The sequence below is a fragment of the Crocodylus siamensis genome, chromosome 9, assembly GCF_052110815.1.
Source record: "Crocodylus siamensis isolate JL-2025a chromosome 9, ASM5211081v1, whole genome shotgun sequence".
NCBI lineage: Eukaryota > Metazoa > Chordata > Crocodylia > Crocodylidae > Crocodylus > Crocodylus siamensis.
Genome location: NC_143403.1, coordinates 14,602,309 through 14,733,738, shown reverse-complemented (window position 1 = coordinate 14,733,738; position 131,430 = coordinate 14,602,309). Strand labels below are relative to the sequence as shown.

The 131,430-nt window shown below is 44.9% G+C and overlaps 1 protein-coding gene across 1 annotated transcript; it reads right to left on the bottom strand.

The window, feature by feature from the left end:
• Positions 1 to 29,778: 29,778 nt before the first annotated feature.
• CDH5 (cadherin 5) lies at positions 29,779 to 86,424 on the bottom strand. The gene is made up of 12 exons (XM_090063274.1): positions 86,208 to 86,424; positions 48,852 to 49,050; positions 43,196 to 43,484; positions 42,982 to 43,098; positions 42,127 to 42,294; positions 41,524 to 41,711; positions 38,962 to 39,218; positions 38,121 to 38,263; positions 36,929 to 37,053; positions 35,250 to 35,358; positions 34,715 to 34,960; positions 29,779 to 32,601 (listed from the first exon to the last, which is right to left on the bottom strand). Exons 2-12 carry the CDS (start codon positions 49,035 to 49,037, stop codon positions 32,093 to 32,095), a joined length of 2,337 nt encoding a protein of 778 aa, XP_089919400.1. The 5' UTR covers positions 49,038 to 49,050; positions 86,208 to 86,424; the 3' UTR covers positions 29,779 to 32,092.
• Positions 86,425 to 131,430: the final 45,006 nt, after the last annotated feature.

Here is a 131,430-nt window from a genome sequence, read left to right as displayed (position 1 = left end):
GGCATGCCCAGCCAAGGGTCAGCCCCTAGCATACTGAGCATGTGTGCTCCATGTAGCGATGTGCAGTTTCGGGTGTCTGTAATGGTAAGAGTTGATGGTTCTGCAGGGTCTTTTGTCTTTCAAATGCTGGGTTCTTGTCTATGTTCCTGGGTGAGGTCCGTGGTTCCTTGATGAATCAATGCGAGGTGATGGCCCAGTCATTACAGGCCATTCAGTAGAGGCCTGCTACCATTGTATTTCAATCATTCCCAATCACACTCATTCATCAGGGAACCAATTTACATGGGAGGGATATATGACTCATACAGTTGCGACACAGGGGATGCCTGGGCAGAGGACACAAGATGGAGACTTGACATATAAAATGGAAACTTGACATGACTTCGGTTAACTTACAAACACAGGCCTACACCATACAATATCCATATGAAACAATAAAAACCAATACGGAAATGATAATAATACAATATACAACAGTAAGAATCAATACAAACCTAATAATAATACAATATAAAACAGTGGATATCCCAAACCAAAAACTTGCTACCAAAATAAAATTGTTTAAAGCTTATCCTAAGTCTGAGCTCACTTATACTTATCTATAGGGAACAGAGAGGGAGAGAAAGTGTCAGAAATGGCTGGGGAAGGGGTGGGGGGATGCATTTTAAAATAAATTTAAAAAAAAGAAAGAAAAACTGGGGATTTTGCTACACTTCCAAGTGTGGATCATCTCCAGAAAAGTTGACTCCTGTAGGCATGGATTAAAGTTGAACCTGACCCAGAATTTCCAATTTGTTGCAGAGGAGTCAAATGATCCTATATCCCACCCTCCCTTTCCCACACAGTCTTAAGACCCATGCTCAGCTAGACTAATCCATATTCAGTTACAAAAGGGGCCTTCAAGATGGGGCTGGTTTGGTTTTGGACTGGGACCCAAGTCAAATTGCATGACCCAAAAGTATAGGAGGCCAACAGAGAAAAAAAAGAGAAGGAGAGGCTTTGATGTGCCAGGGATGTGTCTAGGGCCTTGTCTGCTTCAGGGTTTCAGAAATGGCAGCAATGGATTTAGCTGAGCTGGTTCTAACTAAACCATGATCAACCCCCTCAGGTAAAACAGAGCTGTCCAGAGTGATTGAATCAGGGCCCATGATCAAGGCGGGCAATTATTTTGGGCGAAGGGACGCTTATTGAGTTTTGGGAGCTGTACAGGGCCACATTGGTAGCCCTGCCCCTTGACAGTTGCCCCACCCCAGGTTGCCATAGTCCTGCCCAGCCCCTGACCATTGCCACCAGAAGTCCCTCCCTTTGCCCTGGAAGTACTCCTTTGGAAGGGAGAGTGCTGCAATCTTGAAACCGGAAAACGCCCCAAATTATATACAAAAAAATAAAACATCTACTATAACGTATTTTAATTGTATTTAAAAATATTTTTGTACTGATTTATGTGTTTTACAAAGTATATCTAGAGGTGACTATATAATAACTCAAAATACTGTATGTTGTGTATGGGCAGTAAGGGGGTGTATGTGGCGGGTATGTGTGTATGGTGGGTAGGTGTCGGGTATGTGAGAGGGCACGGGGTTATGGTGGGTGGGGTGGGAGAGAGAGCGACGGGGCTGGGTTGCTGGCTCCATCACATGCGGCTCTAGCAGACTGCATGCGAGCCTCACATGATGCAGCCATGCAAGCCCCACACCAAGGTTCTGTGCTTCTGCTGCCCGACCCTGGGTCCCTGCCGGTCCCAGGGCACCTGCACAGGCTCTGTGCCCCCGCCTTCCACTGCCCTTTTTCCTGCATTCCCTCCTACACGCTTGCCTTCCAGTCGCCATGCTGCTCTCTGTAACCCCCGTCACTTCCTGTGCCAGTCTCCGTGACCCACAATGCTCACTGTGGCCCCTGCCACTCGTCATACCGCTCCTTACAGCCCCCGTTGCTTGCCATGCTGCTTCCTGCAGCTCCTGCCACTTGTCGCACCACTCCCCATGGCCTCTGCCACTCCATGTTGCCCCTGCTGCTCGCCATGGCCTCTGCTGCTTCCCACACTGCTTCCTGCAGCCCCTGCTGCTTGCTGCTGCCCCCACCACTCACTGCACTGCTCCACGTGAGCCCCACCACATCCTGCGCCACTCCCTGAAGCCCCTGCCACTCGCCATGGTTCCCGCCACTTCCTGCGCCATTCCCGGCAGCCTCTGCTGCTCGCCACACTGCTCTCTGCATCCCTCACTGCTCACCACACCACTGCCTGCGGCTCCTGCAATCCCTGCTGCTTGCTGCACTGCTCCCTGCTGTCCCTGCTATTCACTGCTGCCCCCACTGCTGGCCGCACTGCTCCCCACAGCCCCTGCCACTCCCCATGGCCCCTGCTGCTTCCTGCACCATTCCCTGTTGCCCCCACTGCTCACCACGCCTTTCCCTGTTGCTTCCTGCACCGATCCCCACAGTCCCACCACTCCCTGTGGCCCCTGCAGCTCCCCACAGCTCCCCAACTGCAGCCGGTTCCCTCCGCCCCACTGCCTGCTGCTTCTTGCTCTGGCTCCAGCCTGGCCCAGCAAGCACCATGGGACTCTTGACTGCTGGGTTGTTCCCAGCTGTTTCACCTCCCCACGACTCCATCCAATCTTACTGTACTTTCCACTGGGGCAGAGAGAGGTGGGGGGAACAGCTCTAGGGTTGGAAGGTCAGAAGCTGCAGAGGCTTCTGGTTGGGGGCTAAGGGAGGGACAGGGGTGAGGGCTGGGGGCAGGGTGGAGCTGGGCAGCATTGCTGCTCAGCCACAGGCTCCTGCTGGCTGCCTATCATATATGACAGGCACCCAGGGGCAGATAAAAATTAATTTTCTAAAATTTTTAGAGTTCCCTGTAGGCTGGATAAAATGGATTGGTGGGCTGGATGCAGCCTGCGGGCTGTATTTTGCTCTGCCCCTGCCATAGATGTATACCTTAGATTCATAGATTGTAAGGCCAGAAGGGACCTTGGAAGATCATCAGGTCCAGCCCCCTGCACCAAGCAGGAAAGATAACCGGGGGGCAGGTGATCCCAGCAAGGTGACTGTCTAGTCTCGTCTTGAAGATTTCCAGGGTAGGTGATTGCACCACCTCTGGAGGGAGCTTATACTACAGTCTAGATACCCTGACTGTGAAGAAGTTTTTGTAATGTTGAGCCTGAATTGATCTTCCAGGATTTTTTGGCCATTACTCCTAGTTTTTGCCTTGGGTGCCCTGGTGAACAGTTGCTCATTAAGCCCTTGTGGTACTCCCCTAGTGTAGTGGTCATCTGCTACCAGGTCCCCTCTCAGCCTTCTTTTCTTCAAGCTGAAGAGTCCCAGATCCCTCAGCCTTTCCTCGTATGGCTTGCTATCTAAGACTCTGATCATACGGGTGGCTCTTCTTTGGACTCTCTCAAGCATGTCCATGCCCTTGTTAAAGTGTGATGCATTACTCCCGCTGCAGTCTCACTAAGGCTGAGTAGAGTGGAAGAATCACCTCCTTGGTTTTGCTGGTGATGCATGCCAGAGTATTAGTTGCCCTACTGGCTACAGCATTGCACTGCCAGCTCATATTCATATTGTGGTCTATTATTACGCCCAGGTTCCTTTCATTTGTGGTGCTAGTCAGTTTGGTGTTGCCACGTCTGTAGGTGTGTTGGGGGCTGCTTGTCCTGAGGTGGAGCACTTCACATTTCTCAACATTGAACTTCATCAGATTCTGACCCGCCCAACTTGCTAGTACGTTTAGGTCTGCCTATATCTGTAGCCTATCTTCACGCTTCCCCATAACTTGGTGTTGTCTGTGAACTTGGCCAGTGAGCTCTTCACCCCCACATCCAAATTGTTAATAAAGATGTTGAAAAGTAGTGGACCAAGCACTAAACCCTCTGGGACACTGCCTACACTGCCTGCTTCTCGCCAGGATGACACAGATCTGTTCACTATGACTCTCTGGGTCCTATCCTACAGCCAGTTTCTCATCCACCTGACTGTCTCGGAGTTAAGCCCACATTCCTCCAATTTTCTTGCAAGGACGTTGTGTGATACTACATCAGAGGCCTTTTGGAAGTCAAGGTATACAATGTTAACCTGCTGTCTCACGTCCAAGTGGCAAGTCACCTGGGCATAGAAGGAGATGAGGCTGGTAAGGCAAGACCTGCCCACAATGAAGCCATGCTGGCTGTCATTCAGAATCTTACCTTCTGCAAGCTTATCGCAGATAGATTCTTTGATGAACTTTCCTAGGATTTTCCCTAGGATAGAAGTTAGGCTGATTGGCCTATAGTTACCTGGGTCTAAGTTAAGTTATAGTTAGCTTAAGTCTTTCTGCCCTAAAAACAGGAGCCTTTACTATTTGAGTTATAGAACCTATGTTTGATTCTTGCTGTCTCATGTGATTAGTTGTACCCCATACTCAGTTAGAAAACCTCGGAGTGGTCTTCACAGACTAATTCTCTGATGAATTTGAAAATTCAAGTCACTGATTTCTAAGAGGGGAAGAAAACTCCTGGACTTCAGCTGGAGCAGGAACAGAAGAAGTAGTACCATATTTCACAGCGTATAGGTTGACACAGTGTATAAGTCAATCCTATTTTTCTGATCCAAAAAGTTAGGAATTTTTCAGATCCAGTGCAGAGGTCAACCTAATTTTTTTGATCAGATATATGGGGTTGACTTACACCTGGTGGGGGTAGACGCATGCTACAGTGCCGCTCACAGGGGCTGGGGCTGGGCTGGGCTGGGCTAGTGTGGCCCCATCCCTTGCGAGCAGTGTTGCTTGGACCACGCCAGCTGAATGCCAAGCCCTGTGCTGCTCACAGGGGATGGGGGCTGTACCAGCTGAGCTCTGAACCAGGCCCTGTCTGTTGCGAGTGGCACTGCTGAGCCCAGCCCTGAACCCTGTGAGTGATGCAGGGGTAGGGTCTTGGCTGGCATAGCCCAGGCAGTGCTGCTCGCAGGGGATGGGGGTGGTCCAGTCGAGCACTGAACCTGGTGCTGCACGCAGGTGATAGGGACGGTACTGGGCTCAGCTGGCAGCCCCATCCCTGTGAGCAGCGCTGCCTGGGTCGTGCCAGCCAAGCACTGAACTCGGCCCTGTTCTCTGTGAGTGGCATTGCCAAGCACTGAGTCTGGCCCCATCGGTGCTGGGTTCGGTGCCCAGCAGCGCAGCTTGCAGCAGACAGGGCCAGGCTTGGTGCTCAGCTGGCGTGTCCCCATCCCCTGCAAGCAATGCCAGGCTTGGAGCTTGGCTGACACAGCCTAGGCAGCACTACTTGTTGAGGATGGGCCATGTCAGCTGAGCACCGAGCTCTGCCCCATCCCTGTCCCCTGCGAGTGGTGCTGGGCTTGGCACTCAGCTAGTGTCTCCATTCCCTGTGAGTGGTGCTCCCTGAGCCATGGCAGCAGAGCATCAAGCCCAGTGCCACTTGCAGGGGATGGTGATACGGTGTATAAGTTAAGGTTGAATTTTAAGAGTTAAAAATTGGGCTTCAAACCGCAACTTGGCACAAGATCTGGACCTAGGCACTACACAGCTGCACTAATTAGTTCTGCTAGGAAATTAGTTAGCTCTTCAGGGCCATTTAGCATGCATGGTTCCATGCCTACTTTTGGGGTTTTGGGGGTCTCTATGGTCTGCCTGCCACTGATTTCAGTGGGAGCAGGATGAGGTCCTTGGTGATTTTGATTTCCATAGGTGTTGCAATGAAGATATCAGATGTCAGTTGCAGCTTGATGTATTCACTTAGGTCTTCTGACTTCAGTGATCAGTGGGTCATCTTGTGTGAGTTGAGTGAACAGCATTTGGCTTATGTGGGAACAATACAAGGCTTGTCAAGGGGGTTGACTCCAGTGGCACCATTTCCTGAACTAGTTTTTGGCCAAAGCTGGTAGCTTGCTTGCTATGTAGTTTTCTCAGTTCTACCCAGGGAACACATGGAAGGATTGCATTTCTCTTAGATATGGCTTTATTTAATTTACCATCTTTTCATTGCTTTCTTAGATTCCTCTTAATGTCCTCTTTTAAGCAAAGGCACTCAGAGCAGTGAATCCATTTGTATGTGAGATCTGTTGTAAAATGTAACTGTATTTCCTGAAAGGATTAGGATCAATTGTTAGCTAGTTAAACTCTGTTTATTTGGTGTTTTCTAGATCACATTTCTAAGAAATCTTGGGATTAAAATAGTCTCTACCTACCAGAACAATTTCAGCTGTCAGGCCAGCAATTTTCAGGCAAATAGGTTTAAATGTAATTAAAAAGAAGTGAATTCCCAGTATGATGCTAAAGATCTGCTGAGTTTCAAAATGTACTGTAGAATTATTAATAAGAGGAAGTTCTTACTTGACGGTGTATATTTTGATCAAGGGGATAGAATTTTAAAAACTGTATGTGCACATTTGGAAGTAACTCTTTATTGGGTGAAAGTAAAAAATATTTAAATTTAACTAATTAAATTATTTTTGAAGTTTATTTTTCAAATGTAAGGCATACAAGGCAGCTTTTAGGAATAAATCTTGCCAGGAGAAAGAACAGTTTTTAAAACTCTCAATATAGATGAAAAATACCAATAAACTACTATTTTAAAGTTCCACCCTAGGTCCTGATGCTGTCATTTGCACCAGAATGGAACCTGAAGCAATGAAGTCAATAATTTAGAGTGAAATGGTCTTTACTCAGTCTTCTGAACTAACATATCAAAGAAGTCTTCTTTAGGAATTTAACACCATGCCAAAATCCTCAAAAGCTGAGTGCTATTCTTTCTGTTTTCTTGAAAGCCATCAAACAGTGTTTCTTTTTGACCTTTGTAAAAACAAGCATTGCTTCTACGTTGAGGAGCAGGGACAAGGCAACTCCACTTTGCCTGTGTGAAGATTTTTGCAGGGAACAGACTCCAGTCCTCAACATGTGCACGTTTACTCCTTCCTGCACAAGGAAGCATATTCAGTGGGAAACATTTGGGTCCTGGGTTGTTACTGAAAAGCTTCCAACAGTTTTCTCTGTTGTTCTGTCTCCTCTGGAATTTCCTGGTGCCAACCTCATGGTAATGTTTAAGGTCATTACAGGGAAAATTTGATCTTCATTCTAAGTCTTCTTTCCCTTTTGTTTTCTAACTCCTTAGTGAAATTTACAGTTAATTAAACAATTTACCCTGTGTTGAACTCTGAAAGACCTTAAAGCAATTGGTGATGATGCAGAGTCTTTTTTTTTCATTGCTACTTGCATCAGTCCATTATAAGTTCTAGAGTGATTCTTGCTGGAAAACGGCCATTAGATGATAATGATGATTAATGATGATGATGATATACATTTGTTATATTGTGTCATGCACAGAGTTTATAATAACTCATTCATAATCATCCTTTGCTTTTTTATCCCTAAATATCCCCAAGAATCTAACAGACAGGCCCATACTAAAAGTTGTGTAGATGAATCCTATATGCTCTGATTTGCAAGTAATGTAATAAAGCAATTATATTTATCCCAAAGAGTCATTGTGGTGGTCCAAAGCCTGGGTGTGGATTTCCTTTAAGGGTGCTATGTTCTGAAAGTTTTCTCCAGGCCTGGAGGGATTAGAAGTCTGCTCTCCCTGAAACAAAACACAACAGATATTCAGCACCAAAAATAGCAGAAGAGCTCAAAAGAGGTGAACTGAAGAGGAAAGGGAGACCCAGTACTAGGAGATAGATGTTTCTGAGCTCCTTGTTAAGGTGACTGTGTTGGAGGCTCTGGGTTTTATGCCGTATATCTGTGCAGCTGGATGCTAAGGTAAAGCAGTCATCTATTACGAGTGATCTTTTAAAAGTGTCTTTTCATAGATAGCTTTCAGGAAAAATGCCTGACTTACTGGATTGTTTTATAGGTCTAGCTTCTGAGTTGAACCAGAGCTTTTCTAAGTTGCATAGAAAATAGTTGCAAATGAGAAAAAGCAGGTTTAGGAGGAGGTGAAAAATGGCCATTTAATTCTGAGTGGTTATTAGCCCTCTAATGCCCTCTGAAATGTATAATGCACCTTAAAATGAGAATATTAAAAAAACCGTTGCTTATGAGGTCTTTGGGTTTTCCAGTGAATACAACAACAATTTAACCAAGGCCATGCCTAGGGTTTCAGTAGCTTGTATCACAGGAATATCAGAGCCAGTAACATTTTTTAGGATGTTTTACTGTGGTGTATTGCAGGTATTTTTCCTGAAATGAAATTATAGAGCACACAGCATCATCAGTATCAACTTCTTTCAAGCAGTGTGCCAGCAGCATCCTGGAACCTTTGGGATTTGCCCATATTTTGGCCTAATACAGTCAACGGCTTAACACACACACACATACACATCCATATTTGGGGATGCATTGGTGTCTACGTGACAGCATTTCTGGCTACAGTGAAAATATGTTGAGAACAAACTGGAAGAGCATTTCTATCCTTCTCAGCAACTAGAAAGCAGGAACTTTGTATTTCCAAAGAGGGCCGCCAAAAACTGCATGCAGTACTTGCTCTTTCCATTGCTCTTTTTCCTGTGAAGCTTCTAGTCCCATGCTACACTCCATTCTTCTCTTGCACTTGGTCCTGAAAAGAGCTCTTGTAGCCTCCTCATTGGTGGGTAGTTAAGTCAAAGCTATTTAGTAGGGCTGCACGAAACACCATCGTTTCATTCCAGTGTCCATTTCACTGTTTCAAAGGGACAGTGTTTTGTTTTGTCATTTTGTTTTAAAGTACTGTCCCCTTTTGTTTTGTTGAAACTGTTTTGCTGTTTTGACGAGTTCCCCTGTTTTGCCCATAGGCTATAATGGGGAATCATGAAAGTGCCTAAAACGTTGGCATTTTTTGCCTGTTGTAGATGGAAATTGCAGGGATGGTAGCCTCTTCTGAGGGCATGAAACCTGCCAGGTTTCAAGGAGATGGGTCCAGGCGTTTCTGGGAAACTGCACCTCAAACTGTTCAAAGCAAAACTCCTGACACTTGCTGGCAGCAGCAGTCTCCTCTCATCCAGCAGGCAGATGTGGGGGCTCGCACCCCCAGGAGAGCTTCAGGGCTGTGCTGGACTCATCTCAGGGATTCAGGCCTGCAGATCTGTGTGCCAGATGAGAGAAGGCTTAGGCTGCCACTGCTGCTTGGGACAGGTGGCAGCAGCAATCTTCTTCTATGTTGGGTGCAGCCCACAGCTAGTGCCCGTCCCAGATGGAAGAGGCAGCCTCCTTTTATCTGGGGTGCAGATCCAGGGGCTTGCACCCCTGGGAGGAATCTGGCATAGCCCTGCAGCCCTCCCAGGGGTGTGAGCCCCTGGATCTGCGTACCGGATGAGAGGAGACTGCTGCTGCTGCCTGGGACCGGCACCGAAGCCAAGTAAGCCGGACTTCGAAACTCAAACGTTTTGAAACTTTCCAAATGTTTCAAGTGCCCTTCTTTAATTTTGAAGCTGTTTCAAAGCCTTTTGTTTCATTTCAGTTTCACTGTTAGGAGCTCGAAACGTGTCGAAACAGCTTTGAAACGAAACACCCGGCGAAATTTCACACAGCCCTACTCTTTAGGCTGCAACACCGTTTCTTTGCTACACATTACATTTTATTCTTTCAGACAATTAAAGCTCTCTATTGTTAGAAAAAGGCAAAGTAGTGCCTCTCCCAGAGCAACACAGCTATTCTTCTTTCATCTATCAGGCCCATACAAATGCAGTATCTTCCAGTGCAAGGCAGAATGTACATGCACACCTGAGCAGCACAAAGCATTTCTTCCCCACTAGAGTTGGGGACATCACCCCATGATATGTAGAGAGAGCTGGAGACAGGGATTTGAACTATAGGAGACTATATTAGACTGTCAGTCAAACTGCTGCAATCCCACTGACTTCACTAGAATTGCATAGACATAGAAGAGGACAGATTTGGGCCCTGGGTACTTTTGTCACTCTTCTGAGCTGTGGACTCCATTTTAGAAGAGGAATTGTTGACAAGAGTGCAAGATAGTGGAGAGAGGAAAAGATTCTGAAGGTGGCTGGTTCAAACTTAGTAAAGCTGTCATTAAAAAGATCTGATCAGTAACCTCCAGTAGCATCTCTTTATATCCTGCCAGATTGATTCTTTTGTAAAGTGAGACATGAATTTTCTTTTTAAATCTTGAATGGTTAAAATGTCAGGCAAACCCTTACAGCAGTGTAACATATTTTTCTGTATTAAAGTAGATTTTAAACAACACCGACCTGCAAAAAGCAACATGCAGTAAGACGATAAAACTGGCAGTTAATATAAAATCTCACAGCAATAAATGAATTGGAGAGACTGTGAACCAGGGCAGCTAAGTGGCTTATGCAATTGTTTGTAGAAAAATGTAAGGTAGGCTTAAGGACAAAGGAACACAGAGAAGAGTGGAAAAAGAAATGTATTCTTTGGAGGTATACAGGGTAAAACACTGTGAGAAGAAAGAGGCAGATAAAACTTTGTGATACCTTTGGCATAGCACTTAATACAGCACATAGAACAAAAAGTGGTATGGTCTTAGTTAATCAAAAGATATCAAATGGAGGACAGCAGAAATTAGTCTCTTGTACTCTTGAAAAGGTTGGTAAAACTACAGGTAAGAGTTTAGTGCATTAATATGAGAGTCAATGCCTAACCTGACCAAAGATTCTCAAACAAAGATAAAATTATAGAGAAGCAGCCAGGGTAGTAGATTAATGAAAGACTAATCATGGGCACAGGAGAGTGAAAACTAATGTGAATTCCATGGGAAGAGGGATAATTAAGAGGAGAGCTCATACAAAATTGAAAAAAAGACCCCAAACTACAGAGGTAAAACTCCACCACTGTGGGAGTTATTGATGAATAATAACAAGTAGGAAGGAAACAGCTGTAGGTTCCTTAGTGCCTAAAAGGGCATCAGCATTCAGGAGAATAGATAAAATACTGTAAACACGTATGACTAAATCCTGTTTTTCTTCATGTGACTAAATAGTATGTGCACAACCATTTTTGGGACTTACACACAGGTCAGCATTCTGATTTACCCTGTGATGAAAAAGAAACATCCTATACTATGTACCTGCTGGAAGTAAAATGTAGGATTGACCTGCTCACTTTCAGATACAAGGCCCTCAGGTTCTAACTCCTGAGGCTAGGGCAGACATTACACATAAACCAGTTTAAATGGTCAGAAAATGGTTTAAACCTGTAACAGAACATAAGTTTAGTGCACATAAACCAGTTTCAAAATGGCTAAAACTGGTTTGAGATAAACCTAGTTGAACGTAGTATCAGGCTTAACTGATTTGCTTCATGCAATGTCTGTTCCAGACCCGTTCTTGGTTTAAATTAAACCAGAGTCCCCCAGCATCCCAGATGCTTTGCAGCCCTGGACTGGGCTGGGCTGGGCTGGGCTCTCTGCTCCAAAGAACAGGGCTGGCCCCGCCCTTCTGCTTTCTATCCAGAGCTCCTGCAGACCCAGAGCTCTAGCAGAGATTGCAGGCACAGCAGGCTCTGCCTGGCTTCCCCCTATCCCCCCACCTCTTGCTGCTCACCGCTCAAGCAGGGATTCCCACCTCCTACTCATCTCCCATAGCACAGACCCCCGCCCCATGGACTCTAGCTAATGCTGAGAGGTGTCTGTATGTGTGTCTCCAATTTCATTGGGACAGGCAGGCAGAACAATGTCTACTTAGGGCTTTTTGGAGCTAATCAACAGGTCAGCTGGTAATGTCGCTCCATTCCTTCCTGGGAAAATGGTGTTTAAGAAGAGCCTGTACTAATGTGAGAGGCTTTTGTTTTGTTGATGGGCTGATAAACACTGTGATATCAGCCCCCTGCTGGCTGCCTCCCCTGTCAGGTTTGCAGACAGTATGAAGAAGCAGGGATAGGGAGGCTGAACAACTCAGTATCATCAACAGATATATGCACTGCACACCTCTCCCACCCTCCTTGCCTCAGAGTGCTAGCTGGAGTCTGGGGTCTGGCAACACTCCTGTCCCTTGAGCAGTGAGTGGGAAAAAGCCTGGGATTGTGCAGGCCAGGGTGGGGGTTTATACCCCTCCCTAATCAGAGTGTCCTGCCAGAGCCTGGCTAAACCCCGCTTCAGCTCAGCACTGTAGAAGGGTAGGTGTCACAGGAGCAGTAAGGTGTCCTGTGCCATAGAAGTAAAAGGAACTGAGCTGCCAATCAACCGGGCAGCTCAGGTGCCGGTTGCCAGGGCAACCAGGTGGGTCAGGTGGCCAGAAGGGGGCAGGGCTGGGCCTTTATAAACAGCCCAGGCCGGAGCCTGACTAGCAGTTCCCTTCTGGCAGCTGCAGGAGCAGCCTGAATTGGTAGTGGCAGCCTTGTGGGGCTGACTGGCTGCGATGATGCCGGGTATGAGAGCCCCTTGATGAAAGGTAGGGTTGGAGGCCCTGGTGAGGGGGGCTCAGTGTTTAGGTTATGAGCAGGAGGCTCTGTGTTTTATGTTGAAGCCAGGTGGCTGGCATCTTGGTTATAGTACATCCAGAGGACCGGGTGAGGCTGTAGGGGAGTGAGGAGGCCTCACGGGAGCTCCCCAGCAGCTTGGGGGTTCCCGGTGCCCATTAGGGGCACAGTGCCACAGCGGGCACAGTATAAGGAGTGCCAGGAGGGCGCTTGCTGTGTGGGGGTTGTAGCCCCAGAGTGGGGAGGCGGGCACGGCACAGGCCCCAGAGTGGGGCAGGCTCTGATTGATAAAGACCCAGTAGGGCCAGGGAGGCCAGGTAAGGCTCCGGCCGCCTGAGCCCAACCCGGTATTCTTGGTAAAGACCCAGTGGGGTCGGGGAGGCCAGGTAAGGCTCCGGCCACCTGAGCCCAATTCGATATTGACCAGTAGCAGGACATTGAAGTGAATAGTGGAAGCTAGGGCGGCGGCGACAAGCCAGGCCCAGGGGTGCCGGTAGGAGCCAGACAGCGGAGAGACAGGCCCAAGGCACCGGTAACAGGCCAGTGGGTAGGAGCCCGGCCCAGGGGGTGCCAGGCGGGCGACGAGCCCAGGGTGCCAGGGAGAGAGCACCTGAGGAGCAGGGGACTGTACAACGTCCCATGGAACAGCTGTGAGGCTTGGGACGTGCTAAAGGGGAGGTTTGGAGGCACGCCTACCCCTTAAGGGAGGGGTGCACGGAGGCGCCCCATTTGGAGTAGGGGCAAGAACACGCATACCGTTCACCAGGGGAACAAAGGCAGCCTCCCATTTAACCATTCAAGATCAAAGTTGTGGCTGGCGAGATTCTGAGGGTGCTGAGTCCACCGTGAGTGATGGTAGGGGGCGCTAGGGAGTTCACGGACGCTCCTAGGCCCCACTCCCTCACAGTAGGAAAGGCTACTCTAGCACCCCGGCTTCTAGCATGTGCCTGCATTTCTGCAGCCCAGAGGGAATGTCTGTACAGTTGTAAACTGATTCAATCCAGGCAGGTTAGACTAACGTGCAAAGATTGAATCAGTACAGGTGTAGGCTTTTTGAATGCCTGTCCCTAGTCTTAGAGACTCAGGTTCTAGCCTCCCCACCAGGTCATTTGAACCTGCATCTCTTGCTTCCTAGCAAAGTACTTTAAACACCAGGCTATGACATAGGTACTACCCAGGCCCTTCTCCAGCTGTCCTTTTGAGGTTGGTGCACTGGGCAGTCCAAAAGGGAAGATATGAGGGGCCAGTGAGAGCAAAGAGGGGTCTCAGTGAGATATTGAGACTGGGAGGGCGGGAGGGTTTCTACCTTTGACCCTTGCTCCCAGTGTGGAAGAAACTTCCCCAGTGCCATTTATTCATTCTATCCAATGAATAATAAATACAAGAGGCTGTAGGCCAGCTTAAAGAAGAGGATTGGAGAGTGGTCTGGATAATGCCCAGCCCTTGGCCCCTGCTTAGAGCTTTGCTTGGGGGCAGGAAAGGCAGCTTCAAACCCTGTTTGGCTGAGAGGGGCCTAGAATCTGGATCTTCAGCAAGTGTCCTAACCACTAGGCTATTGGGCTAAAAGCTCAGGGCTCTCCTCTTACTTCTGAGGGATGTAGCACCAGTTAGTCATGTTTTTTCAGCAACTAAGTTACTGGAGTTATCCAGCCCTGTGTGTGCACTTAAGTGTAAATATTTCCTGGTGTACCTGCCCCACAGATATCCTGTGCTCAGTTGAGTGGTGTGCGCAAGACTGAATCTTAAGCTGTGCGTACATGCCCAAAATGACAGTTAAATAGTGCACAAGCCATTTGAGCCCATAAAACAAAGTAGGATTTAACCATATTTCTGCAGCTGTAGCTCCTTTAAGGTGTGGCATAATGCATATTGACATTAGTGGGGGGATTTCTATTGGCTTCCTTAAATCCTGGGCACAGCCCTGGAACAACAGGTTTGTGATTAACCCAAAGCTAGAGCTTGCCTCTGATTAGCCAAAGAGTTGATCAGGGCTCACAAACATAGGCCAATGAAACCATGGGACAGTATGTCCTGACTTTATTGGTCATTTCCCTGAAAAATAAGTTTTCTGTTGTCCTGTGTGAAAGCTCAGGTGAGTTCTCCAGGAATTGCTTTGCTCTGGTTGTTCCATTGATCTGGTTGATCACTAGTGACTGGGTACAATTAAAAACAGTCTTTTAAAATTAAACAACACCTATTAACGCATACTGACAACTCCTGCCGCACACATACTCTAAGGGTGACCTTTCCAGCATATCACTTCCAAGGCTAATTTGATTATTCTGTTTTGTGCAACAGAAGAAGTTGCTATGAGACAGCCACACATCATCTCATCTGTAGTTATTAGTTCTTTCCAATGGATTAAGAGATGCATCTTGGGTTCAGCTTTCCAAACTGCATTTATTTCTGTTATTAACACACTGAGTGGATCTGAAATCCACATTTGAGTAGTGATAGGAGACTCTCCAAAGGGCTGCGAGTGCATTTCAGTTTTAAAAACTGAAGCCCGTTTCATCTGTGCTCAATTGAAAGATTCATTCTTTAGCAAATGGAATGTGATAGGCTTATCTAATGCCATGGCCAAATTCCAACTCAGGAAATTGCATTCTATCTAAATACATCCCTGATTCAGTTTCTTCTCATTTTAAGACCTACCTTGCGTGCTTTGATGCTGAAAACCATGGGCCACGTCACTGGAGGGTATAAAATCACTGACCTTAATGGAACCATATTTCTGTATTTCAACTGAGTATCTGGCCTGATATCACCCACACTGTTTCCTGCTGGATACTACATTTCCCCTGGAGATTTCCTGTCCAAAGACCCACCAGACCTGTTGGTACTTTCTAGAAATGTGACAAAAGTCCGCACAGGATGATTTTGTATGTGAAATACTCCGCCGTTGGTTTCCGAATGTTTTCAAACACCCAGTGTCACTGTTAGGATGCTTTACTTTAAAAATATTTTTCTCCTATCTTTGGGGTTACTGGTTTCATGAAATATGATTTCTGTGAAAACTACAAGCATCATTAAGTCAGTTGCATCCATCTGTCCCTCTTTCTGGTGTGCAAACCACAAGGGTAGCTTTCCAAAGCTGTCACAAAACAGTTGCAGCAGGCTCAGTGAAAAACACTGCAGTTTCAGTGTCCACGTTTTCACTTTGTAATGCTACATCCAGTATTAGAAAGGAGGCTGATCTTATGTTGATATTTCCAACACCATTTAGATCTCTGGTCAGCATACAAGATACTATCGTTCCTTACTCCTCATGTATTTCCGTATAGTTTCATTCAAACAACCTGAGCTTGGCAAAGCTGTTCCAAGAAATCTACAGCTTTTAAAAGCGACTTGTAAGGGAAATGCATTGAGTCTGTGCTGCTGTTCAGTTCTAGATGATAGGTAAAGGTAGCCTGGGATTCAGCTTTTTAAAAAAGCAGCCCAGTTTTAAACCTGAGAAGTATCATAGTCTTCAAGTCTTGTTACCTTTGTTTTTGCTGTTTTAAGGTCACTCACTCTAGGCACTCACTTTCTGGGGACATGGTATCTCAAAAAATAGCAGTTAATTGGGGCATTTGTACACTGGACCACCCAAACTAGTGGAGTGTTTTAAAAAAGTAATTTCCAGAAATCAAGCAGTTGTTTTTAACTATCAGCCTTTTTTGGTGGAACATCTGCCTTCTACTATCTTTGTTCACAGTTGATTGTGGGTGGAAAGTGAGACCCTGGATTAAACCCCTATTTAAAATTTGTTTTGGAATGTGATGCCATCAGCGTTGACAGAGGTGGCCTGAGCATAGATCTACACGGTGAGATTTTATTCAATCTCATCTATGTACTTTGATTTATGACAGCAAGTCACTGCACTGTTGGTGGGTCAAATCACTACAGTGCTTCAAACAGCACCCTCAGCACTGGAGCTTTTGTCCGTTCTTTTAAAGATTGGGGCTAAATTAAAATAGAATAATAGAAAATAAGAGGTATGGATGGGAAGGACCTAGACAGGTGATTTAGTCCATGACTCAAGGCAGGATCACCTATACCTAACCTGTTCCTGACTGATATTTTCTCTGACCTGTTCTTAAAACCCAGCAATAATGACAATTCCATAACCTCCTAAGGTAAGCTGTTCCAAGGCTTACCTCTCCTTATGACTTAGAAAGATTTTTACTCTAAATCTCCCTTTGCTGAAATGTAAGTCCATTATTTCTCACTCTATCCCCAGTATACATGTTGTATAGTTTATAACCATCCCGCTTGCAGTAATCTTTGACTTATTTGGAGGCTGTTATCACGTCTCCTCTCATTCTTCTTTAAAAAACACTTCCTATAATCCCTCCTCATAAGTCGTGTGTCTAAGCCCCCTGATCATTTTTTGTTGCTCTGCTTTGGACTCTCTCTTAAAGTGTGATACCCAAACCTGGACACGGTGCCTCAGCTGAGAACTACCAGTGCTGGGTGGAGTGGAAGGGTTACTCCATGGCATAGCTACAGTATTTCTGTTTGTGCAGTCCACTTTGTGGTTGGCTTTTTTTTTAACAGAAATGTGACAGGAGTTTAAAATCCATCAAAAAGATAAATCATCAGGTCCCCCCTCCCCAGTTTTTTTTTTTTTTAAAGCTTTTTAAGGATAATATAGCCTGTGGGATAAGACCTTGTCTGGCCTCAGGCTCATCAAATAGAAAGCAACTAATCAAAAGGGAAGCTAAATCCATCTCCCTTAAAGTGTTTGTTAACCCGGCACAGTCACTGAAAACAGAAGCCATCTGAAGCTTAAGCAATGAGCACATCCCTCCAGTCACAAAGATGGACTGCGGTGACACATCCTTCTGCAGCAGCAAGGTCTCCTGAGATGGGGGACTTGAGGCAGACAAGGGGAGAACCCAGCTGACACTGGCTTAGAGGGCTTGCTGCAGCCAGATCAGTCCTATTCCAAACTCTTCAAGGACCAGTTGTGGCCTGTGAAACCATAGGTTGCTGCCCCCTCCCATAAAGCATTTAAACCATACCCCAGGTGGCAAAAGTAGACTTTGTCAGAGCCAGGGTGGCAGAACGAGTTTCAGTGCTGAAGGGCTGGCACAAAGGGTGCCCTTTCAGCAACCCCTTTATTTTTAACTGGGCATGGCTCCAGCTCCTCTGCTAATTGCAGCAACTCATGTGTCTCAACACAGCATGATGCAGGTTTTAAAGGGGTTTATAGGTCAAAACTAATACCTGAAACTTTCCCTGGAAACTGAAAGATTAAGTGTATGAATGTGGTATGATACGCCACCTCCTAAAATGACCGCAACGTGGTCCATGAGCATAAGTTTGGGAGTAGATTTAAAGTATAAAACAATTGGGCAGTGTTTACACAGGCAGAACTGTGACCTTTTGAGAGGTGGGAGGCATTTCTCCCCCCCACTCTCTTTTTCTTTTTTAGCTCCATTACTGGTAGCACTCTGAATACAGACAGGGCTCAGGATTATTTGCAGTTGTTTTCGGCCCTGCTCAGACAGGAGGCAAGTGCACCAGAGAGGTGAGTTAGGGGTATTCATTTGCTAGTATTGACAAGATTATATATATAGTGCACCATAGTAGTCTAGTCTCAAGTTAACCAAGGCATGAATCATGGCAACACATTCTGCTGCCAAAAGCATTGGCTACAGCCTCCCAACAGATTTAAGAACGAGAGAGAACTCGAGTAGATTTTCAGCTTTCAGATTTGTGCTTGCAGTGCTGCCAGGGAGAATAAAACATTGTTTATCTTGTAAACAAAGCAAACTTGATTTCCGAATCACTGAGTGAGGATAAATATGGAGACTTACAATGTCATTTTTACCTTGTCAGTTCCCTGACTACAATCGCATTTAAAAGTGGCAGGATATGCCTCCGAGCTGTCATAATGGAACATGTTACCTTGAAACACACCAGCAAAACAGATGTTTTCATGATAATGATCCAGAAAATAGCTGGCATCACTGCTTTGCTACTGATCTTTTTTATTTATTTATTTTTTTGGGTTCTTTTACTCTGTTGTTTTGGTGACATAGCACAAAGCAAACATTTGCAGCTGCCATACATGTGCACCTGGCATGGGGGGCATTGATAAGAAGATTGCTGATGAGGCTTGATACGTCACATTTTCTGTCTATGGAGGGAGAAAAAATGTCACTGGAAAAGCAGGGAGGCAAGAAGGGAGGTAAAGCATAGGGTGGAGAAGTGAATAATGCCAAGGAATAGGAAACACAGCAAATGCATGCTATTTTTGCATGTGAATGGGCGGGATTCCTATAGGAAGAGAAGGACAGTAGTGTCAGGTTCTTGGGGTTTTGGGTTAATTTTTTTTGTAAGATGGGGTGCTGGAACAGTACGACACAAGCAATCCATCATCTTGCCACTGGCAGGCTCAGTGAGGCTGAGGGGGAGTTTCAGGAGACCCTTCATGTACTGCTTCGTGTGAGTGTTTGCAGGGGGGGAGGTGGGGGAAGGGAACATGCATACTACCTCATTCCTTTAGCTCCCCCCATGAGTACCAGTTCAGGTCTCTTGGATAGTGCAGAGGGGCTGGAGGCAGCAATTCAGCTCCTTTGGAAGCATCTTACACCTCAAGGGCAATGGAGAGGATTCATTAGTAACGTGCTGAGTGCCGTGGCATGACGTGCTATGGAGGGCAATACTGCAGCCTTAGAACACACACACATTTATATTTATCCTTACTGATGTTTTCGTCAAAACACAGCGCAGACGAAAGGAACATGTATTCAATAAAAAACAGCTATCAATGCATTATTTAACATGCTGCCTCATAGCGGTATTTAGTCTGGCGCTGTACTCGTCGTTGGTTGTAATTACATATTTGCTCTACCAGTAGGGGCTTCATAAATGGATTTCAAAGCCATGCCGAGGACAATATTATTAGACTGATTCGATATTACTTTCAAAATCACTTTATTTCTGGCAATGTGAACTGACAACAAAATGAAAATATGTCTCAGTTACTTAAGATATTTTGTACATTTTTTTTCTTTCCACTTTAGCTGTGTACTCAGCTATCCCTGGATTACAGGAGTGCGTCATGTGAGGGACCCTGAGTGGCTGTTGCACTTAATATAAACCAAAAGCAAAATGTATTTAAATTGTTATATATGTATGCCCTATGACCAGAATCTTGGGGAAAGGATGGGAGAGGGAGGGAAGAACTGTTTTAGTGAAAAGGGGAAAATGCTACCACAGAGAGCTTCATTTGCATTGTTTAGCTATCCCAGATCTCTGGAATGACACTTGAGAGTTCACCCTACATACACACTAATGTGTATACACACACACACACACCTCTCACTATGTATACATATGGATGTAAGAGGGTGCGTGTGTGTATGAGAGAGCTTTAATAGCTTTACTTATCAACTTGGGTTCTGTAGACTAGGAGAAAGAAGTCTTTCTTGGTATTTCTAAGTAGCCAGGAAGTTGCTTAAGGGTTCTATGGACTTCTGGAATTGTTTTTGTGAGGATCTTACTGCAAGAGACAATGCAGGCAGAGAATTTGGCTGTGAGAGGTGAAGTAAGAGCTGTCACAGATGACTTGCTGAGTGGACTCCCCTGGGGCCCTGCCTACTCAGTACCTTAATAAAGCTGAATCATTAAGGTAGATCAGGTGGTGGCACATCCGGGAGGGATCAGACGAGCAGCTCCCCTGGGATGGAGACAGAATTATAAAACATTTGGATTATTGCTACCTGCTGATCCAAACTGTGAGAGAGGTTATGTGGTGTCGGTAAGAGTCTGCTTTTTTTTGTGCAACACTTGCTGTTGTGTAAGATGGGAGTTGCATTGAGTATTGCCAAAGTAATGGAGGTCAGGGGGATATTTGCCCTTCCTTTGCATATACATCCCGTGTCTAAGTTTTCACAAGTGTATGACTGCCTTGTCTTCCTCTAGTAACTTTATTGTTTATACACACTCTGCAAGCACTACTGAATGGGGAAATTCTGTTTTTTTCATGATACCCCAAAACAGTGCTTTAATTGCATACGTTACATTTTGTTTATCATGGTAGAGCTTAATGGTCAACTGATTAACCCTATTGGCTAGGGACAGACATTCAAAAAGCTTGAGCCTGAATGGATTCAATCTTTGCAGGTTAGTCTAACCTGCCTAGATTGAATCAGTTTGCAACTGTGCAGATATTCCCTCTGGACTGAGGAAATGCAGGCACATGGCTGCAGTGGCTCAGGCTAGAAGCGGGGGGAGGGGACACAAGAGCAGCCCTCCCTTCCCTTCCACAATGCTGAGCTGAGGTGGGGGGAGGAGTAACCAGACCATGAGCAGGATGCTCTGATTAGGGAGGGGTTCAAACCCACCCCAGCCTGCACAGTCCTAGGCTTTTCCCCTGCTTGCTGCTCAAGGGGCAGAAGTGTTGCAGCCCCCAGCCCTGGGTTAGCACTCTGAGGCAAAGGGGCGTGGGGGTGTGCAGTGCATGCATCCATTGAAGATACAAAGCTTTTCAATTTCCCTCTCCCTGCTTCTTCATACTGTCTACAAACCTGACAGGGGAAGGAGCCAGCAGGGAGCTGATAACACATCATTTATTAGCCCATCAACAAAATAAAAGCCCTTTCTCATTAGTTCAAGTTCTTGTTAAACAGCTTTCCCAGGAAGGAATGGAGCGACATTACCAGCTGACCTTTTGATTAGCTCCAAAAAGCCTTAAGTGGACACTGTTCTGTCCGCCTGTCCCAGTGAAATTGGAGATGGACAAACATCTCTCAGCATTAGCTAGCATACCATGTGCTTAGGGTCCATGGGGCTGGGGTCCATGATGTGGGAGATGGGAAGGAGTGGGGATCCCAGCTTGAGCAGCAAGCAGCAAGGGGAAAATTGCAGGGGGAAGCCAGGCAGACCTGCTGTCCCTGCAGACTCTGCCGGAGCTCCAGCCCAGGGAGCAGAGAGGCATAGCCAGCCCTGTTCTGTGGAGCAAACAGCCCAGCCCAGGGCTGTATAAAGGAGGTGTGGAGGACACGGTACTGGCACAGATAAGAAGGGCAGTTGTGGAGTGAAGTTTGAGAGACCTGGAGGGTCTGGGCAGAAGAGCATTGGAGCAAACATCAGTCAGCACCAGATAAGGAATGTCCTGTCACTATGGCAGTCTGTTCTTCAAGGCCATGTTTGTGTGGCCTTTGGAACAAGCCGAGAAGCACTTCTGAGAAAGAGAAATTCCACCTATACCCGAGCCCATAAAATAGGCATAATTGATGGGTTGGGCATGCACTCAAGTGATCCTCTCTCTCATGGTGTCTGTTGAGACCGATCACAGAGCTGCAAAACACCCTGAGGGCCAGCTAGGAGCATGCTCAAAAGTCTACCCTATCTCATTTCAGGTTCAAGCATCAATGGAAAGGGCTACTCACTTGGCCCTTTTCACCATATAGATCTAGCCTGAGTGGCTGAAGGTCTAGCTCTGGTTACTTCTGTAGTTGTATTTACTGGTTGAGTCTCTAGCTGGCTCCTCCCTTCAGTATTCCCACTGAGGTCATGTGATGAAGGGGAGGGGAGGCAAGATATGGGTTCTTCTATTCCCAGTGGTGGGGCTGTCTCCCCATTCTGGCCACTAGGAAGGAGTGTGGTCCCCTTTCCTCCTTCCAGTCTCTTGCTTGTCTGCTTCTCCTATCAGCTGTTCAGCGTTTCCAAGCTGGTAGGTGGAAGCTGGAGCCAGTTTAGTTATTTGTCAAGGGAGCCCCAAGATGCATTTGCTCTCATTTACACATGGCAGAAGTGTTTCCCAGGTAGAGTGTAAGCACATGGGGAGCCTTTATAGGGGCTGGAGCTGGGAAGAAGTGCTAAACCACTTCAGAATGAGAAGAAAGGAATAAGACCAAGAACTATAGAGTTTTCTGGGTTATGGAGCTTGCTTGTTGGGAGTTGCAGCCAGACCCATTTCAGATGCAGCACAAACTTTATAGCCTGGTTGTAAATGACTTGCCAGGCCTAGCATCCTGCAGTAGTGGTATTGTACTGCAGCTTGCATCAGCATTTCCAACATGAACGTGCCTTCTGGGATTTAACTTTGCCTTAAATATTTGTGTTTTGCTGCAACATGTCATGCAGTGATTTAAACTTAGTGCAAAAAGTCCAACACTGAAACTGCAAAATCAGTGGGGCTGAATGAGGAAAATTTGGACTAAGGGGAAACTTTACATACTCCCATTCCTATGCCATATATATAAAAGGTATAAATAAGTAAATATGGGGTGGCAACTCTCAATTTGAGCAGGTACAAACCCTGGCGGTGCTGTGTAGCTGTATTGACTCAGGAGCAGGACAGAGCAGGTTATGACTCTAGATCACAGTCTGGTTTCTTCTCCTTCCCAGCCTGAGGAAGAATATAACCTGTGCTATCCTGTTTGCTGATTGATTTACTCCCTTCTCCATACAGGTGCAGCTGTGTTGGCCAAAGTTTTGAAGGCAGGTGAAGTCTGAGCTCCCTTTTTAATGCTCACCTGTATGTGATAAGGGATGGGGGGAGGACAAGGTGGAGCCTGGGGTCTAAATCAGCATGGTAAAGGGACTCTATGAAACTAGTTGCTTAGAGCTTGTAGGGGGAAGTAGGAGACTTTAAGCTACAATTCTTCCATGCCTACAGTATTGCTCAGTGACTCGGGAGTCCTCAGGACAGTAAGCCTCCACAGTCACATCTCTAGCTTGCTGAGTTACCCCATTAGCTGTAAGTAAAAATCTTTTATATAGCATGTAAATATAAGGAGGTCTTCCAGTGCGGTGGAGATACTTAGCGTTCAGTATTGTTTCTCCAGTTCATTAAGATATACATCTCAGGACTTGTATTTCCCTTCAGGAACATCGAATTATCAGATTAGTCTGGTTTAAGTTTCACACATTTTTTCTTCTACTTTCTTGTTCTGGATTAATATAGATTTTTGGAGCCAAACAGTTTTAGAACAAAATAAAAATTCACTCAGGATCCTTCCTAGCCAGAAACCCTGAGGCTTAAAGTGAAGAATACAGCAGTTGCAGAGACTAGAAGCAATTGATAAGCTGCCTTTAGAAGAACATTGGTTTGTGGAGCTTTGCTGCTTCTAAGACATCTGTCGTAAGACCCTTCTTTTCTGTTCAGCTTGCGAATGACATCCTGAGTAGTGTCTTATGATCTTGTGTATTAAGGATGTCATCATAATTCCATTACCAGATCTTGCCATTTTTAATAGCTAGAAACCCCTCATTGACTATAGGGTCAGTCATGTATTTACTAGGCAACAGCAGCTTGGTATCAAAATAAAATGTATTGCATGAATTTGTTGTACAGTGTAAGACAGTAGAGAGCATGCATTATAATTCCCCTTCTGGACCTGTCCTTCAGATATGGTGAGTCTTTTCCTCTGAGTCCACTCAGGGAACATTAACTCTTCAACTCAAGCTATAGCTGCTCTTGCCTCTTTCTTTTGAACTGTTCAGATATAGATCAATGCAAAAGGACTCTGGTTGAAGTGCCTGAAAAGCATGACTGAGCATACTCCGTGTAGATAGTATCAAGTTCAGAGAACATCAAAGCCTGACTTAGCACCTGACTAAATGGTGGCCTCTCTTTGTACTTTTCTATTGCCAGAGGGGACCATTAAGGCTAGAGACAGAAGTTGCACATAAATTAGTTTCATAGTTTCATAGTTGGTCGGGTTGGAAGGGACCTGGGCAGATCATCAAGTCCGACCCCCTGCCATGGCAGGAAAGAGTACTGGAGTCAAACGACCCCAGCAAGGTGTTCATCCAACCTCCTCTTAAACACCCCCAGGGTAGGAGCCAGCACCACTTCTCTTGGAAGCTGGTTCCAGACCCTAGCCGCCCTGACCATGAAGTAGCGCCTCCTGATGTCTAGTCTGAATCTGCCCTCTGCCAGCTTGTGACTGTTATTTCTGGTCACTCCTGGTAGTGCTCATGGGAACAGGGACTCCCCCAATGCCTGCTGGTCCCCTCTGACTAGTTTGTAACAGGCCACTGGATCCCCCCTCAGCCTTCTCTTGTGGAGGCTGAACAGGTTCAGGTCCCATCGCCTCTCCTCATAGGGCCTGCCCTGCTGCCCCCTGATCATACGAGTGGCCCTCCTCTGGACCCTCTCCATGTTGTCCACATCCCTCCTGAAGTGCGGCGCCCAGAACTGGATGCAGTACTCCAGCTGCGGCCTGACCAGTGTCGTATAGAGGGGGAGGATCACCTCCTTGGACCTGCTCATGATGCATCTGTGGATGCATGACAAGGTGTGGTTGGCCTTCCTGACTGCATCCCCACACTGCCGGCCCATGTTCATTTTGGCATCAATGATGACTCCAAGATCCTTCTCTGCCTCTACACTGACGAGAAGGGAGCTCCCCAGCCTGTAGGTGTGGTGCTGGATCTTGCTCCTCAGGTGCATCACCTTGCACTTGTCAGTGTTGAAATCCATCCTGTTCTCATGCGCCCACCCCTGTAACCTGGCTAGGTCTGATTGCAGCCTATTCCTTCCTTCTAGTGTGCCCACATCCCCCCCACATCTTAGTGTCATCAGCAAATTTGAACAGGTGCTTTTTACCCCCTTGTCCAAGTCGCTGATGAAGATGTTGAACAGTGCAGGCCCAAGGACTGAGCCCTGGGAGACCCTACTGCCCACATCCCTCCAGGTCGGAAATGACCCATCCACCACCACTCTCTGGGTGCGGCCCTCCAGCCATCTGGTGACCCATTTGACTGTGTAGGTGTCGACACCACAGTCCCCCAGTTTTTTAATGAGAATGGGGTGAGAGACAGTGTCAAAGGCCTTCCTAAATTCCAGAAAGACTACGTCCACTGCTACCCCTGCATCTAAGGATTTGGTGACCTGGTCATAGAAGGCCACCAGGTTGGTCTGACAGGACCTGCCTCTAATGAACCCGTGTTGGTTGCCCCTAAGCATAATCTCCCCTGCTGGCCCCTTGTGGATATGCACCAGGATAATTCTCTCAAAAAGCTTACCCAGGATTGAGGTAAGACTAACTGGCCTATAGTGTCCTGGGTCCTCCTTCCTCCCTTTTTTTGGTTTAAGTGATCAGAAACTGGTTTAATCCTGTAACAGAACAGAAGCTTAGTGCACATAAACCAATTTCAAAATGGCTGAAACAGTTTTAGGATAAAGCTGGTTGAACATAGTATCGGATTTAAATGATTTGTTTCAAACCAGTTTATGAAACTTTCTTCTCAGAGCCCTTCCTGGTTCAAGTTAAATCACAGTCTCCCAGCATCCCAGAATGCTTTTCAGCTCTGGGCTATGCTGTCTGCTCCAGAGAGCAGACCTGGTTCCACCCCTCTGCTCCCTAGCTGGAGCAGTGAGGGCTTGCTGACAAAGGGGTGGGGGAGACAAGCCTGGCTGGAGATACATCCCAGTCTACAGGGGTGGGGGGACTGTCCCCCGCCTCCAGGCAAACCCTGGCTGGAGTTTGGGGCCAGGGAGGGGGTTAAATATCCCCCAAATTTACTTCTGGCTACACTGGGAGCAGGAAGAGGAAGCGATGAGCAACTCTGCAGAATCCTACTGCTGTAATTCTGGACTGCAAATCCTGAGACCTTGGGGGAAGCAGGAAAAGGAAGTGAACACTTTCAGAGAACTGTGCTCTAGCACCCCCTGGCTTCTGGCCTGAGCCACTGCAGGCATGTGGCTGCATTTCCTGAATTTGTTTCAATTTAATCTGTGTATTTTAGACTAACCTGCAAAGACTGAATCGATACAGCCTCGGGCTTTTTGGCTTTACCTAGCCTATATTATCTGCCACGTGAATTTAGCAGGTCTGTAATGAAATTAGCTTAAGGAGCCTGCTTACAATATGAAATTTGAGTTAGCTTTTTAGGTTTTTGGGTGGCTGTGTGTAAATTAAGGGGCACATGCAGCTTTACGTAAATAATTAAAAGGCTAACTTGTAAGACCATCCAGCATGTGCACATGCTGAATGACCATATGATCACTTTACTCTAACCTTTGTTCATAACGTCCTCCGTGTTTTGTCACCCGCCCTTACAGTGACATGTTGAATGTAGTGTCCAAATCTTCTGTGCAGATAGAGTACCTATGAATAGGTCTTTAAGTGTCAGTGGGAATATTCCTGTTAACAAGGTTTATGCCAGGCAGGAAAATGTCCTTTCACTAAACTCTTTTGGATTCTGGGAAGTGTCTTGTGTTTAAAGTCTGCTATAAGTAATGAGAAATAACTAATCATCTCCTGAGATGCCCTGTAGCACCACAATGCACCCCACAAGATTTGTCAACACCAACACCAGAAGCAGTGGCCTGTGCAGAAGGTTTGACTGGAGATACGACCAAGAAGAAAAATTAACCTTCCACCCCTAGTAATTAAAATAAACATTAATACTTGTTCCTTGAGCATGTTACATCCTCAAAGGCTGTACATGTGTTAATTAACCCTTGCAACAGCATCATGTGGTTGATTGTGATCCATTTCCATGTTGATGATGGAGGGGATTTTAAAAGCTTCACTTTTAAAAGTGACCTCTCATTCTAAGTGCCGTAGTCTTTAAAAAAAGAATAGCAGGGATCGCTTTTTGAAATCTGGACCAAAATTCCTAAGCCAAGATCAAAAAAAGAATTGATGCGACAGCCAGATAATACTTTCAAGTCTTGGTCTCCTATGCTGGTACAGGTACATGGCAATATTTTATAGCAGAGAGCATGTGTGAGCATGATATTGTCACCCAGAATGACAAAGGCAGCTGACAAGGGTGCCACTGGCATGATGCAGTTATCAGCCTGGGAAAAAATAAGCAGTTCAGTATTTGCCAGGTAAGCTTGGAGCTGGCGGCAATCTTAGTATCTTTGAATTGTTTGTTTTTTATTCTCGCTTAAGTTTTAAAAAAGGCCTTTGTGGGATTGCCACACTTTCCTTCTGTTAGTTTTCAGTAAATAATTTTATTAAAAATGACCATATTCCCAATATCTGGAAAGCCACCTCTAAAACAAAGCACTGCAGGACCCAATTCTGGTTCCATTATAAAACAATAGACGTTAATGTTGCTTATTTCCAAAAGGACCAAAATTAGCGAGAGGAATTTGAATCAAATGTCCCCCGTCTCTTCTGCTCTCCTTAGCCTTGTCTGGCATCCACATCTTATCATTCCCTTCCACATAGCTCCTCTTTGGAAAGAGATAGCGATTCAGTGACTTCTTTCTGAATGTAAGGCTTCTTATCGTCATCTCAGCTGGCTCCACAAGCCTTGGGGACACACTCAGGAATGCTGGTAAAAGCAAGCCTCGCAGGCTAACAGCATGCAAGAACGTGGGCATTCTTCTTTGAGTTCACTGTCAAGGCATGAAAATGTCTGTAGCATTAACTGGTTTCTTAATAATGCTGGTGTGAATTGATGCAACAACACTATAGAGGCAAGCTGTAGATCTGTGCCGTGGAGTCCAAGTAGATGATAGAAAAAGCAGATTTCTGACTGTAAAATGTACTATGTGGAACAATGCAACCTAATTCTTTCTCTCAGTATTACTGGAATTGAGTGCCACCAGGTGTTCGTGTATGTGCATGACAGGGGATGCTGATTACACGCAGAATCTTCTTCTTCCCTAGTTTGCTTTTATGAAGGATGCAATGGGCAAAATGTGCCTGTGGGGGCTAGAGTAGGAACTTTGGAGGCATAAAAGTGCTGACAAGGCTTAGCTAGAATCTTGCCAGAGCAGTCACGTAGGAAAAAAAACTAGTGGGGATGCCCTTGAGGGGGAGAGGAAGTTCTGTTTAGGTCTTTCCTTTTCAGAGTAGCAAGGAAATGGGAGTCAGGAAGCAGTAAGAAGCTAGGAAACCAACCATCTGACCTACAGCTCGCAAGGGACTTTTCTTTTTTTTTTTTCTTTTCCTCTTTCTGACACAGACTAACACTATTCCTTTGTTTCCTGTTTTCCTCTCTGTCTGAAATGCAGTGAAAAAAGCTCTGGTCCTTATTCTAGGTTTATTGGGTCAGGACATGAAATCTGGACTCTGTGGCCACACAAGTCCACATCCAGACAAGCATGGACAAGCGTGAACATCTGTGCTGACCCCAGCAGCCTTACCTGGGGTCCTGGGGTCGGGGAAGCTACAGCGGCATCACTCCTGCAGCTGGGAGCCTGGCTGGAATCAGGCAGTCGGTTTTGGGTGGCACACATTGCCTTTTTTCTGTATGAGTTTTTTGACCCCATGATCTCCCGGGGTTAACCCCCCCCCCCCTACTCTGCAAGGTAGCAGTATGGGGAACACCTAAATGTGTTGTGCTGCAGACTGGCTTGTCTGGATCCGGCCTGTGAGTGCATCTACACATGTGCTTTACTGTGGAGCTGACTAATCAGCTCCACAGTAAAGCGTCACCGTCTACATGTGCAGCAATATTAGAGCACAGTGAATTAATTAACTCTGCTGTAGGATAGTACTTTCCGGGACAAATACTGTCCTACAGTGTAGTAGTTACATGCACTGAAAAACTTGTGCAGATTGTGGCTGGGGCTGGCTAGGGCATGAGGGTGCTACATTGCAGGGACTGCCTGTCCCTTTAGCCCCAAACTGTAACACGCTCGTGCCTTAGCCAGCCCATCTGAAGCACGATGAGCTGGGGCGGAGCAGCCCCAGGCTGGGAGGCCGACCCCCTGAACACCTTGCCAGCCTGGGGCTGCTCTGCCCCAGCTCAATGTGCTGTGGTCCTGGGTGCACATGTAAATGCTGTGACCAGGAGAAATTGCTACGTGTTAATTGTAAATGTAGATGCACCCAGTTGAGAGCAGTGGCAAACTTCCCATTAACCTTGATGTGCTAGGATGGCACTCTTTGTGTAAATGTTCCTGCATAGCATGGATACTTATATAGGCTTTTCCAGCTCCATATTTATGACAGCAATAATACCTTCAAGACGCATGAAGGGTTTTGTGACAGCTTTCTTGCCAGCTGTGGGACCTCCAGCTGAGATTAGAATGAACTGCAAAATTTTTGTCTTTGACCTAAGCCAAAAGGAAACAGTTCTCTTGAATAGGAAAGACATGGCGAGTAACATGACATCTGAATGCTTTGCACTGTCATTTACAAAGTAGGTATAAAATGCTGCACCTCGGAATTACAGTGGTTTACATGTACCATACCAAGTAAAAATATATATATATTCAATTGAATGAATAACACTTCAGAAAACTTTTAGTAAAAGTAGAATTTTTCCAAGTAGGTAATCAAAATGTTTCCTTAGAAAAATACATTTAATTGTATTTTGCCTTTGAACATTACACTAAATTGGGTAAAGTGCATGTTTTTTACTGCTGTGTACCTGCCATTGAGGGAACTTAAGCTTTTCACATTATTAAAATCTATATAAAATACAATTGTTAATCATTGGGAAAAATCCGTGTTTAAAAAAACAATGGGCCCCTTCATGAACTAATACCTACATTTCCCTGTGTTTTGATTTCCTAGTGCTTTTACTAAGAGATTCCACCGATCTGATATCCAAGTTCATTAGAGCCAGGTAACCCAAAGGGCTGGAATTGTCAGATATGTACGGCTTATTAATACAAAGAGAGATAAAACTACATTTGACTTTAGCTTTTATGTAAGTAAAAAAAAAAATACAATACGGTATTATAAAAAGAAATCCAGTGCAAACATTATGTACAGTAGAGATCAATATAGTGTTACTTTGCATAAATTTAAACAGATTGCAAAACAATTATTGTTATAGGAAATACCAACATCTACAAAAGTAACTTTAGTTGTTAATCTAAACAGTTTCATGACTAACTTTACAGTTTTGCAATTCAGCATGTAATTATTCATGAAAATCTTAAAATATAAGTAGTATTAGTAACATGTTCCCTAGTTGAACCTCACTAACATACACTGCTGACTGGATTTAGGAAATTGGAGCCTGAGTGAATGAGTGCAATAAAAATAAAAGCAAGGATAAATGATTCAAAATTTGCATTGCACACAACGTGATCCAAAGCCTAGTCAAGCCAATGGAAAGGATCCCAGTAAGCTTTTGGTCAGGCCTGTGTTTGATAATTGTAGCACAATCTGAATTATTGATAATAGCATTGAGCAAGCTGTAATCTGCTGTATAGTAAATTTTTAAAAATATTGACGTGCTAATAATGATACCATGCAGCACTTCCTTCCTATTATGTCCTTGCTAAGAAAACCTACATCACTGTGTCTAAATTATGGGGGGGTGTGGATTAGCAAAATGCAAATTAGTGAGATTCCACTACTCTGGTTAAAAAAAGTGTTATCTGGGTTAGTTATTGTAATATAAAATCCAATTTTAAATAGATCAACTGAGCTAAATCATACATTTTCAGTACAGAGTCTGCAAAACTGGGTATCTGGTTGGCAGGGCCCTGCTTCCAGTAAGATTAGTGGGAGTCTTGCATCAGTGAAGGCAGGAGTCGGTCCATTGCCATCACAGGAGATGGTATTGCAAGATCGCGCAAAACTGCAATATGTGCTTAACGTTAGGAAGTAAACTCCATTGTCCTGAACAGGATGACTCCCTCTCGTGTGAAGCTAAGCATGTACAAGCCTCAGGCACAAGGGGTTATTGCACCCCAAAATCTTGCTTATGTTCATGCTTTGGTCTTTTATGACAGACAGTGAAGTATGTAGGTATATGATGTTCTGGCTTGGAATTCTCTACTATTTTTTAAGCGGAAATACCCATTCTACAGTACCTGCTTACAAAGAAAGTCAATAGTTTCACAGTAGTGAGGCCCTTTATTTTTTTTCCCTGAAATAGCAACATTCTATCAGCTACGATAAAAAGAAAACTTACTTAAAAAATTAATGAAACCCAACAAGCTGCTCAGCCTGTGACGTAGTGGTTGCACTCTAGTAAAACCTTACAGACCTGAAGTCCCGACATTCCCTCTGTTCCTTAAGCTTCCTGTCCTGCAAGAGATATTCAGCTCAGCAGCACTGAGATCCTTAGAAAAAAAGACTTTGTAAGCTAGTAAGAGGAATGTTAATGCTCCAGGACTGTGTCTAAAATACACAGTCTGGCTGTTAATATTGATAATTATCACTAAAAATCCTGAAGAGGTCTGTGTTTCACCAAGAGCCCATATTTGGATCAGAAGGGTATTGAAGAAAAGTAGTCGGGGGATTGCAAAGAAGGGACAAGTCCTGCCTCTCTGAATAGGATGAAATAACCTCTAGTATTGAATGATAGACATTAGCTTCTCTTACTCTGCTGTGTGTAGGGTTTATCCATGCAAAGTGTTACAGGAGGCAGGGCAGACCCATGGGTTGGGGCAACAGGTGGCTCCATAATGCTCCTAGTCTGCATTTCTAGACCCTTCTGCTCTAACACTAGATGATCTTGATTGTGTATTTAGAAACTGGACAGGGGAGGAGAAGAGTGGAAGAGAGACATGAAATAGGGAGGAAGTCATAGACCATGTGGCTTCTGCCCAGGTAAGTGTCAAATGCTTCTCAGTAGTGAATCAAAAGGAGTGTCACTGGAAGAATCAGTGTCCTCCCAGGTGTCAAGTCTGGAGGAGTGGGGCAAGAGCTACAGTATCTTTTTTTTTTTCTTAAAGGATTTCTTTGTACTTCTTTCTGATCTCATATGCTTTGGGTTTCTTAGTGTCTGCAATCCTAGTGGTAGCCAGTACTGCCTGGGTAAGGAGCTGTCACTCCTCCTTTGTGCACTGGCAGCATATTGGCTTTACTGTCTGTTGCTAGGGGGAGGGGAAACTCAGTTATTTTGGACTTAATAGACAAAATCTATAGTTGGTTCTGACCCATACAACTCAGCTAACATTTTAAATCTGGGTCCCCAGTCATTTAGAAAGTCATAATCAGTGTCCGAGTCTGAGGACCCTGACTCCAAAGAACTGAGAGACTCTGCAATGGACTCAGCTCCTTCATAGCCATAAATGTGAAGGGTGTCATATGGCAGCAAATCCCCATCATTGTCAGCTTCATCCTTCTTCACCTCAATCATAATTTCCATTTCCCCAGTGCCAGAATGTCCATTTTCTGCGGGCTTCTGGATCTGTGCATACGGGGAGAGCGCAGGTTCCAGGGTCAGCCTTGGGGGCTTCATGGTGTTCTTGCGGGCGGAGTTGAGCACAGACACGTCGTAGCTGGTGGTGTCCATTTCACCGCCCCCTTCCTCGTCATAGGTGACAAGCTGCTCATGGATTTCTGCCACATTATTCCTGAGAACATTCAGGTCTTTCTTATGCCTCTTTCTCAGGAAAAGTAGCAACGTGATAACTGCAGACAAAACATGGCAAATTTATAAGTGAAGGTAGATGGAAGTAAGTGGAGAAAAAACAAACTGCGTTCGGAACTTAAAACCGGCTGAAGTTCCACTTACAGGAAATATAAGAATTCAAAATGGCATTTAACTGTAAAATCTGCTTATACGCATACATCTGGACTAGGGACAGACATTCAAAAAGCCAGAGCCTGAGCTGATTCAACTTTTGCAGGTTAGTCTAACCGGCCTAAGTTGAACCAGTTTGTAACAGGACAAACATTTTTTCGGGACTGAGGAAATGCCAGCCAATGCCTGCAGTTGCTGAGGCCAGGAGCCTGAGCGCTAGAGTGTGCCCTCGGCTGCAGGGAAGTTGTGCTAGGAGCGTGCGGCCAGTTTGCTGCTCGGTCTGTGCTCAGGGCAGCATCCAGCAGAATAAGCCCCCTCCTGCTGGGAGAAAGCTGGCCGCAAGCACAGACCAAGTGGCGGCTGCAGACCAAGTGGTGGGCTGACTCAATCTCGACTCTTCCTGGCAGGAGGGGACTTATTCTGCTGGAGGCTGTCCCAAGTGCAGACCAAGTGGCAGCTGTGGCTGGGCCGAGCAGACCTGGTTGCAGAGCCCGGGGGCAAAGTAAGGAATAACCCTGCTCCCTGCCCCCCCACCCCCCAGGAGCTCTGCTGGCGATGTCTGGCCATGGCCCTGCCCCTGTCCAGCTGCTGGAGCAGTGAGGGGGGAGCAGCAGCCCCCATCCCCCTTTCCCCAAGAGCAAGCCTCTTCCATGTGGGGGCCGCACTGCAGGACTGGCAGAGCTGCTACGGAGCGCAGTGGCGCTGACAGGTCCTGGATGGCTCTGGCCCACTCTGGGCACCAGTGCTGCCATATGCATCCTGCTGCAGCTCTGCCCACCCCTCAGTACAGTGCCCCTGCCAGGAAGAGGCTTGCGCTCCCTGACATTATGACGGGGGCTGAGGCCCCCAACGCTGGCCCTGCCCCCTCCCGCTGCAGCGGCGGGGCAGGGGCATGGCCAGAGAGGGCCCTTGGGGAGGGGGCGGGGGGAGGGACAGGGGTTATTCCTCCTCCTTCTGGAACAGACATTGCATAAACTGGGTTGAGCTAAAGTAGTTAAGTCTGATACTACATTCAACCAGGTTTATCTCAAACCAGTTTCAGACATTTTAAAACTAGTTTATGTGCACTGAATGTCTGTTCGGTTACAGGTTTACACCAGTTTCGGATAACTTAAACTGGTTTATGTGTAATGTCTGTCCCTAGCCCTGGACAGTAGTGGTCAGCTGTAGTGTTCATATCTGTGTCTCCTTAGAATTTTATTTTAATAGCATCTGGAGACTGATCCTATATTCATTAAGAGAAAATAGGTCCCAGCAATGCAAGCTCTTCTCACACGACCTTCCATTGTATCTGACATGGAGGATATATCCTTTGATAGTGGTTGAGCCTACTTTTCTGTCTTGTGTTTGGCTTAGTGAGTCGAACACCTGGCCACCAGACACTGGGCTTAGATAACCCAATCATTTTACATAGGACATCAAACAGTAATAGCTTTCACCCTTCTGTACAGTCCAAGTTCCATCAACCCATCCATTGTGCCAGTAATCCCATATTAAGTGCTATTTTTAATTTTTTTTTAACCATAATGACCTCCTATGCTTCTCTAGCTGGATTTCTAGGTGCCAGTTTTGCAAAGGCAGTTTCTCTGCTTCCTCCATCAACAAAATCCTTTCATAGATTACCATAACCTATGGTTGCTGTAATGTAATACATTATAGTAAAATTGATACTGTTTTTATTGTAGTGTTTCATCTTGTGCCTGTACCATTTTGTAATTTTGAGACAAGAAACCTGTTACCTCTCTGGAAGAAATCAGCTCCTGTCATACAGCTGCCTAATAATGCTGAGCAAATACTACTGTGGCAAAATTACCATTGCTCCTTTGAAACTCTTGTGATACGGCAAGCAAAAAGTAAGGGTTTGCTGAAAGAATTTATTCAGCAAACTCCTTTTAACGTGTTCCTGTCTTCCCGGTCACTTGATGAATAGAAAGCTCCAGAAGACCCCAGTTAAAAACCATGCCTCAAAAGCAAAATATATTTGAAGTATCAAATATTTACCAATGATTGTGAGGATGCAGACAAAAATTGCCACCAGTGCCTGAATACTAACTCCAACCATCTTAGCACTTGCTTCACAAAAAGTGACCTCTCCTCTTTCATTACACTTGCAGATGCTGATGGCAAGTGTATTTGTGCTGGTAAGTGCAGGCTTGCCGTTGTCTGATATCATAACAGTCAGGAAGTGGGTTTTAGCGAGTTCGCGATTAAACTGTCCATATTTGACAGTGACATTTGCTGTATTATCTGGAAAAAAGATAATGGCATTTAATTAAGTGGTACTCTAATGGCCTCATTTTCTTTATAGATTATCAGTCGTCTGATGTGTCTTCCCCTGAGGCTAAGCATGCCTTTACGGAGTGCACAAACATTTGAGTGACCACGAACACCACTTTTTCAGTAGGTTGAGCCTTAATAACCTGTTATGAATCTCAGTCACCCATGAGGACCCATCACAGTCCTTGTGGCTTTCATCCCATACTTCCTAAATCCTCTCTCTTCCTATCTGAGGAAATTCACTGAAGGGATACAGTACCATGATTATCAGACAATGTGAAGTTGCTGTCTTCTGTGTCCAAGGAATATTTAAAGAAAACTCCAGGCAACATTTCATCCTTGTCAGTAGCTGAAATCCTGGTGACTACCTATAAAGATTTAAAAGCCCATCATAATTTTTAGACATGCACTAGACAAAAACACTCACAGTATAATATTGTAGCTTAAAGTTGGACTTCATGCAGCATTTGCAGTAAATATCAGGGCAGAACTGCCTCTGGGGGCTCCTCTCTGCACTGCAAAAGGGGGACTAATATGCCTAGCACACAGTTGTATAGAAAGAGGAAGCTTCCTTCCCTCTTATAACCAATTGGGCTCACTGCCTGGTGTGGAGCAAAGAACAGTGATACTGGTGTATAATATCCTTTTACTGCCCTCTCCCAGCATACAAATCTGCATCATGGCTTTTGTGTTCTCCGCAGCATTGGGCGGTAAGATCCAAATAGCCTCAGTCTAACAGAGGCAGGTTCTTGCTCTTTCCTTCATGGCTATGTTATGGATAACTGCAAAGTAGCCATAAAAGAATAAGTTAATACTGTAATCATTTAACTATTTTAGGGGCTTAATGGATTCAGGAGTTGGAATCTTGTTGAAAGGCTCCTTGTTGAAACTTATGCTCCTAAATCACATGCTTACTTTTGAAATTCCCCAAGTATCCAATGCACAATATATCGAATGCAATACAGTAGATGAATATGTATGACAGCAACTATAAATTGCCTGCCAAATGTGCATTAAAATCAAATTAAGGGTCAAATTCTACCTTGGGTGCTCAGCTCACATCTTCCCTTTTGGCCTAATTTGATACTAACACTACAAATGAACAAAAATCAAGGAAACAGCAGGTAATTGTTGCTAAATAGCTCAAGAATACAAATGCCAACCTTTTGGTACTGCTGAAAATTGTAACTTGGTGCAGTAAAGAATATACTCAGGTATGTTTTCTGCTGACTGTTTTTACATAGCATGGTTTCTGCATAAGGCAATACTGGGCAGATGATGGAAATAAGCTGTTGGTGCTAACTGCTACCTTACAGGGGTTAAATGAATGATGATATAACAGCTAATGCACGTTCATACCACTGACCTTGTGTTAGATAGGGAGTGGTTATGCAATCTGTATGTATGTGGGAATGGGGTAAGTGATGGAAATCTGTGTTGTAGCATCCAGAAAAACTGTAGCAGAGTTTGTTGTTGACAGTTTGGGCATATGTGCAGTCATAGTTTCATGGTTTCTAGAGTCGGAAGGGACCTGAGCAGATCATCTAGTCCGACCCCTGCCACAGCAGGAAAGAGTACTGGGGTCAAACGACCCCAGCAAGATGTTCATCCAACCTCCTCTTAAACACCCCCAGGGTAGGAGCCAGCACCACTTCTCTTGGAAGCTGGTTCCAGATCCTAGCCGCCCTGACCGTGAAGTAGCACCTCCTGATATCTAGCCTAAACCTGCCCTCTGCCAGTTACTCCTGGTGGTGCTCGGGGGAACAGTGACTCCCCCAATGCCTGCTGATCCCCCCGACTGGTTTATAACAGGCCATGGAGCTGTCACTAAAGGCAAATGGAGATCTGAAGCCTTGATTCCCAAACTGAGAATATTTTTTTCTTCTGTGACTGAAGGCCTATAGTAAAGTATTAGCAAAAAGACCTCTCAGGCATTACCTGTCCTGGTTCAGCATTTTCGCATACTCTGGGCTCCTCTGGATAACTCAGTTCTGGAGCATTGTCATTCACGTCAGTAACCTGGATATGAATGAGCGCCTGCGATTCTTTGTCTGACAGAATATCTGAATAAAATAAACGTGAAATTTATAAATAAGCAAAATCATTTTAACATCTAGAGTCTGCACCCAAGAGCCTTGTTGGTGCCTGGGTCCTTCTGTGGTACATCAGCATAATATACAAGGACACCGCAGAATATGGGGCTGGGGTTTATTTATTTTTCTTCCCTAGTCTGAGTAGTTAGATGTGAACATGATCCACTTGTAGTGTGTTTGTCTTTCCATGCTTAGGCCCATCCCTCCAAAAGAGAGAGAGTTGGGAAGTTGCTTATGGCCTCCTGATCCTTTGTGCTGGACCCTGTGTAGACACTCCTTTTTCCCAACTTGGCTCTTACCATGGGAACAATGGAGGGGTTTGGCCTGTGAAGTAGTTAATGTGGCTTCTCTATACATACAGTCCTCAAATGGGGACATAAGTGGTGTGGTGGAGGGGAACTTGGGCTCGCTAACATGAATACGAACATGCTCATTGTCATTATGGGTGTGGAATCAAACCTGAGAATTTTTAGTTTTACTGCTACTTTGAGCACTGAAGTAGAGGTTGGGACAAGGCTAGGCTACAGTAAAGCTATGCAAAAGTACATTGGGTTTAGCAGGAGCATAGTAGGTTTTAAGAGAAGGAAGAAAAGGAGTTTTGTGCCGTCCAGCATTAGCAGATTTGAATGGCTCTGATAAGGCAGATCTGCCTTTACATAGGTCCTTCTGCCTTAACATGCTGAAGGAATAGCTGCTTTTTTGAACTGCTTGTTGTATGGCACTCATGGGATTCAGTCCCGCTTACTGGCCTCAAGACTGATCCACTGGTGCCGTACTTGTCTTTCTCATGCTTATCCTGGTTAAGAAGGGGTGTGATTTTTTTCATAGTAGCAATGGACCGGTGCTGACTGAAATGTTCTTGGCTCTCATTGTAGATATGGTTTGATGTGGAAGTTTGTAGTTCAGAAACATCTGATGGTATTTGCAGGAACAATTACTTTATTCAAAGGGCGGGGATGTACTAACTTGCTGCAAATACTGTGTGTGACACTTTTCCCTCCCCCACCTAGGAACCAGGTTTCTTAGGCAGCGCTTACTCTTGTCAACGAGCTCCACGGCTCTTATGGTTATGTTATACCAAGCACTTGTTTCTCTGTCCAGAGCCTGGTTGAGAAAAACCACTCCCTTATCTGATATCTTGATGTAGTTTCCAGGAGGGCTTGATATCCGAGGAATATATCTGCATTTAGTTAAAAAATATAAAACTTTGTCAAAATCATAATGGTATTACATTGTGTAATATTTAGTTCTTCATAGGAGAGGGTTAGTACATTGTTATATGATAAATTGAATTTACTATGCAGTTCTGATACTTTATCTCCATATTGTCTCTTTATCTGTGCCCACTGGGATTATTTATAGTTTCAAAAACCATTCACTAAAAATCTTTACAGATGCAGGTTTCATTTTATTAAAATCCTGCCCTGCATATAGAACTTCCCCCTCAAATTATGCTGGCTCTAATATAGTAGTGTAACACATTTTGTATCAGTTATAAAGGTTCCCGCATTTGCTTTAATACATTTTGGTTACTACTTTGCCAATAGTCTATTTTGTTTTCACAAAGGTGGTTATTACCATAAAACCTTACAAATACAGTCTATGGACTTATAATGAAAGAAATACTCAGAAATGTGCAGTTTCACTAATGTGCATGTGCTATCAGTCACTTTATGTGGTATTTATGTGTTGGTAATCGGACTGCTTGTGTGCAGTTTGTTGTAGCTTTATTCAGAGTTGTGGTGTTTAAACATGTGAATTAGATATTTTTGCATATGCACTTTTGAAACGTCGGTTATATCTCTGGGTCTCTTAAAACGGTCAATAGTTCAACAACATAGTTTACTAAACCTAGTGTCACGTCCACCGTGGTGTTACCTAATTGCCCGATTAGCTGCATCGGGATCCCTTGCAGAAACTGTGCCGATTGGGTTGTTTTTTTGAGGGTTATTTTCTTCTACTTTGAAAATATATAATGGCTGAGTGAAGACAGGAGGTTCATCAACATCAAGAACTTCAATAGTAATCGTTGCAATGCTTTTGTTTCCACCAGGCTTGTAATAACGAGGAATAACTGTTGGATCGGTTGCTTCAACATTAAACTTGTACTCCTTTATTTCTTCGTAGTTTAATGGCTAGAACAAAAGATAAATATAGATATCCATGCTTTGGTAATGTCTGAGCACATGTAGCATTAGCATTACCCTGAAGAACCATACTGGAAATACTAACATTTCTAACTAACCAAAAGGCTTCTCAGTTTGGCTTGCCCACTATGGGCAAGGTAGAGTTCAGCATTCATTCTACATGTTGTAAAAGCAGCTGAACTTAAGGGCTGATGTACATTTCTTGGCAGAAGAGTTGTGTGCCATTCAATGCCAGAAACGTCAGCATATCCATGAGAAAACAGTTTGATCCGGAAAGAAAAATTTGGCTGTGGTTCTTTTTTTTATTTTGTGAAGGGTCAACATTTTATTTCAACATACAAGCTGTGAACCTAAATGGCTTTTACATTTTTTTTAAAGTCTGCTTAGGGCAATGGAAATGTTAAAATATCACAGAATCATAGGAGATTAGGGTTGGAAGGGACCTCAGAGGGTCATCTAGTCCAACCCCCTGCTCAAAGCAGGACCATCTCCAACTAGATCATCCCAGCCAAGGCTTTGTTTAACTGCATCTTAAAAACCTGCAAGGATGGAGATTCCAGCACCTCTCTGAGTAACCTGTTCCAGTGCTTTGCTACCCTTCTAGTGAGAGAGTTTTTTCTATTGTCTAACTAAAACTTCCCTTGCTGCTGCTTGAGCCCATTGCTCCTTGTTCATTAATCTGCCACCACTGAGAACAGTCCAGCTCCAGCTTCTTTGGACCAATAAAATTAGTATGAGTCCCTCAGTCCTCGTGTATTGTTGGCACCAAGTGGCCACTTGTCAGTGTCATCTCTGCCTTCAGAGGGGAATACACCTATGGCACATCCTGTGCAGATCAGGGCAACCGATCCTGCCAGCCTCTATCTTTGCTTCCTCACCCCCTTTGAAGACCTGTTCATTACTTCTGGGTCTCACCCTGACTCCCCCCACCCTCCATAGGCAAGGTCATTGTTTGATGCTTGCTTTTTCCTGGAGGTTTCCTTTTATAAAGCTGATTAGTCTTAACTGCCATTCCAAAACAAAACCTGCTTAGTTCACAGTCCAATCAACTACTCTAGGCCTATTTGGAGCAAACAGGTACTAGACATACACAGTCCCTACAAACAGAACCCCAGATGTTCAAATACTCACCTTACCTCATCAATTTGCATCAAATCCCCCCCTTAATTTGCAGTTTTAACAGAGGGCCCTTAATGCTGGTCCTCTCAGAAGTTCCTGGGCAAGAACCTAAACATTTCTGGCCCTCATGGCTCTGGAGAGAGGCTTGAAGACATGAAAGCAGCATACCCATACAGTTCACAAACCAGTAAGTAAACAAAAAGACTTATTAGGTGTAAGCCAGTCTTGTGATTTTTTTGGTGGGAGGCAGGTTTTTTAGGGCCTAAGGGTGACGATGCTGTAGCGAATGTAGAGAGTCTCTCCATTATAAGTGAAATAGGGGAGCCACCTGTGATAAAGGACCTTTGGGAGAATTCAGGCTCCCTAATAGCAATTGTTGGTGGTAATGGCAAAACCCTGAAAAAAACGGGGAAGAGTGGGAAAGGGTAGTGTGGCTGAGAGTAGGCCAAGTGTTAAACACATAATGGAAAACAGACATTGTCTTTGTGCCACCATAAGAATTTGTATGGCCAAGCAAATGGATGTCCATGCCCCTTGGACCACTAGTCATTTGATTGGGAGGTCTCAGCCCGGGGACCAGATTGGAGTTGGCTTTCCCTGCGTACAGACGTTCCCTGCGGATGCATCTCTGTTAAGTGGGAATGCGTTGCTCGTTGACCCAGTAGGCAACCTGCATTTTGCTTGGTGAAGCAGATGAGCTGTGCTGTGATACACTGTGGCACAGCTGATCCACTTCATCGGTGATGTCTATTTCTAGCCAGCGAGAACAAGGAAAGCAAACTGACCCTGGGGGTTGGCCGTATTTTAGAACAGAGGTATTGCAGAACGTGATGATTTTACTTTTGTACTTTGACACCAAACCCCGTCCCCAAAAACATCACTTCAGCCAAAAGATCAAAGCATTAAAAACAGTCGTTCACTGAAGCACCCACATACCCGATATAGTAAGCCGATGGGAAACTGATATCTGACAAAATAAGTCTCGGTTACACCCTGTTGAGGATAAAATTTTCTAACGTGATGATGATGAATCGACTCACTTGTTAACTTACGAACTAATAGAAACATTGGACTGTCGCATTAGCACTCTTTTGAATGCGAATTCTAACAGCAGCCTAGATGTCAACTGTTAATGCTATGCATAGCAATCCTTTTTTGTCATGGGGAACCATACCTTTTGTGGCTTAATTATTCCTTCATTTGTGGATGGAATGGTTATAATCTTAAAGGTATCCCGGTAGTACCCACGGACTAAATTGTATGTGGTGTTTCTGTTTTGTGGCTCATCAATATCTACCACTTCCAACCTGCCAACTTCACCTTTTATTGGGGTGTTTTCAGGTACTCTAAAATGAAATGATTCTGTTTAAAAAAAAAAAAAAAAAAAAAAGCAATAGTGAGTTTTTGTTAATGATTTACATTATGGATAAAAATTAAGATCAACATTTTTTGACAGGGAATCCAAAGGCTACTTATCCTTACAGACAAAAGGTTTTTTTTTGTTTTCAATTAAAAAATCATGGCCCCTCAAAATGTCAAAATGCAGTGCAGAATGAAGGAGATAGTATTGAATTGGTGCATTCTGTCCTAGATGCACCTCAAAGCTGTGCCCAAAGCAAGGGGCCGGGGTTGGAGTGGAATAGTAAAAATGTGTTGAATTTACAATATTCTAAATAGTTTTTTAGGCAGTAATAATTTTGATTGTATGAACTCTGATAAAACCATTTGCTTTGTTTTGAGTATTAATTCTGCAATGAAATATGTGCATAATCCTTACCTTTTTTAAACGTTGGGAAGTTGTCATTGATATCCAACAAAGTAATAAAGACTGTTGCAGTGCTTGCTTCTCTACCAGTATTCCCTAAAGAGTCTTTTGCTTTCACAACTATTTTATAGGTAGATTGAGCTTCTCTGTCTAAATTAGCAGTGGCTGTAGAAATCACACCTAAAAAAGCCATGTGAAAGATGACTAGACATTCTAACAGGACTTGTTACTTAAACTTTATTGCAATTTTTTTTTATTAGATGTCATTGATGTTGTTAGCATTTGGACTATATATGCTGTGGTTATAAATCTAATCTCTGCAGGAGGAAATATTCTGGATATTTGATACAGTATTTTATCTCCCTAGATATTAAATATGTATATATACCAACTAAATACATATAACTGGTGGAGTCAGAGCAACTAAAAAAAACCCTTGCAGGTTGTTCTCAGTTGTTACTGTGCTACCTTTAGTACATATAGATATACTACCTTTGTTGCTGTAATGTTGGTATGCATGACTGCAGTCTCCCCAAATTCTGCTTTGATCCCTTTCCCTTACATGATCTTTTGCTCTGCTTTCTGCTCTCTGCCCCATGCTCCCTAACCAAGGTGCTGCTTTGCTATCTCCCTTCTCAGCATTCATCACACAAACGCTTGTGGTTTATTACCTTACCTTCAGATCTCCAAATAATAGAGAGAGTGACATTTGTCAGTGTTGCCAGTACAAAACAACTCTGAACATATAAATTCTTGCTGATAACTAAACTTCTAACTTATTCTCCAGCTTGTCCAGAAAGATTAAGGCTTAAAGTTGTGACATTCCTTAAAGTAGAAGGTAAAAGTTGAAATGTGTATCATACCTACCAGATTCATCAACTGTGAAATAGTTTTCTCCTTCAATGACTTGGTATATGACTGTGGCATGACCTGTAACTGTTGGGTCATCAGCATCCACTGCTGTCACTTTGGTGACTGAAGTTCCTAGAAAAAAAACATCAAATGATACATTTATTTATTTATTTTTTAAAACCCTCTCTACACAGAAACATAAGCGTAAGTGAGTAGTTAAAACACCTACCTATTGATGACATTTCTGGCACAGATCCATTAAACACTTTTTGTACAAATATGGGGACATTGTCATTAATATCATGGACTTTGATAATAAATCTGGATGGTGCCTCCATCCGTTGGTTAGTTATTTTGTCAATAATGAGAGCTGTCAGCTCATACTCTGATTTTTTTTCACGGTCCAGCCTCTCGAATGCATATACATCTCCAGTCACTTCATCAACTTTAAAAATGGTGTTGGCATATTCCCCCTCAAGAACGTACTTAGCATTCTTATTCCTTACACTGGATATGATCTAGAAGGCATAATTCACAGAAAAGTGAGCTTTCAGATCTAAAACAAGAATGATATCTGCACAGATATGTTCATAATTGGACAGACAGAACTATGCAATAATTCAGAAACTAGTGAAAGTCATTACTTTAGCACATCTATGAACATTTTCATTTGTAAAACTGCCAAGCAACAGTCACGAGTCTAAATCAGATAATTCAAGCCTAGTTTTCCTATGAACCTTGTCAAATTATTATATGCACAAAGTGAAGTTTCTCATGGTGGATATCTGAGGTCATTTGATACAACCTTTTCACTATTCCATCCTACTGGCCATCCTGTTGGTAAATTAACCCAAGTACAGAGCTCATTCATCCATTGAAGATGATTTGAATTTCCAGGCCTAAATGTTGGAACTGGAAGATGCCCTTAAATTTTTGGGTGGGGATTTGTCAATAAAAATGAACGCACAAAGACAAAGAGCAGTGGCACATACTGTGCTGTTGGTGTTTGTCCCTGGGGAAACGCACATTACCATTTGTGGGGACGCGTCCTCTGTGTTTAAGTTTCTTTCCTTTAACAGAATAGTTGTAAGCCTCATCCAAGGGTTGAACAAAATAAGTATATGACAGTTCAGCTGAATAAATAAGCATATTCGATGAATAGTTGAGGACTTGGATACTTTCATCAAAGAACACCTTAAATCAGACTTACAACTGCACTGATTTTGTCTGGCTAGTGCCAATTATCTCAGAGGTTTTAAATCATTGGGTGAAATTCTGTACTGACTGAGGTCAATAGTAATACTTAGGGGGTTGGGCTTTCCCTTGAGTGCAGAGCCCCTCAGCATGGTATGTTGCCTGGCACCATAGTAAATAATATAACGTGTTATTTGGCTTATAACTGAGACCACACTATGCTAGGCATGTTGAAACCCCCCATAAGATTTAGTCTCCAACTTGGAGAGTTAATAATGTAAGAAAAAGAGTAACAAATTAAAGAAAGAAAAGGAAACGGAGCCAATCAACTTTTAAAAACAATTGAATGCAATCTCAAATGGAATGATGCATTGTAATTAATTTGGAGGTAACTATGATTTTTTTCCATTCCTATTCCTTTTGGCAAGGTGCTCGATAAGAGATGCCATTTAATGACATCTACCATACACTGACTTATCTATTATGTTAGTGTTCTTAGTACAGTTGATATTTACCAAGAATGAGATCATATCGAGGTCATAATAATTTGCAAAGAATTTTTAGTCCTATGCTTTTGATGCTCTCACAGGTTGCAGTTGCTTTTGACAGAATCTGACTCTTCTGGCTGTTCATAATTTGCTGTTGAACAGTCTTTGCTACATATCCTTGGTTTCTGTGATGTTATGAAAACTCTCTTCCCATACATTTCCCATACTCTCTTCTACATTTCAAGTCACCTATATGGCTTCATGATTTGTAGGACTGATCAGGAATAGCTTAGAAAAATAGGCAAAAACTCCTACTTATTAAAAAAAAAAAATAAAAAATCGGAGTCTGGTCTGTGCCTTCTTGCTCAATCTTTAATTTACTTAATCAGTGTGAAAGTGTAGGGACTTGCAAAATTGCCTTGGTTAAAAGTGTGGGATTGAACCTACAAGGAAAGCGTCCAAGGTCACAAAAGGTAAAATCAAAGTGTATCAGCATATTCCTGTAGCTGCCACTCAGTTCTGCCATCCTGTCGCTGTGGCCTTTTCAAAAAAGCTTATCGAATGTTGAATCCTGCAAATGCAATCCATTGAACACAGACATTGCAAAAGTAATCAGAAGCACTCCACTGCTGAAAGACCACAGAGCATACTACAAAGTGAATTATTCTCTTATTTAGGACAGCTCCAGGAAAAGAAGTGTTCTCCTCAATCTCCTGCTGAATTGATCTGAAATGAAACAGAGATACCCTCTGTAAGCTTAGAGTACCCCCTGGCCTCTTTCTCTCTTGCTCTCTGGCAGTAAACAGCGCCGATCCAGAATGGTCTGCTTCACTTTACCAAGACAGGCTGACAGATGCTGATTGTCGTACATGGGAAGAAAACGTACAACTGCATTTATCTGAAAAGTGTCAAACTAGTTCAAATGGAGGGACAAGATTGGAAGAACTTTTCCTGAGCGATGTGCAGCTAATCGTAGAATTTTATGAGCAATGGCCTGGGGTAAATGAGTTTGCAAGCAGGTCAACACTCATGATTATTATTATTGTTGTTGTTTTTGTTAACAATTCATTTCTTTCATTCAGTTTGAAAAAACCTTGGAAACACAAAGTTCCCAACTGCAGCACTATGGATTTCTGTATAATCTGATGTGCACGCACATTGTTTAAAAAAAAAAAGGGGGGTGGTGGTGGCAAAGTAGGCTGTAGAATAAGGGTAATATTTTAAAAAACACCAAGTGCTGGCAAAAGCCTGCAGTCTTTGAAATCAATGGTAGGCCTGCCCTTTATTCCAACAGTTAGAGAGTTAGGTCAATACAGAGCCTTCTTGTAATTTCCGCCCTATGTGTATTTTAAAAGTTGATTTATATATTTACAATATATAGAAAGCATGTTGGATTTAGCTGCCAGATCTTTATGGTTATAATTTGATGGCTTGATGGAGGGGGAAAAAAGCAACCCAGAGACTAGAAACCTGTTTGCAGTCAGTCTTGAGTGTGGCTGACAGGTCTGACTTCTAACTCTTTTTAGATGTCATGGTGAGTGATTTTTTTTTTCTTATTAAAGAGACTTGCAGTCAGCATTATTGTTTAATTAGAAGTTGCAAATTTTGCACAGACACACAAATAAGGAGACCAAGTACTAATAAGTGTACTAGTCTAAAATTATAAATTGGGCAGTCTGTAGCTATAAAGGAGTTAGACTTTAATTCTTCCCAGATTCTCTGCAAATTATCTAATCTGCCTTGAGAACAAGAGTTCCCTGCTGGGATCTGATCTATAACTTTGAATAAGGGCCTATAAATGAAACCCATGCAGCCAGATATAGGAAGAACTTTTTTTCTTTTAAGAATTGGTAGAATGGCATTTTGGGCCCAGTCCAAGTCCTGTTGGATCAGGCCATCAGTCTATTAATAAACCTATGGCACCATCCTGCTCTGCCTTCTGCCTGGTATTTATACTGATGATAAATTATACTGATTATACCTATACCTTAGGTAGCTCCATTAGCTGTTTATGCTGCATATGTGCACAAATAATTTACTGCATTACAGGAGAACATAAGTGTTTCATTTTTGCATCCAGTATTCTTTGCACATCTTGACTTTTGACCTAATTAAAAAAATAAAAAGTTGTGCACAAATAAAACCTCATTCATTCTAATTATTCTTAGCATTTTTAATTGGCACAGATTTGTATCTAGGAGTCCATAATGAAATGGAAAATCATGAATCTGCAATTACACACTTTCAGCATTTTACAGCTTTGTCTTTTAAAAATGAAGCACAAGTTTGGTAATTTTATTTGGTTTTTTTAGGGGGCAACTCTGGTGTTGAAGCACAATGAATAGATTAAAACTATTTTGGAAAACAGATTTCTGAAAGGATGCAATATTGCTTGTTGATGGGACGAATTGTTGCCTTGAAATACTGTTGTGATTGCCTACAAGCCTGTCCACTTGCAGATTATACATATTCTAAACATAACTGACTTTCAGTTAGAGTAGAGGCTAAATATGATTTAACAGTTTGAATGAGGGTTTTTGGCTGTTGGTCTAAGGACATAGGCAGGCAAGGTTCTTTGAGTAGATGTGGTATCTTATTAGACCAACTGAGCCTACCAACTTCTCTTCATAAATCTACTGGATGCAAAAGTCAGGGACTCGATATAGACATTGGTTTTATGACACGTTACAACCTGCCTGACATCTGATTCACCAGGTACCTGCCTGGCCTAACCACTTACATTCTTCTTTTCACCCACCTTTTCACCCCTCCCCTACTTTTCTGCCTTTTCTCTCCTTGATTTCCTACTATTTCCTTCCTCACTCAGAACCTCTTTTTTACCTTGTATTATTACTACTAATACTGTAGTGTTTCCCTTTGGCCTTTTTTTTTTCCTTTCCCCCCTGCTTTCTCCCCACCTCCTTCCCTGCTTTACCTTTTTGTTTTTTCCTTTTTTACCTATTAATATTTTTACTACATCCTCTCACACTTTGAGCTTCTCTCCTTCTTGTTCTCCTGTCCCCGACTATTTCCTTTTTCAGAGACCAGCCTCTTTTCTACCTTGTATTCTATCACTGTAACATCTCCCTTTAGTCTTCCCCCCCTGCTTTCTTCCCCCTCCCCTTTCTGCTTTACCTCTTTGCTTTACCTTTTGTCTTTCTAATTTCGACCTACTTACATTCTCACTGACGTCCTGCCACAGATTTAGCTTCTCTCACTCCCTATGCCTGAAGAAGGGTGATTGCACCCAAAAGCTTGCCAAGAACTTTTTTCCAACTACTCAGTGGGTCTGATAAAAGATATCACGTCTACTCAAAGAACCTTGCCTGCCAGTTTGAATGTTAAATTCTCTTACTCGATACAAGTAGTATGGGGGAAGATGCATGTGAGTGTAACGATTTATTAAATAGATTTGCAAAACTGTTCAAATTCACTCCAGATATTTGAAAATTACTCTATAAACAGTGAATATAAGCAAGTGTTTGGTCCCGATGTAATATACCATTATCTAGAGTCATTGATGAATGAGGAGAAAGGAAGACATGCGCACTAAGCTTCCTAATAATTACTCTATTGATTTATACAGATAACGATTTCTCTTGTAATTAGGACTTGTCTCTGCTATTGAACCACACACTACCACTTCCCTCTTGCTAACTTTCCTACTAGAAGGAGAACAACTGACAGAATTTAAAAACATATTAAACACAGGCACAAGTTAATCTTCGAACCAAGTCACATAAACCAAACGCTTAGCTGGTGTAAAGTGGCGTTGCTCCTTTGAGGGGTAAGGGAGTTTGAGTAATTTATACTGGATGAGGCTCTGCTTCCCCTGCCCCCAATACACTCTGAAAAGGCAGTTTTCTGAGCTATCAGAATGGCTATTGTAATATTAATGTATACAATGTATATAGTCTTCCCTCCTTCAGTTTATCAACAACCTTTCCTATTTTACAGACTCCTTCATTCAGCAATCTGAAAAATTAGCTTATATTGTACTAATAAGTTATGTCTTCATTTATTACAATAATATTCAAACTTTTACAATATACAACTCCATTGCTTTGCTATAAAACCTTATTTTAGTTTCTTTTCCCCTTCATCTTGCCTCAAAGGTCAAGAGGTAAGTGTTCATGATTCTTATATATTGTCTTAATTCCTAGCTGTTAATTGCTGGTTGACTTCCAAAAGCATATTATTTACCTTCCCAACATAATGTGGTAATGGTGAACTCATCTCTTCCAAAATATGCATTTGATTCCATATCCAGTCTCTCTTAAGTCGTTTATGGGTGGTACTGTTTGAAAAGTTTAGTTTTGTCTTCAGATTTTCTGTGTAAGCCAAGGTTGGCACCAAGACCAAGGAAAAAAGGAGAATAAGATCTTTCATCTTCTTTCAGAACCTAGAAAACATAATAAAACGTGAGACTAACAGGGAAAGTAGGACTGCGATGTCTCCAGCAATGGTAAATCAATTCTAGGTGTATTCAAACCCACAAAGCTTAAATTTTGCTCAACTCCATGGGTGAGCTGTTAAATCTACTGAGCTCTTCCCCTCCCCTTTTATATCAGGCTTAATTCCACTCAAATTTAGTAGGTTTATCTCAGTTTAACTACATGAAAACTCAAGCCTTTTATGGTGGTCCAGCTGAATTGTTTCAAAACAGGAATTTCAGAGAGCACTATTTCATAGAATATGAAAATATTTCCTGCAACAACAATAACATCGTCAATGAGAAAATCATAGGAAATGAGGGTTGGAATGGACCTCAGAAAGTCATCTGGTCCACAGGCCCTGGCTCAAAGCAGGACCATCCACAACTAGATCATCCAAGCCAAGGCTTTGTCAAGCCTGTTCTTACAAATCTCCAAGGATGGAGAGTCCACCACTTTTCTGGGTAACCTGTTCCAGTGCTTTACTAGCCTCCTAGTGAGGAAAAAATGTCCTGATATCTAACCTAAACTTCCCTTGCTGCAATTTGAGACCATTGCTTCTTATTCTGTCACCTGCCACCATTGAGAACCCATCCTCTTTTAAACCCCCCTTCAGGTATTTGAAGGCTGCTGTTAAATCTTAATTCTCTAAGATTAAATAACCTCAGTTCCCCTCAGTCTTTCCTCATAAGTCATGTCCCCCAGTCCCCAAACCATTTTGGTTGCCCTCCTCTGGACTCTCTAATTTGTCCACATCCTTTGTGTAGTGGGGGGCCCAAAAGTGAACACAGAACTCCAGATGGGACCTTACCCATGCTGAAGAGAGGGGAATAATCACTTTTCTTGACCTATTGGCAACACACCAACCAATGGAGCCCAGGATGCCATTAGTCTTCTTGGCACCAAGGGGACATTGCTGGCTTATATTTGGCTTCTTTTTCCACTGTAACGCCCAGGTCCTTTTCTGCAGAGCTGCTGCCCAGCCAGTCAGCCCCAGCCTGTACCGGTGCATGGGATTGTTCAGTCCTAAGTGCAGGACTTTGCACTTGTCCTTGTTGAATCTCATGAGATTCCTTTTGGCCCAATCCTCCAATTTATCGCAGTCACTCTGAATCCTAGCTCTACCCTCCAGCGTATCTACTACTCCTCCCAGCTTGGTGTCATCTGTAAACTTGCTGAGGGTCCTTGGTGAAGGCACTGAACAAAACCAGCCCCAGGACTGACCCCTGGGGCACTCCACTTGATATCAGCTGCCAACCAGACATTGAGCCATTGATTACTACCCTCTGAGCACCAATGATCCGGTCAGTTTTCTATCCAATTTACAGTCCATTCATCCAGCCCATACTTCCTTAGCTTGCCTGTGAGAATGCTGTGGGAGACTGTATCAAAAGCCTTGCTAAAATCAAGGTGTACCACATCCACTGGTCTCCGCACATCCACAGATCCATCTGTACAGTACACTGAACTTTAGTTTGGTTACAACATAAACATTTAATTTTACTCAGCAGATCCCTGTTCATGGTTTCCAGTCTTGAAATGATTTTACTTCCGCCCGTTTCTTGTTAAGAGAGTCTTTGTTCCTAAATAAACTGGTTTTCTGTCTTGTGACTGGGTTTATAACTGCAGCCTCATCTCCTTCTCCCATAAATGGAGAGCTCCCTACACATGTTGGCGCTCCAGCTGTCAGGAGCTCCGTATGTCCATGAGCAATGTGATCACTGTGCAATCATAACACAGCCAGAGGGATGTGTGTGTGACTGCACTGTGTCACCCCCCACTCCCTGCTTGGAACCACCCCACCTTATCCCTGGCATTTTTTGGCCGTGACAATTCACTTTTCAATATTTAGTTCTCCACAGACAGTCAAGAGAAGTGTTCTTGAGTGTGAACACAGGATAGTATGTCCTGTACAGCCTGTGGGAACAGCCAGAAGCAGGAACTCCCAGTGACTTAGCAGGTGGGTGAAGTGTGGGACAGATCATCCATCCCTACCTTGTATCCAAGGTAGCAGCCAGGTCTGAGAAGGGGAAGCAAGCTACACCTTGTCAAGTGCTGCAGTAACTTCTGTCCCCTGCATCACCCTACTAGAACAACAAATAAATGGACTGAGTCACATTTTCTTCCTATGAGTGCTTTTCGGGTGGAGCCACTGCATGATATCCTTGGGTCTGAGTCTACACTTACTACACTTCCTAGGCCAACAGACTAAACTGCCCTGTTTTTAAAAAACAATAATAGAATCACAGAAACATAGAATATGAGGGTTGGAAGGGACCTCAGGAGGTCATCTAGTCCAACCCCCTGTGCTCAAAGCAAGACCATACCCAGCTAGATCATCCTGGGTCTTACTGGGTCTTAAAAACCTCCAAGGATGGAGATTCCACCACCTCGTTAGGTAACTTGTTCCAGTGCTTCACCACCCTGCTAGTAAGAGTTTTCCTAATATCCAAACTAAACTTCCCTTGCTGCAACTTGAGGCTGTTGCTCCTTGTTCTGTCATCTGTCACCACTGAGAACAGTCCAGATTCATCCTTTTTGGATCCACCCTTCAGGTAGTTGAATGTTGCTATTAATTCCCCTCTCAATCTTCTCTTCTCCAGACTAAATAATCCAAATTCCATCAGCTTTTCCTCATAAGTCCTACACGCAGCCCCCAGCCATTTTCCTTGCCCTCTGCTGAACTCTCTCCAATTTGTTCACATCATTTCTGTAGTGGGGGAACCAAAATTGGACACAGTACCGCAGATGTGGCCTCACCAGTGCTGAAGAATCACTTCATTCGATCTGCTGGCCACGCTCCTACTAATGCAGCTCAACATTCCCATAGACTTCTTCACAGCAAGGGCACACTGCTGGTTCATATTCAGCTTATTGTCCACTATAAGCCCCAGGTCCTTTTCTGCAAAGCTGCTGCTTAGCCAGTCAGTGCCCAGCCATGCAGAAAGATCGATAGGAAATGCTTATCTGTATTGGAGGGAGCTAGCTGCATGTTGTTGGTAATCAAGACCATACCCCCCTTCAGATAGTTGAAGGCTGCTATCAAATCCTCTCAGTATTATCTTCTGCAGCCTAAATAAACCCAGTTCCCTCAGCCTCTCCACATAGGTCATGTGCCCTAGCTCCCTGAACCATTTTCGTTGTCCTCTGCTGCACTCTCTCCAACTTGTCCGTATCCTTTCTATAGTGTGTGTGTGTGTGTGTGGGGGGGGGGGGTGGGGGTGGGGGCAGGGGCTCAAAACTGGACACAGTGCTCCAGATATGGCTTCACAAGTGCAGAATACAGCAGAATAATTACTTTGCTCAATCTGCTGTCAGTGTTCCTACTAGTGCAGCCTAGTATCCCATTAGATTTCTTGGCAACAAAGGCACGCTGGTCACTCATATTCATCTTATTGTCCACTGTAACCCCCAGGTCCTTTCCTGAAGAGCTGCTGCCCAGCCAGCCAGTCAGTCCCCAGCCTGTATTGGGGCCTGGGATTGTTCCGTCCTAACTACAGGACTTTGCATTTCTCCTTGTTGAATCTCATGAGATTCTTGTGTCCCAATCCTCCAGTTTGTCTAGGTCACTCTGAATCTTAGTGCAACCCTCCAGCATATTTACTACTTCCCCCAGCTTGGTGTCATCTGCAAACTTGCTAAGGGTGTATACTCGATGTCATCTTACAGGTCATTGATGAAGACATTGAACAAAACTGCCCCCCGGACCAACCCCTGGGGCACTCCATTTGATACTGGCTGCCAACTAGACAATGAGTCATTGATTCTTATTCTCTAAGCCCAATGCTCCAGCCAGTCTTCTATCCACCCTACAGTCCATTTATCTAGCTCATACTTCCTTAGCTTGCCTGGGAGGATGCCTTCTATGAGATGACTGGCTCTGTGTATGCAGGGAGACTGGTGGATGGGGTGTATCTTGATTTCAGCAAGGCTTTTGATACGGTCTCCCACAGCAATCAGGTTGGTCAGGCATGACTTGCCCTTGGTGATCCATGCTGACTGTTCCTAATTACCTTTTTCTTCTACAAGTGCTTAGAAATGGATTTCTTGAGGATCTTCTCCATGGTTTTTCCAGGGATGAGGTGAGGCTGACTGGCCTGTAGTTCCCTGGATCTTCCTTTTCCCTTTCCTAAATATGAGCACTGTGTTTGCCCCTTTTCTAATCATCCAGGACCTCTTCTGATCTCCATGAGTTGTCAAAGATGATGGGCAGTGGCTCTGCAGTCACATCAGCCAGCTCCCTCAGCACCTTCAGGTGCATCCCATCCAGCCCCATGGACTTGTACCTGTCCAGCTTTTCTAAATAGCCCCTAACCTGTTCTTTTGCCACTTTTGACCTCCTCCCCAAACTGTGTTGCCAGGTGCAGTAGTCTGGGAGCTGACCTTGCCGGTGAAGACTGAGGCAAAAAAGGCATTGAGCACTTCAGTCTTTTCTGCATCCTTTGTCACAAGGTTGCCTCCTCATTCAGTAAGGGACCCATAATTTCCTGATCAACCTTTTGCTACCAACTCACTTACAGAAACCCATATTGTTACCTTTTACATTTCTTCCTAGTTGCAACTCCAACTGCGCTTTGGCCTTCCTGACTTCATCCCTGCATGTCTGAGCAATGCTCTTATATTCTTCCCTAGTAATTTGTCCAAGTTTCCACTTCTCATAAGCTTCCTTTTTGTTATGTAGTTTGCTGACAAGTTCCCTGCTAAGTCAAGCTAGTCCTCTTCCATACTTGCTAGTCTTCCTATGCATTGGGATGGTTTGTTCCTGCACTCTCAGTAAGGCTTCCTTAAAGTACAGCGAGCTCTCCTGGACTCCTCTCCCCATCAGACTGGCTTCCCAAGGGATCCTGCCCATGTATTCCCTGAGCGAGCCAAAGTCTGCTTTCCTGAAGTCCAGGGTCCTTACTCTGCTGCTTTCCAACCTGCCTTTCCTCAGGATCCTGGACTTTATTATCTCATAGTCACTGCTGTCCAAGTTGCCATCTACTACTACGTTCCCCACCAATTCATCCTTGTTTGTGAGCAGCAGGTCAAGAAGTGCGTGGCCCTTCCCGGTGGGCCATTGCACTGAAGTGGCTTTGAAAAGTAAATATGAATGAGAGGCCAATGTGACTAAACCAATTCTGTTAAACATTCAAGTGAACTTTTGTGGAAAATGTTTGTGGTATGCATTCATTGCTAATTCTGTACACCTCACCTGCTAATTCAAAGTGTTGTTAGTTTGGTTAAAAAATTGAGTTATATATCCAACCCTTTCCATGAGGATTTGTCCTGTATCTGCATCCTATGTAGAGAAGTAAATCAGGTCCAGTTCTTGGTTTAAGTGAGTGACTACTCAGTTTAATTTCTACAGTTGCTTTCTTCTCATTGAGGGATCCCAGAGTAATCCTAATTAGGGAATCCTTGTGATTTTTAGTTCTGTACTCAGGAATATCTTTAGGCTAACTGAAAAATAATGATGGTAAACATGCCAAGTAAGAAATTTGGCTGTAAGTAATGGTCACAAATGAGATTAGGGACAAAAATTCCCTGATCATCACTTAACAGGTTTTAATATGCATTTCTTCCCCACATGAACTTTTAAATTAAAAAGGATAATTTGTTTTTGTCACTTTTATCACAGGCTATTTTTGGTTTATTAGAAAAAGAAATTGGGAGCCAATTTTTTTGGATATTGAATATTTGGCTTTCAGATTTTTTTTTTTTTTCAAAACTGAAAAATGTTGATGAAAAGTGGTATTCTGGGCCCACTCAAGTTGCATTCCCTTTCTAAAGGGAATAGGAGCTTGGAAGAAGGAGCAGCGGGCAAGCTAGTGAACGGGAGATTAGGTATTATTGGAGCAACACCTCTATGGATCAGGATAGAAGCCTGTTATGTGCTGTTCGGGGAGACAGCACTTGAGAGAGAGAAGACCAGGCATGCTACCCCAGCTGCTGGAGACCCTGCATCTCACTGAAGAGCCTGGAGGTCTGTGAGTCTTCAGTAGGCAGGAATTGGGTAGGGAGGCTGGAGTGCATTGAGAAACTGTGAGCAGGGAAAGGAGTAAGGACCCAGCACCAAGGACTGAGTCAGATGAGAAGGCTGGTCGATGTTCTCTTTTTCTGGTGAAGTTAATAAAAAAGAAGAGCGAGGAAGGGAGAGAAATCTTTTTTTATTAATGTGTGCATAGGAAACGGTGCAAATGTTTTGGTTTCAGTCTGATCTGCGCAAACATAGATTTAAAAGGAAACATGTAATTTTCTGTGAACTGGAAATGTTGGTCTCCAGCCATGTTTGCACCACCTTCTCCCCTTTCGAATAATCAATAGGCTGGAAATCACCCAAGTTCAAATCCCTGCTTTGCTTAGGGAGTTTAACCCAAGTCTCCCCCTGAGTGCCCAGACTATTGGCTATTCTTGTTTTCTCGATCCCTCTCTCTGGATTTGACCAGAAATTCTTTTTTAGAGCTGAGAAATCTGCCTGATAAATTTCACTGAAGTTTCTATGTTTTTTGTGAAAACTTGTTTGTTTTTAAGAATCAGCATTTCCCAAGAAAATCATGTCAACAAAATATTACTCACTAGCTCTATTAAAAAACTGATCTGGCATTTTGTCAGATTTAAAGTTGTATGATTGTCATTGTATCTAACAGTAAATATTCCTCAGAAAAGTTGAACCGGATTTGGCTTTGTGATGCCCATTTACGTCCAAAGAGACTAATGAATTCAGTGAAGTTATGCTGGATTTATTCTACAAGGAGAATCTGATCTGTCTGCAGTCTATGCAGTAATTGTATATGTTGTCATATAGGATCTGTAGAAGAAAGTTTTCCCATTCATCTATCATCTATATTATGCCTATGAACTTCAAAGGGTAAAGACACGTGAATATAATAAGCAACAATAAATAATAGAGCAAGGTAACCATGATAACCATAAGGTAACCATAAGGTGAAGAAATTACCTTTTTCTTTCTATAGACATGTGGCTCAATGCACGCTCCATTTACATGGCAGTTATAGTGCATGCAGCCTTATGTAAACCTAGCTAAATTAAAGTAATTGTAGTAATACTTTAGAACCACTTTCATCCAGGGATATCGGAGGCCTTTACAAACATGCACCGAGTAAGGCAGTTCAACCTCCTATGAGTCACAGTTGGTAGAGGGTAAACTGTCTTACAAATTGTTAACAAGAAACAGCGAAACCTTAAATGACTTGTTTATGTTCAGGCTATGGAGCTGGGTTAAAACTAGCAACAGAATCTCAAACTCTGGCCTCCCAAATCCCATTAGACAAGATTTCTCTTGTGAATCTTAATGCCAAACAGAGAGGCAGTGTAGAAATAGGAAAACCAGGCAGATTTGTTACCTGTAGCTTCCTTTTAGGAGGGATTACATCTAAAAGAGTAAATTGCACTTCTTGGCTTCCTTGGACTTGCAGTTCAGTGATAGTTGAAGCATTCAGTTCAATGTAAATGCTAAATGGGGTATTTTTAAAAATCTCTACAATCATAAAAAAAGGATCCAGTGAAACCTCTGACTTGAGGGGCTTGTAGCTGTCATGTCCTTATACCATTATCCCAACAAGGAAATCATCTTACACTCAAACACACTTTTTCCCCTTAAATATTTAAAGCTTTTTTGCCAAACATTTTAAGCAATGTACAGAACATATGGCATGTGTCTCTTACAAGAATGGTCCTCTCATGTGTCTTGGAAAATTAAATTGATCTATAAGGTGAATTGGAGCTTTTCTGTATTGCATCACTTTATTTTGCATTGGCATTTTCACATCTGGTTTACAGATTTGAGAAGTGGCCTTCTTAGATGATCTATCTTTCTGAAATGCTTGTGGCTACCTGAAAACTGATTGCAGCCTCTGAACAAATCTAAACATGGATCTCTGTACATGGACTTTTAAAATAAATCTCTGTATCTGTCTGTTTCACCAGCATTTTTATAAGCATGTTGTTGCATTGGAATACATACGCTTACTTCAGGATCATAACAGTAATTCCCCAAGCTTTACTTCCTTGGAAAATTAGTGTATATAGTTGCTCAGTTTCCAGACTTAATCATCAGGCCCATGTATAGTTGTGGTTGAGGAGGCAAGATGCTACATCCCAGCTCGGCTTTTATTCGTGTATGCAGACCCTTATATACCTTTTCAGAAAAATAGCCTGTGGGCTGAAATTGCCTATTTGTAGTTTCAATTGTCTGATTTCTGGAAACGTTAGCAAAGGTCTTATTTTTCCACTAAGTAAACATAGTATTCTTGTACAATCCAATATTATTCAGATACCCCCCTCTACCTGGAGAATGCACCAAACCAGCAGCCTTTTGAAACTTCAGGCTTCCTGAGGACTGAAGCTAGGAACGGGTGTTACAGTTGTGTTGGGAGAAAAGCCTTTTTCCTGGCAGAAAAAGTATGCTACTGTTCAATGGTTTGGTTTTTTCCCAGAAGAAAACGGGCTCCTTTGTAAAAAGTTAGATCGGCTACTATGAGGAAGATCTCCCTCCTCTTCTGTAAAAAGTTAGATCGGATACTATGAGGAAGATCTCCCTCTTCCCAGTCTAACTAGAATAGCCGCCCAGTTTTCTCGGGGTGGAGGACATGTAATATGCCTCAGTTCTGTGCTCTCCCTTCCTCCCTCCCTCCTAGGGAGAGCACTGAGACCCTGATAACCCACCCCGGGGCAAAGGGTCCTGTGGGGACCCTGTATAGAACAACCCCCACCCCACTCAGCTCATTGGTGGGAGGGGGAACATCCTCCTCCTGGGGAGAGGGAGTCCTCCTAGAGGCCCAGGAGGGTTGCCCTTCAGGAGAACGTGTCCCCCGCTCCAGCACTCATCGGGGGGTTCCTGGAGGACTGTGGGAGGCAGCAGGCAGCTGTGCTGCAGTGGGGCTTGGGGAGTCTTGCTGCCTATGTCTTGCACCCCCCCACCCCCCAGCCCTCTCCACACTTCCTATTCAGCTGAATGGTTTGCAGGGTGGTGGTGGTGGTGGGGAGGGGAGGGTGGGCAGTGACTGCCAGGTTCTCTGGGCTCGGGAAGCCTTGCCGTTGTAGCAGCTGCCCCGGTCACCCTAGAGTGCAAGGAGCAAGGGCTACTCTCTTGGGGGGTGGGGGAGACTTGAGAAGGTTCCCACGTGGGAGAGTGGCCCCTCTTCCTGCTAATCGAATGACTGGAATCACGGCCTGGCTGTCTGTGCCAGCTGCTGTTTTCAGCACCTATCAGCTGCCCCTTGAGAGCCTGCCCCCCTTGCAGGCAGGGGAGAGGACAGGCTGTCAATTAATGGGCTCCCGTAAAGCGGGGCTGGCTCAGAGAACAGCCCTCTAGTCAGGGACGGACACGGGCTTGGGAACCAGGCAACTGCCTAGGGCCTGGACAGAGCGGGGGCCTGAAAATGGTAATTTAAAAATTATTATTATTGTTATCTCCGGTGAAGGGGGGCCCGATACTTAAAGTTTCCCCGGGGCTGCCAGAAGTGTAGGTACGATGCTGTCTCTAGTGCCCCCTGGCCTGAAGGTTTGCTTGTGATCCTCTCCACCCACGGGGCTTGAAGGCATGTAGGCAGAGAATTTCATAGATTTCATAGACATTAGGGCTGGAAGGGACCTCGGGAGATCGAGTCCAGCCTCCTGCCCAAAGGGCAGGAAGTCATCTGGGGTCATAGGATCCCAGCAAGATAAGCATCCAATTTGCTCTTGAAGGTGTTCAATGTAGGTGCTTGAACCACCTCCGACGGCAGGCTTTCCAGACCTTGGGGGCTCGGACAGTAAAGAAATTCTTCCTTATCTCCAGCCTGAAACGGTCTTGCAGGAGTTTATGACCATTTGACCTCGTCATCCCTTGGGGAGCTCTGGTGAATAAACGTCCCCCAGATCCTGGTGGTCACCCCTGATAAACTTGTAGGTGGCCATCAGATCACCCCTGAGCCTGCGCTTTTCCAGGCTAAAGAGTCCCGTGGCTCTCAGCCTGTCATCGTAAGGTCTGTTTTCCTGACCTCTGATCATGCGCGTGGGTCTCCTCTGGACTCTCTCAAGCTTCTCCACATCCTTTTTGAATTGTGGAGCCCAAAACTGGACGCAGTACTCCAGCTGCGGCCTCACCAAGGCCGAGTACAAGGGGAGAATGACGTCCCGGGATTTGCTCGAGAAGCATCTATGGATGCAAGCCAGCATTTTGGTCGCTTTACTAGCCGCAGCATCGCATTGCAGGCTCATGTTCATCTTGTGGTCAATGATGACCCCCAAGTCTTTTTCTTCTGTAGTGCTAACCAACGTAGCACTGCCGAGCCTACAAGGGTGCTGCAGGTTTTTCCTCCCAAGGTGGAGAACCTTGCATTTTTCGGTGTTAAACGCCATCAGGTTCTCGTCTGCCCATTTGCTGAGCTTGTCCAGGTCAGCCTGGATCACCCGCCTATCTTCTGGCGTGGATGCTTTGCCCCAAAGTTTGGTGTCATCAGTGAACTTGGCCAGTCCACTCCTGACTCCAATGTCCACATCATTAATGAAGATGTTGAACAGTATGGGTCCCAGGACAGAGCCTTGAGGGACCCCACTGGGTAGAACTGAATGTCTGTCCGTGGCACGAGTCTTCAGTCATAGCTGGTGCCTGTATCGCATGTGAAGCAATTTGTTTTAAGGAGGAGCTAAAACTATTTGAGAGCCTGTGCTGTTTATAGTGAAAATATATTGCTTTTATCAGATGCAAGAGCCTGTGCCTACATTTACAAAGTAGGGCAGCAATGTCGAGCAAAAGCCTGGGCCTTCTGGAAAGTAGATCAGTCCTAATAAAATAGGACACCTGGTCTTCCTATTGCTATTGGCTAAATGTAGAGCAGATTGAAGAATGGGGGAGGGGAAATGCTGATTTTTATGATTTCTTGATGGTTTGTTTTATGTCAAAAAATTCCAGCAGACTCCAATGACAAGTCAATCCCCATTTTCCCTCCCCTGCTTGCTGCAAGCAAATGGACAGGTAGCAGGTGCTAAAGATGTATGGTAGCAGCAGTTAGAATTGCAGGAGAATCTTAGTGACAATATAGAGCCTGTCCTGCTTTCCAGAATCAAACTTGCTAAATCCCAGGTTTGAAAACTGGAGGAAATATGAGGAGAGTGATTTAAGAAAAAAGGCTGAAATGGAGCCATCCAAGCCAATGGGGAGTGAGTTTAGAAAAGCAAATAGAAAGCATTCTCCCTGCTCTAGTAGACTTACTAGTTTAGGAATACGATTAGGGTAAAGCTCATGCAAGAGAGTCAAAAGCTCTCTTTTCTTTCTCTCTCCAGGAAACTTTTATTGCAAATGGAGACCTCTTGAAAAATCTTTTGCAAAAAATCTGTTTGTCATATGTAGCCTCATCACAGTGCATCTAAGGTGTGCTATGTGTCTGTGAGTGTTAGAGTCTTTTATGTGTGGTTAGGTGTTTTGCATGCATGCGTGTGTTCCCCATGGGCGCGAAATGGAAATCAAGATCTAAAGTCATATTCATTCTCTGGGTCTGATGCTGCATTTCTCGCCAAACAAGTGGTTGGAGTTGTCCTTACATTGAGATTAGGGCAAGATGTTTTAGCCAGGTAGAGCAGGGTAAGAAAAAAATGTCATGGTGAATGGGAGGGCAGTTAGGGCTTTTGCCTTTTGGTTTTGTTTTATATGAGAGTCTTGAGATCAAGTGAGATGGACCAGTCAATGAACACTTCTGCCCTAGCTGTGTAGTCATCTTTTCAGAACCGAACATGCATGTTTTATGTCTCTGGCTAGATCGGACTGACTGCCTCTTGAACTGGTCTGTCTCATGGGAGAAGTGCCATGGAGGGTTGCTGGACCTGACACAGGGTAGTTTTGCCAAACTCTAGGTGGGGATGAATCTCATAAGAGGCAGGAAGATTTTTATCCCTTCAGTGCTAATATTGGTCTTTATGGAACAAAGGAAAATGGGAGCCATTCTCAGCAGAGAAATGCTGGCTGTGCTTTAGTGTAGCACGGAGGAGGGTTTAATTCTGATCACTACGCAATCCCGTGGATTTCAGTTCACATCTGGCTCCCCAAACTCCTCACGGTACATGTTTATCTTGTGAGCATTCAGACTAGGATTTAATATTTGGATAGCTATGCTCTAAGGCCCAGATCCTCAAATATATTTAGTGCCTAGCTCCTATTGATTTTCTTTAGGTTTCTAATGATGTGTTTTTGTTTTGTTTAAAGCCTCTCATATCGGACATGTCTGAAGTTCAGAACGTAGAACAGCATATTTCAGTCTTGTTAGGGACAGCATTTAGTTAGAAGACCTTTTTGCTCTGTTCATGCTGGTAATGCACCTCCTAGCTTAGTGTCATGTTTACAGATGTGCAATTTGTTGGTTCACATTTTGATTAATTTATCCATATTACCCTTGTATACATGCCTTATCAGACAAGTTTGTTAGAAAAGTTGAACGCTTGCTGGAATGGACCAGCTCAGGCCTGACACAGTCATGCAGTTCTTTGTGGAAGTAAAAACCAAAGCCTGACAGTTTGGTTGTCTTTTTAAACTCAAAGCAGGGGTACCGATAGGTAGGTTTTCTGAGAGGCATGGCAAAATCTTGAGTTGTAACCCCTTGTACATGGGGCGTACTCTGTGGGGATGCTAACCACTGTGTCGTGTTACAGAATCATCCCTCTTCCCCTGTCGCTTTGTGTTTACAACCCCAACAGGCAGTAGGGATGTCCTCCTCTTTAGGTAGAGGGGGCCAAATATTCACCTCATCTGTATAAATGAAAATAGGCCGTTTCTACATCACCTAAGTAGGATCATAATGTGGTCTGGGACGTATCCACTCAATTCTGCAGAGGGAAGTCTACAAGCAGGAAGATACGTTTAATTGGAAATTTAAAGTGCACAAACTGTTCTTGCGGTTGAACCTCTGATTAATCATTTTACTTTCAGGTTGCAGTTATTTTTTTAAGAGTGCTTTCTGATATGGACATTCTGCTATGCTACTTAAGCATGAGAGTAGGCAGAGGAAGGAAGTAGAAACAGTGATGTTTTAGTTATGGAGCTGGGCAGTCTAGACCCTGTTAAGGCACATAAACTTGCTAACCTGATGCTTTTAAATCTCTCCAGTAGTTAAACAGAGTAGAGCGCTGCTGGAGAAAGCCAGGCATTGCCTTCTATGGGAAGAGAGACTTGTATATAATGCAGGCAGGGGAAGAACTTTAAATCAAGAAATATCCAGTAAAGCCATTAACTAGATTCTCAACAGATCAATTGTGCAATAAAATGGTCCTTATAAAGGATCCCTAGTTTCATTTCCTATGAGAACCTTAGCACAGCTAAGAAGTAATATGCCATTTATGAAACTGCTGGTTTTTCATCTGTCTCAGAAGCCAAATGCATACAAAAGGCTATTCAGTGCACCGCTGTCTAACTAGGTGGGTGAGGAAGATCTACTGTTCCTCACTCTGTATGCAGATCCTGTCTTAGGCTGGGTGAAGACTCAATGATCCAGGTCCTAGGCTACTGCTAGTTGGCATCCTATAAACTCTGGAGATAACTGGGACCAGGAGGGGTAACCAATTTTTGAGGGCCCATGCTGGCCTGTGTCAGCAACACTTGCTCAGCTGCCCTATTTACAGGGGACACCTCTGCTCCAGGCAGAGACTTCTGGTGGAACCTTTTCTGGAGTGACCCATTCTGACAGAAAGCTGTCATTTTGCCCAGCTGGTCGGGTATGTTCTGCCCAGCATTCCTGCAACCCTGGTCCACCCAGTATTTTTGTTTCTATTACAGAAACCATCTTTGAGTTGATGCACAAATTAGATTTAAAACACTCATTCAAACTGCACATGGCTCTTCTCTGTGTACCTCACATGCATTAGCATTAGTAATGAATGATAATGTGCCCAGGCACTGAAGAAGGTTACTGGAAGTTTTTGAAGGGAAGTACTTGCTAGAAAGAGGGAGAAAAAGAAAAGTATTAGCTGGAAAAGATTAAATGTCTCAGTAGTGCATAAAAGGAGAAAGGCAGATAAGGTTCTTTGGGTAAATGTGATATCTTTTATTCGACCAACTAAATAGTCGGAGAAATTGTTCTTTGCAAGCTTTCGAGCACAAACACACTTCTTCAGGCATAGGGAGAGTCTGCAGAATTCCTCAAGAACGGCACCATCAGACCCATGCTATACTTAACATATACGGATGACATCTTCATCATTTGGACCAAAAACCTACAATCTCTGATCCACCACAAATTTGAAAACCATCACCCCTAGGGTTACCATATGTCCAGGTTTTCCCAGACATGTCCTCTTTTTGAGCCCTCTGATCGCTGTCAGGGTGGGTTTTTCACGTCTGACCAAACATCTGGGATTTAGCTTTGCTCCACTGGTGGGTGCGGGGGGGGGGGGGGGGGGTGCAATTGGAGGCAGCAGGGAGCACAGACGTGCCTCTGCAGCTGCAGGCAGGTACGCAAAGACCCATGTGGTGCTCCCTGCTGCCTCCGATTGCCATTCTTCTTCTCCCACCAGCAGAGCAAAGCAAAATCTCAGGCATTTGGTTAAGCCGGGGGGCTGGGGCTGCGATAGGGTGGGGGGTTGCCTGTCCCTCCAGTGGGGGGAAGGGGTGGAGGGTGGGCCCTTTGGGGGCAGTGGGGCACTCTGTGGCTGGGCTGGTAGCACAGGAGCCAGTGCCTGTGCTCACAGAGGCCGAGCAACCAGGAGATGCTGCCTAGGTGGGCGGAGAGGAGAGGGGGTGAGGGGCTGTGGCCATGCTGCCTGGCACGGTGTGGCATCCCCATCCCAGGGCAGGGATGCCACAAGCCTCCCCTCCTTTTCCCTCCAGCCCGTGCTGCGGCCGGACACACTCTGGCACCACCTGCATGAATCGGATCCACTGCACTCCGGCCTGGTCAGGATGGGGACAGCTGGGGTGCCTCTGGCAGGGCTGTGGCAGGGGTGACAGGCACCGGCAGGGCTGGGGTCAGTGGGTCAGGAGTGAGGGGCAGCAGGGCTGGGCTGGCTGAAGCTTGGCAGTGAAGGGCAACAGAATAGGAGGGGCAGAGCACTGGCATGTCACTGCCCCCCCCGGTCATATTCCCCCTGCTTCCCCCCCCCACTCACCCCACATCCCTCACATGATAGGTGTCCTCTTTTTTGGACCTGAAAATATGGTAACCCTAATCACCCCTCCATCAGTCTCTCTTGAATACTCCAGCACCAACATTTCCTTTTCAGACACTATGATCAATATCCAGAATGGTAAAATACAAACCACCCTATGCAAGAAACCTATGGGCCAACATCCATATCTACACAGAGCCAGTGATCACCCTAAACACACCAAGGAAGCTGTAACATTTAGCCAAGCCCTCCAATACCACTGAATTTGCACTGGGGAGAACGCCAGTACTTGTCACCTCACAAATCTCAAAAGGACTTTGAGACAACAAGGACACTCCTCCAGAGAGATAAATTGCACTTTTGAAAGAGCCACCCAGATACCACATAAAGAATTGCTGCAGCACAAAAAGAAAATCCCCATGAATTGCACACCATTAGTTATGACATACCATCCCTTCCTGGAGCCTATACAGAAAATCCTCAAACAATTGCAACCCATACTAGAAGCAGACCCCATTTGTAAAGCAATCTTCCCAGAACCACCCATCCTAGCCTTTAAACAAGCACTGAACCTTGCCAATCTCATCACCAGAAGCAAACTTCCTATGGCCCCAAACACACCAAATGGATCCAGGCCATGCTGGGACAACAAATGTAAAACCTGCCAACATATCTCCACCACCCCCACAATTACTACACCCCACAACAGAACCATCACCATTCCTCAATCTTATATCTGCACCTCCAGAAATGTATTATATCTCATCCAGTGCACTAAATGTCCTGATGTAAAATATGGAGGACAAACCAAACAACAACTGCATACCAGAATGAACGCATACTGAAAAATTATCAAAGACAAAAATACCCAGTTACTTGTGGGTGCACGCTTCTCACAAGACAACCACTCCACTCCAATATCTCGGTTCTAATCCTCAAAGGGAATTTACAAAACACCTTTTGTAGATGAGCCTAGGAACTTCATTTCGTAAATCTGCTGGATACTGTTGGAACCCAGAGACCTTTAGGCCTGGGTTTGACCTTTGTGGTCAGCTCAAGCTGTATGCTTAGCTTGAATTGTGGTCAAGACTTGCACCCAGTGAGAGGAGCAAATGGAAAAATATTGTTCCTTACTTGAAATGAAGCAGGAAGTTGGCAAACTAAATTGAATAAATATAACCTGGGCAAAAGAGGAACAGTAGGAGCAAAACCTACCCCCACCTAAGAAAAAAAAAATTACCTCAGAATAGAAAATTTTAGTTAAAGCGAACCATATTTGGCAAACAGAAGCAAGATTATTAATATGCATTAGGAGGAAGGCTTAAGTTAATTTTATGTATTAAAAAATGCAAGCTATATGATATATAAAAAGAAAGGTGAGAGAGTGTATCCTTCAGAACACTCTTGAAAAGAGCCTGAAGACATCCTGTCACCCATCCAAGATCCTGTCTCAACATCAGATGTGGGAACCAGGAGCCCCAGACAAGAATTCATGGCCTGAAGTTCACAACATTTTGGGGTGGCGAGCATCTACTTTGGCTAGCTACAAACGTAAAATTCTTAAACTGCTACGTCAATTTTAATTAGAATTGTATCTGTTAGGGTTCAATAAATTTGCCTTTAGTTTAGGACAACTGTGTCTTAGTCTCCTTGCCTGGTATAAGACCCATTATAGTGTAACAATACAAAAAATCATGGACTAAATATAGACATTGTGGATTTATGGCATAAGATAACCTGCCTGCCATCTGATAACCTCAGACCTGCATTTTCCGTATTGGCTTCCATTCCATCCAGGAGAACATAAAACAACAGCAGACTCTCCCTGTGCCTAAAGATCGGTGTTTGTGCCCAGAAGACTGCAAAGAACATTTTCTATGACTATTTATTTTTTTTAATAAAAGCTATCACATTTACCCAAAGAACCTTGTCTACCTATGTCCTTAGACCAACATAGCTACAACCAGCAACCCAAAAAAAGAGTAAGATTTTTAAGGTTAGGTTCCATTTCATATTCTTGGACTTTGCCCAACTGTTGAACAATTCGAGGTTTACTTTTACTTTGCCCACTCATGGGATGAAAATTCCCTCACTGTGATGGGGAAATGGGCTTTAGTAAAATATTTTTGTTCTAAATGTACTCCTATTGTAATAATGTGGAGTGTTTCAGTTTCCCTGATTAACTTGTACATGGCACAAGAAGTGTTAATAGAGTCCTGTTAGATCCCAGGACTGCCTAGTATAGGCCCTCACAACAAAATGGACCTCTAGTACCAGTAGAGACTTGAGTAGCCTTTTGATACTTTACCAAGGTGGGACTGGGTGTGACACCAGGGCTAAGTACAGATAGTCAAAAAGGCCAAGGCTGAATTGATTCAATTTTCACAGGTTAGTCTAAACTGTGTAAACTGAGCCAATAAGCAAGTGAACAGACATTCACTTTTGATTCCAGAAATACAGCCACATGCCTGCCGTGGCCCAGGCTGGAAGCCGATGAACACCAGAGCATGCCTCCTGGTTCAGCTGGAGCAGACAGTTTGGGCCAAGGCTAGCCCACCCAGCTTGTGAGGCAGTGGGGGCTTGTGGGGAAGGTACAAAGCATCCTGGGATTCTGGGGGACTGTGAGTTAACTTGAATCTGGAGGGGATCTGGGACAGAAGTTCAATAAACCAGTTTAACTTAAATCAGTTAAGTCTGAACCTGAATCCATCCAGGTTTATCTTAAAGCAGTTTTGGCCATTTCAGAAGTAGTTTACATGAACTGAACTTCTGTTGTGTTACAGATTTGAACCAGTTTCCAGCCACATATAACGGTTGATGTGTAATTTCTGTCCCTAGTCTAGGAAGCATCAAGGGAAGCAGACTGAGATAAGCATCCAAATGGACAGAGCACTTTTGCCTTTTAAACAAGCCCCTTAACCATGCCCGACTCATCATCAGAAGCAAACTCCTCATTGATTAACAGGCACCAAATAGGATGCAACTCTGCCTTAACAATAAATGTTAAATATGTCAACATATCTCTGCTACAACCACAACCAACACCTTCACAAGAAACTATTACAAGCCATGGATCCTAGACATCTATCCCAGAAAGTTGTATATCTCATCCAATGCCTCAGATGCCCTTATAGAAACTATGTGGATGATACCTAGACATGAACTATACTCCAGAATGAATGATCACAGGAAAAAGATAAGACAGTGACATATGAATGTGAGTAGAACACTTTGTACAAAATAACCACTCTCTTTCTGACCTCGCTATACTTGTGCTCATGGGAAATCTACAGAACAGCTTCAGAAGACAGGCTTGGGACCAAAAATTCAAACCTTACTAGACACTAAAAACTAGGGATTAAATAGAGACATTGATTTACGGCTCAATATGGTTTACCTGCAATCTCTGCTAATCTCTCTACTTTCCGCGGGAGATATCAGCCCTCTTCCGTAGGAGATAACAACCCTCTTCTCTTCCGATTGGTTTTGCTCTTCCACTACTCAGGCTTTCCTTTCTAATACATTTATTCTGTTAGCTACCCCTGATAATGTCTCTCTCCTAGTTTATAGCCATGCTCCATTTCTCCAAGAAGGCTGTTTTTATTTACATATATTTCTTTGTACAGAGGCCATTGTTCTATCTGCTACTATGCTCAGACTGTGTTTGCTTCTTTCCCAGACCTGAGGAGGGGTATCCTGAGGCTTGTTTAAGATCTCTTCCACCTACACAGATGGTCCAATAAAAGATAGTACCCCACCTTGCATCTTGTATTTCTGTGGAGATACCAGTATGGCCAGGAGATTAAGTAGGGCCAAGTTCTATTCTCTACTGTGCACCCACCACTCCCAAGAATAAAATGCAGTGGTGGGTGGAACCACTCTGAAGAAACCAAATACTCTGTTAGTTAATGTGCACAGACAGATCAGCAGACTCGTTTTGAAGCAGCATACTTCCAGTTAGCTCCGTATATTATTCATTCTGTCACATAGCTCTTCATTTTTTGTTGATTCAGAGGATTCCATTTTTAAAATCAGCAAGCTCATGGGACCTGTGACTAATGTGATTTCTTGGTCTGGAAAATATTGTGGGGGGAAAAGTTGCAAGTGATATAAGATTTACATTTTGGCCATGAGTGTTTTGATGACAATGGCCAAATGCAATCAAACTCCAGGCTGTGTTTTCATGGTTGAATTATTTTTCACCTCCACCCATCTTATTAGATCACTCTGGAACAAAAGAGCTGTATTCAGTGCAAACTGAAAACAGAAAGTAAAGTTAACAGCAACATTCTCCCTAGAAATTCTCCTTCAGAAAGGGTAAAAAATAAGGGGCAAGTATAGCCAGGGAAGATATTAATAAACTTACTGGGTCTGGACAGTTGTTTAAAAAAAATTACAAGAAGGTGCAGAGTAGGGAATAAAAATGCAAGGAAGTGTTATCTTTTTACACATTAGATGTAAAAGGTAGTGAGTGTGGATAAGGCCTTCTCCCAGTTGAAGTTTTCCACTGATTTAGGGTATACTGGGGGCATCTACATGAGACGCTTACTGCGCGGTAGCCTAATAACGCTGTGCAGTAGTGTGTAGTGTGCTGGTCAAAAACCATGCTAATAACCTACTGCACAATGTTATTAGGCAAGTGATCATTAAGCATCACAAAATAACTATGCCAGTAGTTACTACACATTCAATTAGTATTTCATTAAGTATTAAAGTAAATGTGCAGTAACTATGATGCATTAATGAACATGTAGATGCACCCGCAGTCTTTTTCTTGTCCCTAACCCTTCTGGTAACTCTTCCTTCTAAGCACACTTCCTTTTAGCTCTGGCATTGGAGTCCTACTGAGTCTCTTGCAATTCAGGTTTTGGGATCAGCTCAGGAATCTCCAGCTTTTGCCAGAGGAACTGTTGTGTTCCAGTGACCTGGGAATCATTTAAAATTCCTTCTGTTTTCATAATAGTCTGAGGAGAAACCTAGCAGGCATCATTTTCTCTGCAGAACGCTGGTTTTGCCCTGACAATTTGACTTAGTCTGGTGTTTCCGTATCAGAAATGCACCTGTGTCTAGGTTCTGTTTTTATCTAATTCTTTACAAAAGTTCAGTTCACGCTGGGTGATGGCAAAAAATTATCTTCACTAGTCATCTTTTTTCCTTTACACATCCTTCCTGCTGAAGACCTCATTTTCAATACACCAGCCATGAAATATGAAATACCATATATGAAATATGATAGTTGTAAGGTATGACTTTCCACCACGTAGCAGAAGAATTCTTGTAAAACTTGCATTTAAATGATAACCAGCACTATATTTACATACAGACACGCTATGTGTGGGTAGGCTGCATTTTATAAGAACCTTGGCCAAAGTCCTGCACGGAGAGCTGGACAGAGAACTGTCTATTAAACAGGTTTTTGCTGAAAACGATGATTCACGAAAGCAATACTTATTTTTCAAGAACGTACTATTTCTGATGAAATATTAATCAGGAAAGGATTCTTCAGTTTGGAATTTTACAGTTAAAACCCCCAACAAACTTGTGTGTGGGTAGAGCTCTCGGTCTGAACTGCTTGGCTATTAGATGTTTTGGTTTCCCTTTTTCCCTCACGTCATCTTCTCTTTTGCTTAATATAAATAACTAACTATTCACTGGAGCATGGAACTTGACTTTAGTCTCCTAGGGCGTTTATACACATAGCTTTTCATGCTGTGATGCGCTGGAGATCCAGTGCATCGGAGCAGACTTGATGAATTGAGTCTGCTCCGCATGTGAGCTGACGTGCCTGGTGCTGCATCGCTTGCATTTGTATAATGGCGGTGGCGCGCTTTTGATTTCAAACACCTTTGATGCGTTTGAGTTCAAAAGCATCCTGCCACCATTTTCTCAGTTCTGACTCGTGTTTCATCATTTATACAAATGTATGCAACGCTTTAAAAAACGCCCAGCGTTGCATCCCACTGACGTCTAAAAATACCCTTATATCTCAGACAGAAAGCAGTGTTCACCAGTGCTGGAAGCTGAGCAAGTAAGCTGGAGTGGGGGGGAGGGGTAGGTGGGATGGGAGGGTTTGGTTTGCCAGGGGTTAGAGGGATTGAGGGGCTAAAAATAACTCCTGGCCATAGGAGGCAGGGCTGAGAGCTCCCCCATCCCCCTGAGCAAGCCTCCCCATGGACCCTGTATATGCTTCTGATCCTGCCAAGCCCTCCTGGGCCCCAGCAACCCCCTCCCTCCGTGGACCCTGCCTGCCTCCCTGATATCCTCTACAGACCCCACTAACTTCCCTGATCCCTCCTGTTCTCTCCTGTGGACCCTGCCTGCCTCCTCTGTTCCCTCCACCCCACTGGATCCTGCTTGCCCCCTCCCTCAACCTGCCCCACTAGCCCCCTGCATCCCAACTTACATTAGATCAGGTGGTCATTTTTAACTTGATCTAACCTCCCCGAATGCCTCTATATGCCTTTACTGAATCAGAGATGCATAAGCTTCTATGAGCCACAGCTCACTTAGTCAGATGCTACCTCTTTGTATCCCACGTGGTACCCTAACCACTGGTCTGTAGAGTCACCCTCTCTTTTGCTGGTCCAATAATAAAGAGATGAAGAATAATAAAGAGACGAAGAATAGCTTCAACAGGAGAAATCAAACATGCATACATGAGAAATAGGAGAGGGATAGGTCAGTGATTTCAGGCAAGAGTCCTTATTACTTGACTGTAGTCATTCTCTTTCCCTCTATGCTCTTTTTTATTTTTATTTTTTGGAAACACTTCAAAAGTTCCTTTTGTCTCAGCATAGAAGGGAAAATGTCTACAAAAAGCCTTTCCTGTGTCCTGCTCTAATTAGAAACCGGACTCCTTGCTATCTGCGGTAAAATAAAGTGTGAACGTATGTTTAACTCTTGCCTTTATACATGGTAGCCAAGGCTGTAGCTGAGCTGTAAGAACTGGTACAAGCCAAAATAGGAAAAAAGTGCTTTCCGTGCAGCAAGAATGATATATTGCCAACCAAAGCTTTTGTTGCCTTCTTGTTTTAAAATGGAGGCAGCCTTCAATGACAGAGAAGCTTCATACAGCAGTTGGATGTGGAGTTCTGAGCAAGGGATGTTGATCAGGGAAATGTCCCAACATCCTGGCACCTGGATGTGATAAATACCATGTTCTTTTAAATCTCCCTCGTGATCTTTTTCATAGGACACTTTTAAACTAAATCAGCTGCTTACATGTTGGTGCTTAGGGTAACTAAACCTAATGTTTGTTGTCATAATTGGAAAAGAAAACAGTAAAGATATTATTGCTATCTATTCTGATAGATCCCGCTGCACGAGCATAATTCTTTCTATAGGAGTAGGTGGCTGCAGACACCAGGGAGGGTGAATCTATAATGGTCTTTATTGGGTGTGTCATGAACCAGTGTCCTATAATATTCAGCATTCTTTTTGTTTTAAATACTCATGTCATTCTTCTCTGCTTCCTGTAGTTAGCTAAAGAGCTTTCCAGCACAGGCCTAATTAACCTTTCAGACCTTTCTGAGTCCCCCCGTGCTCACAAACCCTTTGTGTAACATTTCCATTGTTGTAGACACCATGCATTATGAGAGAATCAGATGAATGACATGGTAGAAGAGTGGGTTTTTTCCCTTATATTTATCATGAGCTTTATACTTTTTTTGTTCAAAAAGCCTCAGCTCCTGGATCTGTGTTTTTATATAAGAATCTCAGTTCCATTGAAAACAAAAAAAGCAAGTGTGTAGTTTGTGGTGGTAAATGGATGGAGAAAAGTTTGAAAGCACGGTCAACAACAAGGAGACAATATATATAATTTTTAGGATCGTGACATTTTTTAGAGTCGTTGTTTTGGGAGTTTTTCAGCCTGACATACTTTTTGAATGGTTTTGACTGGTGATACTGTGTTTGCTTTGAAGAACTTGAGCCCTTTGCATTTTAGAACCTAATCTAGATATAGAGAAAACATCTAGCTGAGAGCCTTGTTACAGGGTAATTTTGGGTGGCTCCTGGAGCTCTTACCTCCCTGGATTGCTTACCCATTAACACCTGAAACTAGTTTTAAGGACTTGTTAGGCAGCTCAAAGTTATGCCACTCTAGGGCAGGATTGTCTCTGGTCTGTGCTATCCAACTTATGTTATGCTAAGGTGTAGCCACTCTGGCCCCCTCCCCTGGTGACCTATATCAGGCCCATTGCCCTCCCCAGCACCTCAGATCCCCACTCACCACTCCTTCCAGCTAGGGTTGCCATATTTCCAGTATCAAAAAAGGACACCAGGGAGGCAGCAGGGTGGGGGTTGGGTTGTGCTTCTTATGAAAACATGTTATCTTTGTTCAGTAAAATTAAAGAGGAGACCATATAGGGAATGAAGGGCAGGTCACACACACTTCCAATGAATCAACATGTTTCAAAGGGGAAGCGTATCCATTTCCTCCTCTTGAAGATTTATGTCATCTTCCTGGACTGTTACTGGTAGTACTGAAACTACTAATTATGGGTCATTAGCTAATTCTAGGCCACTAGTGTACAGAGCTTCTAAGTTCATGAATAACTCATACCTCCTGAGGCTGGGGCGCACAGTGACTTCCTGCAGACATTGGCGGCGGGAGGGGGGAGTGGTGAGTGGCGATTGCCCGCAGGTGGTGATGTAGACGTCACCAACAGTAAATTTCAGGGGGGGCATGTGCCCCACCCCCCCGTGGTTCCCCTACACATCACCTATGTCTATGTTTGTGAAGTAGCATGCTTTGCACCATAAAGCTCTGTAATGGTCTAATAATCTTTCTAAAGGGAAGCTGCATTTGTCACTGTGTCACTCATTTCCAGACTGAATAATTCTTTGTTTAGTGGTGTGTAAGGCCCTTTTTTATTTTTTTTTGGAATAAAAAGCCCCCAAACTGTGTTTTGCTGTGATTAAAATGAAACACCCTTTTATATCTATATCTATCTATCTATCTATCTATCAGTTGAACACAATATTTTGTTTATATCTTTATAATTTTAAAGTAATTTTGAAGCCTACCAGTGCCTCAATCATTATAGATTTCATAGATTTCATAGACATCAGGGCTGGAAGGGACTTCGGGAGATCATCCAGTCCAGCCCCCTGCCCAAAGGGCAGGAAGTCAGCTGGGGTCATAGGATCCCAGCAAGATAAGCATCCAATTTACTCTTGAAGGTGTTCCATGTAGGCGCTTGAACCACCTCCGCTGGCAGACTGTTCCAGACCTTGGGGGCTCGGACAGGAAAGAAATTCTTCCTTATGTCCAGCCTGAAACGGTCTTGTAGGAGTTTGTGACCGTTCGACTTCGTCATCCCTTGGGGCGCTCTGGTGAACAAACATTCCCCCAGATCCTGGTGGTCACCCTTGATAAACTTATAGGTGGCCATCAGATCACCCCTGAGCCTGCGCTTTTCCAGGCTAAAGAGTCCCATGTCTCTCAGCCTGTCATCGTAAGATCTGTTTTCCTGACCTCTGATCATGCGCGTGGCTCTCCTCTGGACTCTCTCAAGCTTCTCCACATCCTTTTTGAATTGTGGAGCCCAAAACTGGACACAGTACTCCAGCTGTGGCCTCACCAAGGCCGAGTACAAGGGGAGAATGACGTCCTGGGATTTGCTCGAGAAGCATCTATGGATGCAAGCCAGCATTTTGGTCGCTTTATTAGCCGCAGCATCGCATTGCAGGCTCATGTTCATCTTGTGGTCAATGATGACACCCAAGTCTCTTTCTTCTGTAGTGCTAACCAACGTAGCACTGCCGAGCATATAAGGATGCTGCAGGTTTTTCCTCCCAAGGTGGAGAACCTTGCATTTTTCGGTGTTAAACGCCATCAGGTTCTCGTCTGCCCATTTGCTGAGCTTGTCCATGTATTTTATTTATATTATAATAAAATACATTCTAAATATTTTGGCATTTGATTTTTTTTTTTTTTAATCACGGAAGATCAAAGCACCCCCTGTCCCCTTTGCTTACCAGGATGTGGGTCCAGCTGCAGCTGTCCCCTCTGCTTTCTGATGCTGAGCAGGCCTGATATGCCAGTGCCCCTTACTCCCAAGCCACAGTCCCCCTCCCCACCCAAGGAGTACTGGTGCCCCTTACTCCTGATTTGCAGCTCCTGCCTACGCCCCACACACTCCCTCCTGGTAGCAGCTCACCCTCTGCACCAAGGCACAGGTCTAATTGTGGCTTCCCCCCCTGCTGATTTGTGCCGATGAGCAGCCCTGACATGCCAGTGCTCCAGTCCTACCCATGCTGTTGCCCCCATTCTCCAACCACAGCCCCTCAGCCCTGCCAGTGCACCTCACTCCTGACCAACAGGGCCTTCCCCCCCTACAGCTAATGGTAGCATGCCCTACCAGAGCCTTGGAACACAGGGGTGGGGACCTGGGGGCAATGCAGGGCTGCTGGGTGCCAGCTGGCACTGCCTGCAGAGCTTACCCCTGTGTAGTCTCTCAGCTGCTGCTGTGAGATCCCAGGCAGAGGCCATGCCCCTGCTGCAGAGGAAGGCAAACCTCCCTTCCCAGTACGTACCAGTATGACCATGGGAAAAATCATTCCTGACCCCAGTTCAGCTTTGGTCTGACCCTGAACAGGAGGGGCAAGACCCTGTAGCCAGGACCCTCTGGGGCTGAGTCTCAGCAGGGGCATTGGCATATGCCTAACCCATGGCTAACCACCCTCTTCTTGAACACCTCAGGTGCCGGGGAGTTCACAGCTGCCCAGGGTGTCTGTTCCACTGCTTTCTGGTCTAACTGGGATTTGAACTGGAATCGAACCAGAACCTAAGAACTGGTTTGAACTGATGATTTATTTGAACCTGAACCAGAACTGAACCATTTGTCCACAGTGGGAACCAAGCCACAAAAAATCACTGAGGTCACCAGTTAGACTTGTGTCACTGGTTAGACCAGGTTTACTGGTTAAATGGGGTAACCAGTTACCCCACTGGTTGATTGAGATGACCAGTTCAGGCTTCATTAAAACTGCCTATAACATTTTTTTAAAACTATAAAAACCATTGGCTCATATGAAGACACACAAAAATAAAATGACATACTCGCTGCTACTACAAAGACATGCCTCACTGCTCTATCACGAATTCTTGGGATTTCCTCTGAACCTCCAATTTCTATCACATTTTTTTTCTCTTTGGCTCCTTTAGTCTATATGATTGATTAACAGAGAATGGAGTGAAATGGAGGTAAACAGCTGTAAATAAATACTATTGCTTTCTCAGTTCTCACCCCTATTTTTAAAACTTCTTATGGTTCAGGTCAGCTAGTTCCAAATGTCCATTTCCAAAGCTTGCTTAACACTTTATGAAGTTGCAGCATGTAGGATGTGGAGAAGGAGTGAGGCAGGCGGGTCTGTGGAGTAAAGGGATGGGAGGGATGAAAGACTGTGATGCTGGTGTCATCAGGAAGGCTTTGGCTTCCATGACCAGCCTGTTCTTTGGCAAGAGTTGCTGTGAAGAGATGGCCTCTACCTCTCTTGGCTGTGGAGGAGGCTCTTCTCAGCCAGACTGGCTGACCTGTTCCACCGGGCTTTAAACTAAGCCCTCTGGGGGATGGGGGAGACTACCGCCACTGCTGGACCACTGAGCAACCTTTGCAAAGCCAGCAGGCCAAGGCACTTAAGGGAGCCCACCCCTGCCCCAGTCCTGGTACAATCTGTGGGCAAGGCAAGAGCCCCCAAGGGGACACTTGCCTGCCTGTACACAAATGCCAGGAGCTTGGGGAATAAGCAGGAGGAACTTGTCCTCCTGCTTAACAAAAATAATTATGTCATAGGGATAATGGAGACCTGGTGGGACTCCAAATATAACTGGACTATGGGTATAGATGACTATACGCTGTACAGGAGAGATCAAGTAGGTAAAAGGGGCGGGGGTGTAGGTCGCTATGTTAAAGAAAGCTACACTTCCCTGAAAGCTGATATTGGTGACCAGGGTAGACCACTGGAGACCCTCTGGGTTAAAATCCATGAGGACACAACGGTGGGAGCCTACTACAGACTGCCCACCCAAAGTCAGAGCTTAACCAGGAGTTTGCTTGGGAACTGGCTGAGGCCGCATGCTCCAGGACCATGGTTGTCATGGGTGACTTCAACTACACAGACATCTCATGGGAGGATCACTCAGCAAAATCTGAGTGCAAAGCTTCCTATCATGCGTGGATGACCTCTATCTGACTCAAGAAGTCTACAGGCCAACAAAAGGTAAAGTGCTGCTTGGCCTGCTACTGGCAACTGAGGATGACCTAATTGGTGACCTAGTGACCAATGGGAAGCTGGGTGACAGTGACCACAAGCTGATTACCTTCACCACCTGCTGTAAAGCTGGCAAGTCAGTCAGCAACACGGAAGTCCTTGACTTCAGGAAAGCTGACTTTGACAAGCTCAGGAGGCTTGTCAGTGAGGCCCTAACGGACCACGACTCCAGGGGGAGGGGAGTTCAGGAAGAGTGGTTGCTCCTCAAGGGAGTGATCCTCAGTGCACAAACTAAGTCTATTCCATCTCAGAGGAAAGGCAGCAAGAGGGCACAGCAGCCCCCCTGGCTCTCCAGGGACCTAGCAGATCTCCTGGGGCTAAAAAGAAAGGCCTACAAAGGATGCAGGATGGGATTCACTTCCAAGGTGCTCTGGTCCAGACCTGCAGGGAGCAAACCAAGAAAGCCAAGGCTGCAACTGAACTCCAAATAGCTTCGAGCATCAAGGACAATAAAAAGTCCTTTTTCAGATATGTGGGGCACTGGAGGAAAAGCAAGGGCAACACTGGAACCCTGCTGAACCAGATGGGGCAACTGACAACTGATGCCCAGGAAAAAGCCAACCTATTAAATGGGTACTTTGTGTCAGTCTTTCATCAGTCCTATGGGACACCCATGCCCGCTACGGGACAGGGAGGTCCAGGTGAAGCAGATCCCCTGCCCTCCATTAATGCTGACCTCGTGAAGGAACACCTTGAGAAGCTGGATACCTTCAAGTCACCCGGCCCTGACAATCTACACCCCAGGGTACTCAAGGAGCTGGCGAGCATCATAGCTTAGGCTCTGGCACGGATCTTTGAAAACTCCTGGCGCTCTGGTGTAGTGCCCGAAGACTGGAAGAAGGCCAATGTGGTGCCGATCTTCAAGAAAGGGAGGAGAGTGGATCCGGCTAACTATAGGCCCATCAGCCTGACTTCTATCCTGGGGAAGATCTTAGAAAATGCTCGAAGTATGGGGAAGAAGCAGGAGGAACTCGCCCTCCTCCTAGCTGTCACCAGCCCTGACATAGTAGGGATCACAGAAACGTGGTGAGACTCATCGCATGACTGGGCGGTGAGTGTCAAGGGCTATAGGCTATACAGGAAGGACAGGATAGGAAGGAAAGGTGGAGGAGTAGCACTCTACATCAAGGAGGAATATACTTCCTCGTTAATTAGCATGGGGGTAGAGGGGGGGCACTCTGAGGTGCTCTGGGTTAGAGTAAAAGGCAGTCCAGGGGAGAGAGACTTAACGGTGGGAGTCTACTATAGACCTCCCAACCAGGGAGAAGAGCTCGACCTGGAATTCTTAGGTCAGCTTACAGAGGCAGTGAGGGCTAAGGATGTGGTCATCATGGGGGACCTAAACTTCCCAGACATCTGCTGGGAGGAGCAGTCAGCCAAGTCTGATCGCTCACGTCGGTTCTTAGCCAGACTGCAGGACCTCCATCTAACCCAGGAGGTGCACAGTCCCACCAGGGGAGACGCCTTGTTGGACCTAGTGCTGGCCACGGGTGATGACCTGGTGAGGGGGCTGCGGGTGATGGGCCACCTGGGAGACAGTGATCATCGCTTGCTGGAATTCACCATCCAGCGTAAGGTGGCAAAGGGCTGCAGCAAGGCAACAGCCCTAGACTTTAGGAGGGCTGACTTCAACAAGCTAAGGAGGATAGTTGGGGAAGCGCTGAGGACCCAGAGGGGAAGGGAATCAGATGTCGAAGGTGAGTGGTTGCTCCTTAAGGAGACGATCCTCCATGCCCAAAGGGAGGTAATCCCAACAAGGGTCAAAGGGAGCAGGAGGGCACATAAACCCCCATGGCTCACTAAGAGCATCCGGGAATGTCTCCTTGCTAAAAGGGAGGCATATACCCAATGGAGAGATGGGGTCATCGCCAAGAAGGACTATGTTATAGTCGCCCGAGGATGTAGGGGGGCAGTCAGGAGGGCCAAGGCAGAGTTGGAGATAGGACTAGCTTCCCGGATTAAGGACAATAAGAAGTCCTTCTTCAAATACATAGGGGGTAAAAAGAGGGTCCCGGGTAATGTGGGGCCCCTGCAGGACACGATGGGCAACTTAGTCATCACGCCAGATGACAAAGCTAACATATTTAACGATTTCTTTGCCTCTGTCTTCCTAAGTAGGGACCAGTTCAGCCACCTCCCTGCTGGGCCCCCCTCGGGCCCCGAGAGAGACACGCCTGGGCCAAGGGTTAGCGAGGAGTTAGTTAGGGTACTTCTGGAGAAGCTGGACGTGTTCAAGTCCGCTGGTCCGGACGATCTTCACCCTAGGGTTCTACAGGAACTGGCTGAGGTCATTGCGGGACCCCTGGCACGGCTCTATGAGCACTCGTGGTGCTCTGGCGAGGTGCCGGAGGACTGGAAGAGGGCCAATGTGGTCCCTATCTTCAAAAAGGGAAAAAAAGAGGACCCGGGAAATTACAGGCCAGTTAGTCTGACCTCAATCCCGGGTAAGCTCTTTGAAAAAATTATCCTGGCACACATCCAGGAGGGCCTTGCGGGGGAATGCATGCTCAGGGGCAACCAACATGGGTTTATCAGTGGCAGGTCTTGTCAGACCAACCTGGTGGCCTTTTACGATCAGGTCACCAAATCATTAGACGCAGGGGTTGCTGTGGATGTAGTCTTTTTGGACTTCCGGAAGGCTTTCGACACTGTCTCTCACCCTGTCCTCATCAAAAAGCTGAGAGACTGTGGTGTCGATGCCCACACGGTCAAATGGGTCGCCAACTGGTTGGAGGGCCGCACCCAGAGGGTGGTAGTGGATGGGTTCTTCTCGACCTGGAAGGATGTGGGCAGTGGGGTTCCGCAGGGCTCGGTCCTCGGGCCTGCACTGTTCAACATCTTCATCAGTGACTTGGATGAGGGGGTAGAAAGCACCCTGTTCAAGTTTGCTGATGACACTAAGATGTGGGGGGATGTGGGTGCACTAGAAGGGTGCAATAGGCTACAAGCTGACCTTGACAGGTTGCAACGGTGGGCGGATGAGAATAGGATGGGGTTTAACACTGATAAGTGCAAGGTGTTGCACATGGGGAGGAAGAACCGGCACCACACTTACAGGTTGGGGAACTCTCCTCTTGCCAGCACGGAGACGGAAAAGGATCTTGGAGTCGTCATTGACTCCACGATGAACATGGGCCGGCAGTGTGGGGAGGCAGTCAAGAAGGCCAATTGTACCCTATCATGCATCCACAGATGCATCTCGAGCAGGTCCAGGGAGGTGATCCTCCCCCTCTATGCGGCACTGGTCAGGCCGCAGCTGGAGTACTGCGTCCAGTTCTGGGCGCCACACTTCAAGAGGGACGTGGACAATATGGAAAGAGTTCAGAGGAGGGCCACTCGTATGATCAGGGGTCAGCAGGGCAGGCCTTATGAGGATAGGCTACGGGACCTGAACCTGTTTAGCCTCCACAAGAGAAGGCTAAGGGGGGACCTTGTGGCCTGCTACAAACTGGTCAGGGGGGATCAGCAGGTATTGGGGGAGTCCCTGTTCCCCCGTGCGCTGCCAGGAGTGACCAGGAATAACGGTCACAAACTGGCGGAGGGTAAGTTTAGATTAGATATTAGGAGGCGCTACTTCACAGTCAGGGTGGCTAGGGCCTGGAACCAGCTTCCAGGGGAGGTGGTGCAGGCTCCTAGCCTGGGGATTTTTAAAAGGAAGTTAGATGAGCACCTTGCCGGGGTCATCTGACCCCGGTGCTCTTTCCTGCTAAGGCAGGGGGTCGGACTAGATGATCTACCTAGGTCCCTTCCGACTCTAGCTACTATGAAACTATGAAACTATGAAAAGTTTATTAAAGAGGCCATCCTTAATGGACTGGCCGATGCCAACATCCTGAGGGATAGCCAGCACTGAGGGTTTGTTGTGGGTAGGTCTTGCTTGACCAACCTCATTTCCTTCTATGACCAGGTGACCTATCACCTGGACAAGGGAGAAGAAATTGATGTCATATATCTTGACTTCAAAAAAGCCTTTGATTTAGTATCCCACTATCACCTCTTGGCGAAACTGGCCAATTGTGGCCTTGGGTCCACCACAATCCACTGGCTGGGAAATTGGCTCTGTGGTCAGACCCAGAGGGTAGTAATTGATGGAAGTCAATCATCATGGTGTCCTGTGGCCAGTGGGGTCCCTCAAGGCTCTGTCCTGGGACCCATACTGTTCAACATTTTCATTAATGATGTGGACACTGGAGTCAGGAGCATACTGGCCAAGTTCGCTGATGACACCAAACTTTGGGGCAAAGCATCCACACCTGAAGACAGGAGGGCAATCTAGGCTGACATGGACAAGCTCAGCGAATGGGCGGATGAGAACCTGATGGTGTTTAACACTGAAAATGCAAGGTTCTCCACCTTGGGAGGAAAAACCTGCAGCATCCTTATATGCTCGGCAGTGCTACGCTGGCTAGATCTACGGAAGAAAGAGACTTGGGTGTCATCATTGACCACAAGAGGAACATAAGCCTGCAATATGATGCTGCAGCTAGTAAAGCAACCAAAATGCTGGCGTGCATCCATCTCAAGCAAATCCCGGGACATCATTCTCCCTTTGTACTTGGCCTTGGTGAGGCCGCAGCTGGAGTACTGCGTCCAGTTTTGGGCTCCACAATTCAAAAAGGATGTGGAGAAGCTTGAGAGAGTCCAGAGAAGAGCCATGCGCAAGGAAAACAGACCTTACGACAACAGGCTGAGAGCCATGGGGCCCTTTAGCCTGGAAAAGCACAGGCTCAGGGGTGATTTGATGGCCACCTATAAGTTTATCAGGGGTGACCACCAGTATCTGGGGGAACATTTATTCACCAGAGCGTCCCAAGGGATGATGAGGTTGAACGGTTGTAAACTACTGCAAGACTTTTTCAGGCTGGACATAAGGCAGAATTTCTTTACTGTCCAAGCCCCCAAGGTCTGGAACAGTCTGCCAGCGGAGGTGGTTCAAGCACCTACATTGAACACCTTCAAGAGTAGATTGGATGCTTATCTTGCTGGGATCCTATGACCCCAGCTGACTTCCTGCCCCTTGGGCGGGAGGCTGGACTCAGTCTTCTGAGGTCCCTTCCAGCCCTAAAATAAAATTAAAAAAAAAAAAAAAAGACACCTCATGGCAGCTCAGTGGATGCCCCCAGGCCCTGGCTCCTTCCTGGAAAGTGAATGCACAGGGTTGTTCTCTGTGGCCAGTGCCTGGGTGAACAATGGGGCCTGACCCCTCCCCACAAGTGCACGTATAGGTGGGGGGCCACCCCTCATGGGATGAACCCCCCCCTCTGGGGATGAGCCACTTGTGGCTCTGTCTTGCTCCTCAGCTGGGCCATGTGACTGTGCATTCCCCCCCAGGATGAACTGCCCCCCCGGGACCAATCTGCTTGTGGCTCAGTCCTGCTCCCTGACCAGGCCCTGAAGCCACACATTCCCCCTGGGATGAACTGCACCTCCCCTGGGACAAGCTGACCATGGCTCCATCCTGCTTCCTGGCCGTGCCCCATGGTTGCACATTCCTGCCTGTTCCAGCCATGCCAACCCACTTCTACCACTGCTCCTGCCACCTGCTGCAACTTTTTCAGTGCTGCCCCTTCCTTCCCCCCATCCCATAGACATATGTGGATGGAACTGCTTCCACTACCTTTCCTAGCTGTATTGCCAGCTTCATGCGTGTGCATGCACGTAGCACCCCGTGCCCTCCCTCCAATCCTGAGCAACTCCTTGCAGGCTGGAATTTTACCAGCTTGCAAGGAGAACCTGCGGTTTCTTACTTCAATGGAAAACCCCATGTTTTTCTCCTTTAAAGGGGACAATCCACGTTTGTCCACATGAAATGGAAAACCAGGACCCCTGCTTATCAGTAATATTGAATGTTGCAAACTAAACAGTATTACTAAATGTTGCAAACCAACCTTGAAGTATTAAGTAAAGTGACTTTTTCTGATGAAATGTCACTTCATCTTCAGTGTGGGTTTTTGAAACAAAATCTTGCAAAACTGGGAGTTAATGAACATCAAGCCTTCTGTGTGGGGTGGAGCGAGACATTCCCCTCTGAACTCACCACAAGGGAGCAACATGTCAGAGGGAGGATTCCACAAACAGGACCGAAGAACAAAGCTTACAAGTCTACTCCAGAGGACCTGAATTTTTGTAGAAAATCTGTTGTTGTACAGGGACGGCTCCAGCTCCCATTGAAGCCTGAGGACAGGATTGGGGGATGTGAATATGTTGAATCTGTATTTAGGAATCTAAAATTATTTTCTGTTGAATCTGCTAGTGCCAATGCTTGTTGAGTTTTACTTTATGTCCTCCATATATTCTGTGTATGCCTGCCAGTCTGGCTGCACTCTTTCCCATGCTTTTGGCTGGAGTCACTTATTTATGAAGGCCTTGGGAGCAGAGTAACGAGGATCAGTCCCATAAACCGTGCAAAAAGTACATTATTGGACGTGCTCAGTGCTCTAACACCCAGTGGGTAGTGTTGCAAGTGGGCGGGGAAAGGAGAGGAGCTCTACTGGGGCAGCCTCCTCCAAACTGCTTGGACAATGGCAGTAGGACGAGGAATTCAGGTACTTTCTCAAAACTTCCTGCGATGTCAGGAACAGCTACTCCAAGCTCTCCAGATAGGAAGGGGATGGGAATATTTGCAGAGGGTCGGGGGGCTGAGTCTCCAGCTGGGGGGCATGGGGAGGATGGAGGGAGAAGTTAATGAACACTAATGAATGAAGTAGACGAGCTTGACCCGGCTCCACCCACAGCATCACTCCAATCGGTGGAATCCCTAAACTTCCTCAAGTCCCCGCTTCCAGGCCGCCGTTCTGAGGGCGAAGCCTCGGACTGCGGAGCTGTCCACAGCAGATAAAAGGATGACTGCTGATGCTATCACCCCGTGACTCTACATCTTTTCTGTTTGCAGCTGAAAGAGGTCCACCAGGTTGTTGACTCCACAACACTGCTAGTTCTTAACCTGGTTGTACAGCGGCGCTGAGCAACCACCCCCTTCTCTTAGTAGTGGGCCAAACTAAATTTGGGGTCTAGACCTAAGCAGGGTGCTTTTGATATTCACATACAAGTCTGACTCTGGAGGGACTTTTTCAAAGGCATCAGTGGGAGGTAAGAGCCCAACTGCCACTTAGAGTTGATGGGAATTGGGTTTCTGAGTGTCTTTTTGCGCCTTTGCAAATCTTCCCCCTCTGTAGCTTGGCAAATCTCCAGTTTGTACAAATAACCAGTTTTTGACACATAATAGTGCAGGAAGAAAACTAATCATCCCAGCATGCGTTGTGTGATAAACTATTCGGGCTCATCTCATTTTAAACATCCAGGAAAGAAGAATGGAAAGTACCCTGTCAATCTTATGTTTTTCACCCAGCTTGAAATATTCCCACTTAACACAGATATCTCATGAAGTAAGCAGGACATTTTTTTTTTCTTTTCCTGCTTGCCATTACAATTTGGACCTTTCTGAAATAAATTTCTGGAACTTACATAGAAACCAAAATGATGAAAAGATGGCTACAGTAATCATATTGATTAGTCACTGAAATATATAATAACTAAACGTTAATAGGCCTTCTCTTCCACAAAAATAATGCACTAACTGCTTTAAGTGTTTTAGATAAGTAACCTGACAACAAAAGGTATTTCTATGATTTTTTTCCTCTATTTTTCTTTTGAAAAGGGAAAGTATTCTCTTTTGAATATTAATTTATATTCTTATAGTCTGTCTTGGTAAGGGCTATAAACCAGATGAGCTTCTGAGATAGAAAGTATACAAATCCATGTACTTATATCCTGTTTTGAGCTGCTCTATTCCTCTCAACAAAAGCAGGATATGAGACAGGCATGTTCTTTTGGCAAATATTTTCAAAGCTATTAACCATTTAAATGAAAATTTCTCTGCATATACTTCTCCTTGGGTATTGAACCTAGCTTTTGTCCCTATACAAAATATCCAGATTATTCAATGAAATAGATCTGTTGTGACTCAATTTGCATTTTAAATATTGAAATGAAGGTTTTAACATAATGTTGAAGTACTATTGTTATAAAATGGAAAGCATCAGCTGAAAAATATTTCAGTTTTCAGTGCAGTAACATTGCCAAAGCCAAATAAATCTGAGCACTCCATACAGAGCTCAGATTAGCATCAGAGCACTGAGAGTTTATTTTTTGTATTCCAGTTCATTTGTTTTATTGCATGCAACAACCTCCTTGACTGTTCTCAGTAGGTTGTGAGGAACAGAAACAGAAGAAACCTAGCCTTATGTCCTTTTCTTCTATAGTTTGCCCCTGGTTTCAGGATTCAAAGCTGCCCTTAAAGACACCAAACCTTTTTAAAGTAAGCACTTGTATTGCTGTATTAGTTGTTTTGATTCATGGTATTTATTAACATGTTCAGGTTTTGTATACATCTTGAGTTGCTTCTGTTTAATAGATTTTCCTAAATTTTCCCCACAAAGAACCACAGGGTAGATGCTTTTATAAATGTAAATACCGACTACTATAATAGCAGCAGTTATAATCAGAAGAGGCAGAAATTAATCCTACTTGTGTTAACTTCGGTAGCAGCCAACTTAAATGCTTTGGATAGCTGAGACTTGTTCAGGTTTTCTCACAAAAGTTCAACCTATTCTGTCTTTTTCCTGAAGCCTTCATTTTTTCCTTTTCTTTATACAGCTTTAAACACAGCACAGTAAGGCACTGTATCTCCTGACACATGGACTATAATTTCAACCCCCCCAAAAATGCATTTATTCATCTCTTATTCATAAACATTTGTCTTTGCAGACTTGTTAGTCAAGGGATCTCCTGTGTAAAACATTATATGCTTATGGCAGCATAAAAACCCTTTCAACTGATGTCTTGTGTCAAGGCTTTCTGCATGAAGTAACTTACCAGAAAACATGGTAAATTTGGACAGCTGAAAGCCAGAGATTTCCTAGAGAAATCTATGAGGTTTTTCCGCTAGTTGTTAAATGAGCGTCATAAAAGTTGAATGATCCAATGTAACATTTTCAAAAGTGCCTAAACCAATTAGGTGCCTTAGTTTCATTGAAAGTTAGTGGAGATCAGGCTCCTAAAATGCATGATTCGCTTTGAAAATAAGACTTAGGAGCATAAGTCACTTAGCTGCTTTGAAAATGTCACTGTAAGTCTTTACAAGTGAACCTCCTGTCATACAGATCTGCCTAGTCGCAGCCAATGAACACGAGAGGTGCTAGCCTTTGGTTCTTAGCGCCAACCAGACTACAATTTCACTATTACATTTTGAACAGAAAAAGAATGCCAAGGACCTGTGCAACCTTCATTCAATATGTTTATGTCTAAAAAAAGCAAGATATAACATCGTGAATGCTAGCTCAATGACAAAATATTAATCCTATTGCTGTCTGTAATGCAACTGGAATCCCTTCTTAAAGGGTCCCCAAGTGCAATTTGTTGCACTGATTTCTGTTTTTCTGTTTTATTGAAAACATCCACTGGCAGCATAATTTGATCATTTTGAACCAAAAGATTCACTTCTTTGAGTCTAAATATTCTCCACAGTCTGGGACCATTAGACGCAGGGGCAGAGAACCCGATTCGCCTCTCACTTCAGTGTTAATTGGCAGTAACTCCACTGGTGTCAATAGTTATTCTGCCAGCAATATTGGGCCCTAAGGGTGCTCTAAATATACCTAACATGCAGAACATGAACTTCAGAATCATCAAATAATTTCAAGCCAGTTCCAAACTGTCAGCCATCAGGGACAAAAAATTCTTGAAATTAAAAGTAATAATATCCTCTGTCCCTTACCTGATCCCCAGGAGTTGGTGAAGCTTCAGTTTTATCCCAAATTAAGAACATGAAATGAACAATATCCAGAAATCATGAGCGCCACTCGGAGAGTGAGGAACAAATATAAAATCAGGATTTCATTTCACTAGGTAATACTGGGAGTGTTCAGCTTTCCAGTCTCCAAGGTTTCCCAGCTGGGGGGCCAGCTTTTCCCATCCTGCATCCCTGCATCCTGTTATTGTTACAAACCTTAGTAATGCCAGTGAGAAAAGGGAGTGGAGGAAACAAGATAAACTTAGAGTCATTTTGCTAGACTTGCCTTTCAGAGGGCGTAACAAATACATATCTGAATAAAAGGAAATGGCCTGTAAGAGTAATATAAAGCCAGTGCTGTTATTTAGTATCTTTCTTACTGATCATTTTCATTTTAGGGGTTATTAAAAACCCTAAATTAGCACTTGTTTTTATTTTTATTCTATTTGAAGAGTATGGTCTCTGGCTTATTTTCAGATTTGTTTTCCCGTTCAGGCAGATGGGAGTGTTTTCTTCTCCCCACCAGGATTATTACACTACCAACAAAGGCTGAAACTCCATCAAACAGGAGTTCTTATAAAAAGTTTAAGAGCCAACCTTTGCTAGTGTGAGAGAGCATTGGGATATATTGAAATTCTGGGATGAGCCGCATGCTGGTTTTGGTAACAGTTGTACGGATTTGATATATCTGGATTTAGCAAGTCAGAGAACAGAAATGGGTTGCAAGTCTCCAGCCCAGTGGCAACTTCTTGGCCTTGCACTTTATGTAATGATCCCAACCTGTGCATAGTGGACAAAACACTGTTTAGATTTTATGGACTATTCCAGAGGTGGAAGTGATGACCCAACATGTGAGGCAGTAGAGAGTTGGGCCCCAAGATTCACGAAACAAAAACTCTTAAGAGAAGAATCACTGAATAACACGTATTGCCTTCATTGTATTAGAAATTTTGGAGTGGAGGAACGTTCAGGAGAGGGAAAAGGGGAAAAGATCAATGTTCCAAGAGGACGGCTTGTGTTATGCTAACAGGCTTGATTTGCTGTTTAATTGCAGACCAATGAGGGTTTGATTTCAGCCTCAGTGACAGCAGCGAGTGTTGCATTCTTGAAACTTAAGGTAGGATATAGTCCAGTGAGCTCGGCATGATAAGCAGATGGGCCTTCCTACAGCTCAGGCCGAATGCTGCGATCCTGCTTTTGAACAGCAGAACATGCTTTACTTTCTGTTGCAGCTTAAAAACAAAGAATGCCCATCTGCTATTTTATATATTTAAAGCAGGAGAAAATTTTAAATTAAAGAATTCAGGAGAAATTCTGAGAAACATGAGTCTTAACCTCTCCCCCCACAAAAAACAACCAAAAAACAAAACCCAACTAATTGTGAGGTGTTGTCACCACACTGTGATAAATGTCACCTAATGTCCAACATACCTTATGGAAAGCTTTAAATAATAACGATCCAGAGTACTCTATCACCCCTATCCTTCATCATGACTTAGCATAGGTAATGGGATTGATTTCCCAGCTTTCCAGAAGACTGAGCTTTGGTTACATTAGTGCACATTTTTATGACATGCTGCAGCAAAGACAAATGACTATTTTAAAATTTTGATACATTAATTATTCAGGAAGGTTAAGCAACTAATGAGGGGACATTTTTCAAAACCTTTTTTTAAGGAGACTGATTACAATTAAGTTTCCTTGCAATAAAATAAGCTGCTCCTATTTCATTGCTGAGGAAAAAGAAGAGGATGGAAAGGATATTGATGGGAGGTTCCCAGTGAACTGTAGTTATCTGTGGAGGATGCATCTTAGCGATAGGCTGGCACCCAGGGTAGACAACAATCCTAGATATCATTTACTTTTGCAAATGATTCCAAGTGTGTTTGACTGTTGACGTCCTTTGATCTTGGTATCTGTGGAGAAAACATGCTTGTTATCTAGCCTAAACCAAGAATGGGGCAAAGAAAGAGACCTCTTCGTGTTCCTTGCTTTCAAAAATATGTGCATCTTCTACACTGGTGTTCTTTAATTCTGCAAGTGCATACAGTTGGATTACTGTTCTATCAACTAAGGACCTTAGAGCCTGATATAAGGTGTGTAAAGATTTTTCTTTGCCTTTATGGGCTGTGAATGAGTCCCATAGTAACAACCTGGTTGTTAGTTAGATTTGATCCTCCAGGTCTTTCTTCCCATGCATGTACTAGAACAATAGGTCTGAAAGGCAGCATTGAGATCCATGATTTGGATCAGCCAATTTTTTGTCAAGTCAGTCTTGAGGCCACTGTGATCATTGGGGCACTTTAGATGCTGTAACAACTACGGTTGTGTAAAATGTTGCCAAGTGTTTCATTTTGAGCTTGAAACAGCGAAACTGAAACAAAACAAAAAGCATCAAAACTGTTTTGAAATGAAATGAAAGCACTCAAAATCTTTTGAAAGTTTAAAAACGTTTCGAGTTTCGAACCAGCCTGGTAGTGGGAGACAGGGGAAAGCCAGGGCTGCACGCCGAGTGGCTCCGCAGCCCCATGTAGCTCAGCGCAGCCCAGCCCAGCCCAGCGGGGAGCGTGGCCCTGGCTCTCCCTGCCTCTGTGGGGCTCCGTGGGGCTGGTGGAGCTGACCAGAGGGCAGCACCAGGCCTACCCACTTCCCGCTGCCAGGTTGTGCTCTGATCAGCTCAACCAGCCCCATGGAGTACAGCTCAGTGGTGGTAGGTGGGCAGAACCAGCGCTGTGCTCTGATTGGCTCCACCAGCCCCGCAGAGCACAGCCCCAGCTCTGTCCATCTCCCACCACTGGGCCGTGTTCTGTGGTGTGGGTAAAGCCGATAGCAGTGCAGCACCCACCTCCTGCTGCTGGGTCATGCTCTGATCAGCTCTGCCAGCCCCCTGGAGCTCAGCCTGGCAGTGGGAGGTGGGGCACAGCACTGGCTCATAGTTTCATAGTTTCATAGTAGCTAGAGTCGGAAGGGACCTAGGTAGATCATCTAGTCCGACCCCCTGCCTTAGCAGGAAAGAGCACCGGGGTCAGATGACCCCGGCAAGGTGCTCATCTAACTTCCTTTTAAAAATCCCCAGGCTAGGAGCCTGCACCACTTCCCCTGGAAGCTGGTTCCAGGCCCTAGCCACCCTGACTGTGAAGTAGCGCCTCCTAATATCTAATCTAAACTTACCCTCCGCCAGTTTGTGACCGTTATTCCTGGTCACTCCTGGCAGCGCACGGGGGAACAGGGACTCCCCCAATACCTGCTGATCCCCCCTGACCAGTTTGTAGCAGGCCACAAGGTCCCCCCTTAGCCTTCTCTTGTGGAGGCTAAACAGGTTCAGGTCCCGTAGCCTATCCTCATAAGGCCTGCCCTGCTGACCCCTGATCATACGAGTGGCCCTCCTCTGAACTCTTTCCATATTGTCCACGTCCCTCTTGAAGTGTGGCGCCCAGAACTGGACGCAGTACTCCAGCTGCGGCCTGACCAGTGCCGCATAGAGGGGGAGGATCACCTCCCTGGACCTGCTCGAGATGCATCTGTGGATGCATGATAGGGTACGATTGGCCTTCTTGACTGCCTCCCCACACTGCCGGCCCATGTTCATCGTGGAGTCAATGACGACTCCAAGATCCTTTTCCGTCTCCGTGCTGGCAAGAGGAGAGTTCCCCAACCTGTAAGTGTGGTGCCGGTTCTTCCTCCCCATGTGCAACACCTTGCACTTATCAGTGTTAAACCCCATCCTATTCTCATCCGCCCACCGTTGCAACCTGTCAAGGTCAGCTTGTAGCCTATTGCACCCTTCTAGTGCACCCACATCCCCCCACATCTTAGTGTCATCAGCAAACTTGAACAGGGTGCTTTCTACCCCCTCATCCAAGTCACTGATGAAGATGTTGAACAGTGCAGGCCCGAGGACCGAGCCCTGCGGAACCCCACTGCCCACATCCTTCCAGGTCGAGAAGAACCCATCCACTACCACCCTCTGGGTGCGGCCCTCCAACCAGTTGGCGACCCATTTGACCGTGTGGGCATCGACACCACAGTCTCCCAGCTTTTTGATGAGGACAGGGTGAGAGACAGTGTCGAAAGCCTTCCGGAAGTCCAAAAAGACTACATCCACAGCAACCCCTGCGTCTAATGATTTGGTGACCTGATCGTAAAAGGCCACCAGGTTGGTCTGACAAGACCTGCCACTGATAAACCCATGTTGGTTGCCCCTGAGCATGCATTCCCCGCAAGGCCCTCCTGGATGTGTGCCAGGATAATTTTTTCAAAGAGCTTACCCGGGATTGAGGTCAGACTAACTGGCCTGTAATTTCCCGGGTCCTCTTTTTTTCCCTTTTTGAAGATAGGGACCACATTGGCCCTCTTCCAGTCCTCCGGCACCTCGCCAGAGCACCACGAGTGCTCATAGAGCCGTGCCAGGGGTCCCGCAATGACCTCAGCCAGTTCCTGTAGAACCCTAGGGTGAAGATCGTCCGGACCAGCGGACTTGAACACGTCCAGCTTCTCCAGAAGTACCCTAACTAACTCCTCGCTAACCCTTGGCCCAGGCGTGTCTCTCTCGGGGCCCGAGGGGGGCCCAGCAGGGAGGTGGCTGAACTGGTCCCTACTTAGGAAGACAGAGGCAAAGAAATCGTTAAATATGTTAGCTTTGTCATCTGGCGTGATGACTAAGTTGCCCATCGTGTCCTGCAGGGGCCCCACATTACCCGGGACCCTCTTTTTACCCCCTATGTATTTGAAGAAGGACTTCTTATTGTCCTTAATCCGGGAAGCTAGTCCTATCTCCAACTCTGCCTTGGCCCTCCTGACTGCCCCCCTACATCCTCGGGCGACTATAACATAGTCCTTCTTGGCGATGACCCCATCTCTCCATTGGGTATATGCCTCCCTTTTAGCAAGGAGACATTCCCGGATGCTCTTAGTGAGCCATGGGGGTTTATGTGCCCTCCTGCTCCCTTTGACCCTTGTTGGGATTACCTCCCTTTGGGCATGGAGGATCGTCTCCTTAAGGAGCAACCACTCACCTTCGACATCTGATTCCCTTCCCCTCTGGGTCCTCAGCGCTTCCCCAACTATCCTCCTTAGCTTGTTGAAGTCAGCCCTCCTAAAGTCTAGGGCTGTTGCCTTGCTGCAGCCCTTTGCCACCTTACGCTGGATGGTGAATTCCAGCAAGCGATGATCACTGTCTCCCAGGTGGCCCATCACCCGCAGCCCCCTCACCAGGTCATCACCCGTGGCCAGCACTAGGTCCAACAAGGCGTCTCCCCTGGTGGGACTGTGCACCTCCTGGGTTAGATGGAGGTCCTGCAGTCTGGCTAAGAACCGACGTGAGCGATCAGACTTGGCTGACTGCTCCTCCCAGCAGATGTCTGGGAAGTTCAGGTCCCCCATGATGACCACATGGCTCTGTCCACCTCCTGCCACCAGGCTGTGCTCCATGGAACTGGCGGACCTGATCAGAGTGCTGTGCCGGCTTTCCCCGCCTCCCGCTTCCAGGCTGCATACCAATGGCTCCGCCAGCCCCACGGAGCATAGCCCCACTCTGCACACCTCCTGCTGCTGGGCTCTGATCTGTTCTGCCAGCCCCATGGAGCACAGCACTGGCTCTTCTTGCCTTCTTCCTTGGACAGGTGACAGCAGCAATTTTCTCTGGTGCTGGGTGCAGCCTGTGCCCAGCGCTGGTCCCAGGTGACAGGGCAGCCTCCTCTCATCTGGGGTGCAGATCTGGGGACTTGCACCCCCAGGAGGGCTGCCAGACTGTGCCGGACTCCTCCCAGGGGGCGCGAACCCCCAGATCTTCACACTGAACGAGGAGAGACCCAGGCTGCCCAGCACCAGTCCCAGGTGGAAGGGAAAGCCTTCTCTCATCTGGGGTGCAGATCCAGGCGCTCACAACCCCAGGAGGCCTGCAGGGCTGTGCTGGACTCCTCCCAGGGGTGTGAGCCCCCAGATCTGTGCTGGATGAGAGCAGACTCAGGCTGTGGCAGCAGCAATTTTGTCCAGTGCTGGATGCAGCCTGCTCCCAGTGCCAGTCCCTGGTGGGATAGGCAGCCTGAGCCTCCTCTCATCTGGGGTGCAGATCTGGGGGCTCACACCCCTGGGAGGGCTGCTGGGCTGTGACAGCCTCCTCCCAGGGGTCTGAGCCCTTGGATCTGTGTGCTGGATGAGGGGAGGCTGCCTCTGCTGTTTGGGACAGGCAGCAGTAGCAATTTTCTCCAGTGTGGTTGCAGCCCTGTGCCCAGCACTGGTCCCAGGTGACAGGGCAGCCTCCTCTTATCTGGGGTGCAGATCCGGGGGCATCTGGCATAGCCCTGTAGTCCTCCCAGGGGTGTGGGTCCCCAGATCTGCACCTGGATGACAGGAGGCTGCTGCTGCTGCCTGTGGCCAGTGGCTGCATCTGTCTTTCCTGGCATTGCATGTGGGTCTCCTCCTGGGTGTGTGAGTTCCCAGATCTGTGTGCTGGATGACAGGAGGCTGCCACTACTGGGAAATTTTGCTTTCATGACTTCAAGGTGCAGTTTCTGAGAAATCTCCTTGAATCTGGGCAGGCTTCATGCCCTCAGAAGGGGCTACCGTCCCTGCAATTTGCTTCTGAATCAGACGATAAATGACAACTGTTTAGGCATTTTCATGATTCCTGATTATAGCCTATGGGCAAAACATTGAAACAGAAAAATAGTTTTGATGAAACGAAATGGGACAGTGCTTTGAAACAAAGTGAAATGGTGAAATGAAACACCGTCCCTTCAAAATGGCAAAATGGAAGTTGAGACGAAATGATGATGTTTCACACAACCCTAGTAATAACCCTCCTCCACTCTGAGGTTAGTTGAGTTGCTCTGCATCATTGGTGACTCTTTGAGCAAAGTGATCTGGTGGTGCTCATCTCCTCTCCAGGCATGGATGGCAGTTGGCTCACAGGGAGCTCATCTGCCCTTTTTACAGGTCTTGTTTTTAGTTTGCTGGGTGTCCACACCCCTCCTCACCCAGAGTAGGTGGGGGTGCTAGTTTAGTCGCCGACAAGCTGGCAGTAGAACAGGCTGTATTGGTTTAAATGATACCAGATAGTAGACCAAGAGAAGCCCGGCCTGACAAGCCAATTTATAGTACTCCTCTAAAAAGTCCTAGAGAGTTTAATGGTTGATGTTTTTATAGACTTTTTCAACCATTGTATGCAATTTAATGGAGAATTATTTCAGAATTCTGCGGGGTACATTGACTGGATTAGAGAAATATTTCTTGTATAACCCACTTGCATGTCCACAGAACCCTTTCATATTATGCTCTGGGTTTCCTCTCTGCCAAATTCTGTAGGGCTTTTCTTTAAGAGATAGTGATGATGTAATAGGCACTTTGGGCATTTTAAGTTAAACATTTTTCTCCTAATAGAAAGCAAACCTGCTAACTTTTTAGGCACTTAAGTCACCAGTTTAAGTCTAGGCTTTCTCACTGTTGTGCTTTTTGGGCATCATGTACCAGGTTTGCAAAAAAGGCACTTAAATAGAAGGGGTCTGGCTAAAAACCTGCAATTCAATTTGTAGGTAAAACAAACTTAAAATGCTGGAATACTCATTTTCTCCTAACTTTTGGTTTTAAACTGTCCTCTAGGTATGCAGAGAAAATCTGCAGCTCTGGGGATTGGCTGATTGTCCACAGTATGCTAGCTACTGGGGAAGGGCCTCCAAACAGAGCTTTATATAAATGTATGGGACTTTAGCAGAGTTACCATGTACTTTGCCTTTTCTGAGTACGTTGGTAGTACTGTAGTTCTATTGCAGGCCCTTCATGTGAAGCATACTGGGTAAAAGTTTGGATTTCTGTCTCAACAGTGAAAGCTTCTAGAAAGAGAAGGAATCTATGGGTGCAGATAGACATGGGGTCCTTAGCAACTAGTATGTTGCACTCAGAATTGAAGAGAATTGATGTTCAATATGAGCTGGAAAGCACAAGGAAGTAGCTGACTGCCTTAGCAAAAGATGTTGTATTATTGATTCTGTGGTGGTTGTCTACATCCATAGATCTCTTCTACCTTAAACGATATTTGGTCTTTTCCCTTGATGACATGTCTCTTCAGGGCTTAGTCTGAAAAAAATTGTTGTGGAGTAGCTATATACAGCTTTTTCACCTTGACTCCTTTTGTTCCAGTTCCACTCTTTGTCCATTAGGTATTCTGGATCTGATCTTTATGCTGTTTTCAGGTAGAACATTGGCTTAGACCATTGCAGAACGCTTAGTCCCTTCCATTTCAGTTTAGTTTAGGCAAGCACTTCTATCAGCTCTTATGTAGTTTAGGTAAATAGGAAAGTAAGGCTAGAAGGGCATCCTGGACTGCTGAGTCCAGCTCCCTACATTTTAAGGGCAAAAATTTACTGAAGAAATCCCCTGAAATGCCACTTCAGGCCCTCACCTCAACTTAGTGTTGATGATCTCAATATAAGCAAATCATGAACCATTTTTGATTGTAAAGGTCAAAGTTGTTAAACAGGATTTTTTTTTTCCTGGAGTCAGGAAAGCGGAAGCTTTATTTTTGAGAGCTGCCAATCCAGCTATGGTTGAGCTTGATGTTTGCCTGAATCCAAACAAGTATATCTGTTTTGGCTTTTACTAATGAGAAGCGCATTTCAGTGGGCAGTGATTGACCTTTCATTTAGTATAGTGAACACAGTGAGCCTGATTATGTTCTCAGATCCATTAGTGTAGATGAGGAGTAACTTCACTGAAATTGATGAATTTATACTTTTAGAAAACCATGCTGAAATCGATATATTCTTTCAGGTTTATATTTTATGATTACAGTTCTATTTACCACATGCTGGGTGACTTGTCCAGGTGACTTGAAACTAAAACATCTTTCTTTGTGTGGCCAGCCAGATGACAACAAGCATAATAGGCTGTATAAGTGCTGTATAGTCTATTCTTTTTCAGTGCTCTAACTCTGGGGGAGGACTGCTGCTTCAGTCTTTGCTATTACAATCTGTATCAATACTGATTCTCCATTACTTTTCCCTGTTATATACAGGTAACCAAATGAATATGTATGGGTGCATATACGTGTACTAACTTTCTGACAGTTAAGCTGGCTTAGCATTTTTAAGTCACCTTAACTGTCAGAGTGTACACATGGAGCATAGTCGACTTAAATGCTGCGCAAAATAATACACCCCCAAGGTGTATTATCTTGAGTCACATTAGTTAAGTTGACTTAGCTCACAAGATGGCTGCCACCATATTAAGGAGTTGTACATGTGTGCACTTTGAGGTGGCTTAAATTAAGGCAACTTAGTTAAGTTGCCTTATTTGAAATTGACTTAGTACATGTGTATACACCCATTACACTAGGGTAAATCCAAAAGAATTTCTAATATTTTGAAAGCAAAATGCATCCTTTAATTTAAAGTAATTTCTAATCTGTTGCATCTCATTGTCAATGTGCAGTTTGCATGCAGGACAGTAACTCTTCAGCTTTAGAGACTTAAAGGAGGGGTAGTATCTTATTTGATGCCCTTGCAAGGCAGTTAAAAACTCTCTAGGAAGCTCTGGGTGTTGGTTTTTGGGTTGCTGTTGGGTCTCTGTTGTATGTGCCTGGTTTTGGAATGTGATTCCTTTTTTATAGTCACCGAAATTGGTGGCTTTGCCGATGTGACACAAGCAAAGACATGTTATCTTTTCCACTGACTCTGCATTTTGGGAGCTGTTTTTATAATCTTGTATTGTTTTGAATTTTCATTCTAGGCCTTGATTTTCAGTTTTGTCTTTCATCTGACTAACAACCTATTAAATTTGCCTGGTAACACTCAGGAAAACTGTAGTTGTAGGGCCCAAATCCCAGCTGGCCAAAGCAGGAAAAATTCCACTGAAGTGGATGAAAGCATATCCCCTCCGGGTGAATTTAGTACTTGGTTTTTAATGATACCATTTAAAAGTGGATTGCTTGTTTTAGGCAATTTGGTGGGGGGTGAGGGGAGCAGATGTAACCAAACTGTTTACTACAACAGCTCTTGTTATGACAAACCATTATGCAATTATAGCAAAATCTGATTTTTTTAATCACAAACAGGTTGTCAGGTTTTGACTCCCTTTGGGCTAGGGTTTACACTTAAGCTGTATACTCAGAGTCTGTCCCCCACGTGTGCTTTGCAACATAATTTAACAAGGCAAAGGCCAGGGCCAGTATGTTGACCTCATAAAACTTAGCTGCAAGGTGAAATACAAGTGAAGCTGTGCCAGGAGTTGACATTTAATCACAATGGTAATACTTGTGTCAGGTTTTTGTGTCAGACGAGTGAAGAATGATGGCAAGAGTGCGAGCAATTTGCACCCATTACAAAAATAAACCCCAGACTGCTAATTTGAAAAGCTTAGATAATCATTGTAAAATTCCACACATTTTAAATGGAGTGCAATTGTATGTGACAGCTGTCGAAGTCCCCCCTCAAAGCAGCATTACTTACTGTTAAAAATAACAATTTCTACTCTGTGTGGCAGTTCTTAATCTTGGCAAAAAGTTTTATTATTATTTCTGGGACTTTTAATCATGGCTGGGGAGTGCTATCAGTCACCTCCATTTACTAGCTGTTTCCCTCTTTGTCACAGATTGAGGTTTGTATTCTGGAGCAGGTCTGACTTCAACTTCCTATAGTCAGATTTGTTAAACAGGGGAATGTAACACTGAACTTTTTTTAAATGTAAGGTGTGAAGGAACTGCTTAATTTTGTTTCAGCAGGCTAATGGAGGCTGACACCTGCCCTGTATATATAATAATAATTGTTTCAGTAATGTCTTCAGCTTGGGCTAGTATAGCTGCATTTGATTAAATTAGATCCCAAATTAAAGACCAATCCTATACCTCTTAATCAGGCAAAATTCCTGTTGATTTATTGAAATATATGACAGTTTTAGCTGCATCAAGACTGAGCTAGGGCTGCAGGCATTTGACTCTGAAACGTTCGGCAGGGCATGGTCTCACCAGGAAAACCGTCCTATTTCCTTGTTTATAAACGGCAAGAACAAACAGAATCTCGAAAGGTGGATTCATATTCCCCTGGGACTCTCGCTAGCACTGTCAGCAAGACCTATAAAATGAAGCTTTACCTCACTACTGAGTTGACAGTGAGAATTGAGCTAACATGCAAGATAAAGCCCTTTTGATTTGGTTATTAAAATACCAATGACAGGCATTGTAACAGGCTGAATCAGACCCTGGAAACCCTAAAATTTGAGAAGCAGCCATACTGCAGTAGTGGAGCTGGCTAGAAAGCGTTCACCAAAAAATTCACATGGAGTCTTTTTGTTCTTTAAAATCATTACATTTTTCTTTAGAAAAACAACAACTTGCACCCTCAAACTGCTTTTGGCCAATCCCACCTTTTCTCCCAACGTAAACATAAAAACTAAAACTAAAAACTATTCTTTTCATTTCACTATTACTTTTCATTGTGTTTTTTTTTCTGCAGCAAACCCTCCTTGTTTCTTCCAGTTTTTGACCAGTAGTGTGCACACTGGGAAATTCAGGTGATCCATGCTTGCTTGCCAGCATTGGACCCCATAGTTACTCCATTGCTGAAATGAGGCAGTACAGACTGATGAGCCTTTTCAAAGCACTTTAGGATATTTGGATTGAAAAGCACCAGGCAAGTGCAAAGCACTATTACAAAGGTGGTTTTTGCAATCGAAATTCCATTTCAGTATGTAATGAGAAGAAAGATTAAACAGTTCTTGTTGAAATAGTGGTGGTGGTGTGCCTGGGCTGGTCCAACGCCTGTGAATTGAGGTAACATCCTTTACTGGACCAACGTGGATAGTTAGGAGAGAGAGAAAACCAGCCTTTGGGCTTTGAGGGCCTTTTATCACGTGAAACCCCAAACCTTATCTCCTGTCCTGTCCAACTATACAAACTGGTCCCCTAGAAGGTCTTATTGCACCACATCTACCTTGTAGAGATATGCAGTTCTCCCATTTAATGGGTCAAACTCTGGCATCTGAGAGATGTGTATAGTTTTTAAAGGTGTAGCTGTTTAGCTGCTGGCGAGTCACAGATGTTTGTTTGACATTTGGAGTGGTCTGCTTTACTGTATCCCAGTCTTCCTCATTCTGTCACTGGGTGCACGCGATAAGATTGTGATGGCATTTAGCTCCCTCGCCCTATGCTCCAGGCTCAATAGCCTTGGGGCAAGGCCAAAATCAAAAGAAACTGAGGGCAAAGGTTAAAAAACTTTCAGAAGTTGTTCGTTTTATTTTCCTCTGTTGGAGAGTAAACTAAAATCTGACATTTCACTCTCATTGTTTTGCAAGAGGCCAAGAGGGGATAAAATGTCAGATTTCTGCTTGATCTGCAACCAACTAAATAAGTAAGAAAAGCATGAAAGGCGCCAGTCCCAAAAGTCAGACCCGTACAAATACCTATTAGTCACTTTATCAGCTGCATTTAATCAATGGAGGTACTTACTTAAGGAAAGATTTATGTCTTGCAAGGACTAAACAGCTATTTTAATGGTGTATCTTCAGTGGATAAGACACTGTTGAAGACCTTGGTTAAATCTCCCACTTACTCGCTGCAGTAGAGTTGAGGTGGTGTTGTTGCCATGATGGTCCAGGAGATATGGGAAAGGCAGGAAATCTTGTGGGTGATACCTTTTATTGGACCAACTCTATGGTCGCCATAGACATACCCAAGCATTTGGGTATCACAGTACCTTTCGTCAGGTGTGTGACTTTGGGGAAGACTTTTTACCTCTATTTCTCCTCCTACCCTTTGCCTGTATTGTTCATTTAGATTGCAAGCTCTTCAGAGCAGGGCCTGTCTCTCACTAGGAGCCAGAGCAGTATCTTGGTGATTTCCTTCACCAAAAATGTATCTGCAAATTTTAAAGAAAATATGGGCAGAAATCTTAATAAGCTAGATTTGGGCCTGGGCAGCATAATTCAGGCCTTAGCTAGGATATGAAAACTTCCCTTGCTTCCTTCTCTCCCTTCCCCTTCCCCAAGATTTCTAGCTTTCATTTTATATAGGGACCAGGTAAGTTTAGATCCTAAATAACTGATGCCCTTTCCCTAAAACCCAAGATTTTGCTGGGGTTTTGTTTGTGCCAAACACAATACACAGGAAAAAAGAAACAATTACATGCTCTGTGCATGAAAGCCGAGTCCATTTATGGGGCTGTGTTTGTGTATTAAAGAGAGTATGCCAGAAGGGGAGTGGAGAAAGCTGTCCTGAAAGAGAGTTTGCTAAGGGGCGTGATTTTGGGAGCCAATGCACTAATGCTTCATAAATTGGTTCAGTGACTTTTACTCATTTATATGCATTCGCTTTGTTATAGCCCCTAGACCTGTGCTGCCTTATTTTTGGTATGGCAACAAAACATTGTGCAAATGCAGATGGTTTAAGTGTATAACTGACAGTCCCGCATGTATTGTTTCTGTTCTGTGTTCTAAATTGATCCACTGTGTGTATGCATCAGAACTCTTAATGGGTTGGATACCAACTGAGGGAGATTTCCCCCCCCGTAGAAACAGATTCATTTGATTTGTGGCAGCTAGATATTTTTTTTAATTGCACATTTGAGGCCAGGTTTTAGCTCTAGTCTTAGTGTGTTAATGAAGCTGGACTTGTTTACAGATGACTTAATTTACTGTTGGCCTTGAATTTGGATTGACTAGAGAATTTGTTGTAACTAGGATTTTATTTGTCTTGAGAACTGATGGAAATACAATCCTTATTTAATTTTTAGGGAAAAATGGTATTTATAATTATCTATTTTTTGTTGCATGTTTCCAACATCAGATGGACAATCTGAATCTTTTAAAATCTCTAAAAGCTAACTTTGGACTTACATTTTTCTTTTTAACTTCAGGGCTAAGTAGAGACAATCAAAAAACCCAAGGCTGAATCCATTCAATCTTTGCAGATTAGTTTAAGCTGCATAGATCGAACTGATAAATGAGTGAACAGACATTCACTCTTGAATCTGGAAATGCAGTGGCCAAGGCCAGAAGCTGGGGGGTGCTAGAGCACACTTCCCTGCTCTGCTAGAGCAGACAGCTTGAATCTAGAGGGGAGCTGAGACAGAAGTTTATAATAAAGTAATTTAACCTAAATCAGTTAAGTCTGATACTACATCCATCCAGGTTTATCTTAAACCAGTTTTGGCCATTTGAAAGCTGTTTATGTGCACTGAACTTCTGTTGTGTTACAGATTTGAACTGGTTTCCAATCACTTATACTGGTTTATGTGTAATTTCTGTCCCTAGCCAACCTGAAAGAAATATTCTTCAGAAAGAGGTTGTGGGTAGAGATTGAAGGCTGGCCCCACAAAAAATTCTGAATTTCAGTGGTTATAATTTTTTTTTTTTGTTTGCGATTGTGGAAGACACATTTTTAACATGTAGTTTCCCTAGGAATTGTTCACTTTTATAATTTATTCTATGTCAGGCATGTGTTTTCCTCAGTCTCATGTTATTCTTTCTCTTGTTTCACTGTATTAGAGCATGGGTGAGCATAAAGATATGGCCCATGAGCTGGTTTTAGGTAATGGAGCCCTAGGATATGGCCCAGGGGTCTCACGCTGATCTTGTGCATTGTGTGTGGCATGCGGTATACTAGCTCTGGACCTACATGCTGCATATTGCGTGTAGAGTTTGTCTGGCTTGTGCTGCATGGGCGCCCACACTGGACTGGCCTTGCATGCTGGCTCTGTGCCTGGATTGGGCCCACAGACCGTCCCTGCACACCAGAGACAGCAAGCAGGGCTGGTCTGGCATGGGTGCTGCCTGCAGCGTGTGCCCCATGCTGGTTCCATGAACAGTGTAAGCCTTTGATCAAGGCTGGCACTTGCTGCATTTGGCGTGTGGGGCAGGACCTGGCACATGCACAGCACACAGTGTGGGATGCCAGTACAGAGCACACACTGCATGGGGCAACCTGCTGGAATGGCACTGCATGCTGGCTCCAGACTAAAGTACAACGAAAGTTGAACAATATTTGGTGGGTAATGAATGTTGTACCAGCAAAATGACCATCTTTATCATCAATTTTGTATCTTTCATTTGTGTTTTCATAAATAATGTAGGTAAAATCTTTTACAATCAAATCTGTTGGTGGATAGAATTTAGGTAAAATTAAGAGTTCATTTTCAACTTTTTTCACTTTTTCAATATTACAACCAATTTTCAGATGAAGTATTCAGTATCCACTTTGGTTTGAGCAGATGAGCATTTGGAAATGCTGTTGGGCAGGCAGGTTTTATTTATGCTGTTTTTGTGGGTGTAAAACTTGAGGCAAAATTGAAGCAATCTGAAAATCTGGCTTTATAAATCCTGGTTTTGGTCAGGAAGGCAACAGTCCACAAGGGAATCCCAAAAGTGTATGATTTAAGATGGTCATTAACACCAGAGCATCTGAGTCTTTCCTGCCTTTGCCTTGTTTCATCTGATGGCAGTGTAGATGGTACCTACTTCTTCATTAGCGTTGTGTGTTGCATCTGACATTATGCATGTTGCGCTTATTGTTATGGGAGGTTTTTTACACATTCAATCATGCTTTAAAAGTACCTTGTGTTATAGTGTATCTTTTATTTGTATAGTTCTTTCTCACTGTGGGATATGAAAGTACTTTACAAACTGCCAACAATACCAAACTGGCGCAGAACAAACCATTTTTCACTGAACAAGTTTTATGGGTCCTACAAAATACAGGAACTATGCTACATATTTCTGAGTTCCATGCACTGGCACCTTACCTATTAACTATTTACAGATATATGGATATAGGGCACTCTGGTAACACTGTAAATTTACCTACCACTGAAATGCCTGTGCTTGTAGGGTATAACATAACACATGCTTAACCATTCACAGCAATATTACACAGTAACTTGGGACTAGAAATAGAAAAAGAGAAAAAGAATTTTATCTGTTCAACCCATTGGTGGCATTACTGTTTCTCTAGAATAGGAGGTAAGGGAAGGAGTTCCCAAATGACCTATTGTGAGCTGATTTCAAAATGTCTGAGTATGTCATACTGTTGTATACTGACTTAGCCATAGAACATTAGAATATTATTTAGAATATTTGTTTCTTAGAATTTGGGTCAGATCTGTACCTAGGATCAGAACAGCTAGAACTTCAAGAGAGTTTAGCTCAAACTCTGCAGCTTGAATTTATCCGTCTGTCAGGCACGGCAGGCAAGTCCTTAGATGATCTCTGTACAGTACTTCTAAATATATGCTGTGATGGACTGTGTTTTAACTCATTTTTATTTGTTCAACAGCACTGAGAGGCTGCTACTGAGATTCATTCTAAATTACACCTGACAGCAGTAGTACCCAAGAGACTGTTATGGTAGATGGACTGCTATGTCCCAGCTATTCCCTGAAGTCATGCCCAGTTCTTGCCAGCCTGCTTGCATCTGGCTGACATGGGTTGGGGACTGAGAAGAGAGAGGTATGTTGCCTGAATGCCATCTGGGATTTCCCTACCTTCAGAGAATCCTAAATCAGTTTCTCAGCTGATTTGTGACAGTGGTCTGAAGCAAAGTCTGTGAGAACTGGGATCTGGACCATGAAATATACATTTGACTTAGATAAATGTCCAGATGTTAAGATGTTTATCCAGCCAGAGCTTTATCTGAGCTATTGAAAAGTACTGGTTCTACCAGGCTGTCTTGAAAATCTTAGAAAAGAGGCTTTCTTATGACATTTCCAGTATTTCCTGTTTCCGGTCAATGTGGCAAAGCAGCAGGAACAGACTTCCTTGAAGAATGTTGTTGTTTCTGCTCCTGGCTCTGACTGGGGCCTGCAGGTGCAGAAGCAATACAACAATGACAGTAGTTTTCTACAGGTTTCCTTTAAACCCTTAGTGAGATTTGATTCAGATTTGGATCAAATGTATGGCATTCTGACAGTTCTGCATGTTCTTAATTATCTCTGGGAAGCATTATAATGTACCTGGTACTCAGTGGGCACATCTACATGTGTTTTAATGCAGCATTTCCCAACCAGTATGCCATGGCAAATTGATGTGCTGTCAGGCATATCCAGGTGTGCCACGGCATTTCGGGCTGGAGCCGCTCCCCCTGCTCGGCTGGAGCCATGCCTCCCTCCTGCTGCTGTGGGCAGATGTGCCTCCAGCCAGTGATTCAAACGCCTGCTTCCCACTGCTCCACGCCTTTCCACTGCTCTCTACCCCCCCTCCGGTCTTTGGCATTCAGCCACTCGCCACCCAATCCCCCCCGCTCTCTGGTGTTTGCCCCCCCATGCCCACCTATCGGTCTGCAGTGTTTGGCCACTTGCTACCTCCCACCGCCCCATTCAGCCAGTGTGCTGGGGGGTGGGGGAGGCCATGTAAATGTGCCATGGGGTGAAAAAGGTTGGGAAACACTGCTTTAATGCGTAGTAACCTATTTTCCTTCACATTAAAGTGTCACGTCAAAACCCATGCTATTATGCTAGTGTGTGGTAAAAACAAGTTAGTGCACATTAACCATCACTAAAAAAGCATGTGCTTTCTCTGCTGCGCATTAGGGCATCCTATAGCACACTTATTTAGTACCTCACATTAAAGGTACTAAATTTAATTAGCAGTAGCAAAAGTGCATTAAGGAATGTGTAGATGCACCCAGCTAAAACAAAACTGCATTGGGGAAGATGGTGGCAAACCACACTGGAGCGGTGAACTGGGATCTTCTCTTTAGGTTAGCATTCTGGATGCCATCTGCTGTAGTGGTGTCCCTGGGGGAAGGGAGAGTGGACTCTTAGGCAGCGTCATCCCTGCGGCGGGTGAATTGGGCTGACTGTCCTGGGCCCCCCACTTTGGGGGGCCCTGTGGAGCTGGATGGAGCGGCCGTGGCAACTCTGTGCCACCACTGTTGGCTTTACGTCCAGCTGCTTGCTGATGATGGCGATGGCTTCTTTGGGTCCAGGGTGCATGGGATCAGAGTGGGGCAGGGCCCTGCATGGGCCAATATGCTCCGGGCCCTGCATCCTGCTCGGGTTGGCTCTGCTTTTAGGGATTAAAGGAGAAAAGCAGACCTGCATGAATTTGACTAAGCCAATGGAAATCTCTCATGGGAAACGTGTTCTTATATTTCATTGATAATAATAAATAAGTTGGGTCAAATTCTGACTCCATTAATGACACAAATACTAAGCCAGAGTACTCCTACTGATGTCACATACCAAATGTAGCCTTTTAAGTTTTCCACTTGGTAGGATTATTTCTAAAACACAGGTGAATGGAAAAATCTGCTCAGGGTTCTTTATCCTTACAGTGTCCTTATTAGTTTGGATAACCAAGGTTTGGAAAACAGAACACGACCAAACATATCCTGCTTTATTTTGACATAATGATCTGGTAGGAGAAGGGAAACTACAGAGAACAACTTCCACCATAAAGTTTAACCAATAACTAAGGAAGCTTTCTACGTGATAAAAAAAGAGAACAGCAGTTCCAAGGTCTGGCTCGGCTTTACACAGCACAATACAAAATACAGTATGGGAGCTGACACTGGAGTTCAGTATATAAATAAGGAAATATGTGCTGTCAAATATGATAAGCTTCATAGGGCCTGGGTGACTACCAGATTTAGTGAAGGAATGCTCTAATTAGCGAAGAAGCTTCTTTTACCTGCATTCTCCCTATTATAACAAGAGGGATGCACGCTGTTGCTTCTGTGGGCTGAGCTCTGCACCCCATGAGAGAAAAATATATTAAGTTGCTGCCTCTGATTTATGTAGGTAGCTGCCTGGGGCACTGGAGAGATTCCTCTGGTGGCAACACTTTAGCATTGGGAGGGGTTGTATATGGAGCTGGGAGGGACCAAGAAGGGGGCAGAGATGGTGGGGATCTGTACATTCAGATCCTTTACCCTCCAGTTACCTGTTAATTTGCCTGTTCGTTCTCTCCTTCTCCTGTCCCCTGAAGTTTACAATTCCCCCCCTACACCCCAGCATAACCTTGATCTCTTATCTCCAGGCTGGGAATTGTTTTGCCTCTTCACACCCATGCCCCTTCTCCTCCACGGTTGTCATGTGCAGAGAATGAGTGGATAAACCCTCTTCCTTTCTCTCCCTTCCTTGCAGTCCCTGCTGCTTTTCCCCTGCCAGGGACCCAACTCCCTACCTCTAAATAAACCTCCCTGTAAGGCTCTTCCAGTCCCGTTAAACTTCCAGTTACAAACTCTCCACCCAACAAGTTAAGTCCTATGCTTCTTTCCTCCCTTCCTTCTCCCTTTGTGTAGGTAGTATCAGGGATGGCTGAGACGTTCTGGCTGCAGCGCCAAGTCAGGTGGGTAGTACTGAACAATGCAAAGAACTTCTTGAAAGTGAATGCAGTGTTTAAAGTTGTTGTGCTGCGCATAGGAAGAAAAATGCTGTGAAGCTGAGTGAGGGCTTTACTTTGCCAATAATATTTTGCCTTGACCCTGTAGAATACTGAACACTCTCAACTACCACCGACTTCACTGAGAGATGCAGGCTCAAGACTGAGAGCTTGATCCAAAGCCTGTTAACCTTTTTTGCACCTGTACGGTAATTTTTGCATTGGCTTCAGTGAATTTTGAGTCTGGCCATTAAACCCGAAGCTTAGCAAGGGTAAAACATGCTTACTGACTAACTCAAGTCTACTTTAATTCACTTTTAAAAGTAGGCTTACTTTAAATTTATGATTCAGGTATGCACTGAGATGCTTGAAACAGAAATGTGTTAGATGTGAATTTATTACTTGAAAGGCCTTGCAGTCTTTGCAGATCATGTCCCTTTAAGAAAGGCATAAGCTTCTCACTCTAGATTTTGATATATGCACTGTAATTTTATTATGATAATCCTACTCACTGCACTCATGATGGTAATCCCGTTCTTTTTAATACAGCTGCTTGAATGAGTAAGGCCAACAGAATTTTGGCTCTGCTACTGTAGGCTGATGCTTTGCAATGTATCTTTGCTTTCTTTAATCATACTATTTACAGGTGTTGCATGATTTGCTCTGGTACAATGAAGAAGGAAAAGAGAGACATGCAAGTAGTAAGAAATACAGTGATTTTTTTAAAGACTTTTATTATCCTTTAAAATCAAATATTGCATGCAGTTGCCTGAAAGCAGAATTTGCCATTATTGATTTCACTCAGAGATGGTGGACATTTCCATATACTTTCACTTACATGTACTATATAACTCAGCAGACCGTCTCTTCTGATTATCTAAACTATGCAAATGTTCACAAAGCACTTTATCTCACTTGCAATGAAAAAGTAGAACCGATGATGCTGTAGAAACATACTAGGGAGAGATGGTAGCTGTATTCAACATGCTGTTGCACAAACGCAACCTGGGAGAAGCCCAGCTGGCTCTAAAGGAGTTCCTCTTGTTTTACACCAGTGTTACTAAGATCAGACTCTGCCCCAGTAGATCTGCCGTACAGATTCTGGGAATTCCTTGTTAAAATGCTATGACCTAACTAGCAGCTGGTTGAGGTGATTTCTCTTCTGCTGGAGTTCACCCCATGAACTCCATGTATTCCATCCCGTTACATCTTTCCTGGGGCTCATAAAAGCAGTTCTCTTGAGCAAACGGGGATGTAGCAGGTAGAACCAAGTGTTGCATATTCCAAGGAATGTTTCCTGGCTGAAAATAACCCTCCCAGCTCACCTTACAGGCTCTTGACCTCTCCACCCAGCCCACATTCCACAAGGTAAAAACAGTGTAGGTGCTATTAATATACCCTGTGTATTTCTTCAGAACAAAGGCAAATCATTTCCAGCTAATCGCATCCCACAGAGTTGTGGATTAAGTAGCGGCTTCACTCCTAGGTTAAATGAAAGAATTTTTGTTCAAATGGGAAAACTAGCAACCAATTGCTCATTCCCTTGCACTGATCTCTGTGGCACATGGTCCCCTTGTGCAGAAGCTGTTTATTACAGGGTGAGAGAGAATTTTATTATGCAGGTCTATAGAGGGTGTCACTTTTCACAGCACAAATTTTCTCTGGGGCAAACTTGTCTTCACAGAAAACAACATAAACCATAAAGCAAACAAATACATAAGCACTAAAACATTAAATCAAACCCTGTGGCCCTTTCCCAGACCCTGAGAGGGCAGCTCTGCTCTATGCTGCCACCTCATCACCACAGTCTTTCCTCTTTCTTTCAGCTCGCCTGCCTGGGAACTTTTAACTTCCTCTAGGACCAGCCGGTCATCCCTGTCAGCTGGCCCAGGCCTCCTAGGCAGACAGGTAGGCTATCCTCTTCTAACCACCTGCAGCTGGGCTCTTCTTAAAATAGTGGCTGTATGTTAATCTGACACAATAAATAAAAAAACATTTTGCCCTCACCCCTCACCTGCGTTAGAAGGTTTCTGCCCAATCTGGTTATATAAAGGTGTGGTAGACAACCTGAGCACAGTGCAGGGACTGGGGCAAAATGGCCTATGTGAGGCCCCGCCCCCAGATGCAAGGAAGCCAGCAGTGGATTCGGTGCCAAGGGGGGAGATGGGTGCTATGCAGCTGGCTGTGAAGCTGGCAGCAGTACCGAGTCGCCGCAGCCACTCTGTCCAGCTCAACGGGGCCCCCCGAAGTGTGGGGCCTGGGGCTGTTGTCCTGATTCACCCCCCGCCCCACAGGGATGATCCTGGTGGTAGGTTTGGGAAGGTAGCAGCAGTTTGCTAATAAATAGCAAGAGCTAATAAAAAGCATAAAAGGCAATAAATAAGCCCAGATTGCAGAAGATGTAGACCCTGTTATGCACCTCACCCCTGTGCTGAAGTTTTCATCATTAAGCAGTAAGATGGGATCTCTTGAGGAAATCCAGAGTTCGTGAATAAGCTCTGGTTTGTCTTGGGCTTGGAGGTAGAAGATTTGGCCACTAGTGGAGAGCAGGGTTGGATAGAAGGAGCCATGTAGCAGCAAATCCTATGGTCCCTTCTCACTCCTACCCTGGCCCTAAACGATGGCAGGTCTGTTGTGGCCTGATATGGCATGTACCAGTCACTACACTGGTGCAAGAAACTCTTAGGGACAAGACATCTGATGGGGAAGCATGTAACTTCATCACAGATGAGAATAAACTTTTATCTAGAATTGAGCAGTTGAAGTCTCTGTGAGGTGTATGTAAGTCTTTTCATGTTTATATGTTTTAGGAGCTCTTCCAAAGGGTGACCAGCCCAACCCCTGGACATTGGCATTTAAAACTCTCCATTAATTTATTCCCCAACCATTAGTTTGTCACAGACTGTTACTGTGTTCCTCAGTTGTTGGGGTAAGTAACTTTACAAAATGGACATCTCCTAATTATTAACCATGTTTTTTAGCTTTACATTTGTCTGGTCAACTAATTGAAACATACTTCTTTGGGAAGAAGTACTTCCCAACACTTCCCCATCTCCTTTCTCTGTCCCCCCCGCCTGCCTCCATCTCTCCAGTTTCCCATCAGACAAATCATTTAAGATATTGATTTCCTTTCCGTCTCAACCCCCAGGAAAACTTGTGCTTCAATTCAATGCAACAGCATGTTTGCTAGCGTTTACTGAAATGCTTTGAACATTGTTACATGTGAAAAAAGGATCTTTGTTTCCTGTCCTGAGCACTGTAGTTATAGCTTGTGTTGACCCATCTGGGTTTCTATCTAAAGGATTTCCTTTGTATAACAAAGCTTGGGACTGGGTATAAATGACAGGAAGCACATTGTAGTTGCACTCTTGCTGAAATATGCTGTAGGCTGCTGTAAGATTAATGCATGTTAAACCTTTGATACTTCAACATATGTATTCTTGTTTGGAAATGTTTCTTTCCCTTTTTAGAGAGGCTATTGGGGAAACAAAAGCAAAATGAGCACTAGACAGGGTTAACTTATAACTAGATAGGGCTAACATATTTCAGTGTATACTGGTAACAATGAGAAAGAGAAGATTTGGGAAGAGAGAAAAGACTATTTGCACTTTAAAAGTAAAAAGTTTGTCATTTTGGTTGGGTTGGTACATTTACTAACTTACGAGCAAAACTCTCCAAGCTCTGGGATTCTTAACCGGCCCTGTCGTCAATGCAATTTTCCTTTTGAAATCTATCCAAAACCAGAGGGTGATTTTACATATTTGTTTTTAAATTGTTTGAGAGAATTTATATGCATATACTCAAAGCTGAGAACTGTTTGTGATTCTCCCATTCAAACTGTTTTCTGTTTGTCATTCACTGCATCTAGCTTGATATGTTGGATGCTACCCTGAATACATGCCCAAAAATGGGTGAACAATGGTAATTGAGTCATGTAATCATTGGTATGGCTAAATAAAAGTGTGGGAAGAAACCAGAGAGTGGAGTCAATGAAGATGTATTCAGATGTTTGCCCTAAAGCCTAATGGATTGATATTTCTTTCAAACCTTCTTGGAAGATAACAAAATTATTTTAAATTTTTTTGCTGGTAAAGCTCAAAGAGGATGCCTACTTGCTAATGTGTGTTATCCATACACACATTACTCGTTCGTGTGACCAAAACAATTGTGGCACATTCTGAACCTAGAGTACTACTGGCAAGTTGGAGGGCTAGTCATCCTTTTTCAAATATGGACCATAGCCATTACAATGACACAGTCAGTGTTGCTGCTTTTCACTTGGACTTAGATACAGTTCTGTACAGCAGGTTTGACTTCCCCTGCTTGACTGAGTTTGACTTCCCCTGCTTGACTGAGTGTACAGGATGATTTCCAATGAGCTTTGCAGTTCTGGCAACAAGTGCTGGTTGTGTAAATGGCCAGTAAAGACATCTGATATTCATCTGTTTCTTACTGAATTAAAGAATATAAGCATTCTTCTCAATCACTCATGCATGTCCTGGCTTACCTTAACATCGGTTCATATATTATTTTTCCTTGCCATCTCTTGTCTACCATTTGTAATACTGTTGGATCTTGTCTTAATTTAAATAACAAATACTTTGGGGTGTGGGCTTTTCCCACACTGACTGCACTAAGCCCAATGGGGCCTATATCTCGAATGCGGCGGCTAGTTGCTGCTGGAGTTCAAGAATAGCAAAGTAGTAATTTGCATCCTTATCAAGACAAGTACTATTTGGACAGAGACCCTATTAAAGCAATAAGCTGTTAATAGGGACACTTCTCTTCTTTTTTTATGATGGAGACAAAGGGCTGCAGTTGTAGTTTTTTTTAACTATATAATATTCTGGATCAAAATGACAAGTGTGATAAAAGAGACTGAATTCTAATGTTACACTCATCCCTGTAATAAAGATGGAATTTGGTCTAGAAACCTCTCTCTAGAGCAGGGGCAGGGGAAGTCTGGCCCCCAGGATGGATCAGGCCTATGGTGGACTCCATTTCCCAGCAGAGCCTGCCTATGTCACTGCAGCTGGTTTCAGTGGAGACCCCAGGGAGGGCAGGGCTGTGACAGTGCAGGGCCAGGGTTTCCCTGGAGACCAGCCCCAGCAGCGCTGGCAGGGCATGTGGTCAGGCAGGGAACTGCTCTGGGGCCGGGATCTCGTGACAGTGACAGTGTGGTCCACAGCCAGGGCAGAGCTGTGATCAGCTGCCCGCATGTCCCAGGCCCGGGTGCGCAGGCAGCAGATGGTAGCTCTGACCCATGCTGATCCCAGCCCCAGCCCTGCGTACCTTGCCAGCACTGCTGGGGCCAGCCTCCATGGAAAGCCTGGCCCCATGCTATCACAGCCCCATTGCTCCTGGGGTCTACATAGAAATTGGCCACAGCGATGCGGGCAGGGGCTGTGGGGAAATGGTTTCCAACCGCCAGCCAGATCCAACATTTTGCCCACCTCTGCTTTAGAGGTTAGGGGGAAAGGAAACCTGGAGCTGTGTTCTGGGAAGGTAAACCTAGCTACCAAGTAAGCTCTTAATTATTACAAATGTCTTCAGGCACTCAACCCTATTGTGAGATTAAGTTCATTGAAGCATGTGTGAGCATAAAATAATTTTTAAATAGTTTAAGCTTTGGTAGATTCCCCAAAAAGCAAATTCTCTAAGAAACAAATCATTATTGTGACAAAATGCGTATCTTCAGATCTAGCAATATCTCCAGCAACTGTTCTATCTATCTGGCTTCCTACATTGAGGGGAGGATTTTCAAAAGCATTCAATGCTGTCCTAACTCTGCTCCCATTAAAATCAATGACAGTAGAGATAGATCAGTGGAAAATGCTTTTAAAAACCTCAGGGTCAAGTTATGTTCCCTGTCTCTTTCTCTATCCCATGCTTTCCCAATATGAGCAAAATCTTAGCTACTGTTGTTCTGGATTTTCAAGTATCTTTATACACGATATCTGCTTCGATGTTTTGCATGCATGAACAAAGAAACAGATGTGTACCTGGCCACATGTTAAAATATCCTGTTTGCATATAGGTATAGGTTGTAGCTGGGTTGGTCCATGGACACAGGCAGACAAGGTTCTTTGGGTAAATCTGGTATCTTTTATTAGACCAACTCCAATAGTTGGAAAAATTCGTCTTTGCAAGCTTTTGGACACAAACACCCTTCAGCAAGCTGAGGAAGTGTCTGCAGTTGGTCAAAACAGCAATTAAAAAAACCCAAAATAGCTGTATTAGCACTTTGAGAATAGGGGCTTTTGCAACTGTTTAGTAGTCTGTTCCTAACAGAATAGTCCTGCCCTATCATAGTTTTATCTCTCGTGGCTTGAGGCAGCTTTTTAGCAAGCATGGAGCAAATCCTGAAATCTTTACTAGACAAAGCTCTTATGGTTTCTCCTTCTGATTTTTATGAAGGCTTTTGTTTGACTAAGGTGCATAGATACTTTGGGATTTGACGGGGGCTAATTATATCCTAACTCCTTTTTGTTATGGAGTGAAAAACAGAAGGTAATGCACTGAAATGTAGGACTAAGGAAACAGCCTGTAGTTGGTAGACTTGCAGGGTCTCCAATCTTTTTAAGATTTATTTTTATGTAAAATTGGCTTTGGCAGTCTATAAACATGAGATAAAAGGGTAACTGGAGATATTGTGAGGAAGAGAATATGGAGTGAAACAAACTGATCTTGTATATAAAATATTTTGTAGAAATGGCCTGTTTATGAAGTGAGGGTCAAATTTATATTGGAACCAATATATCACATCGGTCTAGATGGTTTGTTTGTTTTTTATTTGGATAATTTGCTTTCCTGATGTTTCTCTGAAGAGGGTCTCTATGTTGGAAGAATGTTAGGATTTACGAAGCAATAGTGTATGGGTGCACGCAGGTATTACACGTAGAATGATCTCAATAGGGTTAGGTTGCTCAAAGTGCTTGAACGGTACATAAATTTCGGGAGTTCGGGGGCAAAAAATGGCTGGCTCCATCTAGCTTAGTTTACCCAAAGAGGTGTACTACATCGATCAGGCTAACCCCTGCCTGATCTAAGTGAATGTGTGTATAGGTATGGAGGCAGCCCTAGGGGTGGGAAAGCTCAGCCTCAGCCCCTGGTCTTCACTTTTCCTTGCACCTCTCCTTGTACCAGTCAGGCTATTTTTAGCCTTCCAGTCTCTGGATGAATGACTCCCCCCACACTCCCGCGACCCAGAAATCCCCAACCCCTGCCCCTTCCTCCCACCTGGCAACACCCCTGTGGACACACTAGCCTCACTGGTTTTACCTGCCTCTGCCCCTACCCCAGCATGGCTCCCCGCACTAGTGAATTGTGTGCACATGATCTATGATTATGCAGCTCTAAGTAAGCCATGTGATTATAGATGGGGTCCTGGGAATGTCTGCACGTGCCCGATGTTAAATAATTATATATCATTAATTTTAATGTTGTAATTATGTACTAATTAGAGAGCTGACCTAGGTAAGATTTTAATAGGACATATAGGACTGCTTGAACCATGTGTTTGTGTTTAGTTGTGGAGATTTTTGTGCACTTTTCATGACCTTTTCTAAATACTAACTCAGAGCTGCCTTCACTGCAGCATTATCTTTCTTTCATGCTGTTTTGTACACAGTGTGCAGGCCAGCCCTCCATTCCAATGCTTGAAAAATGAACCCCACCTTTTGTGAGTGAATCAACTTTTAAGCATAGGGGGAAAAACACATTGTATCAATCACCTCCTGGGTGAACCTCCTGGGAAGCTGGAAGTTCAGGGAAGTCATAAAAATGTAAACTGAAAACCAGATCATTTTAAATATGTGTCTTAGCTTTGAATGGATAACATTGTAGGTAATTTGGGGCATAGTTATTTGTGGCCAGAGGCTATTGCATATCTTAGCAGACCAAAGGAGACATGTAATTCATTATTTAGATGTCAGTGTGAAAGAGAAAAGGGCTGTTTCCAGATTCTACAGCAAAGCAGCTAGTTCAAAGCCAACATGTTTGTGATGCATAATGCAGAATTTTTCAGTGGTATTAGTATGGAAAAGACCAAATGGCTTGGGAGAGATGTAACGAGCTGCTGACCCTTCCACTGGCTCCATAACGTTCAGTGGCTTAGGAAAAAATGATTTCATGGCTCCAGGCTTCTGAGCTGCACCACAGCTGGGAAATCCATGTTGGAAATTTCAAAAGTAAAACTAGAGATTGAATAGGCAGCAAGTAACTAGTGATCTCCTCCAGCGGGCTTTAAACTAGGCTCGTTGGGGGAAGGGGAAGATGAGGGCAGAGGAACGAGCAGAACAAATACCCAGGTGAGCAACAGGGACCAGAGCAGTACTGAGATTAGGGGGGCAGTGCAAACATCTTCAGGAGGCCTCAAATGCCTCTGTGCAAACACTCGTAGTATGGGAAACAAGCAGGAGGAACTCACCCTCCTGCTAGCTGACACTAACCCAGACATAGTGGGGCTCACAGAAGTGTGGTGGGACCCAACGCACGACTGGGTGGTGACTATCAAGGGCTATCGGCTGTACAGGGGGGATAGGACAGGGAGGAAAGGTGGGGGTGTGGAGCTCTATATCAAGGAGGAATACACATCCTCATCAAGTAGCACAAGGTCAGAGGAGGGGCACATGGAAGTGCTCTGGGTTAGAATACAAGGAAGTTGAGAGGAAAGGGACTTAATGGTGGGGGTCTACTACAGACCACCCAAGCAAGGGGAAAAGATAGACCAGGAATTCTTAAGTCAGCTCACAGAGGTAGCTAGGTCAAAGGACGTGGTCATCATGGGTAACCTGAACTTTCCAGACATAGAATCATAGAATGAATGAGTCGGAAGGGACCTAGACAGATCAGCGAGTCCGACCCCCCGCTATGGGCAGGAAGGAGCACTGGGCGTGGCAGGGGTCATAAGACCCCAGCCAGGTGCCTGTCCAGTCTCCTCTTGAAGATTTCCAGGGAAGGTGAGAGCACCACTTCTCTGGGAAGCCTATTCCAGGCTCTGGCCACCCGTACCGTGAAGTCATTCTTCCTAATATCTAACCTAAACCTCTCCTCCCTCAGCTTGTGGCCATTATTCCTGGTGACTCCAAGGGGGGCCCTGGTGAACAGACTTTCCCCGAGTCCCTGCTGCTGGCCCCTGATAAGGTTGTAGGCAGCCACAAGATCCCCCCTCAGTCTCCTCTTGCGGAGACTGAAAAGATTCAGGTCCCTCAGCCTCTTCTCATAGGGCTGGCCACGGACGCCCCCAACCATACGAGTGGCCTCCTCTGGACCCTCTCCAGGTTCCCCACATCCCTCTTGAAGTGCAGCGCCCAGAACTGGACACAGCACTCCAGCTGTGGCCTGACCAGCACTGCATAGAGGGGGAGAAAGACCTCTCTGGCCCTGTTAGTGATGCCCCTGTTGATGCATGACAGGGTGCGGTTGGCTCTGCCTATTGCTTCGTCACATTGGTGACTCGTATTCATCCTGGAGTCAATCTTGACTCCAAGATCCCTCTCTGCCTCTGTGCTGCTGAGAGGGTCAGCCCCTAACCTATAACCATAATGCTGGTTACCTCTCCCCAGGTGCAGCACCCTGCACTTGTCCTTGTTGAACCGCATCCTGTTCAGATCCGCCCACTTCTCCAACCTATCCCGGTCTGCCTGGATGCGGTCCCTGCCTGCCGGTGTATTCACTTTACCCCACAGCTTGGTGTCATCAGCGAACTTGAACAGGGTGCTCTTCACACCCTTGTCCAGGTCGCTAATGAAGATATTGAACAGCATTGGCCCAAGGACCGAGCCCTGGGGGACTCTGCTGCCCACACCCTCCCAGGTCGACGTTGGCTCGTCCCCCACCATGCTCTGGGTGTGCCCCTGGAGCCAGTTTGCCATCCATGTGACTGTGCATTCATCAATGCTGCAGCCCCTCAGCTTGCCCACCAGAATTGGGTGGGACACTGTGTCGAAGGCCTTCTGGAAGTCCAAGAAGATGACGTTGACTTCCTCCTTCACATCTAAGCTTTTTTTTACCTGGTGTAGCAACGCGGGGTCCTAGGGGTGGCCGTGAACTCCCCTAGCGCCCCCTACTGTGCCAATGTGATATTAAAAGCATCCTTACATCTCTCCTGCCATGTCTTTGATGTCAACAATGTATAAGGGAGGCTGCCCTTGGTCCTCTCTGACATGGTGCTCTGATGTATCTTGGTCTTTGTTCTATCTATGGTGACTTGGTGCATCCCAGCCTTATGGGCTATGTGTGGCTCCAACCACCCCTGTACCACGCCCCAAGCCTTGCAGATGTACTGGATGTTGTTTGGTCAACTTCACTCTCTTCCACCCCACTGGTGCTCTCTGGCTTGTCTTGCAGCCTGTGCCCCACTGGCGCTCATCAATCTCTGCCCCTGCTCTGGGGCTTCTTGCTGCACCCCCTTGCTCTGGGGCTCAGGTCAATGCACCCCAAATGTTGTGCCCTCTGTACCATGGAGCCCCTATGAGGCCTCCTCCAACCCCTAATAGCTTCACCTGATCCGCTGGTGTAACAACAACAAAAACAATAACACAAGCCCCTGGGCTATAACATAAAGTTAATCCTCCTGACTAAACCTTCTCCAAACCACACAACCTCTCTCACCCATGTAACTAGCGGCCAGTACATACAGGCCTTATTCTCTTTCCCACATTCAAGGCTGATCTCTTTCCCTTAGTTAGGCAGTACTCTGTCCTCCTGGCTGCCAGCAGAGAGAGAGAGAGAGCACTCACAGTCTCCAGTCTGGGTCTTATAGTAGTCAGCTCTGCCCCTTCCGGTCAGCTGATTCACCAGGTGTGGGCCCTTAGCTCCTCCTGGTTGCCCCTAGCAACCAGCACCTGAGCCCATACTGCTGCTTCTCAGGTAGCAGGCACCTTAGTGCCCTGCTACACCTGGTCATAGAAGGAGACCAGGTTAGTCAGGCAGGATTGGCCTGGCACAAACCCTTGTTGGTTACCTCTCAACATCACTTCCCCTGCAGGGCTCTCACAAATGTGGCCCTTGGTAATTTTTTCAAAGACTTTCCCCAGGATAGAAGTTAGGCTGACTGGCCTGTAGTTGCCAGGCTCTTCCTTCCTCCTCTTCTTGAAAATAGAGACCACACTGGCCCTTTTCCAGTCCTCAAGGACTTGGCCCAAGCACCAGGAGTCCTCAAACAGCCATGCCAATGGCTTCGCAATGACACCAGCCAATTCCCTCAGCACCCGCAGATGACGGTCATCCAGGCCCGCCAACTTGGATACATCTAAGCCCTCCAGGTAATCCTTAACTAGGTCTGAACTAACAGTCGGGGGACTCGCATCCTTCCCAGGCCTCTCTACGCTGTCACCCGAGAGCACCCCATTGTCAGCAGACAGGGACACTGAGGGAAAGAACTTGTTAAAGAGTTTTGCCTTCTCTCGCGTCTCCGTCACCAACTGCCCTGCCCTGCCCCGCCCTGTAGGGGTCCAATGTTACCCTGAGACTTCTTCTTGCTACCTATATACTTGAAGAAGGACTTTTTGTTATCCTTAATCCCAGAAGCTAATCTAAGCTCCAGTGCTGCTTTAGCCTCCCTTACCAAATCCCTACAAGCTCGGGTCAGGGAGATGTACTCCTTCTTTGTCCCTGCCCCCTGCTTCCACTGCCAGTACACTTTTTTCTTTGACCTCAGGCCAGCCTGGATATCCGCGCTCAGCCATGAAGGTTTCCTGGACCCTTTTCCTGCCTTCCTGTGCAGTGGAATTGCGTCCTGCTGAGCCCCAAGGATAGCCTCCTTGAGGAAGGACCACCTTTCCTGGACCCCCATAATAGCTACCCCCTGGGCTCCGAGTGCCTCCCTGACTACTGCCCTGAGCACATCAAAGTTGGCTTTCCTAAAGTCAAGCATTTGTGCTGTGCTAGTTACCCTCCCCACCTTTCTCTGAATAGCAAACTGGATCATTTCATGATCACTGTCCCCTAGCCTCCCTTGTACTAGCACATCCCCCACCAGGTCATCCCCAGAGGCTAACACCAGATCCAGTATGGCATTTTTCCTAGTGGGGACGAGTACCTCCTGCATGAGGTGTAGGTCCTGTACACATGTCAGGAAACTTTGTGAGTGGCTAGACCTGGCCGACTGCTCCTCCCAGTTGATGTCAGGGTAATTCATATCACGCATGACCACAACATGCTTTGCATGCAGGCCTCCCCAAGCTGCCTGGAAAATTCCAGATCCAGCTCTTTCTCCTGATGTGGTGGCCTGTAGTAAACCCCTACCACCAGATCCCTCTCCCCCCACCCTCCTTGAAGTTTGACCCACAGGGTCTCAATTAAGCCTTCCTCTGGTCCCATTTGGAAGGTAGAACTGGTATACTGTTCCCTAACATAGAGCGCAACCCCGCACCTTTTTCCCCCTTCCTATCTCTTCTAAACAACCTATAGCCCTCTATGTCTAATGCCCAGTCAAATGTTTCATCCCACCATGTCTCCACTAGGCCAACCAGGTCTATTTTACTACTTCATTTGCTGGGATGAGTAGTCAGCCAGGTCTGACCGTTCATGTAGGTTTCTAGCTGAGATATAGGACCTCCATCTAACCCAGGAGGTGCACAGCCCCACCAGGGGAGACGCTTTGTTGGGCCTGGTCCTGGCCACAGGTGATGACCTGGTGAGGGGGCTGCGGGTGCTTGACCACCTGGGCTACAACAAACATCGCCTGCTGGAATTCACCATCCAGAGCAAGGTAGCAAAGGCCTGCAGCAAGGTAGCAGCTCTGGACTTCAGGAGGGCGGACTTCAATGAGGTAAGGAGAATAGTTAGGGAAGCACTGAGGTCCTGGAGGGGAGATGAGTTGGGGGTTCAAGAAGAGTGGTCGTTCCTTAAGGAGACGATCTTCCAAGCCCAAAGGGAGGTAATTCCAATGCAGATCAAAGGGGGCAAGAGGGTGCAAAAGCCCCCATGGCTTACCAAAAGCACACAGGAACGTCCCCTGGCTAAAAGGGAGGTGTATACCCAATGGAAGGGTGGAACCATCACCAGGGAGGACTATATTGTGATTGCTCGTGGCTGCAGCAGGGCGGTCAGGAAGGCCAAGGTGGAGATGAAACTGGAACTAGTGACCTGGATCAATGACAAGAAGAAGTCCTTTTTTAAATACATAGGGGGTAAAAAGAAGGTACTGTGTAATGTGGGGCCTCTGCAAGACATGCTAGGAAATCTGGTTGTCATACCAGATGACAAAGCTAACCTATTTAACAATTCCTTTGCCTCCATTTTCCTGAGCAGGGACTGGATCAGCTCCCGCAGGACTCAGGGGGAGGTGCACCCAGGTCTAGGGTCAGGGAACTACTGGAGGTACTGGACATATTTAAATCAGCTGTTCCTGATGATCTCCACCCCAGAGTGCTGAGGGAATTAGCAGAGGTCATTGCAGGACCCCTGGCACGGCTTTACGAGCACTCATGGTGCTCTGGTGTGGTGCCAGAGGACTGGAAAAGGGCTAATGTGGTTCCCATTTTCAAAAAAGGGAGGAAGGAGGACCTAGGAAACTATAGGCCAGTTAGTCTTACCTTGATCCTGGGTAAGCTTTTTGAGAGAATTATCCTGGCACATGTCCACGAGGGGCCAGCAGGGGAGATTATGCTTAGGGGCAACCAACATGGGTTCATTAGAGGCAGGTCCTATCAGATTAACTTGGTGGCCTTCTATGACCAGGTCACAAAATCCTTAGACGCAGGGGTAGCAGTGGATGTAGTCTTTCTGGATTTTAGGAAGGCCTTTGACACTGTCTCTCACCTCATCTCTCACCCCTAAAAAACTAGGGGACTGTGGCATTGACACCTACACATGGGTCACTAACTGGCTGGAGGGCCGCACCCAGAGAGTGGTGGTGGATGTGCTGCCCACATCCATTTTCGACCTGGAGGGATGTGGGCAGCGGGGTCCCCCAGGGCTCGGTCCTCGGGCCTGCACTGTTCAACATGTTCATCAGCAACTTGGACGAGGGGGTAAAAAGCACCCTGTTCAAATTTGCAGACGACAGTAAGTTGTGGGGGGGTGTGGGCATGCTAGAAGGGTGGGACAGGCTGCAGTCGGATCTAGACAGGTTACAGGGGTGGGTGGATGAGAACAGGATGGGATTCAACACTGACAAATGCAAGGTGTTGCACCTGGGGAGGAAGAACTAGCAGCATACCTGCAGGCTGGGGAACTCCCTTCCCATCAGTGCAGAGGCAGAAAAGGATCTGGGGGTCATCATTGATGCCAAGACGAACATGGGCCGGCAGTGTGGGGAGGCAGTCAGGAAGGCCAACCACACCTTGTCATGCATCCACAGATGCATCTCGAGCAGGTCCAAGGAGGTGATCCACCCCGTCTATGTGACACTGGTGAGGCCGCAGCTGGAGTACTGCATCCAGTTCTGGGCACCTCACTTCAGGAAGGATGTGGACAGCATGGAGAGGGTCCAGAGGAGGCCACTCGCATGATCAGGGGGCAGCAGGGCAGGCCCTATGAGGAGAGGCTACGGGACCTGAACCTGTTCAGCCTCCACAAGAGAAGGCTGAGGGGGGATCTAGTGGCCTGTTACAAAGTAGTCAGAGGGGATCAGCAGGCATAGGGGGAGTCCCTGCTCCCCTGAGCCCTACCAGGAGTGACTAGAAACAATGGTCACAAGCTGGCAGAGGGTAGATTCAGACTAGACATCAGGAGGCGCGACTTCACTGTCAGGGCGGCTAGGATTTGGAACCAACTTCCAAGAGAAGTGGTGCTGGCTCCTACCCTGGGGGTCTTTAAGAGGAGGCTGGATGAACACCTTGCTTGCACCTCGTTTGACCCCAATACTTTTTCTTGCCGTGGCAGAGGGTCAGACTTGATGATCTGCTCAGGTCCCTTCTGACCCTACCAACTATGAAACTGTGAAACTAAGCTACCAATGCATGGGTTGCTTGAACAATTGCTGTTCTCTACTTTAAATGGAGAGAGATGGCAATTCTGAACTGTTCATGAATTCCAGTTAAACAGACCTTATTTTTAAGATTACCTCTATTCAGATAGCTAGAATGCTGGATGAATATTGTAGGCATATGGACCGCTGTGACCCCTTTGCAGAACTCTGAAGGTATTTGCTGGTATTTGTTGCTAATGTAGCAGGCTTACCTTTTCAGAGCTTGGGTTCAATCCCAGGATTGAGGGTCTGTTGTTTGATTGGTGAGCCCGCCCAGCAATCCGGAGGCAGTGCAAGGGAAGCAATGCCCCACCCTTTTCTAAAGGGACGGGGCAAGGAGCCGCTGGACCTGAATCAGAACTGCACCATCCAGGTCCAGGGAACTTCAGGGGTGGGGCCCCTGCAGAGTGTAAAGAGGGAGCGTGCTCAGCAAGTTGAGGGAGAGATGATGAGGGATGGCGAGGAGGGAGGAGCTCCATAGATGGCTGTCCTCAGGACCCTGCTTGAGCTTCAGTGGTGCACAAATCAGCGCATGGGGATCAGGTTCTAGGAGCTGCTGGAGGCGGCTTGAGTCTGCGAACCCATCAAGCAGTTGGGCAGTTTGGCACACAGAGAGCTGGCCCTGGGAGTAGCTTGAGGCTGCTCGGGCCCTGTGCAGTGTGCAGATTGGCACACGGAGAGCTGGCCCTGGGAGCAGCTCGAGGCTGCTCAAGTTAGCCCCGCTCTAGGTCGGATAACCAGAGCCCTGCAGTGTGACTCAGCATTAAACTAAAAGAGCCACGGTGCCCAGAGCAGGGCCTGGGAAGGGGAAAGACTCCTGGTGTGAGGCTGGGGAACTGGAGCCAGTGAGGGCTCGGCTCCCATAGGAGCTCCCTGGGTGCCCAGTCCAGAGGGAAGAACCCTCAACTTGAGGCCAATGGCTCCAGATGGCCTGAGACAGTGTGGGGACCCAGAGGCCAGATCAACAGCCCCAGAGGAAGGACTGTGAGTTACCGGGAACCCGGGTCCTGCAGGGGAGGTGCCCCAGGCAAGGGACCCTGGGTTGAGTGGACCTAGGGGGAGAAGACCCTATCCCATTTGAGGGACTAAAAGGTTGATCGGGTGCATCTAATATCTGGTATAGTGGTGTTTCCTATTTGGTATCTATTGTTACGTTTGGTATTATAAATAGTTGGGTGTATTAATTCTGTATAATGGGCTCTGTAAGGATTTCTTTATTAGCTAACCCACTTGTGGTATAAATTTGCTGGATTCACTGTCCTGGGATCCACCCCTTTTCTGGGCCTGAGGCACGGGTACTTACCTGAATGCCCTTCCTAGGGCCGACTTCCTCCAGCTAACAGACCTTTATATGTGTATTTGTATTTATAACTGTAATTATATCTGTTTTGAAGAGTTTATATATATAGGTAATGCAGTACATTGTGTATACTTAAGAACTTTGGGCTTGGGCTAACTCTATAGAAGAAATTCTGGTATCCTTCTCACAGCACCCGCTCCTGCCTACCCATCCCATCCGATTGAGAATAGGGCACACCTTTGGGTGTACCTGGGTTATGCTAATATCACTTTCGGTATCATACTGTGGAGAAATTAATTTGTATCTTTGACTAGTGTTAAATTCACTTAAGGAGAGAAGAAGAACCTGCTAAAATGTTTTGTCATTAAAGATTCTGAGTGTCGTTTCAGGTTTTTTCAAAATCTGATTTTGTTAGTCTCCTGATGTCCTGTGCATGTCTCCAAAAGTGTGAGGCTGGTCCCAGAATTACAGAACTGCTGATGAAACCAGTAGAATTTTCTCAGTCCTGTAACAGACAAATAGCACCGGGCCAAAGTAGCTGCCACTGTTATCCTCTCTTTTTGATCCCTTTTGAGTCATAGAGCGCCATTTTTGCTTATGAGCTTCATGAGCTTTTGCATGAGTTTTGTCTCATTGCTGTACCTATGAAAATGTATCTCAAGTTCATAGGAGCGCAGCAGGAACCTGAGGTATAATTCACTCCAGTGTGTATCAAAACTAATTCTTTTAGTGCATTATGAAGAAGTGAGATAAAGTTTGGAAGTATTTCAAATAATACACTTGCATTTCTAGACAACTGAATGTATTCTAGTTCAGTCTGTTGTTGCTAAATGGTTTCAAAGAAGCTCTGTTGTGAAAAAAATAAAGCAAGGCAAGATAATGATTTCTTTGTTTGGAATATTATGCATCACTAAGCATGATTCATGACAAGATGTATGGTGATGGCAAATGAAGTACTATTTCTGATACCTCAAACATAATCTACTTTTTGCACAGCTGAACTTATTTCTTAAACCTGTATGTTAGCTCGCTAAAGAGTAAAATTTCCTTTCCTCATTTGACTCGGTCATTCTTTTTTTTTCACTGCAAAAAAGAAAAAGCAGAAGCACGTTGCTAAAAAAGCTATATTTAGTTGCAAATCTAGGTGTTGGGAGAAGGTAGGATAGGATGGCATCTTAGAAACTAACTAGTTCAGAGAGGCACGAGCTTTTATAGACAATGACCTAGCTACATGAGCTTTCATAGGCAATGACCAGGCGTCTGATGTTTTTGCCTATGAAATCTCATGCCTCTCTGTACTAGTTAGTTTCTAAGGGCATCTTGATACGTGCTTTAATTAGAGCATGGAGGGCGCTTGAATTACAGTAGCTCTGAGGATCACTCTAATTAAAGTGCCCACAGCGTCACATGTATTCAGTGCCCCGCACTTTAGAATGGTGGCAAGGGCGCTTGAACTAAAGCTTTGCAAGCTCTACAAGCTTTAGTTCAAGTGCCCCTGCTGCCATCCTGAAGTGTGGGGACACTGAATAGACATGACACAGAGGCTGGTAGAGCGCACTAATTAGCATGCGCTAGCAGACTTGATTAATCTGCTAAAAATGAACCCCACCTTTTGTGAGTGAATCAACTTTTAAGCATAGGAGGAAAAATGCATTGTATCAATCACTGTGCAGAACCACCTGGGAAGCTGGGATTAATCGAGTTCGCTCTGATGTATACTAATTGCATGCTCAGATGTCCGGCACTTGTGTAAGTGCCCTCAGGGTGCAACCAAGCATATGCAGGACCTGACTTAGATTTAGGTGGCTTAGTTTAAGCTGCCTAACCCCAAATCAGGATTGCTGCTTGCAGGCGAGGTGTGGGAAGCCAGAGGCATGTGGGAGGGCGGGTGGCAGGCCTATGGGCTGTGGTGGGGCTGGTGGGTTTGCAGGGATGGGGGCTTTTTGGTCCCAGGGTGGGTGAGTCAAGGGGGTAAAAATAGTTCGATCAGGATCTGGGACTGTGCTGTGGGACTGGGACTCTGCTCTGAATGTGTACAAGCATTCACTAGGTTTGGTTAACCTTTGCTTAGGTTGGGTTAATCCCATGCTGATCTAAAGTTAGTTTTTGTCTGATAAGAACTAACTCTAGATGCGGGTTGCCATTTTTAGGGTGTCCTAAGCCCTGCAAATGCCAGCACACCTGGGCATTTAGATTGTCCTAACCTTGATCAGGGGAATCAAGAGTGGAGTGACCAGGAATAACGGTCACAAGCTGGCAGAGGGTAGGTTTAGGTTAGATATCAGGAGGCGCTACTTCACGGTCAGGGCGGCTAGGATCTGGAACCATCTTCCAAGAGAAGTGGTGCTGGCTTCTACCCTGGGGGTTTTTAAGAGGCAGTTAGATGAACATCTTGCTGAGGTCGTTTGACCCCAGTATTATTTCCTGCCATGGCAGGGGGTCGGACTAGATGATCTGCTCAGGTCCCTTCCGACCCTAGAAACTATGAAACTATGAATCTAAATGCAACAGTTGTATGTAGCCTCAAGCAGTGGTTTTCAGCCATTTTAGACTCTGGGCACTCCTCCATAACTTTTGTGAACTGTGTGACATTCCATTTCTAAAACTAATTTATTTCAAGTTTCACTCCATGAAGAGCACATGGGCTAGGAGGTATGGGTGTTGCAGGGGCTGGTGGGGAGGAGTGGCTGAGCAGGGACAAGTGTGCACTTGCCCTTGCACAGCAAATCTATATTGTTCATATCTTTCTTTAAGAAAATAAGTAAAAGCAAAAACATGATTAAAATTGATGCTTTAAATTAATCCAACTGGTTCCTCACCATTTGAGATGTTATGAAAAAAATGATCCTCAAGTTTCATTTACACATTGAGATTTCTTTCCAGCCTTTTTTTTTAATGGTCCACCGAGTACTTACATCTTAATATTGGCAGCTGGACTTCAGGAGTCAGTTAAACTTTTCATGGAAAGGTGTGGAGATGCCCTCATTTAGGTGCTAAATATGTGCAGTCCACCCTTTTCCCTTGTCTTGGTCATGTTTTCTGTGTGACCCCTTTCACTCTGTATTTCCCTCCTCCATGGGGAAATCAGGGCTTGTGCAATGGTACCTGGCAAAGCAGATAGATAATTCAAAAGCTGATGCATGGGTCAGTTGGCAGAGCACTGCTAAAAGAAATATACCCTTTTGAGGCTGGAGATCTTGCAATGAATGCCTGCACTATTGAAAAAGTGTCTCTTGCCTTTTGCCATTATAGCTATTCCTCTAGCAGACCCTTTCAGTGCTCAGGTAGAACTTTATCAGCGACTTTCCCCTGAAAATTTTTTGAATCACTTGCATAACACAGTTTTGCTGCCTAACTATATCTGTTGCATTTGCTCCTGTAAAATGTCATAATATTACTATCAATCTTTTGCAATTAAATGGAGTTATAGTCTGATACCCTTACTTTTGTTGAGCAACATAACTGGTACCATGGACTTCACTGAAACTACTTGTGCGGTTAAGTTATACTCAATGTGAGCAAGGTTTTTTTTTCAGAGTCTAATGCTTTTTGTCTGAGTTACTCAAAATGCTCGACTGCTCCAGATCCTCCACTGATAAATCAATGTAGCTCCATTGATTCTGATGATCCATATGCTAGTTAAGTGGCTTGTTATCCTATCTGCTTAAGAGATCATCTGATTTTGTTTTTGGTTAGATTTATTCTTGCAGAACCCTTGATTGAACTAAGCAGAAGTGGGGTCAGTGGGCTTTAACTCAAGACAGGTAAAGTTTAGTGAGTTGTCAATTTTATAACATCTATTCTAAAATATTCATATTGCTAGAAAGAAGAATCTTCAAGAGTGAACAAGATTTATAGACTTTAGAAATTCTGCAAACGAGGTAAGTCAATCCCATTTAAACCTGACATTTATTAAGTGTGGGAGGTTTTCAGAGCAGTGAAATGCTTTGTTTTTTTGGTTTTTTTAAAGAAACTAAATCACTCTAGTGCAGGGGTATCAAAGATACAGCCCACAAAGTGATCTCATCCAACCCACAGTGTTCCCTGCTGCACGGGGCCTGTGCTGGCCCTTGGCGGCATGCAGAACCCATCTGGTGTGGGCTGCATGAGACTGCTACATGCAGTGCCTGCTCCAGACCAGCCTGGCTGAATCTGGGGCTGATCCAGATCAGGCCCACTGCTAAGCTGCCCAGGCTGCATCCAGCATGCTGGGCTGATCTGGTGTGGGTGCTGCAGACTGGACCTGTGCATTGTGTGCTGCTCCGAGCTGCAACTGGCACATGCAGTGAGTGGAGTTGGACTGGGGTGCGTGCTGTGTGTGGTACCCCCGCTGGACCGGCCTTGTGTGCTGGATTCAGGACAGGTCCAGATTGGGCCCACAGACCAGCCCTGCCCACTGGAGCCAGTGAGCAGGGCTGGTTTGGTGTAGGCACCACATGTAGTTTATACCCCAGGACAGCCCCAAATGCAGTATTGATACCTGATACATGGAAGATATCAAATTTTAGCTGATTTTTAAAAAATGAAATCATCATATTTTCCCAAACAGGAAGCAACTGTGACCACCTGAAACCCGAGACATGGCTCCTGCCATTGTTTCAAGGTGATTTGTATCATCACAGACCCTCACATAGAGGTGAGAGACTCCATACCAGCTATGAACTGACTGCCCAGAGGAGTTTTGCATCTATTGACTCCTCTGTGAAATCTGATGAAATATGAACTTTCACTTCTACCCAGGAGAACTTTTACACTCTTTTCTCCAATGCCCAATGAAGTGTGTGTGCCCAAAAGCTTGCAATTAAAGATTTTTTTTTTTTGCAAAAATCTTGTTGGTCTAATAAAAGATATCATCTCTGCTATATGTCCTGATTGCTTTTTCCTCTACAGCTACAGCATGGATACCTTCTCTAGTACCATCCTTCTTTAGAAAAAATGAATGGAACAGATTGCACGTGATGATCTGCTCTTACATCCTATGCTTAGCAAATGTGATACTGATGCATCCTGCTACATTGACAACATTTGTGATTGTTGCTTCATTTTTACTAAAAGTCTATATAAATATTTTGTAAAGTTAGCATCGTTACCATGACAGTTGTTTTACTTACAAATATATAGTAACTTGTAAATATGATAGTGAAAGAGAAGTATAATGAGCAGGGATCCTGGTTTTCTCTGTTAAAAAAGCCAAACGTCTGATTAAAATACCTCCAAAATCCACATTTTTTCACAATTAAAATGAAATGCCACTGTATATATAGAGTTATCGGTTGAACAGAATGTGTTATTGATATATTTACAATATTAAAGAATTTGGAAGCCTAGCAGTGTATCAGTCATTATAATAAAATAAGTTCTACCTGCCTATATATTTTGGCATTTGATTTTGGTTTTTTTTATCATGGAAAATCCTGTCACCTTTGTTCAGAAGGACATGGGTCCAGCTGTGGCTCCCCCCCTCCGCGCCTGCCGCTTTGTGGCAATGAGCAGTTCTGACATGCTGGTGCCCTGCCCCTGCCCATGCTGTTGCCCCTCACTCCCAAGACGTGGTGCTAGCTAGAGTAGCACTACCGAGCTTGTAAGTTTGTTTTGGATTTTTCCTCCCCGGATGGAGCACTTCACAATTCTCAGTGGTGAATAGCATCTGATTCTGGTCCACCCATCTGTCTTGGTCCTCCTGGACCATCAGCCTACCCTAATGCATGGCTGCACTTCCCCACAGCTTAGTGTCATTGGTGAACTTCGCCAGTGTGCTTTTCACCCCCACATCCAGATCATCGATGAAGATGTTGAAAAGCACTGATCCAAGTACTGAACTCTGGGGGACTCCACTGGCTACCTTCTGCCAAGTTGACACAGATCCGTCTATTGCTACCCTCTGGGTCCGACCCTACAGCCAGTTTCCCACCCACCTGACCATTGAATTATAGAGCCGATAGTCCCCTAGTTTGACCTTGAGGGCTTCATGGGACAGCAAGTCAAAGGCTTGCCTAAAGTCCAAGTAAATGACATCAACCTTATCTCCCTTATCCAGGTGGTGAACAACCTGGTCGTAGAAGGAGATAAGGTTAGTCAGTTTTGTTACCTGTAACAAAACTGTGCTGGCTGTTGTTCAGAATTTTGCCTTCTACTAGCTTATTGCATGTGGACTCCTTGAGTATTTTTTTGAGGATGTTTCCTGGGATTGAGGTCAGGCTGATCAGCCATATACTTCCTGGGTTCTCTCTCCTCCCCTTCTTGAAGATGGGCACAACATTGGTCCTCTTCCAGTTTTCTGGGACCTTTCCTGAGCACCACGAATTCTCAAAGAGGTTCGCCAGTGGCGCTGCAACGATTTTGGCTAATTCATTCAGCACTCTTGGATGAAGTTCATCTGGTCCTGCTGACTTATATATATCTGGCCTCTCTAGCTGTTCTTTCATCAGCTTTACATTGACTGCTGGTAGGTGATCATCCCTACTGTGACTATTCTGTGTCATATTTGCATTTGGCAGGCTACCATTCTCAGACTGGTGGAATACAGATGCAAAGTACTTGTTCAGGAGTTCAGTTTTCTTTTTGGTGTCAGTGATCAGATGTCCAGATGCACTGAGCAGTTTCTCACATTTCCACTGGTTTTCCTCCTGTTACCTACATACCTATAGAAGGACTTCTTCTTAACCTTGATTTTGGTTTCTAACCTGAATTTGATCACCACCTTTGCTTTTCTAATCTGCCCCCTCCATGTGTGGGCCAATCTTATGTAGTTCTCCTTGGGGCTTATTCCTAGCTTCCATCATTGGTAAGCCTCCCTTTTCTTTTTCAGAAGATCTGCAACTTCCCTGTTGAGCCAAGATGGCCTCCCAGCCCCTGCGCCACCTTTTTTGTGTAAAGTTATGGACAACTTCTGTGCACTGAGGATTGTGTCCTTGAGGAATGACCACCCTTCATCCACACTCTTTCCCTGCAGTCTAGGATCTCATGGGGCATTACTTACTAAAGCCCTTAGCTAATTTAAGTCAGCTTTTTTAAAGTCAAGAAAAAAAAACGTGCCTTACTGGCAGATTTCCTAGCCCTATGACGGACAGTGAAAGTGATAGTGTTGTAGTTGTCTAGGTTACCCTCTATCATAAGATCACTCACCAGGTCATCCCCCTTGGCCAAAACTAAATCTAGGAGGGCATGTCCTCTGGTTGGCCCATAAACTTCCTGAAAAAGGTAGACTTCATCAGTACAAGTTGGGAAAGTAACCAGTCAGATCTGGCCGAGTGTTCATCCCAGGTGATGTCTGGCCTATGACGACCATATCCCATGCTCTCGCAGCCTCTTCCAGTTCTCTGGAGAATTCCAGAGCTAGCTCCTCATCTTGATTTGGAGGTCTGTAATATATTCCTACAGTTAGGTCCCTTTTGCTGCATCCTCCTCATATCTTACCCAGAGGGTCTCAGGTTGCCCTTCCTTGGTACCAATTTCAACTTCCACAGAGGTGTACAGCTCCTTTACATATAGAGCTATACCGTCACGCTTTTTCTCTATACAATCCCTACTATGTAGGGTGTAGCCCTCTATAGCTATGGTTCAATCATGGGTAGAGTCCCACCAGGTCTCTGTTATCCTTATAATATTGTAGTCCCTTCTGGAAAGCAGGAGGGCCAGTTCTTCCTATTTGTTTCCCATGTTTCTGGTATTTGTATACAGGCATTTGAGCTCTCTGCTGGAGGTCCTTGGTTTCCTGTCATGTTGAGCAAGCTCCATTCCCCCAGTTCATGCTTTTGTGTCCTTCCTGTCATCTCCTGTTGTAATGGTTGTTTGTTTGCTGGCCCCTGGGCTTGCTCCACTCGTTGTCTCCCCATGGGAAAATCTGTGTTTTTCCACAGGAACCAGACAACCTCGATCCCTGATAATGAATCTTGTATGGTTGTGCACTATTAATGGCGTGATATTAATTCTTGGTATTTCTGTAGTGCCTTTCATCAAGGGATTCCTTTAAGCATGCTAATTAATTATGTTTCATGGCAGCCTCAGGAGGTGGTAATGGTGAAGTCTTTCATTGGCCCAGAAAAAGTTAGCTCTGGGTTAGAAAATACTCTTTTACTTTATTCAAAAATTGCTGAGTGAGTTGTCCTCAATTTTTTTTTTAGCAGTACCCAATTAAAAATTCCTCTAGGAGGAAAACATTTTATAAAATAAAACAACCAAGTAGAAGTGGATTGCTTTGTTTAAAAAGATTTTCCAAACCTAATTTTAAAAGTGTATGTAATTAAGAAATTATACATTTTTGTGATATTATAGTTTGGAGGAATTGCTTTCCTTTTTTTAAGGTCAAGCTGTTTTATATTACCATCACCTCTATAAACACAACTAGATATGGAAGAAGTCATCAACTGTGGTGTATAACATCAAGCATAAAAATGTAATGCATTTCCATTGGATTATAAATGGCAATGATTAGAAGTTTTTCATAATCTTGTGGTTTTGCAACGCATGAATTATGGCATGATCTTTCACTAGTAGAATGCATATAAATATCCCAAACCATTCGGTATTGAGTTATGTATCCTCCATTATGTCTGTAGTATACTTAGCAGTGAAAATATGGGAATATAAATGACTGCCCATTTTAGTAAAAACATACATTGGACATTTGTGTTTACTGGCTTATGTCAGAATAGGAAACCTTACAATAGAGTCTTCCTCTATAATTCTGCGAGACTATGGGCAGAGCTATGGTCTCATTGCACGCTCATTGCGGGTAGTACTGTAAAGATCTGTATTAATCACTTATCGACTTTCAATTGACTGCTTCCATCATTCCCAGCCCTCCTCATGTGGATGTTCAGGTATGTTTCTGAGGCAACAAGCCTTTCCATCCCCTTGGCTTCTGCACTCAAGATTTCATTACTTGAATGTAGAAAAGAGTGGAAAAATGAAAAACAGTAACAAAAGATAAATAAAGAGAAGAAAGATCTATGGCGGTACAGTGATTATCTTCATAGTCTGAAGAGCAGTAAATTATCTGAGTAGTCATAAAATCTGTAATGTTCAGCTGCCTGTCCTTGTTACTAAATATTCTGTTTGAACGCAACTAGTGTGATTTCAACCTCAAGCTGTTTGTTCCCTGTTGACGTCTAGTATGCACAAAACCAGAGTTGGTTTAACCTTCAGGCTTTCTTTGTGGCGAAACTGGAGACTGCTATAATATTTCACTGAAAACAGAGACAGACAAAATTATGAAACATTCATACCCATTTAGTGAAGCTCGCCAGCATGTTATAAAATGTCACCCAATATAATTCAAACAAAGCACTGTCCCTGTAGCTGTCAGAACTAACAAAGACCATCAAAATTGCAGTGAGGAGCTTTAGGACAAAATGTTTCTCTCATCTCGTTACAAGATCCCACAGGAAAAAGTATATTCATAATGTTTCTATGTGTATCATGTATTCCTTATGAATATATATATATGGCACTCATGTAAGGTCATCTGTCATTAATTGATTTTGTATCTTTTGTTATGGGTTTAACGTACAGGTGTCATTTCTGTACCTTTTTCACTTGGAAAGAAGCTCAGCACAGCACTAACTTTACTTCCTCAGAAAGTATGTCTTTTAAAAAGCCTGTACCACAGCTAGCAGAGATATTGAGCCTGCAGTCCAGTAATTGAAAAGATGACAGAAACTCTTTCCTGCCATGGATTCTCCTTTTAA

Bases quoted from the DNA above. Each gene is read 5' to 3' on its own strand.
- CDH5 (XM_090063274.1), bottom strand. From the start codon at position 49,037: ATGAAAGATCTTATTCTCCTTTTTTCCTTGGTCTTGGTGCCAACCTTG. The intron at 41,712-42,126 runs GTAAGGATTATG...TTTTTTAAACAG, and splicing joins CTTCCCAACGTTTAAAAAAG to AATCATTTCATTTTAGAGTA. The intron at 32,602-34,714 runs GTAAATATTTGA...TTTTGTCTGCAG, and splicing joins CTGCATCCTCACAATCATTG to TTATCACGTTGCTACTTTTC.